The 121170-nt window shown below is 38.2% G+C and overlaps 4 protein-coding genes and 1 long non-coding RNA gene across 9 annotated transcripts; 3 read left to right on the top strand and 2 right to left on the bottom strand.

Annotated features, from left to right (window-relative positions):
- Positions 1–10846: 10846 nt before the first annotated feature.
- Mmut (methylmalonyl-CoA mutase) lies at positions 10847–39440 on the bottom strand. Of its 3 annotated transcripts, none has more exons than XM_055612153.1 (13): positions 39353–39440; positions 35727–36145; positions 34349–34716; positions 32665–32822; positions 30388–30559; positions 27111–27359; positions 23830–23941; positions 22736–22851; positions 19321–19436; positions 18035–18166; positions 15684–15831; positions 14977–15144; positions 10847–12959 (listed from the first exon to the last, which is right to left on the bottom strand). In XM_055612153.1, exons 2-13 carry the CDS (start codon positions 36103–36105, stop codon positions 12831–12833), a joined length of 2247 nt encoding a protein of 748 aa, XP_055468128.1. In that variant the 5' UTR covers positions 36106–36145; positions 39353–39440; the 3' UTR covers positions 10847–12830. The 3 variants fall into 3 exon arrangements, with proteins under 3 accessions (XP_055468128.1, XP_055468120.1, XP_055468137.1); XM_055612145.1 differs by having other exon boundaries at positions 39328–39421; XM_055612162.1 differs by lacking the exon at positions 39353–39440 and adding an exon at positions 38938–39049.
- Positions 39441–39477: 37 nt separating this feature from the next.
- Positions 39478–53350, top strand: Cenpq (centromere protein Q). Of its 3 annotated transcripts, none has more exons than XM_055612168.1 (9): positions 39478–39535; positions 43680–43810; positions 43998–44052; positions 45075–45198; positions 46591–46659; positions 50709–50838; positions 51127–51246; positions 51380–51457; positions 52798–53350. In XM_055612168.1, the coding sequence occupies exons 2-9, from the start codon at positions 43712–43714 to the stop codon at positions 52927–52929; spliced, it is 807 nt and encodes a 268-aa protein (XP_055468143.1). In that variant the 5' UTR covers positions 39478–39535; positions 43680–43711; the 3' UTR covers positions 52930–53350. The 3 variants fall into 3 exon arrangements, with proteins under 3 accessions (XP_055468143.1, XP_055468140.1, XP_055468142.1); XM_055612165.1 differs by lacking the exon at positions 39478–39535 and adding an exon at positions 39588–39747; XM_055612167.1 differs by lacking the exon at positions 39478–39535 and adding an exon at positions 39588–39760.
- Positions 53351–61864: 8514 nt separating this feature from the next.
- Glyatl3 (glycine-N-acyltransferase like 3) lies at positions 61865–73323 on the top strand. The gene is made up of 5 exons (XM_055615357.1): positions 61865–61942; positions 62806–62913; positions 64680–64806; positions 66726–66858; positions 72909–73323. The coding sequence occupies exons 1-5, from the start codon at positions 61865–61867 to the stop codon at positions 73321–73323; spliced, it is 861 nt and encodes a 286-aa protein (XP_055471332.1).
- Positions 73324–87263: 13940 nt separating this feature from the next.
- LOC129682782 (uncharacterized) lies at positions 87264–95851 on the bottom strand. Its single transcript, XR_008721042.1, has 4 exons — positions 95772–95851; positions 94854–94967; positions 88681–88929; positions 87264–87482 (listed from the first exon to the last, which is right to left on the bottom strand). It is a non-coding gene; the product is annotated as an uncharacterized LOC129682782 (long non-coding RNA).
- A 14288-nt stretch (positions 95852–110139) lies between these two features.
- On the top strand, positions 110140–114456 carry CUNH6orf141 (chromosome unknown C6orf141 homolog). The gene is made up of 2 exons (XM_055615049.1): positions 110140–111077; positions 113748–114456. Exon 1 carries the CDS (start codon positions 110190–110192, stop codon positions 110697–110699), a length of 510 nt encoding a protein of 169 aa, XP_055471024.1. The 5' UTR covers positions 110140–110189; the 3' UTR covers positions 110700–111077; positions 113748–114456.
- The last annotated feature ends 6714 nt before the right edge of the window (positions 114457–121170 follow it).

Here is a 121170-nt window from a genome sequence, read left to right as displayed (position 1 = left end):
AAACAAAGCGACTGCCTACAGATTGGGAAAGAATCATCACCAACCCTTTATCTGACAGAGGACTCATATCCAATATATATAAAGAACTAAACAAGCTGAAAAGCAACAAACCAAGTAATCCGCTTAAAAAATGGGGAACAGAGCTAAAGAGAGAATTCTCTGTAGAGGAATATTGAATGGCAGAGAAGCACTTAAAGAAATGCTCAACCTCATTAGCCATTAGGGAAATGCAAATCAAAACAACCCTGAGATTTCACCTTACACCCATCAGAATGGCCAAGATGAAAAACTCAAGGGACAACACATGCTGGAGAGGTTGTGGAGAAAGGGGAACCCTTCTCCACTGCTGGTGGGAATGTAAACTGGCACAACCACTCTGGAAATCAATCTGGCGCTTTCTCAGACAACTAGGAATAGCGCTTCCTCAAGATCCAGCCATACCACTCCTAGGCATATACCCAAAAGAGGCGCAAGTACACAAAAAGGACATTTGCTCAACCATGTTTGTAGCAGCTTTATTTGTAATAGCCAGAAGCTGGAAACAACCCAGATGCCCCTCAACTGAAGAATGGATGCAGAAATTGTGGTACATCTATACAATGGAGTATTACTCAGCAATGAAAAATAAGGAAATCATGAAATTTGCAGGTAAATGGTGGGACCTGGAAAGGATCATCCTGAGTGAGTTGTCCCAGAAGCAAAAAGACACGCATGGTATATACTCACTCATATAAACATACAACATAGAATAAACCCACTAAAATCTGTACATCTAAACAAACTAAGCAAAAGAGAGGACCCTAACTAAAATGTTCAATCCCCATCCTGAAAGGCAAAGAGGATGGACATCAGAAGAAAAAGAAAATAGGAAACAACCTCAGAACCTGCTACAGAGGGCCTCTGAAAGCCAGAAGAAAACAGGAAACAACCTTGAAACCTGCCACAGAGGGCCTCTGAAAGCTTCTGCAGTATAGACTGTCAAAGCAGATGCTGAGCCTGATGGCCAACTCATGGGCAGAGTGAATGGAATTCTATGTAAGAAGTGGGAAATAGTAAGAGCTGGAGGGGACGGGAACTCCACAAGGAGAGCAACAGAACAAGATAATTTGAACACAGGGAACTTCCCAGAGACTCATACTCCAACCAAGGACTATTCGTGGAGATGACCTGGAACCCCTGCATAGGTGTAGCCCATGGCAGTTCAGTGTCCAAGTGGGTTCCATAGTAATGGGAAGAGGGACTGCCTCTGACATAATCTGATTGGCCTGCTCGTTGATCACTTCCCCCTGAGGGGAGAGCAGCCTTATCAGGCCACAGTAGAGGACAATGCAGCCACTTTTGATGAGAACTGATAGACTAAGATCAGAAAGGAGAGGAGAACTTCCCCTATCAGTGGACTTGGGGAGTGGCATGCATGCAGAAAGGGGAGGGAGGGTGGGATCAGGAGGGGAGGAAGGAGGGGCTTATGGGGGGATACAAAATGAATAAAGTGTAATTAATAAAAAATTTTAAAAAAAAGGAAAAAAACAAAAAAAAATGGTAGGAAAAAAGGAGGCTCAAAAGAACAAGTAGGTTATTTGCCCCAACCCCAAATGGTGTTGAGTAGCTGAATGACAACTGCTTTCAGTACCTATCCAGTGTCCGTATCCCTGGTGGGCCTTACAGTGCTGCTTGCCTTTGAGCTCTAATTTGAGGACTTGGTAAACTGAGTCAGGAGGATTGCTAGATTAAAGTAAGTTTGGACAACATACTATAGTGACATACTATCTTTTAAAGGGACTTAAAGAGAAACTGAAACCTTGATGAAAGGAACAAAAAGAAGGAGAAATTTATTTTCACACTCCGATCAAAATCACAAACACGGCAGACAATTATACCCATAAAAAAAAAGAACAGAATCATGGTACTTCTGCCTCAGCTCCAAACACAATGTTCATCAACATACACACATCGTCACCTACACACATGCTCATCTGGCACATGCTCACAGGCAAATACATACACACAAACATGAGTGATAAAATGTCTCACATTATTTAAAATGAGAATAAAGAACTTGACAGAAGAAAAATGTATATAGAGATGTGTATGAAGCATTTCTCAGAACATTTCTTCCTTTCTACTAAGGTCCTCATGGTGTTCAGAAATCCTGTTCTCAATCTCTTCAGGAAGTGTCTTTCTTCATATACTAGGAATCCCAGATACTTGAAGCAAAATGGCCCCACTAAATCCATGTTTTTCCTTTGAGGTTAAATATTAGGGTAGGAGAAAGACCAGGAGCTAAAGCTCTACATAGTGACACACACGTGAGTAATGCCAACCTTCTGCAAGAACAAGCCCCGACCCCCTTTTCTCTACTCCTTTCCACATTCTACATAAATAATTCTTCACTTCCCTCGAACCTTTACAGCATCTCTGAAATCACAGCCCAGGTGTGTGAAATGATAGAACACAGATTATACACACCTGTTGGGAAGACAGTGTATTCTCAGCTTTAAGGAGAATAAAGATGTGGTCTACCTAAGGTGAATTTCCAGTGATACTTAGCATTCATGAGACTGTATTTTGGGCAGCAACTCTGACATCATATTGCTTGATATTTCCCTGCCACCATATAGTAACTCTTAGCTACTGATTGATTAAAAATTTGATATTAGAAACCATATCACAGAGGAAGACTATGAAAGACAGTCCTGATGAGACCTGATAGGCTAGGCTCAGATGGAAGGGGAGGAGGTCCTCCACTATCAGTGGACTAGGGAAGGGGCATAAGAAGAGATGAGGGAGGGAGAGAGGACAGGATTGGGGGGGAGTAATGGTGGGGCTACAGCTGGGATAAAAAGTGAATAAATTGCAATAACTAAAGAATTATATTAAAAAAGAAACCACATCATTTGATGCATAGCAAATGCAAATCTATAGTTATCTCATAGATGTAGAATTGTTTCCCTGATAAGATCGGACATTTTGGAAGAAAGAACACTTTTAAGTCTTGAGACAAAATTAAATAAAAAACTTTTGATACTTAGCCCCTTGTTTGTTAATTAGATAAATACAATACAAATATTTTGGATGCGAAATGTCCATATGAATGATGCTGCCTATCCAAACAAGTTTAAGCTGCGGGCCTGAAAACTATTTTGCTCAACCAAAAAGCAGTATGTTTAATTTATAGTTTATAACATTTCTTTGTGACCAGTAATATATTTGGTGTAATAATCTTGGGTTCCAATATGGATTGAAATTAAGAATTCTGCTATGACAAGACCAATATTTTCAGTAATCACAGTGGACTACAAAGTAGGCTGGTCATATTCCATAACCTGAGGAATACCTCCCTAAGTATAAAGGGATTGGCTACTCATGGGCAAGCCACAAATAAAATACTTTTCTGCCGGTTCACTGACTTCTTAGAACACTGTTGTCCCTCAATATCCTCAAATTTCTTAGGTATAAAAGGACAAAATACACAAAGTTTAAAATGTTAGAAATATTTTAGAAATAAAGGTTTTGATTCAACAATAATGTGCCTATTTGAAATCAGCAAGTTCCCAGGGAGATATTGAATTTAAATATTAAATATATATGTATGTGTGTATGCATGTATGTATGCATATATATATATATTTCACACGTGTTGGTGTTTTGCCTGCATGTATGTCTATATAAAGTTGTTGAACCCCCTAGAATTGAAAATACAGACAGATCTGCTATATGGGTGCTGGGAATTGAAGCTGGGTCCTCTGGACAAGCAGCCAGTGCTCTTAACTGATGAACCATCTCTTCAGCTCCCAAAACGAAGATATTCTCTTTTTTTCTCATTAATTAATTTATTTAGGTGACATCTCAATTGGGACTTCCCTCCCCCCCTCTCCTCCCAGTTCTTTCTTCTCACTTCCTCTCTCCCTAGGCCCCCACCTCCTTTTCTCCTCAGAGTGGCTAAGATCAAAATCTCAAGCAACAGCTCATGATGGTAATGATGTAGGGCAAGGGGAACCCTCCTCCATTGCTGGTGGAAGTACAAACTTGTACAACCACTTTGGAAATCAATTTGGCAGTTACTCTGAAAATTGGGAATAGTTCAACTCAAGAAGTTCATTTTTTTTAAAGCTGTTCAGAATAAGATATTAATGAATAATAAAAAAATTAGAAAATATTTTCACCCTCATCACCTTTTGTGGATGCCACGCTCCTCTAACTGTTCCCTTTTCCCTGAACATGCTGAGCTTCTGCATGTCTCTGCTCTACATCCTCACACTTCTGCTCACTGAATTCCTCCCATGGTTTAAGTTCCAGATGTGTCTTCATTGGAGTTTTCCCTTATTCCACAAGAGAAAGCTGGCCACTCCGTCTCACTTCCACAAGTCTAGGGGACCTCCTTCTTGGCAGGAAGTCACAGTTACAATGAGGTGTGTGTGCATATTTATTTTCATTTCTAAAGGTTAGACATGATGTGTATAATGCATAATAAATATGGAGTTATATAATAAAGATTTCTATAGCAATAGAACTCAGGATCTCAGAGAGTATAATCTTTCCATGCAGTAAATGTTTTATTTTGCTTTTACTGCACACTGCACAGTTTAAAGACCACACAAGCATTATTTCAGTCCTTCTACTAAGCAGTTTAGTGGGTCTCTATCATCCTTTCATTAAACAGAAAATGGCACCCAGATCTTACAGTGAATGATGACAATGTAAATGACTCTCTGTAGTTAATCTCAAAATGAGTAATGATTCCTTTAGTTGTTTTAGAAGTAAATTGACACAATCTCCTTCATACCTTCATACCCAGCTTTTTCCAGGTATATTCACAGTCACCGAGAACATGTTTAAAAGCATAATTGCCTTAAATCAAAAAGAATATGTTGGAGAATGCTTCTTGTCCTTCGGTACTTAATGACTAGATAATGATTTATTCTCTCTGGCAGAAAAGTGCACTAATATTGTTTGGATGACCATATATGGTCTGACACGACCAAAAACACTAGAGGGACAATAGGACAGAAATGCATGAAGTCAAGGAACGATGTCTCATGGAACCCGAGGATAACATCACATTGCGCTGGTCTCATACCTCTTTAAACTCCTGGGGGTGAAGCCTAACATTCATAGAAAGACTGAACACAAAATCTGTCTGTTGGCTGTACAGACACATGAAAATTATTGGATTTGCAGCTGCACCAAATTTAAGAGGGAGAGGAAGCCATGGTTAGTGTGCAAACCTGTCATCCCTCACAGGAGGTGCAAACTCAAGGCAACAGTGAGAACTCGTCTCGGAAAAGCAAAAACCACAATAGCAAAAACAAATAAAAACTTATTTCGTTTTATTTTTCAAAGTTGTTATATATTATAATTTAACAAATATTAATAAAAAAAATTCAGTGAAAACAATTTGCCTCTGATTTAAGAATAAAGAACCCAAATCACGCTGAAACAAATTACTGATTCCTGTACTTACCTTTGTAAATATTTCCAAATGATTATTTATTTTGTTTAATAGTCTCATGGTAAACAGTAAGACGCTAGAACAATAAAAACAAATCTGAAATAAGATGGCACAGGTCAAGAAAAATTAGTAACTTAAAATGAGTCAGTGTAAATCAAGTATGGGTTTATACAACAGAATTCAACAGTAATCTTACCTTCGTTGTGTTCCTAATAAACTGACCATCTTAGCAACCTTGTGCAGAACAGTCATACGCAGTTACCAAAATAACACATTCCAAATCATGACATAAGGAATGCCTAGATGGATTATTAAACAGATTTTTTTTTTTTTTTTCTGACAGTACTTATGGGCCAAGGATTTAAAAAATGAGAATCATGTCATACAGGGAAATAGAGTAATCCTGGGCTTACAGTGCCACCTACAGGTAACAAAGGAAAGACCAGGAGGATTTACAAACCAAAGAAAAACCACAACGTGCTATGCTTAATTAAGAAAGTAGGAGTAAATTCTTTTAAAATATTTATTAAAATCTGAAAGCATATTTCTCATTGATAAATGTAACAGCCAAGGGCCAGTGAGTTGGCTTGGAGGATAAAGGCACTTGGGAGTCTGACAATATGACTTTGCTCCCAGGACTCATGGGATTAAGATGAGAACTGATCCTTAAGGTTGTTGTCTGTGTTCATGTGTGCTGTAGCTCATATGCATGTCAACCCATGTACACACACACACATAGACACACACACCCAATTGTGCAAGTTTGCTTCCTGGTAATGTGTTATGCTGTGTTAAACACAAAGTTTGGAAGAGCAGAATTCATCCAGCTTATTATCACTGCTTTCCCACTCTAGGTGGAATATTTCATTTTAAATATATGCCACACTTTGTCAGTAAACAGATACTTGGATGTCTTCTGCCTATTAACGTTTATGAATAATGCCACTATGAAGATAAGTGTCAGTCTGTCAGATTGCTAAAATAATGTCCTATAGTCTCGATAGCCTAGAAAATATAGTAAAGTCAAAGACGAACAAGTACCCCTCTATTGAGGGGTGTGTTGAAAGCTCCGGCCTTCTTGTTGTAGTGGGACAAGGACCAGGATCTATGGTCTCTTCTTATTAAGACGTGCATTCCATCTATCTAACTTCCAAAATACCATCACACTGTCAGGATTCAAAACAAAGGCTGAGGACACACGAGTGAATGATGACTGCTGTGCAAATATGTGTTTGAGTCCTTGCACTCACCTTTTTAAAAGATTAAACGAAAAACCAAGCCTATGTAACTAGAAGGAACTGCTAGATGATGTGATAATCATGTCTAGTTTTCTGCAGGACTTACACTGTTTTCCACAGTAGATGAACCACAGTAAATCCCTACAGGAAACGTCAATTTCTCCTCATCCTAGCATTTGTTCATTTCCTGTCTTTTAAACTATTTAATAGACTTTCTTATAGGAGTAAAATGAAATACTGCTTGGTATCTATTTGCACTTACTTTAAATTTGGGAAGTAATGGTGGCGAATATCTTGTCGTGTGCTTTTGGACATCTATAGGATTTCTTAAGATAAATCTTTTAAAGTCCTTAGCCCACTTTAAAGTAATTATTAATTCTTTGAGAACTTCATACATGCATACAATGTACTTTGATGATATTCAACCCTATTCTTCCCACCCCCCCCCCCCAGGTCTACACCCCATCTCCACTCCTCTCAAATTTTGTCCACTTTTTATTGTCATTGTTTCATGTTTGTTTTTATTCTATGTGTGTGTTGCCTGTATGTATCTACATACATATACATGTGTATGCTTGGTGCCGGCAGAGGCCAGAAGAGTGCATCAGATCCACTAGAACTGTACTTACCATTGTGAGATCAGTCATTTATAAAAACACACTACCACAAACATTCTTCCTTTATGTAATTATACATTTCTTGTGTACCTAGTGTATTTTAAGGCATATTTTTTTATGTTTATGTCAAAGTTTTCCAGTTTTTCTTTAATGTTGCCTGTGCTTTTGATATCTTATCCAACTGATTACTGCCAAGTTCAGCCATCCCTTAGCTCTTTTATTTTTTTAAATATTTGGTCCAATTTTGAGTTTTACAAATGTTACAAGATAAGCATCCATCTTCATTTTTTTGTTTGTTTAGTTTTACCACCACCATTATCTTTTTTATGGGGCCTACTCTACTGCTCAGAGGAAGTTTTCTACTCACGCCACATAGGAAATTAAACACGAGCAAACTGTGTCAGTGGCATTGAGTGAATGGCATGAGAACAGAGTTCAGAAGATCAAGGCAACTAGGACTTGCAGGGCAGAGAGTACCAGAAAGGGAGTTACTTGTCGGAGAAAAATGCTAATAAGACCTCTCTGCCCATGCAAGTTGTGAAATTCCAATCAAGAAAAAACCAGCAAATAAAATATTTACACAGGACTGGGAATAGAGTGAGCTTCCTCCAGCCAGCATTAACAAATGCATTACAGTCAAATCCTCAGAATACCGCTCGAAAATGAAGCCATAAAATCCCTTTACCCCACTTTCTGCAGCCTCAACACTCTTCCTTTTAACTCTACAAAATTAACTTTTTTACATAATTTTTTTATTTTATACGTTTTTATTTTTTAATATTAATCACAGGTTATTTACTTTGTATCCCAGCTGTAGCCCCTCTCTTATTCCCTCCCAATCCCATCCTCCATCCCTCATTTCCTCCCTGCCCCTTTCCAAGTTTTTTAAAACTACCTCTAAAGGAGAACTTTTATGCCTTTGTCATAAAAGAATGATGGAAATTTAAGGTGATGAATATGCTAATTTCATTGTTAGACTCATGAAACAATTATGCATTTAACAAAACATCGTATCATACCCCATTAATATGTAAAAAAAACTATTCTTGCCTTTCTAACAAAATTAAAAAGTACAAAAGAGAAAAGAAAGAAAGAAGGAAAGAAAGAAGGAAGGAAGGAAGGAAGGAAGGAAGGAAGGAAGGAAGGAAGGAAGGAAAGAAAGAAAGAAAGAAAGAAAGAAAGAAAGAAAGAAAGAAAGAAAGAAAGAAAGAAAACAGAAAGAAAGAAAACAGAAAGAATTGAACTCAGCTTCTTTTACCTTCTTTAACTAGTCCTGAGGAGGAAAGGCAAAAGTAAAAGTTGTGAAAATTCTGTGTAATAAAGACTGTTATCACCATCCAAACTTGTTAGGTTTTAAATGGGGTAGAGTTCTCCAGAGAATACCTAGATGGGTCATTGAGCAATAAAGAATTTATCATCTGCTATGGACAGACAAGGTCAACATGGTGAGGGCTTTGAGGACAGTTCAGACTCAGTCACCATACACAGACAGTGCAGTGGGGAGAAGCAGAGGCCTATTACAGCTTTCTGAAGAGGGGAGGTTTCACAGCAGGAGCTTGCAGCCAGGCTTTCTGGTTCCCAGGCAGGAAGAGTATAGGGGCAGGACCCTTTCATGTGAACCAGTGGGAACCTAGTGAGAAATCGTGGTACAGGTTGCCTGTCAGCTAGGAACTCAGAGAATGTCTCAATAGGGAACCTCAATATATAAAGTATCTGCAGAAGGAGGACTGAGGCAGGGCTGAATTCTAACATCACATTCTTACAGATCCCAGTTGTAGAAGAGTTTCATTAAAGGAACTCTGGGAACAATATTTCTTAATGAGTGCTTTTGAGAAAACTTATTTACAAATACCTTGGAGGTAACCTGTTTGAATCAGTATCTTTGTTGTTCTTCATCAGTTTTTCTGTCACCAAATATACATTTATTGTTTCTATGTGTGAGGCTGTCATGTTGGACAGAAAACACGGATAGGAGTCTGTGGTTCATGTGCCTTTCTCCAAATAGGAGAAAGTATGCAAGCATACTCCAACTGCTAGTCATGTGGCCTCTGGGTTAGTCACATGAGATTACAGTAAAAGGTCAAACAGTTCTGTAGCATACACACACACTAAGTCAGTCTTTCCTGAATCTTTAGATACTGAGAAGGATTTTTATATTATAACTAGGCTCTTATTCAGTTGGCTTTAATCAAATGAAGGGCTATTCTGAATGGACCATTGGACCTACTCAGAGGGGCTAAAAACCTTTTCTCTGAAGACTCCAACAGTGGCTGTGCCTGCAGTTGCTCTCCCTGAGACCTGCCATCTTCCTGCCTGCCTGCCTACTTGCAGAGAGCAGCTGCCGCCTTGTGGTCCTTACTAGGTTTCTGTTCAGTTGTGTAAGCCAGTTCCTCATATTAACTCAAAGCACACACAATTCTCCCTGGTGAGTCTTCTCATTAAAGCCTGATAACAGAGGTTTTCTTTCTTCAGTTCCACACTGTGTGCAAAGGTCTGCTGTTTCTCACTGATCTGTTTATTCTAAATGTGCCCTATAATTACCACCAATCCTTCTCTTTTAGTTCCAGTTCCCATCCAGAAAGTTTAACAGTTGTGTCTTAATTAGGGTTTCTGTGCTGTGAAGAGATACCATGACCTCAGCAATTCTTATAAAATAAAACATTTAACTGGGGCTGGCTTACAGTTTCAGGGGTTTGGTCCATTACTGACATGGTAGGAAGCATGGCAGCATTCAGGCAGACCTGGGTGCTAGAGAAGGAGCTGGCAGTTCTACATCTGGATCTGAGGACAGCAGGAGTCTGTGTGCTACATATAGCATGAGCATATATGTCCTCAAAGCCTACTTCCAATGATAGAGTTCCTCCAACAAGGCCACACCTTTGGACTATTCTTTGGATTATTTTTATTTTTTTTAACTTTTATAAGAAAATCTATATAAATCAGCATTTTTCTAGATCTGAAAACTCACTTATTTTATGTACACAAGGTCACACCTCCTGATATTGCCATTCCCTATGGGCCAAGCATTCAAGCACATGAAGTATATATATTCAAACCACCATGTATGCTGTCCTAATCTTTTCCTGTTTTGTAATATGTGGTGACTGTGGAACATTTACTTTCTTTTCACACTCTGTCATTGTCCAATTCCAAAAGTTCTTTTGGCGAACACAAAGGCTTTGATCCAAAAGCAGAGAAATTAGACAGAATTGTATTTCCTTTGGAATTTTCTGAAACAAATGAATAGTAAAATGTTTAAATATCAGCATTTTCTACATATAATGATAAACACTTAATCTATACTAAGGCCAAATTTATCAACTGTGGATTAGGCTTCTGGGTATTTCAGGGAATTTGCAAATGGTGAAATTTTTTACTACTGGGTTTACTACTGGAGTTCAGGTAAAAAAAAAAAAAGATAAACATAAAATCTAGTATCTTTTGATGACTATTCTTCTCAAAGTGGTATTCAAAAATAAATGTCAGAAATTATAAATAGCAAAACATGTCATGCCATGCCATCCAGCATATAACAGAACACATCACAGGAACAACATATTTATTGAATATGTATTTTATTAAAAAGTACACAAAATGACACAAAGAATATATTGCTGACCTTGAAGTCTTTCAAATGAGAATAATCATGATGCTCTCCCGAAATTCATGTTATGAAAACTAAAATGTATTATAGTGTAGTTTATTTTTTTTAGATTTATTTATTATGTATGCAGTGTTCTGCCTGCATGTATGACTGTATAACGGAGAACAGCACTGACCTCATTATAGATGGTTGTGAGCCACCATGCGATTGTTGGGAATTGAACTTAGGACTTCTGGAAGAGCGGCCAGTGCTCTAAACCTCTGAGCCATCTCTCCAGCCCATAGTGTAGTTTATTAATTCTACAGCAGTACATGATTATGCCCTCCACACTATCTGTAATACAGAAGTTTACAAAAGAACCTTTGTTACACAGTTCACCTTTGTTGAATACCCCATGTTAACAAACAATGATTCTCTTCCTTCAATAAATGAATATATAAGGGTTCTTTGGACTATTTTTATTTTTGTAACTTATCTTTAATAAAAAAATCTATAGAAATCATCATGTTTCTAGATATGAAAACTCACTTATTTTATATAATAGATTTAGATCGCCATGCTAGAAGAATTCACATGACCATCAGCACTTCCTTTAAGGAAATGTTCACAAACATCTTTTCTGGAGTTTTGAGCCAGGCCTGACATTAATAATATTATTCTCATGCTAAGAAGGAACTGAAGCAATCGTGGAAGGCATAACTGCTTGTGTACCCTATTACATTGTGCAGGGGATGACGCAATACTTTTATTCAAGCAATGGTAGATCTGACTGAGGATCATAACCTCAATCTATTTCCATCCACAAATTTCCTCCACAATTTCTTCTAATATAAATTCCATTATTTTATTAATACATTAACACAGAAACTTGAGTTTCTAGTACTCAAATCAACACTAAATTGAAGTAATCAATTTTTTTAATTTTAATTTTGTTTTTTAATATTAATTACAGTTTATTCACTTTGTATCCCAGCTGTAGCCCCTTTCCTCATTCCCTCCCAATCCCAGTCTCTCTCCCTCATCTCCTCCCATGCCCCTCTCCAAGTCCACTGATATGGGAGGTCTTCCTTCCCTTCCATCTGACCTTAGCTTATCAGGTCTCAACAGGACTGGCTGCATTGTCTTCCTCTGTGGCCTGGTGATCAAAGAGTCAGCCACTGAGTTTATGTCAGATAGAAAAACCTAAAGGGGACAGGAGTTCCACAAGGAATATTTTTAATTTTCATTTTATTTTTATTAATTACATTTTAATCACTTTGTATCCCAGCTGTGATTTTTTTAAATTTATTTATTATTTATACAGTATTCTGCCTGCATGTGTGCTGGCAGGGCAGCAGAGGGCACCAGATATCGTCATAGATGGTTGTGAGCCACCATGTGGGTTGCTGGGAATTGAACTCAGGACCTTTGGAAGAATAGCCAGTGCTCTTAAACTCTGAGCCATCTCTCCAGCCCAAGCTGTGAATTATTTAAATGTAAAGTTTAATTATTTGCCAGACATGGTGGCTCATACCTTTAATACCAGCACTTGGGAGGCAGAGGCAGGTATATCTCTGTGAGTTTGAGACCAGCTTAGTCTACAGAGTGAGTTCCAAGACAGCCAGAGCTACAGAGTGAGACCCTGTCTCAAAACAAAGCAACACAAAACACAAGTTATTTAAAAATAATTGTATTATTATCTCTAAGCAGTACACCATTTTAATTTTCTGAAATAATGTACTTTGGAAATACTTGGTTAGATGATTTTCAGAGATTTTCATATTTTAACTCAGGCTCTCTAAATATGTGTATTAGCATGACTGCACATTTATAATCACTGCCTTTTAATGAAAGGCTTCCAAAGCAAACACATTAACAGGTGTTTGAATTACCAGAAGACATAGTTTTACTACTCTCTTCGAGTATAACTAAAGATCCAGGTGTTACGCAGATTGCTGCTTCTCTGCCAAACACTTCTCAATGTCATCAAGCACCTGAACGGCAGCCTTGGGAATCCGGGTTCCAGGACCAAATACATTAGAAACACCAACTTCATACAGAAAGTCATAATCCTGTTGAATAAATTTGCTTGATTAATAGAGACATGCATGTGTATGTGTGTGTGTGTGTATGTGTGTGTGTGTGTACACCTTTTCCTTTCTACTGTGTCAATGTAAAGCTTTTCCTTTCTTCTCCAACATCTGAAACTTTCTCAGCTGGACACTGTTTGCATGTGGAGCTTATACGAAAACCTTCCTTGACTGAAGCAGCTGATAACTAGCAGCACTGTGCTCACACCCCAAGTCTAAACCAGAATTCTGCCCAGTACTGTTTGTGATCCAAAGCTATGTAGTCCTAATGAAGGAACTGCACTTAAAAACCTAATTTTCTCTCTAAGTCTTTACTGCTTGTCATTCTGTGTTAAACTAAGTATCATGATATGTCTCTGATATGTAGATATGTATCAGTCACTGGTGAATAGTGGTACTTTGAATCTGACCTCATGATAAATCACTTTGGTCCAGGAAGACCAGTTGTTTTTCTGTTCTGCTGCCACAGTCCTTAGCTTGATTTAGTGACAGCTCGTGTTTTAGTGTAAGGATTCCCAGGGCTCGAGTCCTGCCACAGGCTTTAGGCTGAGTTAGCATCAGAACATGTTTGGCTCTAACACTGTGAGCCTTGACCCATACCGTATGGGAAGGTGGTCTGGTCTGTGTTTAACTGTTGCAACACTAGTCTTTTCTGCATTTTCAAATAATCAAAATTAGACAATAAATTACAAGTCACACTGATTATCCACTATGTGCCTCTTCCTACCTTGGCAGAATTCTAACAACACTAAGATTTTTGAAATAGCATTTAACATGTACTCCTGAACCTGTGTCCTTCTCCCCTGTATTTCTGAGAGAGGAGACCATGCCCCTACTTTGTATCCCCAACACCGAATCTATACACACTGAAAACACATCACTGAGAAAGCAGGTGCTACATGTTTTCAGAGCACTTGTAAGAAGAATTGGAACACTTGGTAACAATTATCTCCAAGTTGAGAACAGGCTGATTGGCAAGCTATCTTCTTTTCCAATAATGCATAATGTTCCATGGCATTATCCTGACATCTGACTTGGGATGGGGTATAGACATGGCAGAACTATGGGGTACTCTGAAATTCTGTAACCAAAAGAAGGTCTGACTAAGCTAAATCTTACATAGGATTTGTAAAATGCACCTTAGTGGGTGGATTAAAAGTTAGCAATACCTGATTATGGGCAAAGGGCACACAGATGATGTTTATGCTGTTTTTTATTTTTGCACCTTAGGTATTAATTTAAAACTATTTTTAAATAAAAAGGTATTTTACAATGTCCTCCACATACTAGGACCTAAAAATTCATGCTTCAAAATGTAACTATGAAAATGACATGAATAAATTTACTAAGAGAAATCACTGGGATATAATTGGCCTGTACATCTAAAACAAACTCATCCTTAGAAACATGTCTGTCTGTCTGACTGTGTGTGTGCATTGTTAGTCCCATATTCTTTCTTTCTATCTATCTATCTATCTATCTATCTATCTATCTATCTATCTATCTATCTATCTATCTATCTATCTATCTATGTGAGTTGTAGTCCCACATTATATCTAATCTCATATACTTAGGCATACACATGGGGGGGGCAGGTGGCAAGGTTTGTGTGCTTTTTACACAGCAGTTTCCTCTGAATTACTGAAATCGTCCTTCAAGAAAAAGGCAGGAATCTTCCTGAGTCTCAGGAAGAAAACAAATTTGCAAGTCTATGATAGGTGAAACTTTCAAGATTCACAAGGACCCCACCCCATGATTACAGAATAAGTGAGCAACTGCTGGAGCCTGACCAACAGAGCTATGAAGGGAGATTTTTCTGACCTAGTGAGCTGCCCACGTCCTGCAGAGAGCAGACTTCTCCAGTGTGGACGGGGCCTTTCGGTGAATCAGCTGATTCTGAGTCATCCCCGCTCCTCTACGTAACCCCAATACACCACATATGTGTGTGTGTGCACATGTACACGTACACATGTGCAGAAAAGTATGGAGAAGAAAATACCTGTGGTGGAATCACGCCCCCACACATGACGAGGATATCTGGGCGTCCCAGGGCAGTCAGTTCTTTGATAAGCTCAGGAACGAGGGTTTTGTGACCAGCGGCAAGTGTGCTGACACCCACAGCATGCACATCTGCGTCCACAGCCTGCTGTGCCACTTCACGGGGAGTCTAGGCACATGGAAAGCAGAGACAGATCACTGGTTCTTCCCAGGTAAGGTACAAGCAAGACCTGCTAGGAAGCACTGGCTACTTCCCTCAACAGGAGGGATTCTTCCTGACTGTCACTTCCTATTTCCTTACCTTCAGATTTTGAGTAGTACTGAAGTTACTGATAAAATGAACACCAATCCTGTATTTGTTTCTGGGACTGGAATTTACCAATCACGTCTAAGTCAGAACAAAAAAATTTCCTCAAGGATTCTTCGAGGTAATCTTCACGAACCACAAAATAGCAATCAACTCTCAAAGACTACATAATAAAATCTCTTAAAGTAATCTTCACTTTGCAAAGCCTCATAAAAATTTCATTCTGCACTTACATTTATTTTTACAAGAATCTGAGTTAACATGAATTTTGCTTTATTTTTATCATAAATTAAATGGATTATAAATATTGGAAAATGCTGAATTTGTCGGACTTTTTAAAAATAACCTTAAAAACATCATCTTGGCTATTATGATTTACTTTTTCTAAATGTGGCACATACCTGAAAAAGAGGCCCTATATCCACATCAAAACCAAGATCAGCAAATCCTGTAGCAATGACCTTGGCTCCTCTGTCATGGCCATCTTGCCCCATTTTTGCCACAAGAAGACGAGGTCGGCGACCTTCACGTTCCTTGAACTTATCAACTCTGCGAACATTTTAAAAGGCAATAATAGTTAAATATTAGCTGTCCAAATATAAGATATAAAAAAATTTATCCTCAGAAATCTTTCAAGAACATCCACTTATGTACATCTCAAAAACAAAATCTCCCAAAGAAAGAAAAAAAAAAAAAGCTTTTGATTTTTTTTTTCCAAGTTCTACCAAACCTTCAAAGAAATGCTAACCCAATGCTCCTCAAACTGCTCCATAAACAGAAAGGAAAGGAACACTACCACACTCATCCTGTGAGGCCAGTATTAGCGTTTAACGTGGCCCATTGTGATGACACACAATCAGAATGCGTGTATGTATAAAATGACAAATTATACTAACCATGACAAAACGGTATGTCAATTTTGTCTTTTTAAAAAGTTTCTTTTGCGGCTCAGTAATACAGTAATACAAGTGGGTTCCCTAGTAAGGGGAACAGGAGCTGTCTCTGACATAAATTCAGTGGAGGGCTCTTTGATCAGTCCCCCTGAGAGGGGAGCAGCCTTATCAGGCCACAGAGGAAGACAATGTGGCCAGTGCTGATGAGACCTGATAAGCTAGGGTCAGATGGAAGGGGAGGAGGACCTCCCCTATCAGTGGACTTGGACAGGGGCTTGGGAGGAGATGAGAGGAGGAGGGTGGGATTGGAAGGGGATGAGGGAGAGAGCTAGAGCTGGGATATAAAGTGAATAAACTATAATTAATATAAAAAAATAAAATTTAATTTAAAAAAAGTTTCTCTTGATGACTTTTACCTTGGCTATTTAACATTTACAGAGTACATAAGTGTTAACACGGTTTTTGGAAGAATGTGCCTTACACAAGTTGCAAACACCAATCACTCAGAAGGCAGTTTTCCACCTGAGAAACAAATCATTGCAGCTTCATGTCAGGCAGTGGCACTAGCCCTCAGTGTCAACTCAATCAAGACTGATTTTACTTTTTGTACAGGTAGCAAACAGCTGTTTATTTTCCAAATGGAAAAATTAAGTTTTAACTACGTAAGCAACTAAACCATGTGAAGAAAGTTATGAAAATCTATAGCAACATCACTGCAAGCTCTCCACCTGGAGGATACGAAGCAGTGTCAGTATTAGTTATACAAATTAATATTTGACATGAGAAACTCCTAATGGAGACTGTGGTGCAAGGAAAAAGTAATATTCATTTTGCCAAGTGAATATTAGTTTTAATATTTAATTTTGTTTTTTACTTAATAATTATTTATTATTTTAGTTAATATTTTATTTAATAATTATAAATACTCATTTAATATTTAATTTTCATTAGTCAGTATATGCTATATTTCATATAATTATATATAATTCATTAGGTCATGAATGATTGAAGACAAGGATATCTTTAGAGAAACACATCGTGAAGAGGCTGTGGCAACATACAAACACTATACAATATATATAAGCTTGGTGGTACTGCCTACTACACATCTGGGCTCTATAATATGTGTATGCATGCACGTGTATGCGTGTATGTGTGTGTGTGTGTATGTTATAAATTTTTGTTCCTACAAGTGTTGGAAAAAACACAAAACACATCAGATTCAGGAGAAAACGGTGCAGTTGAGAAGCAGTAAGCAAAAAGCATGTGAGGCTGCTTCCTGCCTGCATACCATTTTGCAGTATCCCTTTTTACCACATTCTAAAATAAAAAATTTAAAATACAGCAAGTGAGTAACAGCATTGTTTATTATCACTAATTACTACATAGTGTTCATGATGGTAAGTGGATACTTCTGCGTAACTGGCAGAGCACAGGTGTACAGCAGCAGCATCATAACCACATGACTGTGACCACGGCTTCAACATCACTAGGTGTAATACCACTGGGAAACAGGAATTAGCACCATTATCATCTTTTGAGATTGTACATGCACTCCATTGTTGGTCAAAATATCAAAGGTTCACATACTAGCATAGGACTGTGTATTTATAATTATAAGACTGTGTATTTATAATTACAGTTAAAATGATAAATTATGTAATATTTTAAATTACAGATTAATCACATATTAACTGTATAATATATTTAATATTTGTTAGTTTTATAAAAATAACAGACTAGTAGAAAAGTCAGTTCATTTATTTCCCAAGTAGCGAGGACATTAAGCCATCAGCAGGCTCAAGGGAGTGGTATTAACATGAAGATGAAACCTGAAATCATTCAAGCTTACACAGTACCTCTTGATGGCAGATGTTATCTCTTTACTTTCTCCAAACTCCTGCCGATATGCTCCACTCACCATGCGATCATTAGCTTTATGCTCACCAAATATCTTTTTCAAAGCATCTGTGATTTCTCCAACTGTGCATCTGTAATATTAAAAGGAGGTACCAGTAAGAGCATTAATTTGTTGAAAATACATTCATGTTTACCTCAATAATTAATAAAATTAGAATATTTTGTTAATAAATAAAATAGGCTGTAAAAATTCAAAGATTTTTAAAGATACTATGAAAATATTTTTCCTGAGAACACTTATATAAAAGTGATTCTTGGGGCTGTTCTGGATTGTAATCCCTTCATAATATCTGTCCACCAAAATAAAAAGTAATTGACAGCAGGGTGGGCTGGCACATGACAGTAATCCTAGCTCTCAGGGAGACAGGCACATGGATCTCTGTGAGTTCAAGTTCGGCCTGGTTCTACAAAGTGAGTCCAGGACAGACAAGGCTACACAAAGAAAAACATCTTGAAAAACAAAACAAAGGAACAAACAAAGAAAAGAGTAAATTACCTAAAAGTTAGGAGTAGGTAAGTATCTGAAGGCAGCTCAACAAAACCCCATTTATATCAATACAAACAAGCAGAGCAAAAGTATCACTGGTATTTTCTGATTAGAAATAAACTTTTCAGTATGTTTCACTCAAGGAGAATGATGAACTCAAGAAGAACAGGTAGGTTACAGAAGAAAAGGATGTGAAACAGAAAATAAGAAAATAAAATCCATTTTCACAAGTGCTCTCCATTCCTTCCCCCTGCCTTTTCACCCTTCCCTCTATTTTTATCTTACATTAGACTTATTTAGCAAGAGGAGAAAAGCTTAGGGTTGGTGGTTGTGTATATTTCTGGTTGCTTAACGATTAATGACTCAAAAGTCATGATGACATTAATTTTTTTCCAACAATTATCAGTTTAAGAGTTTCCCCTCTCCTTCAAAGACTATGTTTGCCAAGGTTGTACACATGACCTTGCCAACAAATGAAAGAAATTGATGCAATATAATAGTGACAACTGTTCTGAGCTAGAGTGAATTGCACAATTATTAAAACCCCTTTAAGTATACTAATATTTCAAATGTACTGAAACTTGAGAAAAACTAATATAAAGTTTCTATTATGTTCTTTCTATTATGTTCTTTTCTATACAGAGTACAGAAAAACAATGTTTTATTTGAGTACACTCTGAAAAGCTAAATTGCTCAAACTTTCATTATTTGAAAATCTCCAAATTCCCCCATGTTCACCTTGCACGAGCTGCATCCACTGCAAGACCCAAAATATTGCCGTCTCCACTGGCAGCACACTGGGTAAGTGCCTCGAGGGCCCGCTCAGCCAAAGCTTGATCCCGGCTGGATTTGATCTTAAAAAGAAGGGAAGGAACAGTTTATGTGGAAAGACAATAAAATAGGTACCAAGAGATTAAACCCTGATACATACTTTATAAACCATTTTCCATAATCTTGACCTCAAAGGGGAGGGGGGAATAGAAGACAATAATATTCAACCTAAGAATTATGTTCATTTGTTCAGCTTAGTATGTAAAATAATTCTGATTTAGTACAAAGCCAACAACTCAGAAACAAGCAGAGTAGAAACTTCCCCAATGGTTACCCAGACTTTTCTGAAGCAACAACATAATGAAAATAGGTGAGCCTTTTAAGGAGAGATGACTAGGAACACTCAGTTAGCAGCGGGAAGACCAGACCAGAGCTTAACTATGCAGACGTGTCCTTTAGATGACTGACAACATACTGGCTATAATACATATCACTATTCTTTTTATTTAAAAATAAGTCCAAGAGAATGAGCCAGAGGCTGAAAGAGACTGAGAAAGAGAATAGAAACCATGGCTCAAACCACATCCCCTCAGGTCCTAGCTTTACTCTACCCTATCAACAACTTGTACAATCAACGTTACTCAAGCCCACATCTCACAAGCTGCACCTCCTCCTGCAAAAAGTCCAAACTCTGACACTTCCCAGGATGCCACTGAGATTATAACATCTGTTATCACAGATAGAATAGAGAATGTATATTACCGCAAGGAAAAACTCAATGCAAAACTCTCTACAAAGAGAAAAGACCTATTTTTCTTTGTTTTATGCTACATGTTTTAACTCTGAATGTTCCATCTAAGGATAGTGTGTTAGTGTGGTGCCTCTCAATTATGACTTCTAACACACTGCACTGTGATGGTGTAGATTTAACAATTGTGTAGCTGGGTGCGGTGGTGCACAACTGTAATCCCAGTACTCTGGGAAGCACAGGCAGGTAGAGCTCCATGAGTTCGAGGCCAGCCTGGCCTACAAAGAGTGTCCAGGACAGCCAAGGTTACACAGAGAAACCCTGTCTGGAAAAATAAATAGATAGATAGATAGATAGATAGATAGATAGATAGATAGATAGATAGATAGATAATAGAATAATAAAATAAAAAATAAAATAAAATAAAATAAAACAACAACAAAAAATTGTGCAACCTCTTTTATAGAATTTAAATAAAACAGAAAACATCTAAAGGCATGGAATGTAGTTTATAAAAGTATTGTTTGCTGAAACTTATCTTTATAACAGGTACATTCACACATTACACATATCTAGAAATATGGGAAAATGTACCCTTTACTTGGTTTTGAAAAACGTTGGAAAAACACTAGTATTAAAAGGAAGAGAATAAGCACAGAATCTGCTCATACTCGGTTCAACTTCCAACTTCCCCCTGACATTCACTATGTGACAAGTCTCAAGAAAAATACAGACATCTCTCCAAACCAACTTCCTATTAGGTTAGATTGATAATAATAATAACAATAATAATAATAATAATAATAATAATAACAACAACAACAACAATAATAATAATGATAATATAAATCTTAATAGAATTAAAGTTGAAAAATGTGTGTCTAACGAAAATGCTGGCATAACAAATACTCAGTAAATCTTAGTATTAAAAAGAAGTTGTAATAACAAGAATGCAGAGTCATTGTTGTTGAAAACAAGAACTTCAGCAAGTATGATCTGTACTTATATCCAGAATGGCTTAACAATTCAATCCTTAATATATATTTTCAGCAATTATGATCTAAAAACAGCATTAGTCTTCAGTTCATGGAATCCCAAGCTATTTAACTCACGCAATAATTAGCATGGACAAAGTTTTACAATTAAAATGGGCAACTATTATCTAAGCAGCAATTGATGGCAGCTGTACTACAGTCACTGTGACTGATTATATCAACAAACAAAACAATGCTCATGCCTTCCTGGCATTTTATTTTACTCCTGGATTTTTAAGAAAAAAACACTAAGCAAATAAACAAGTAAGTATCTAATTTAACAGAAGAAAAAGAAGCAGATTAGATTAAAACACTGAGCAGTGCAGCTGGCAGGAATTACTACTAGCTTCTTAGATAAGGTAATATTTAAGACAAGACCTGAAAAGCACACCTTTCCAAATTCACTAAAACACTAGTATTTCTTTATTTTTTATTTTGGTTTTTCAAGACAGGGTTTTTCTGTGTAGCCTTGGCTTCCTTGAAGTCACTCTGTAGGCTCGCCTCAAATTCACAGAAGAACTCAAAGTACCATAGCAGAAATGTATTTTAAAAACTTCTTGATTTTAATTATGGTAAAAGTTATTTTTTTATGATGAAAGAATTTTGATTTGGTCATGGTCCTAAGAAGTCATTCTAGGTTTAAAGTTTTTAAAAAGCTACAGCAGAGCCTTCCATTTTTCTAGAAGCTGAGTTTCCTTGCCCCAAATATGGTTTAGAATAGCTTACGGTAAATAGAGTGTCCCAAGTTTTGACAGTATATAGTTGATATAGTATACAGGTAGTGTCAAGGGTTTCAGCTGTAATAAATCCTTGGCCTCCTGTGGCTGCAGAGGACATAAGGCTACTCGCTAAACAGAACATCTCAATGATAAAATGTGATACTTGATTTCAATCAAGGATGAACGTGGGAAAAAGATCATTCAATATCTGCAAAAAATTCCATGCTATCTAACTAGAAAAGTCTATTTGATTTTTATAGAATGTTTGAACTAAGGGAGAAAAAGCAGTTTCTTAATCAGGAAAAGTAAGTGAAGAAAAAAATTAAAGGGTTTTGTTTCTTGCCTGAGAAATAATTATTACAAAAGCTAGAGACTAGAAAACAGGTAATCTCAGACTGTAGAATATATATGACAACAGTAAATGTTTTGTCCATTTCTGTATAATTATAACATTTTTAAAAGATACTGAAATGAAACATAAACATAGTGCTCACCAAGATGAACATACAGAACACCTTCAGCAAATGCACAGAGCTTCCTAGACACTGAAGCTTATAAAGGTGCTTGCAAAGACAGATAATCTGAAGTATCAGAAAGGAAATGAACCATAGTCCAGTGAAGGATCATTACAGTGAAAGCCCTGACTCAAACACTGACCTGAAGCCCCACCATGTACTTTGTGACTTCAGCTCTAAAGTCTTAAGAGATATAGACTGAGTCATAACTGTCCAATTATTTATTCCAAGCAAGTTTCCCAATTACCCTTTAAAATTTTTCAAGAGAAATAATATTGACCTCATGTAGATGTTACAGACTTTATATAGAATGATAATAATAACTCAGAACCCAGAGCCCAGGACATCCTTAGGAAACAGTAATACCTTCTTAATTTTCTCAATCTGCTTCTTGCGCACTGAAGTGTTGTCAATGGCCAGGACTTCCACAGAGTCTTCTTTTTCCAACTGATACTTATTTACTCCAACAATTACTTCAGAACCTATAAATTTCCCAAAGGAAAACATGTGGACTTACTCATAAACAGTTTCCTATTTCTCAATAGGAAAAATTCTATTCTCATACTCTCATCACATTTTTTTCTAAGTTTAATATTGTTAAGTAGCATTCTTAACTCACAATGAATTCTGAAATAATTCTGAAACTGAAGAACAGTTACACAGTTACATGACAGATTCTCTGCAAGGAAGGGCTTTACTATTCTCCTGAGCTACATACTTTCTCAGTTCTTAACCCAAGAAACCAAGGACAATCAGTTACCAGGACAGATTTAAAAAGCAAAGCAGGCAGCAATGCCCAATGGCTTTCCAGTACTTTCTACAATTCTCCTACAGTCAGTGTTGTTAAATAAAAAGACAAATGCTTTTCAAATCTGTCAATAATAAATCAGTATTATGAACAAACTTTCTCTCATCAAAAGGTAACTCCCCACTCTTGCATCCCAGGCTACACTCCTTACTTCCTTCATAGCACTTACTACCATCAATAATTACTTTGTTTCTTTAATTGTTCAATTCCTCTTTGACTGCAATGACTCTCTATACTCCCAAGAGTTCATTTCTGTCCCAATAACAGCTGCAACCCCAGCTACACAGCAAGCACCTCAAACATAACTACCAAAAAATACCTCCAGAAAATGAGGGAATTCCTTCATGTAGAGCAGAAAGACTGCCAAGCATGTCTTCCTTAACACAGTCAATGGCAATAGCCACTCATATATGCACGTATGTGTTACAAACATGCTTGCCTGTGTGCTTGCAAAAATGCAAAGATCTAAGATACAGATATATGGATATATTTGGATATAAAGATATGAGAAATGTTCTACTGAAGCCCTATTTTTTCATTAGTTTCATTTTTAAATGTATTTGTACCAATTCTGCATGGTATCCATACACAGAAACTAACAGTCCTGCTTAATTATAGAATGTCATATATAAACTTTTCTATTCTCTCTTACCAGAATCTATTCTAGCTTGTCTTCGGGCAGCACATTCTTCAATGCGAAGTTTAGGTATTCCTTCAGCTACAGCTTTGGCCATTCCACCCATTTCTTCAACCTCATGTATCAGCTAACCAAAAAAGTAAACAAAAGGGGAAGGAGGGACAAAAAGAAAACATTAGCAAAACTAAGAGATAAAAGCATTCAAACTATCCATGTATGTTATATATTCCCTAATACTATTCAAATTACAAGCTAACTCTTATTATTTTATAAGAAAATCATTAAGTAAATACAAGAGAAATATTTGGAACTTATGTGCTTAAAGCTATCTAAAAAGAAAAAAAAAAAAAAAAAAAAAAAAAAACCTTTAAAGTATATTTAGAATAACCTGAAATTTCTCAGTCAATTCTTGTAGGAAAAAGGTAATAATAGCTCCAATTCTTTAGGCTCTATTTTTGGTTACATAAATAAAGTTTTAAGGGTCCTATATGACTCTCCCATATATATATATATATGTGTGTGTGTGTGTGTGTGTGTGTGTGTGTGTGTGTGTTTATGTCATCATCAAAAACCCCAAAAAATATAAGAAAATTGTACATACAAGATATGTGTCAACACAAAAATCAGAGATTTTGATGCTTTTGGAAAGAAAGATCTAGAATAAAATAGCATGAAATTTCTGATGACAAATATTGGAGGCAACAGTGAAAACTCAGAATGAAAAGCAGACTAATATTAATAAAGTTGCTCATAGAGTTATGAATAAAAATAATTTCAAACTAACTCTGCTACAGCTCATGTGCAAAGTTCTGTGAACTTGACTGGTGTAGGGGATGGGGAATAAGGACACAATATTAAGAACAACAGATAGATATAGAACATAAACAAAGCTGAAATAAGACAGACCTTACTAAGCTCCCTCATGGAAAGATGCACCAGATGTAAGCAATGGCCAAGAAACTTGAGTTTTTTTATTATGTACAGCACAGGAAGAGGGATAAGCTAGTCTCCTTGTAAGGTCTGTACTAAGCAGCAGCCTCACACTGCAGTCAATCCAGGAAGAGGAAACTGCAGTTGCTGTTTTTGCATACACTGTCAATATCTGCCCAGGGACCAGAGAAAGACTGTGTCAGTTCTTTGGTCTGAGGCATTGACTTGACATAGCTGAGGTAAGGATTTCATCCACTCCTTACACATTCACTCTAGGCTTCCTCTGATCCTCACACTAGTCAGGAATAAGAGCAAAATGGACAAACTTTCAAACATGTGAAGTTATAAATGACTCATCTCCTAGGAAGCTTCTGTGAGAAGTGCTTCAAGATTAACAACGGGTCAATGCTTGAATGCTTGAAGACTAAGAGACGTTTATATCACATCCCTTCCCCCAAGGTTCAAGTAATCATTGTGAATGGGAAGATGGAAAGACTCTTAAGTGGCAGAGAAGGTGACTTCTGGGAAAAAAAGTTTTGCCAGCCATGACAGCCCAATTGCACACATGGACTCACAGTAGCAGACTTGGACTGCAAGTCAAAAGAGCTGCTCAAGATTAAGCCAGTGAAAATTTTAGTATGGATAGGGAAGGAGTTCGAGTTCCATCCCCATCTCAGGAGCTCTTGGCAACTGACGTCTACTAGGAGAAGGAGAGAACATTTTTATAGGGAAGAGGGTTCTGACAGTAGACAGACTCACATCTGTGGAGACAGGCAGCACAAAATGGACTTAGTATGTATTTTTTTAAGAGAGTTTACATATAGTTAGAAGGGAAAAGTAGATAAGGGAAGTGTGTTGTTTTTATTTCTTATGAAAGCCATACCCACGCTTGAGGAATACATGGCTTGCTTGGGCTGAGCCCTGAGCATTTCTATCTAACTATCCCTTGGCCTTGGCCTGGAAGCTTCTAGCCTCCTTATCCTCAATCTAATGTTCTTCAAAATTAAAGGCTTCAGCTTCCAGCCTTCATCTGCTAACCTAGGCCTAGAATGTTTACAGCCTTCAAGATTTACTGCTGAATAAGCTAACACTTTCTAGTTCTTTCTAAACTCTGGCTTTTAAGTTCAACTCAGCTGTTCTGGCTCAAAACTCCTATCCAAGCTGACTGATTCAAACTGGCTTCTCTCCACTTCTCACTGAATTGTTCTACATGGAAAAACTGCCTCTGAACTCTACAAACTTAACTGTACTGAAATGTACAGAACCGTACTATATTCCCAAACTGTACTGTATTGTCTTCATGAACTCTTCTGTATTACTGTACTGTACTCTCCCATTGTACTATACTGTCTGTCCTCTAGAGTTGGGCATATACTATCTCTGACTCATTCTGTCAAATCTTTCACTTTGCCCTTCAATTAGATATCATTGTTTGGGATTAAAGGTGTGTACTAAATTCCAGCAAGAGGGATTAAAGGTTTATCATGTCTGTATTCCTGTTAGATGGATTAAAGGTGTGTTTTCCAGCCAAAGGGATTAAAGGTGTACAATAAGAAAGTGTCTATATTCACAGTGACCTAGAACTTTAAATGTTATCCCGTGCTAGAGTAGCCATGTTGCTGGATTATAATTCCTCTACAGAGAAGAATTCAAACAGAAAGAAAAGGGAGTGGATTTGACCAACAGATTCCATGCATGTCTGAATATTAAATAGTTTTTCAAAAAGAGCTTTCTATTCCCCAAATATCAGAAAACCTAGAGAGAAACTAGTTCAAATCAAATAAGAATAAAAGAATACTACAGAAATGGAGAAGCTGAGATATAATTATATTGGTAGGAAGGGGACTAGTAGGAAGGTGGAAAGGAAAGATGGGGTATTAATCAGCTGAAATACTAAACACTACTCAACCAGGAAAGCAGCACACAGTATGCCTAAAGCTTTGTGCCTAATACTTAAATTCAACAAAATCAGAAGAAACAGGATGTGTTTGACTTAAAACACACAGATAATTAAAAACAACAACAAAAACCTGTGTAGCTTACTCCAGTGAATAGAAAATAAGAACTGGAAGAGTGCTTCCTCTCCCTCTTTCTCTCTCTCTCTCTCTCTCTCTCTGTGTCTATCTGTCTGTGTCTATGCATCTATGTAAGTATATGTACTTTTTAATAGTAGCTATCTTTTAATCATGAAATACAATCATAGAAAAAGAAATATATTTTTAAATTATGTTTCAGTAGTGAAGACTATAGTCAACAATAAATTTCTCTTTTCTCATATACATTTTATAGTTTTAGTATAAATCTAAAAATGATTATTTATAAATTAAAAAATATAAAAATTGAAGTTGTAAAGAAGAGAAACTGACCTTCAGAGCAGCTTCATAAACATCATTTGTGAGAGATTCCATCATGTATGATCCTCCCCAAGGATCAGCCACTTTGGGAATCCCAGATTCTTCTTGAATGATGATTTGTGTATTTCGGGCAATTCGAGCACTTTTCACAGTTGGCAAACCCAGAGCTTCATCAAAAGAATTCGTATGCAAAGACTGTGTTCCTCCAAACACAGCTGCCATTGCTTCGACTGCAGTGCGGACAATGTTATTGTAAGGATCCTAAATCATTTGACCAAAAATTCCAAATCAAAACAAAGAAAAAGGCTCATCAACAGTGGAACTATAAGACACATTATTTTTAAGCAACAACTATATAAACTACCCCAATGTCAAAAGCAGTTTGGGAATGGATTTGACATCAGATGTCAGCATAGCAAATAAACTCAGGGAAATTAGTCAGTAAGCTAGAAAAGAATTTGGAGCCAAGGAGTCCAGGTTTAGGCATAAAAACATTGTCTCATACACTCCACAGATATATCAAACACATTTACACTGTTTAAATACTGTTCCATAAGTATATCATCAAGTATAGTTTTTCTTGGATTACAGGAATTTTTCTTTCCTAATTTACTATCTCCTAATTATTTTGCATACCTCAGAATGTCTCCTGGCAAGGATGTGTACTCAATAAATAATTAATTAAATGTAACCTCTTAGGCAGGAAATTGGACTCCACTTTATTATATTCTAACTGTGATGTTGGCCAGTTACTGGACTTTCATAGATTTCTTTTTTAAGTGTAAAAATCGGTATACTAAAATATAATTATAAAAGTTCCTTCCAGCCTGAGAATATATACATGTCCAGTCATAAAGAACCTGTTCATTGTTATTCAGTATTAAAAGTAGAAAAGATATACAACTTAAAATCACAGTAAAGTAAACATATAAAATGAATGTGTACAGAAACAAGACTACTGCTACACAATTTTAGTGGAATAAAATTAAACTATTCAAATGATAATAGTCTTTAAATACCTGTGTGCTTGCTTAAAACACAATATGTGTGTTTTTGTGTGTGTAAAATAAAACGTTAAAGAGGTAGTTTTATGCTAAGATCTCTATCTCTTAAAATCATTATAATATGGTTTTTATTTCTTCTTCATCAGTAAATAATTTTCTACTGGATTAGCACAGTAAATCCCAAGAATTGACAAATGAGATTTCACGAAATTAAAATGCTTCTGTATAACAAAGAAACAATCAGCAGAGTGAGAAGCCTGGCTACAGAATGGGTACATTAAAAAGTCTGCCAACTACACACCAAATGGGAGATTAACACCTAAGATATACAAAAAAAAACTGCAAAAATTGGGCTCCCAAATCCAAACCATTGAACCAACAAACGGGCTAATGAACAGGGTAGATCTCAAAAGAAGAAATAAAAATAGCAGATAAACAGCTTTAGCCATCAGGGAAGTACATATGAAAACTGCTTTAAAATTCCATTTCATATGGAGCCTGAACCAGCCAATAAAACCAAAATAAAGCCAAAAATTAGGAAGAGCTTGGTGAATCCTGCAGAAAGGGGGAGGAAGAATTATAGGAGCCAGAGGGGTCAAGGACACCACAAGAACATGGCTGACAGAATCAACTAACCTGGGCTCATAGGGGCTCACAGAGACTGACACATAGAGCCTGCATGGGTCTGACCGAGGATATGTTATAGTTGTGCTGCAGCTTGGTATTCTTGTGAGACTCCTCACCGAGGAATGGTAGCTGTCTCAAGACTCTTTTGACTGCTTTGGAGACCCTTTTCCTCCTACTGGGTGGCCTCATCCAGCCTTGATGTGAGGTTATGTGCCTAGTCAATGCCATGTTTGGTTGGTATCCCTAAGAGACCTGCTCTTTTCTGACAGTAAATGGAGGAGTGGATCTGGGGGGGAAGAGAAGGTGAGAACAATGGACTGGGAGGAGAGGAACAGGGAGAAACTGTGGTCAGGATGTAATATATGAGAGAAGAATAAATTATTAAGAAAAAACAAAACAGATTCCATTTCATCCAAGTCAGAATGGCTATCATCATGAACACAAACGATACAAGCTGTGGTAGTGCGTGCCTTTAATCCTAACACCCGGAAAGCAAGGAAAGGCAAGCAGTGGACAGCCTAGTCTACATAATGAGTTCCAGAACAGCCAGTGGTGTACAGTAGGACCTTGGATCAGAAGGAAATAAAGATAGATAGATAGATAGATAGATAGATAGATAGATAGATAGATAGATAGATAGATGATAGATAGATAGATAGATGATAGATAGATAGATAAAGATTGAAAGAAGAAAAGGAAGGAGAAAAGACAAGAAAACAAATGTTAGCAAAGAAGTGAAGAGGAGCCCTTAGTCACCATTGATGAAAGCGTGAAGTGTTGTGTAGCCACTATAGGTATCAATGTGCCATTTCTAAGAGTCCTGGAAGTAGCATTACCATATGTTCCAGCAATATGGTTCTTGAGTTTACACCCACAGGACTCTAAATCAGCATAGCAGAGACACTTACACATCCATATTTATTGATTCTCTAGTCACAATCGTTATAAAATGCAATCAGCTTAGATCTATATAAACATATGAAAACAGAATGTAAGAAATAAAAATAGAATCCTACCCAGCTGTAAAGAAAATGAAATCATGACTTGCAGGGAAACAGGTGTAGCAAAATAAGCAAAACAATCCAGATGCAGGACAAGTATCTTGTGTTTCCCTCTTATCCACAAAACCAAGATTTAAAACATATATGTGTGCATTTACAAGTGTATTTGCAGACCACAAAACTAAAAGAGGGCCATGCATGAAAAGAGAGGAAGGTCTCTATGGTTGGTGAGCAACAGAGAGGAGACATATAAAAACCAAATATGTGTGATATAAAAGTTGAACGGGGGACTGTCTAGGAAAAGAAAGGGAACCAGTGGGAAAGAGAGTGGTGAGGGGGAGGGGAACAAAGAAAACAAAGTATGAAGATGACACAATAAAACAGACCTGCTACTCTGTATGCTAACCCAAAACACTAAAATGCAGGATTGTGCACAAGGCAAGATAGTAATGATTTTAGCGTTAGCCACCAGAGGGAGCTAAGTCTATTCAATACGTGTGAACTCAAAACCTAAGCGTGCATTTATGCTTCACGATATTTATGACTTTTAGGTATTAGCAAACAGGCTGCTGACTATGGTTCCTGGCTGCACCTCTTGCCTAGAAGGAAATGATCATTTTCTTTACTTAAGTTCTCTAGTTTCAGCTAGATACATACCTGCTCAGTGAGTGACCACCCTGATGTCTGACAATGTGCTCGTAGAAGAAGAGATTTAGAGTTTTTAGGTTGGAACATTTTTTCTATTAAGTGAGCCCAGAGTCTCCTCCCAGCTCGCATCTTTGCTATTTCCATGTAGAAGTTCATCCCAATTCCCCAAAAGAAAGACAACCTAAAAAAGCAAAGCCCAGAGCACACTGAAATTTTAAAATACAAATCAGAAAGTAAACTAATTGCATCACATACTAGGGAAAAAGAAAGTATGTGCAGATTTGAGAATTACACAATATAAGTTTACTTAAAAGCAACACACGTTTCTAAGTAACTGTAGGCTTAACACAGAAATGGCTGTGCATATCTGCTTTTGCAAAGAATATTTTACCTCACAAGTAAGTTTCTTTTGAAAAGACTTTCCTCTGGTGTGCTGAGATAAGAACAGGTTCTCAGGCTGGGGATGTGGCTTTCTGGTACTTATGAGGCACGAACTAGAAGCTGAGCTCCATGCCAGTGGCACAGAAACAAACAACCTTTTATTTTCCCAGTGCTGAGATGAACCTAGGACCTTACACTTGCCAGGCATATGCTTCCACTATTCAGCTACATGTCCAGTTCAAGATCCATTTCTTTAACAAGGAAAAAAACAAAACAGGAATGCCAACTTTGCAATATGGGAGTTGTGACAGAAAGCACAGAATCACAGGCTTGCTTGGGTAGCACAGGGTTGCTTTTGTGTGTGTTTTAAGACGATTGAGCACTGAGTTTAGTCATTCTCCTCTAATTTGTCCCTAGCCTAACTATTCCCTTTTATCACACAAACTATAGTGGATTAAACTGATTTACATATTTAGATTACTGATTTGCCTCTTACAGCCAGAAGGTTGTAAAATCTCATAGAAAGCAAATGAGGTTTAAGATTCCACAGTTTAGAAAAACCAATGTATTCAAGCATGGAGGGCCTAGGATCTATGTTCATTCTTAAAATCTGTGCAGAATGTGAAGAATTTTTCCCTATTTCAATATATTTATCTAATTTTTTCCATTGATAACATCTTATAAAGAGTAACATTCCTCTATGAATAAAAACTTATCATAAAAGAAGTATTTTTTTATTTTAAAATATTTTTACTAGAAGGGTGTCTGTTTCATGTTCCTGTGTGTGCATATGTGTGTAGAGGCCAAAGGACAGCTCAAAGTGTGTTTCTGAGGAATCTTTTTCTTTTTTTTTTTTTTTTTTTTTTGCTTGTCTTTATTTTTGTGATGGGACCAATTACTGATACAGAACTCATAAATGAGCTGAGATAGCTGGTCAGTGAGCCCCAGGAACCTGCCTGTGCCTTCTCAGCACTGGGATTACAAGCACGCCTCTATCTTTGAAACATGGGTTGTAGGGACTGAACTCAGATCCTCTGCAAGTTTTACATTTTTTCAAATCTCTTTAATGTGCATCTTAAAACCTTATATATGTTCAGTCTACTTGAATATAACACACCATGTAACTTTAGAAAAACACACAAACTCCAGGGGAAATGAAAATTTAAATGGAAAGCAAAGTATTAAAATACTCGGGAAGAGTGTAGACCTTGAAGATCTACATAATTCCCAGGAGTAACTGGGCCACATTTTGGAAGCTGCTATGATAAGTGTACAATATCTCAGAATAAATAAACCATCACTAACCATATTTTGCATATTTGAATTGAGAGCACATAGGTGAGTCTAGCTTCAGGGACAAGCTCGCCAAGAATTGCTGATCTGAATGAAACCTGGATTGATTTTTGACCAATTTAAATATTTCATAAACTTCATTTAAATGTTTCTATATTCTTTCATCCAACTTTATTAACAATTCATTTTGAGACAATATAGTTTATAGTATTTTGCATCCTAAAACATTTATGCATTACAGAAAAAAAAGAGGTGATTTCTATGTGTTTAAATGAAAAAAAATTAAAGTAACTTAATTTTATGTTTATATCTTAATATAGCTCCCATGTATGTGATGATGTGTTCTGTAAATCCCCAGAAACATGGCATTACTACAATTAACAGAGAATTATGGTCAAATTAAATTGATTTTTTTTTTTTTTTTTTTTTTTGGCTCTAGACAATAGTATCTTATTTTCTTTGTATCACTTAGAAAACTATAAGACAATTTAAATCTATCATGGCATTTATCTCTACAAGTTTATTTTATCAGTATATTTTGCTGTACAAGTGGAAAATGGTTCTATGCATGTCTTTAATGGAGAAAAGATTCATTAAGTTTAATCAACTGACCTTGGTGCAAATTCATCAATTGTGAGACCAGCTTGGAGTCCGGTTCTGCAGTACTCCAAGCCATCCGCGATGGTATAGGCCAGTTCTAGAATCGCATCAGCTCCTGCTTCCTGCATATGGTACCCACTAATCGAAATGGAATTAAATTTTGGCATGTGCTACATAAAATAATAAAAACAGCAAAGAATAAAATATAAAAAGGTTTTGTTAAACTTATTTTATAAAAGTAATTATCTTTAAATGATGTTCAATTTCAGATAAACTTGGTAGTTTATAATCTTAACTGAAAGAAAGACTAATTTGTTATATTAAATTCACTCCAAATTTAAATGACTGACCTATAAAGCATCTTCAAGATGCTATGTCTGTTTTTTCCACTAGAAAATAGCTGCATCAGTTATCCTTTCAGCTAGCTAAGACTTTACAAAGACCTTATAATTTTGCCTGATATGTTGAAGATGCATAAATTTCATATTACTTACATTATTTTCTAATTTGAATGAAGGTATCTAATATGAATAAGTACACAATGAACAAAAGTGGTTTGATATTAGTGTTATATTTTGAAGCAAAACAGGAAAAAAAATTAATGATTTCAGTTTGATTTACTGTGATAGTTAATGCAAAGCATATTCCAGGTTCTTTCTTCTGTGACCACTAGGAACACCACATACCATTATTTTCTAACATTTTACGTTTGTCAAGAACCTGACTGAATATATTCTGGAGCATCAAAGAGCTATCATGCTATTTGGGTGAACTAAACATAAAAAATTTCGAAACATGGGCTCGATGTCAGAGGACTCAAATTTTAACCATGATATTTAACCTTAACTGGTAAGTCTCTCAACTTTGCTAATTCATTGATTTCCTACAACATAGAGGTAATAATTATATCGTGTATTATTTTAAGAGTAAAGTGATTCATCTATATCAGACACTAAGCACTTTAAAAAATTAGCTGGCATTATTTATATACGGTATAAAATAAATATACCAATTTTTATATATCGTGCATATGTATATTCATATAGCATATATATAGTTCTATATTTTACATTCTCAAGTATTTATAACTCAAACCTTGTGGAAAATGCTTTATAACAAAATCAGAAAGGGGATAGAATCACATAGAATTGAGAAAAATGACTGTATTTTGGAATTTACACACAAATCCAAGAAACAGGGGCCTTGCTGTACAGAGGAGTATACTTATAGACTTTTAAAATAATAGAAATAAAAGCATAATAGAATATTATTCAACCTTAAAAAGGAAAGAAATTTTGGTATGTTATAAAATGGACAAATGCGGGTGATATTATATTAAATGAAATGGGCCTACCCAAAAAAGAAATACTGAATGATCCTACTCATATGAGCAATCTGCAGTATTCAAATTTACAAATGTTTATAGCAATACAATGGCTTTATCCCAGAGCAGGAATGGAGGGGAGAATGGGATTTTCTGTTGAACAGACAGTTTCAGTTCTGCAAAATTAAGGATAAAGGCAGGTGTTGGTAACGGCTGAAGACAATTACTACAAAAGACAGAAACGTTAAAAGATAACAAGGTGGGCTGACAATGTAACTTACTCAGTCTCAGTTATGAAATTCAAGGTAACTTGTAGCACTTCGTGAAGATCCCTACAAATGATTACAGTAAATCTGTAGAGAGAAAACATACCTGTGCTGTGTATTCGAAAATGTCAGCAATAATTTTCATGGATGGTTCTGGGGGAAAGATATATGTATTTCTGACCATAAACTCCTTTAGGATATCATTCTGAATTGTACCAGTGAGCTTCTCTTTCGGACAACCTTGTTCTTCCCCAGTTACTATAAAATTCGCAAGGATTGGGATAACTGCTCCATTCATGGTCATGGAAACGGACATTTTTTCTAAAGGAATTCCATCAAATAGGATTTTGGTGTCTTCTACAGTGTCAATAGCAACTCCCGCCATTCCAACATCTCCACGAACTCGAGGGTTGTCTGAATCGTAACCACGATGTGTGGCCAGGTCAAAGGCAACAGACAACCCCTGCTGACCAGCTAAGAACATAAAGAAAAACGTGAGTATGTTAGATTCTCAGACTGTAGTAACTGGAAGCAGATGGATCTCATCACAGTATGCTTATCAGCATATATCCATGCTCATGTGAAACAAATTTTTAGAACATTTGACTTCCTAAGAATCAGCTGTTTCTAGAAGGCTAAGACACAAACTGAGCTGCTAGAGCTGTAAGAAATAAGAGAAGCAACAGAATATCAAATCTCATACTAGCCCAGGGATTATTTAAATTCATGCATCAAATAATTTTTGTGGTTGTTTTCATTAAGTTTTTTTATTGAGATATTTTCAAAATTCATGAAAATATCTAGCTGATCACATATTCTTAATACAACTTAGCATGCATATGTTTTTTTTTACCATTTTTAAAATTCTTTACCATCATAACATAATCAAATATTGTTGGAATAGAATTTTAGAAATTATTTTCATCACCAAAAGATTTTAATAGAACTAGGAATTAAATTCAAGGCCTTCTACACACTAAGAAATGCACTACCACTCAGCTAAGTGTGCAGCCCCATGCAAATTTTTCACATAACTAAAATAGCCTATACTAAATATGATTTCAATTCCTCCCTAAGCAACATAATCCTAGAATTTTTAAAGTTTAGCATTCAAACAGTAAGATTTTATTATACATTAGAAAGAAAATCATAGATATAATTTTCTAATGAAAATTTCTTATTTCTTACTAGTGCATTTGGCATCATTTAAGCTCTCCTACCAATTCTTATTTCACCAAAGCTAATTAAAAGCTTTCTGAAGACGATCTCCATCTCACTTTTCTTCATCTCATTTCTTTTCTACCATGTATATAGAAGTGTGATTTATCTCCAAGAATTTTACACTCTCTGAGGCATCTTTTTGATCACACAGAAGTTAAAAAGCACTCGTTTCACAGTAAATTTAAGCACACAACATCATGTTCGCAGAAAGGAATTAGTGCTTCATGTCATCGTAAGCATCATGACTCCCATTAAAATCTTACCCTTAATATTGTCCTTATAGAATTTATTGCTTTCTTCCACAGTACTAAAGCCTGCATACTGACGGATGGTCCATGGCCTATAGGTATACATGGTAGGATACGGTCCTCGTGTGAATGGCTTCACTCCTGGAAGTTCTTCAGGTAAGTCCATTGTGTCTGCCCTGGAATATAAGGGCTTTATAGAGATCCCTTCTGGGGTACGCCATATGAGGTCCTCTGGGTTTTTGCCTTTCAGCTGCTTTTTGGCCAGTACAGCCCATTCTGGGTGAAGGGGTTTCTGCTGATGCAGGAGCCGTTTCCACGTGGAGGATGATGGATCTTTTAGCTGCTTTAGATAGTGGGGTGATAACAAAAAAAGCTGATTCTTAGCTCTCAACATGGTGAAGCATGGATACTCCCAAAAGGAAATGAGAACTGACCTAGAAAAATTTAGAAAAACAATAGGCATACATTCAAAAGTGTGAAGAAAATCAGGAGCTTTCGATGGATGAGTAGGGGGGAAAGTTGCAATATTGGTCCTGTTTCAGCTTTCGTCCCTTTTCTGCTCTTGCACATGATAGTACGCCATTGATCTTTATAATTACTGTTGTTCTGGGTAAGTCTTCTTACTCCAAAGCCTCTGAGCTAGCAGTACCAAGCAGTCTTAGTCCCTCCAACCCATTCTACACTGATAAAATGCTAATATGACTGTATCGTACTCCCACAAAATTTGTCAACGGTTATATAATGTGGTAGATGTAACACAGTATTTCAATTAATTTTCATTCAAAACCTAATTATAGATCATTTAGTTTATGGTAGACATTACATTGGTGTGTGGAGAAAAAGTGCAGCAAACAGGACTTGCAGGCACCAAAGACATCCATGACCTATTCTCTCTGTAGCTGTCAAACTTATGTCTGTCTTTGTCATGTATACATTTTATATACTAGAAACACTTAAAATCTCATGGTTTACTGCTGCACTTGCCACATATTTACCCACAGAAAAGCAGTGATTTGCCTCTATTACTTGATACTTAAGTGTCACACAGCTTCAACATAATAGTTTTAAAAAGAAAATCAGACATAAATTTCTTTAATATAGTTGTCTCACCCCTTCTACAATGAAAGATAAAACAAGACATTCTCTGCTGTTTTATCTGTCGCCCTAGAAACATTACAAATATCTACAGTTAGAATAAGTGCATTACTACATACTAAAATATAGAATTTAATGGAATTATTATATTTCGTATCAGAATTTTACAGCTAACAGAGAAAAGGAGGAGGAAAAAAAAGGAGTAGGAGAAGAAGCAGCAGCAGCAGCTCCATGTTTAAGAACACTGTCTACTCTACCTAAGGTCCTGAATTCAATTCCCTGCAATCAAATGCTGGTTCACAACCATCTATAGGATCTGATGCCCAATTCTAGCATCCAGACAAACATGCAGATAGAACACCATTTACACTAAATAAATAAATAAATATCTTTAAAAAAAAAAAAAAAGGAAGCTTTTAGGGTACTGTGTGATCCAGACATAAATTATGTTGATGTTATATAACTTTATGATTATATTACGTTTGTGGAGATTATTACTCTGTGCAATTACCATTGTGTGTGCTTTCTCTAAGTATTTTTCATTAATTTAAAAGTTAGTTGAGTAGCCGGGCATGGCGATGCATGCCTTTAATCCAAGCACTCAGTGAGGCTGAGGCAGGCAATCTCTGTGAGTTATCAGGCCGGCCTGTTCTACAAAGTGAGTCCAGAACAGCCAATGGCCAAGGCTACACAGAGAAACCTTGTCTCAACGCCCCCTCCCAAAAAAAAAAAAAAAAAGGTTGAGCATAGTTTCTATTAATGGCACCAGGTTCAAATAAATACGAGTTGGAATACATCCCTGTAAATGTAATATACTCAACTAGGTTTTTTTTTTAAGTTACAGAACAGAATATAAACATAACTACAACAAAAACAATACCCATTTTTTAAAGCTTTTGTAATTTTTCACCTATTAAATTCAAGAGAGTTGCTATCCATTTTTATTTCAAGCCACTTAGATTTGGCAGGCCTAAAAAGGGAACAATATACAATAAGCTTACAACTTCACTCCTGCTGTGATGCATAACATTAAAAGGAATTTGAAAAATGAAACTAGATTAAATACAGGAAGCATACCCATTTCCAACAAAATTTTAATCAATCTTTTTTCACTCTGAACAAATGATAAAATCAATCTTTTTTCACTCTGAACAAATGATAAAACAGGGTTCCATCTAGGACAGATTTCCTGAAAAGTCAAAGCCAAATTAGTGAAAGCTGAAACAGCACTTGAAAATAACAATACTATCCAGGCATAGTGCCTTTGAAACAAGCACTTAGAAGGCAGAGAGGCAGTTGGATCTCCGTGAATTCAAGTCAAGCCATGAATTCAAGCCTGGTCTACATGGGGAGTTTCAGTACAGTCAGAGCTACATAGTAAAACTCTATCTCAAATACATACACACATGTATACACACATCACGTAACATTACTGTTAATGGTAACAGGACTTCTACAGTTTCTTTGAACAGCCATTAAAAAATAAAAGCTTCAAGCATTCAAAGAAGCAATATCTAAGTTTGTTAAAGATTAGATGTGTTAACGTAAAGTAATGAAGGCCATCCTCACATCTCCAGAAAAAAAGTAATTTAAGACTGAGAACCTTTAATCTCAGTGCTCTTGGGAGACAGAGGCAAATGAATTTCTAAGTTTTAGGCCAAGTTCTACAGCAAGTGTTCCAGGACAACCAGAATTACACGAGAAAATCTTTCCAAAAACCAAGTTAAAAAATATTTGGAAACAAAAATAAGTCTTAAGTCTGTTTACACATGGCTCCAAGGTAACATTCTGGAATGGCTAACCCCTCCCACTGTTCGATATGCAGAGGTTATGACTACAAAGAGCGTTACAGTTATTAAGACAAAGGAACTTTTAGCCTAAAGCCGTGGGCTGGGAATCTTTTCGCAAACCTCTACCGCCAAAAATATTCCCTTTACGATTCATAAAAAATAGCAAAATTAGTTATGAAGTGGCAAGGAAATAATTGTTATGGTTGGGGGCGGGGTCAACACAACATACAAGGTATTGAAGAGTTAGGAACATTAGGAAGTTTGAGAACTAAAGGCCAAGGAATCATTAAACACAAAACTATATTGGAAGAAAACCAGCAAGTGGCTTAAAAATCACACACCCACGTGTCACTTTCTGAACGGCAAAGCTGAGACGTTAGAAATTCCTATTTTGGGGTCAGATTACGCCCGCTTTTCCTTTTTCATCTCTTCCTCCTGTCGCGGTTTTTGTCCCACCACCTCTAGCAAAAGCACCCTAGAAACAACCTGAGCCTCCAGTAAGCGTGGGTCCAGCGCACCTCTACCTAACTACCGTGACCTCTGCCCTGCGCCTGCGTGGAAAGCCAGGGAAGATGCCACGAGGCTGCCGCGCTGTGGCACAGCGCTCTGCACCCGCAAGCCAACGGCCTCACGAAAACGTGAATTCGGCTGAAGTGAACACCCGAACTTCAGGAACCAGCAAGCGGCTAAGAGAGGAGGGCAGAGAGGTGGGAGCGCAAAGATGAACGAACCCAGGAAGGGAGAGACTTGCGAGACCTGCTCCACAGCACACAGGCCTACGCACAGGCCGCGCCCCGATCCCAGAGCGGAACCCGGATCCCCCGCGGGTCACTCAGGTGCTCCCACTCGCGGACCAGTCTAAGCAGGGGGCGTAGCCGACTCCGCCCTCGGACCGGCCAATCCAACCCCGCCGGGCGTCGCGGGCGCGCTTCTGATGACGTAGGACACGCCGGGAGCGGCCTCCTGCTAAGAGTGTCAGTTTTCCAAACAGCTACTTCCGGTTCCCGGGTCTTGGTAGTTGTTTTTCTTTTCTCTTCCGGCTGTTCGGGCGCGGAAAGACTAAGGCGCGGATTTTGAAGAGACAGGGAAGAGCCGAGGAAGCGTTTAGGCGGCTGACGGATCCAGAAGGGGATGAAACCACACGCGTTGTGGTAAACTCTGTTGGTACTTTTAGGGTTAGCTTTTGTGGGTTTGTTTCATTTATTTATTTTTTTTTTTTTGACGGGCAATGTGTAATGTCCGACTAGGTCTCTGCCACCTTGGGGAGCGGCTTGAGATACTGGATTCTCCAGGGAGGAGTGAAAACATCCATCCCCCAGTTCATATTCCTCCTGACCCTCCGGGTTTCTCGTTCTTGGAGCTCTGTATAACCCGTCCGGGAGCGACCGACTCTCGCCAAAGTTCGTTCTAGTTTGTGGTTCACAGATAAAGGCTTAAATTGAGATAAATCAGCTTAACTAGTGTCAACAGACCAGCAAAGAAAACCAACAACCAAAAAAAAAAAAAAAAAAAAAAAAAGGTGCCTCGCTCCTTTTTTACACTCCTCCCATAAATATCCATGTCTAAAAGGATTTGAAGCAAAGCAAACCACTGTTCTTTGAGCTATCATACAACTTATGCTGATTTCATTTAAGTACTTTCTTTTTCCTAGCTAATATTCCAAAGATATCCCCACACCTGCCCACAATTCAGTTTGATTGCATTTAGTTTATCTTACATAGTAATTGTTTTTATATCTGTGTCTATCAACCCACAATTTTTTAATTTTTATTTTACTTTTATTAATTACAGTTTATTCACTTTGTATCCCAGCTGTAGCCCCTTCACCATCCCCTCCCAATCCCACCCTCTCTCCCTCTTCTTCTCCTATACTACTCCCCCAGTCCAATGATAGGGGAGGTCCTCCTCCCCTTCCATCTGAAACTAATCTATCAGGCCTCATCAGAACTGGCTTCATTGTCTTCCTCTGTGGACCGTTAAGGCTGCTCCCCTCTCAGGCTGAGATGATGAAAGAGCCAGCCTATAATCATATCAGAGACGGTCCCTGGTCCTATTTATTCGATAACCCCCTTGGACATTTTGCTGCCATGGGCTACTTCTGTACAGGGGTTCTAAGTTATCTCCATGCACCGTCCTTGTTTTCAACCCACTATTAAGCTGTGATTTCCTAGGTATCTGGGAACAGTAAGGAATTCTCTCTTTCTTCCTTCCTTTTTTTTCCTTTTTAATTTATACTGAAATTGTCCCAGCGGGATAGAAACCATGACTCGTGTTTATATTCTTACAATGTCTGTCTCATGGACTGATCTAGGAGTTTTATGTATCCTGTAATTCCATTTCAGCATTGCAGATACCTGATATTGGTGCTATTTAATCAGTGGGAAATTGAGTAGGGTTAGAGCCTTAAGGACTGTACATGTCAAAGTAAAGAGTGTTATACATATTAAGTGAATATTTAATGTATTTTGTTCTGAAGTTTAGGATTGTAAATGACTTAGTAGGCCTGACTATATGGTTGAAGATACATTGGCTCAGGCACATGCACCCAACTGGCAAAGTGGTTCTGAGAGCTTAGAGTTAGAGCTTAGAGCCAAGAGTTCAGTTGCTCTTCATGTTGACCTTTCTCTTGGTGACTGGGTTCCAAGAGCAGCTGTTTCAGAGCACAAGAAAGTAGACACTGCAGATGTCTTTCTGTTTAAGCAATGTGCCAGAACAGAATCACTTCTCTCGCATTGTACTTTTCAAGCAGCTGCAGATTCTACTGTGATATAACAGATTGGCATTGACCCTATATTCCTGTAACAGTAGTGAGAAAGAATTCATACCATTTTAAACTAAAGATCTCAGCCTGCAATTTCCCTCTCACATAGATGCTCTTTTAGTGAACATGAACTGCTTTAATGTCAGTTCTGGGAGAGGTTCACAAGTAAACATGACTCAGTGTGAGTTGGTGTTTGAGTAGAAGTCATTGAGTTGTGCGATTTGGTATTTTTTTAACTGAAAGAAGTTAAAAAAGTAAGACTGGGCATTGAGTAATGTGCTACATTACTCGATCTTTTTAAAAGACTCGACACTTGCTGTTCTTCAGAGGACCCAGGCTTAACTCCCAACACACACATGCTAGCTTACAACCATCTCTAACTGGTTCCAGAGGATCTGTATTCTCTGGCCTCTAGGACCACCAGGCATGCTTATGGTTCACAGGCTGCATGCAGGTAAAGCACTTAGCCATAAAAATAAATAAAAGTTAAAAGCAATAAATCTGTAGAGTTTAGAAAGAAAATGGTGACAAATTTAGTAGATATATGTATGAATTAAAACAAATAATGTATATATATACTTTTTTAAACTATACTTAATTTATAACCTATCCACTCATAAAATTCAGAAATACGTAACTCATTCCTCTTTTTTCTTTTTTTTTTTATTATAAAGATCTACTAGAGAAAAGAAATTATTGTAAATGTTAAGACTGCTACCTCCATCATCATCCCCATATCTGTTTTGTAACTTCACAAGAGCACCAAGTAATCAGCATGCTTCTGTAACCTTATCACAATTCACATAGTCCCTATAGGCACAACCTAACTCCTCATGAGGAGCAGTCTTTCACATTACTATTCACAGTGTGGGATGATAATACAAGCCTAAAGCTTTTCTTTTTTCATCTTTGCCATAAATTGAGTTATGGTGAATCTATTACTTAAAATCCAATAATGTTCTAAACTGACATGGCCTGTGTCCATTTTATATGTTCTCCTTGTGAATTTAAACATTGAGATGATATTGCATATAGGAGTATAAAAATTCAAAAGCATCTTTAAAATGATTTTTCTGAAACCATGCAAGTGCTAGCCATTTTAAAGAGTGAAAATAAATTACGATTCTTTTACTAATGAGAGCCACAGGAGTTCTTTTTGCTATTGTTTTTATTTTTGTTTGTTTTCTTACATAGAAAGTTAAATATTTTATGTGCATTGGTGTTCTACCTGAATGTATGTGTGAGGGTGTCAGATACCCTGGAACTACAATTAAAGACAGTTGTGAGCTGCTATGTGGGTGCTAGGAATTGAACCCAGGTCATCTAGGAAGAGCAGTCAGTGCTCTTAACTGCTGAGCCATCTCTCCAGCTCCCAAGAGCCGAAGGTTTTTATTTGTTTGCTTGAGATAAGGTCTCATTTATCTTGTCAAAGGCCTGCCTCAAACTCACTCTGTAACTGAAGATGGTCTTAAACTTACAGTCTTCCTGATTCTACTCCTGAGTGCTGAAATTACAGACATGCCCACCAAGCTAGATGTACAATGTGCTGTAGGTTTTATGCATTTTAGATAAGCCTTCGACCAACTGAACTACATCTCCAGCCCCAAGGTTATTTTTTTAACATAATTAAATGTTTTTAAAACATAAGATGTTTTCCCAAATTCTGAAAGCCTAGTTTAGAATAATTAAAATGTAATATTTTTGGCTTGCTCTGGCAGCTGATATGACCAGATTCAGAAACTCACAGCCAAATATCAGGTGGAGCTTGGAGAACCCTCAGAAGAGTAGGGGAGGAAGGATAGTAGGAGCCAGAGGGGTCAAGAACACCAGATGAACATGTTCCACCGAATCAACTAAGCAGGGCTCATAGAGCCTCCCAGGGACTGAAGCAGCAATCACAGAGCCTTCATGAGTCTAGGTCTTCTGCATATATATTATGGTTGTTAAGCTTGGTGTTTTTGTGGAACTCCTAAAAGTGGGAGTAGAGCTATTTCTGGCTCTTTTGCTTGCTCTTGGGACCCTTTTTCTCCTACTAGGTTGCCTCAGTCGCCTTCATATGAGGGTTTGTGCCTACTCTTATTACATCCTGTGCTACCATGTTCAGTTCATATCACTGGGAGGCCTACTCAGTTGTGATGTGAAACAGGATGAGTGGATGGGGGAGAGGGGCCTGGAGATGGCAACTTGGAAGAATGGGAGAAGAAACCACAGTTGGCATGTATTGTATGAGAGAAGAATGAATAAAATATTTTTAAATGCAGTCTTTCAACAAAAAATTGTACAAGCCTTTATCGTTTTTCTCTATTTTTTTCACCATTGTAGACTATGTATCATTGTAATTGGTTTAGATCGAGATGTCTGGTAAAGCAAATTATTCTAAGAAAAAATCTCAACAATTAAAAAGAAATTCAAAACAAAGAGCTGATAAGGAAGTGGATTTGCCAGAGAATGAGGTAATGAAATATCAAATGTATTATTTAGCTCTCTTTGATTAGAAATATAATCTGCTTCCTTAAAAAGGCTAAAAGTCAGTTTTACCACAAATTGTAATTCATATTATATACATTAGTGCATTCTTTGCTTGGAGTATATATTATAAAATGTGTTGCAAAGGCATCTCTGTTTTTTGTATGGCTCTAGGTTGGAAACACAGCAAAAAGGAATAAAAGTCATTCAGCACGTCGATCCTCTAAAGGTATTATTCTTATATGTCTTGTTTAAAATGTCTTCTACTGATTTTCATGACAAAATTTTCAGGATCTTGGTTATAAGTTCTTCAATAGTAATAGGTGGTTATAAGCAGCCACAGCCTCAGTATTTAATTCTTCTAGCAAATATATAGAGATTTATCTGCCACGTTGAAAGGAACCAGAAGGCAATCATTGTCCCCAACTCTGAATTACTAATCTCTGCTATAAAGACAGAACTTTCTCTTGAAGATACCTGTGCTTTCAGTTCTGCCAGTGCTGTACAGAAAACTTAAAAGTCACCAGCTTAAGCTTTTCCAGGTTAATTAGTTTGACGTATTTGTGCTTTCTTAAACATCACTTACATGTAAGCAGACTCTACCTATCAGTGTAGATAGTGTTTTGGTTTCTATTTCTGAGGGTGCCATGTTTTTTTCTTTTGTATTTCTGTACTTCTGTAATTTGCATAATAACATCCCCCTTTTCCTTACATAATCTTTGTGAAACCAGTATTGTCTCTTGTTGCTTATCTTTTTTTTTAAGTAGAACTGTTTTTATTTAACTTCTAGCAAACACTGATGAGGTTTACCTGCAATATTGATGAGACTAGAAATGAATCATTGTTGTCCACCATGAATTATTTATCTCTGATATAAAGATATATCAGTCTTTATTTATTTACTGGTATTTATCTATACCAGTCAGTGTCTATTTCTAGCTTGTTCTATCTTTTCAGTGTTTGGTAGAAATTGTTTTTCCATATTTTACTGAAATTCTTAAGCATTCAGGTCATTTTTAATAAGCAAATTTTAATAACAAGTCAATTATTTAAAAGTATTCATATTGCAGTTTCAGTTGATAGTATATCAGGTATACCACAATGAAGAAATTCATCTTTCAGTAACTGATGTGTTTTAGATTCAATAAGATCTGAATTAAAGAGTAGACTATTTTAGTCTTATAATACCATTACTGTTCTTTAAGTAAAACTGCAAACATCTAGATTGATTAGACTCTCTTATATTACCAGGAACAGGACAAGCAAAATCTAATCTAAAACAAGTAAAAATAACATCCAATAAGAGAACAACCTGGCAACCTCTTCCGAAAAATACTGAAGAGTATTTGCGAAGTGTGATGGAATCAGTAATTCTGTGAGTTAAAGATTTTTTTTTTCAACTCTTGACGCCTACTTAGGTTTTTACTATTTACATTTTTTTTCTAAGTTTACTATATATCTTTTTCATAGAGGTGAAAGAATGGCTAATATACACATCTTAAATAGCAGAGAGATTATTTGAGAAGGTGTGATGCATAATTCTGAGCTCCAGTATTTCTGAGCGCTAGGGAGGCAGAACATCATGACAGTGGGAGCAGAGCACAAGACTGGAAGCAGGGGCCAGGTGTCACTTAAATCATACCCCATTGCCCTACATATCCACCAGCCAGTCACTGTCTCCTAAAATTCCCAACTGAAGACCATATGTTCAGCACATATGCCAGTGGCAGACATAGCAGATTGGACCCGTGACACTATTTTAAGGCAGTAAACTTTTTCTGTTTCAAAAAAAGTTGCTCAATGATTTGTGATTGTCATTAGCCTAACAAAAATAAGGTTTTCTTAATTGTAGAAACTTGCAATTCTATCAGTGAAGTAAAAGTCAAATCTGTGTGGATTGATTTGCAGTCTACAAAACTTTTAAATTGTCTGTCAGTGTTGATTCTTCAGAAATTATGTTCATGATAACACTTTCTATGAAACTATCATCTTATACACAATACAAAGAAACAAAGAGAAAAATGTTTCCTCATAGAATATAACTGTATCAAAAAAGTTTAACATGATTTATTAAGATACAATTTGTTTCAAAGAAAATGTCATTGTTCTGCTTAAAGTATTTTGTATGTAATGGAGAAATGCTATGAAATACTGTGTGTGTGTATGTATATAAATGTCAAAATGAAAGCCACTATTTTGTATTAATAGACACCAATAACAATAAAAACATAGATACACAATACTAAAAATCTTAGTATCATGAATTTCAATTAAAGGTAAGTTGTATTGTTTAAAAATGTATCTAATAAACCCACAGAATTAACTAATCTGGGTTTGTAGGGGCTCACAGAGACTGAATTGTCAATCATGGAGCCTTCAGGGGACTGACCTAGGCCCCATGCACATGTTACAGTTGTATAGATTGAGCTTCCTTGGGACTCCTAACAGTGGTAGCAGGGGCTGTCTCTGACTCTGTTATCTGCTTTTGAGACCATTTCCTCCGATTGGGTTGCCTTGGCCAGCCTTAATAAGAAAGGAGGTGCCTAGTCTTGCTGAAACTTGATATGCCATGGCTGGTTGATCATGAGAGGCCTGCCCTTTTCTGAAGAGAAACTGGAGTGAATGGGGTGGGGGAGGTGGTAGGAAGAGACTGTGAGGAAAGGAGGGGAGGAGAAAAAGTTAAAGAAATAAGAAAAATCTTTGAAATGTAGATTATATTATTTTTCAAAGTAATTTTAGGCAATCTCTTTTTTTTTTCCCCCAACAGAGAAGTTTTAAACAAAAACATTAAAAGAAAGACACAAGTTCAGTATCATCTTAACTACTTAAAGGAAAGGTAATATACAATTGGAAATGATTAAATTATAATTATTTTTAAAGTGTGATTTGTTCCTATGTTCTAAAATAGATTTTTGTGGAATATACTTTTCAGTACTTTTTAAAAAGAAACAAACTTTTTAAAAAGTTTGAAAATACATACTTATTAAGTTTCAGAAAATGTATTCCAAAAAACATGGTCGTCATGTAACTTTTATTGTTACATTTTACAACTCTGTTTTCTGTCAGTATTTTAAAACTACTTGACAACTTTAACTCCTTTACACTTTAATTTTAACAACTTAAAGAGTTCACAGCTCTGAATTTCTCTTACATTTTCCATTACTGTTGTTTATTGTTACAGACTATTGTTTTCCTTCATTTTAGTCTTAATTATGTTTTCTTTTGCTGTGGTAAAACATTAGGACCAAAGCAACCTGGAAAGGAAATAGTTTGCTTCACCTTACAGCTTATAGTTGATCACTGAGGGAAGCCAGGGCAGAAACCTGGAGGCAAAAACTACAGCAGAAGCCATGAAGGAACAGTGCATATTGGTTTACTCCTCGTGGCAGGCTCAATCTGTGCTTCTAGCACCCAAGACCACATGCCCAGGCTGGCCTTCCCCACAATTAGCTGGCCCCTCCTACATCAATTGTCAGTCAAGAAAATGCACCCACAAGCCAATCTGGTGGAGACTGGATACGTTTTTTTTCAGTTGAGGTTCTATCTTGTAAAAAGACTATTAGTTCGTGTCAATTGTTATAAAACTAGCCTACACAGCATCATATTGTATTACTCAGTTACTTACACCAGCAATAAGTACAATTTCTCCAGAAACTGCTCCTAATTTTGTGGTTCATCACTAATGGAGGCTCCTTTTTTGTTATTGCTTTTTTTTTGTGTGTGATAGGGTTTCTCTTGTGTAGCCTTGGCCATCCTGGACTTGCTTTGTAGACCAGGCTGGCCGCGAACTCACAGAGATTCCCCCTGTCTCTGCCTTCTTGAGTAATGAGATTACAAGTTTGCGACACCTCACTTAGCTAGAGGCTACATTTAAAATGCTCTTGAAAGCCACACCAACACTGGTGTTTGGAATGAACACTTTTCTCTTAGTATACAACTTCTTATACACCTTCCAATTTAAAAGAAATGTGTGTGGTTTGGTTCTTTTCACGTGGATGGGTCCCTTGAGCATAATTCTCAAGAATGATTCTCTGTAGAAAGAGTGGCATGGTTTGAGGTGGGGCAGATGTAGAAATTTGATGAGCAAAGTGGATAAGTTAAAGAACTGGAATTCAGCTCTTAGAGCAGTTACTAGTTATAGCCTAATAGTGAAGGACCATGATCATATCCAGAAGAGAAAAACATCACTAATGAACAAAGAGCTAGTCCTTTTTAATATAGGCCAAATAGTGTAGGAAAGATAATAAAGTACATATTGATCACCCTGTGTTATCAAAAAAATACGTTTAGCTAGTAGGTGTTCTCTTCATGTGGAACTAATTTACTGCTTTCCTATTTTATGTCTGTAACTTTTAATTTTTAGGTTCATATACCAAAGCAATGTCTCACGCACCTCTCTCTCTCTCTCTCTCTCTGTGTGTGTGTGTGTGTGTGTTTGTTTTGTAGTATTTTATTTTTCATTCTTGTTTCTCCCACCTCTGTCTTTATCACTTTTATTTCATTGCATCCTTTCCCCCAAGACCTCTTCTTTATCTCTTCATGTTCCATTTTCTAATTTCACTGTCTACACATTTATTTAGTTAGTTATTTACAAATAAAGTTTTATTAGAACGCAGTCACATCTATGTGTTTACTCAGGATCAATGGCTGTTTTTAGGCTATAAAGACAGGGTTAGGCAGCATGACATAGACAACATGATGTGGTAAAATCAAATAATTTACTCTCGGGTTTTATATAGAGCACACAGGCTGATCCCTAGCTGAGTGACAAATGACACTTGTCTTACTGTGTACACATGCATCATTTTCAGAGGGATCAAGTGGTGACAGTCAGAGAGAATGTGTGGATAGGAGCCCAGTGTGGGGTGTACACCTATAAGCTAGCATTTGGAAGGTGGATGCAGAAGGATTTGTGATTTTGTGGCTAGCTTGGGCTATATGAGGAGTGGTCTCAAAGGAAAAAAGAATATATGATGTGTGACTTAAGGCTTTTATGTCATTCAGGAACATTAAAAAAGGAAATTAAAAATGCAAATCACCAGGCAGTATCTCTGGGCAATATTTTTCAATGAATTGGACTCTGTTAAAAGAGACAACCAAGAGCCAGTGCAATGCACTTGATTATCACTTTATGATAAGTGAGCCTTCCTTGTGTTGGCAACAGAATATCTCCTGCTGACAGACTCTAAGTGGCTGACAGATTGCATCCAAAGGTCAGTATTTTGGCTGCTTTCTGTCACAATCCTTGTCAAAGCTCAGCTGCACAGCAGCTTCCATGGCCAGGATCTTGGGACACTGTCCCCATACAAGCACTTCATCTTGGCTTGGTGCCTCTCCCCAAGCTTCTCAGATGGGAGCTCTACTGACCATTGGTAGTTGTAGTACAGGCCATGATTGGCATTGACAGGCATTCACTTAGTCATCCAGGCAGTCAGTCCATGTCTAGCTGCCGCTGTTGCTGCCACTCTCTTCTCTGTTATTCTCTGTGGTCTCTGCAAAGTACTTGCTGAACTCTTGGTGATTTCCATATTGATCAGGTCACATTCTGCTTCAACATCTGAAGCCTACTCCAGCTCTTGCTCTTCACACAGTGCTTCATCTTGTCTTATGGATGGCTGGGTCCTACTGCTATCATGCAGAGGCTGCCCAGAGTTGTTGAGATATGAAACACAGTAGGGAGACTCCTGCCAGTCCATGTGCTGGCCTTGAAAGTTCCAAGAATGCCCAGCCTCATAAGCAAGAGAGTTCCAGGGAAGAAGTCCATGAGGGGAGAACCATGGAGAATTAAAATAGAAACTCCTGGACTTTCGGTAGGCATTCTGGTGGATTCACATCCAAACCATTGCATGTTTATAAGGTCACCAGTGTACAGTAAGACAAGTGTCATTTGTCACTCAGCTAGGTTTTATGCATTGTTTCTTTAAAACTGTTGTTATTTGTGTATGTGTATGTGCACATATACTTTGAGGAATTGGTTCTCTCCTACCTTGTGTTCCAGAGATTGAACTCAGGTCATCAGACATGCTTGCTAAGGGCCTTTTCTTGCTGAGCTCATTTTACAAATTCTTGACACTCATGAGTCAGTATTTTATGATGGTGAATTTTCCATTCATGGTATCAGTTTGGCACCAAAACTGGTTTAGATTTTAGAACATTTTAAGCACTTTGGGGAGGTGTTCAACATAAGTAGAATTTTTAGAAAAAAAAAAAATTACACTGTGGCAGAAGCAATTATGATTTTATTCTCAATTTCTTATAAAGCTAAAGAATCTAGTTTAAGAATCTTATTTTGCTGTCTGTTGGAAATGTGGAATCACACAGATTAGTTAAGACTTCAATTAGAATATAGACTACAGTCCATGTCTTAGTACTCTACAGCAAAACATGAAGAGATCATTATCTTATCTGCCTTAAGGTATAAAACTCAGTGATCTTTGAAAACATTTGGATTTACCTTTTATTAGTTGCATTCTTTAAAGTGAGAGGTTAAGGTTTGAGGTCATATTTAAAACTTGTAGAATTCTTTCTCTTATCCAACAATCCATACTAAACTGACATGCTTACATTCTGTAGTAGATTAAAAAGTATTTACACAATAGTAGGAAATTCTGATTTCAAAATATATTATAAAATGTGTAAACTAAAAACAATGTTTTAGTAAAGTAGCCTTAGCATTCCATGATTTGAGATTACTATTAATGTGTTGAAAAGTTGGGTGATGGTTTATTAGAAATGTTTTGGGGAGGAACACTGTTAGCCATTGTGGGGGTCATGTAAAGAATATTGTAGTCCATACAAGTATGGGAGAAGGGAAAAAATGAAACTGTTTAAAAAAAAAAAATAAAGATAATCTTCCCAAAAATCAACATGGTATTCTCTTTTAAGATTACTGCAACAGTGTGGAACACTGAAAGTCCCTTCCAGAAAGTTGAACTATTCAACTGATGTTTCTAATCTGCTGAAAATGGAAAGAGCACAGGAAAGAGCTAATGAAGAGGACCTGGCTTTACTGCAGGTATGACATTCAAAAGGTCTCCATGATCAGAGGAAAGAGAACAAGGGTAAACTTACCAGGATTTTAACTAAGGTGGTATACTAATCTTACATATTTCATAAGTCCTTCAGAGTTGTGCATTGAAGTATTCACAAGTGAGGTGGTATGATGTCTAGGACACACTTTAACGTAGTGCAGCTATGATGGCCCAGAAGTTTATTTCTGTTGTTCTTTGTCTGCACTCAGCATATTCCTGTTTGATTTATAATACATTTACTTTAAGCCAGTAACCTTTCTTTTTTGCCTTAGGAAGAAATAGACAAAATCGTAAAGACCACAGAGTCAGTGACTGAGAGTATTCAGAGCCTAAAGAACAAAGTTCAAATTTTGACAAATGAAGTAAAGGAAGAAGAACAGAAGGTGAAACAGGTAATTGTTTAAAACCGTATTGCTAGTATTTAATTATAATTTTTAATGTTAACTGTTACCAAAATAACTTGAGTATGTAAGGTGAACAAAGTCAGCTTTCTGAAATAATCCCTAGCTTTCTGTTTGTATTTAGGAATTTAACATCGTTAGTAATAAGGTATTGGCTCTTCCAGAACTCTCTGAGAAAAGTCTTAAAGCACCCATACTTCAAGTAAGTACACATTTACCATACTGACTATTGCCAGGCTATATCACAGATACACACGCACACACTCATAAAACCATATCCCAAACTCATACTGTTATAAAACTTTTGGCAAATTACTTTTCTTACTTGGCAATCTTTTTTTAACTTTTTATTAGTTCTTTGTGAACCTCACATCATGTATCCCAATTCCACTCATCTCCCCCTCTCCTTATACCTGCCCTCTACCCTTGCAACCTTCCCCAACAGAGAAGAAAAAAAAAAAATCTCCTTGTAGAAGGTGTAGTATGTCACAGTGTATCCCATAGCATACCCTTTTGCCCACACTTCTTTGCTTGCAAACATTTGTCGCAATGACTGGTTGGTTTGGTACCTTTGGCTTCTGCTACTCTATCAATACTGGAACCTCACTGAGATTCATCTTGGATATCCTGTTGTTGCCCTGTGTTGTGGAGATTCTGTAGTTTTGAATCTATAGAACCAGCTCCCATGTGCACTCCAGCAGTTCATTGAGGGGATAGATGTTGGGGTAGGCCAATTCAAAGCCCTGGATCTGAGCCTGAGAGATACTGATCTGCTCAGTGCACTGGCTCTCCCTCTCTTCCACTTTCCTTCCCTTACTCCCAACTCAAGAGTAACCCCCACACCCAGGGCCAGTTCTACCCAGGTAAGGCGCAGGGTCCACTCTCCCAAGTGTTACATGACTTAGCTAGTTCTCCCATTCTCATGACCCTGGGGCCAGTTCTCCTATATGCCATAGGTAGTGAAGGATGAGGGAGGGTAGGATGGTGTCTGCACCACTGCCCATCAGACAAGAGGCAGAGCCAGCTCTTCTGCACTCATACCCTCTGGTCTAGCTCACCTGCAACTCCTACATCCAGGGCCGTTTCTGCTGTGCTGCCCATGTGAGGTGCGGGGCACACTTCCAAGTTTTGCAGCAGTTGAGAGTTGACATATAATTTGAACATCTTTTCTATCCATTGATAAAGACTCATTCCTATCAGTTTGTATAAAACATTGCATTGCACAGATGTGCCATTGTTGTAAAGTACTGATAGAAATAAGTAATTTTACATCTTACTCCTTTATATGTTTTTACGTGCCTGTATAGTCAAAACTGTATCTCTAATTTTTTACTTTTAACAATGACATACAGCTCTTTAAAAACTAGCACTGCAGTATGTCATTAATCTATACTCTCATAATTTGTTTTCCAGAGAGTTCCTTGATACTGTGTAAATGTTGGATGGTGGCCACTTAAGATTTCAATAAATGTCTCCAAAATGACAGACATTGATACTTTTCATCATAAAATGCTAAAGTTAATTGTACTGTCTTACCCACAGAAAGAAATTTTGGCACTAATTCCAAACCAGAATGCTCTTCTGAAGGACTTGGATGTTCTTCATAGTTCAGCCCCAGTGAAGAACATGGCAGCATTCATTCAAGAAGCATATCAGAAACTTGATGGCTCCTAAAGAGCTGGTTTTTGTTTTTCTTTTAAGCATTGTTACATATTAACTTATTGTTCATGAATGGTAAAACTTTTTAAACAGTCTTACTACTGTTTGTAGCCTAGACTGGTTCAAAACTTACTATATCGCCCAGATTGGCCTGAACTTAGAGAAATTCTGCTTCTGCATTTTGAGTGCTGGAATTACAAGCATGAGCTGCACATCTGGCCCAAAGCTATACAACTTAACTGCAGTAATACTACAAAGCTGATGTGTCTGCAGAGCACTTATCCTCTGTTATCTACTTTAAAACTAGCTTTTGCAGGCCTACTATTAGTATCTAATGTCCTAAAACATTTTATAGAAGTTGCTAAATCTAGGAAATATATACATATGTAATTTTTTGCTAAAACTCTGCACTAAGAATGATTTTTTAAAATTAAATAAAAAGACCATGATGTGATAGTTTATTGTGTCTGTGTGGAACTTATTATTGAAAATGGTTTTGGGGAGTTGGTGTGTAGTGCCTACTTGGTAGAAATATGAGTATTTCTCTCTCTTCTCAAAGCCTGCATTTACTGTCTGGTCATGTGGAACTTGAAAAATCCCAAATGCTTTCTTAAATCCCTGATTTCTGTGGAATTACTGCTATTTTTCAGATGTTTTTGCATTGGAGGTAATATTTTGGTCCTTTAGTTAGTGATTGTTAGGTACTGTCATCAAAGCATACTTTAAGATTGTTTAAAGGGAACCTGGCTATGTAAATTCCCTTTCAGATAGAAACAAAACAAACAGCAACAACAAAACTGCCATAAAACTGGGAAAACCCAGCATTGAAGAACTGACCACCAAAAGTAGAAGGCGCTGAGAGATGAAAGGGGGAGCCCACAGCCTACAGTTACAAGTGGAAATGTGTCAGACTTGCAGAGGACACTGCTTAGTAGCCAAACAGGAGGATCCCAGCACCCTAGCAGAAAGAAGGGTTGCTATGCTGAATGACCCACAGCTAGCCAAAGCAGTTTCTGAGAAACTGTTACCATATAGTGTCAGTTATGAGACAGCCTGGGGTCAGTGCCCACCGCCTGTGTACATCTTAGATCTCAACAGCTATCCTAGAGTAACAATATGTCAGGACAGGTGACAGGCAAGGTGGCAGTTTTGACCAAGACACCATTAGTTATATCAAGCTGTATTCAACCGAAGCATTTTTGCATAGTCCTTGACTTGGATAAGTTTTTGCATGTGAGTAAATGATTCCATAAGCAGGTCTGAAATCATCTCTAAGCAACAGTTAAATATTGGCTTGGATTTTTTTAATCTACATAGAACTGCAATTGAATTTTCTATTATAATAGAATATTTTTGTTAGTTTATTTTGGAAATGCCATAATAGTGCTAATGTCCTTCAGAATTTCCCAAGAATTCACCCATGGTTAAATATGTTGGGAGTGATGCCTACTGTAGAGGGAATCCTGTCGGAGGGATCCTAGAACTGCTTGATTCCAAAGAATCAGAAGCAGGATCATCTAAGGAATAAAGGTCAGAAGGATTTCAAGAAAGTAGATTTCACAAAATGTCTTAAAACCCTGAACTCTGCAACTGAAAACTTGGTGCTTTTAGACTAGTAAAGCCCTAAGTCATTGATTTTTATCGTTAGCTAGAATATTTACACCAGCAACTACTTTCCTCAGGATATCTACTTGATAGATGATTTCAAATCAACTAGAATATTAGTTATCATTACTACTGAATGAGCGTCACCTTGTTTTGTCTGAATTGCTCATACTACCCTCCTGGCTATCTTTGGAAGTGTATCCTTTAGCTTAGGTCTGTGCTACACCAGGCATACCAGGCAAACAGAAACAGGCAGTTTTTCTTTAAATGCTTTATTTTGACATACTTTTGTAATTTATTTGAGGCAAATATGTGGCTAATATTTTTTATGATCAAATAGATGCTAAGTAATTAAATAAGGTCTGAATGAATAACAGGTGTCAATGTAGCAAAAGCCAATGTCCCAGCAAGCAAAAATAACACTGTAAAAAGCAAGTAACTCTGCTCTGGTGGTTTTGAAAAGGAGCCGAGCCAAATACTGACTATGCTGCAGACTGGAGAAAACAGCATTTATATATAAAGTCCTTATATATAAAGAACTGTAAAATAGGTATTATAGGTTAACTACCAAGAGAAAAATGGATTAATTCTTAAAGGAAAGCTTTAAAAGTTAAATGTTTGAATAGTATTCAACCTTATGATCACTTAGATACAAACTAAGTGCTTTCACCAATTAGATTGAACTAAGAATGAAAATTGTTGAATAAGCTAAAAAGAAACTAAGTGTTCGGTAAACTGCCACAGGGCAATAACTTAGTCTAATTGTCCTGGGAAACACACTGTACAGTTTTGCAGCCTTCATGTCATGTTAGTCCTTTAAATTTTTTATCTAAGCCTCTCTATCACCTCCCAACCTGTTTGCTTATCTTCCACACTTAGGCTCTGTGAAATGTGAAACACCTGTGGTAGAACCTATGATTAAAGGATTTACTTTATTTGGTTGGATATCATTTCTTTGCATTCTCTGTTTACCAAAAATATGCAGTTTGCACCTGTCAAAATTAGCCGTTGGATTGTTCCCATTGGTTTCTAAGCAGATCTAAATCCTCTCATGTTTCGTTTATTGTCAAGGAATATTGGACTTTGGGAAAGAGAAAGGAATGAAGGATGGCAATTGTAGGGAGGAATTCCAGTTTCCCAGTTGAAAGATAGCATGTCGTCTACAGGTATGAGCCCTGTTTAATGTTCAAAGGAACTTTTCTTCCAAAACTGCCCTTCCTATGTACATTTCTTTACTACACGGCCACTTTTTCTAGGATTGGGTGTTTGCCCGCTTGTTCTTTGAGAGAGGCCCTCATTTTGTAGCCAAGGCTGGCCTGAATCTTGTGTCAAAAAACCTGCTGGCTCTGGTTGGAAAATGTTAGGATTACAGACATGCGCCACCATGCCCAATTTGCTTCCCTCTTTGAAATAGTGACAGGGCTATGAATTACTACAGCAATAGTACAAAGATGGTCACAATTCAATTCAAATTCAAAAGGATGTCTTCCAAATTCACTGAAACTATTTTAGAATTCATTTAAATGAAATTGTTAATTTATGAGCCAATAGAAAAAAAAAGTATGTCTTAGCCAATTTTAACAATTTTCATTCTCAAGGAAGTTCTTAAAATTAATGCAAGTTTTCAAGTGAGACAAATATGACAGAGGAGCCTTTCTGATGGTAACAGTGGTAGAGGGCTTACGTGTGTGGTGTGTGTAGCCACATGCATGTATTTCTGTCCTATGACAATATTTAATCTCATAACAACCAGTGGATATTAAATGTCATAATACTATCCATTCAGCAGATAAGCTGAGGAACCAGTAAGTTAACTGTCTTAAGATCACAAATAGTGAGTGATAGCATTTGAACACATAAAATATAGTTGAAACCTTGACTTCTTAGAAATTTCCTGAACTACAGTTATAAGAAACAGTTATCAGTGAATATAGTGGGATGGATCCATGTTTTTCTCTGATAATAATAACAAATACAGATTTATCACTTGTGTTTACTGAGGCAAACCACTTTCTATTACTTTTATATTCACTCAAGCACTCTCTTCTTCAGTTTGGAATTGAGTGCTCACCTCACTCTAAAACGCATGCTGCAGGATAATCATCCTCACCCAATTCAGTTTTTCTGGGATGTGCACTTCCTCTTTGTTATGTTTACTTAGGCCAGAAGAAACCATTCTGAGTAGTTCTGATGTCATTCAGAACCGAGACCCCTGAGTCGGGGTAGAAGCCTGTTTTGGATGCCCTTACACAGGATATCATCCACATTGAGGGAGACGCTCCTGTTTCTCAAAGGTCATAAGTAACCTGGCGTCTCTCTTAAATAATTTTCTAGGATGCTTTACACACATTTTTAATTCCACAATAATAGTATCATTTATTTTTTAAGTCTATATTACTTAGTGCTTATTTAAAAACTACTTACAAAATTCTTTGGACCACAAAAAAAAAAAAAAAAGCTGTGTGGTGCTCTTACATGTCTTCAGTTTTGTTTATCAATATACCAGTATCTAACATCCTTAATTTTAGCACAGTGTAATTTATATAACAATTTCTTAAATCCCTGGTTTTCAGTTGCTGGCTACCCATTTTATTCCTTAGAACGGGGTCTTTCAGTAAATGTGTCTCCCTGACTTACCTAGTCTTAGCAGCTACGGGGATAAACGGCACCTCCCCTGTGACACGTCAAGCAAGCATGCTCCATACACTATGGACGCATTGCTGCAGTTTATTTCCCAAAGGTGAGTGTAGCAGCTGATGTGCCTGCTTGATGGTGGAACTTCAAAGGCTAACATTTCATTTAAAAGAGTATGGTGAAGGAAGTAAAAAAAAAGGAATGTGGTAAAGGAAGTAAAATTCTCAAAACACTCTCAGTTTCACAAATAATTCTTTTCTGAGACTTTTTTATCCTGGAATGTTTAGGACAACAAAACCATTTTTCTGAAAATAATTTAAAAACATCTGAGAATCGGGATGAATAACCCTTTCCTATTGTACCTTCCTTGCCTGGCTTCTGTTCCTATTTTATTTCCCTCCATAAGAGTTGTTAAGTAGGTAGGCTGCATGTCTAAAATGTATCTAGGTAGTTATCTCTTACTCAAGACTTATATTTGTTAAATTTCACATTACAAGACAAGATGGGGTTGAAAAGAAAAGAATTGCAAATAATGCTATACTTGAGGTGATTTTTACTAGGCCCTTCGTAAATCCCTCCCCGTCTCTAGGTGTGGCCACTCTCCCTCCCCCTCTCCACTAAGGCTTAATTAGCGAAGTAGCCCTGACATATAAGTTTACTATTTACACAGAAGGAGCTCTGTGTGGATACACAGAAAAAACCTGTTTCCGACTGAACTCTCTGAGCAGCAAGGTATGTTATAAAAATGACACACTTCGAACGATAAGTCTGAAAGAATGAGAGATACAGAAAAAATAAATTTCACTTTGTATACAAGACAGGATAAATTATTAGATTTAGAGGAAAAATCACTTTTGTGTGGTTTCATTTGTCTTTTTAAGTTTTTCGTAGGAAAATAAGCATTACAAAGTTTTAAACTCTGCACTGTGGTATGATTATTAAAAGGGAAAGAAAAAAAGTCGTATTTTAACCCTAATTTTTATTCATTTCCCCCAAAGTCTAAAGTACCACTAGAGAGAAAGAAAACATGAGAGTTGTAAATCTAACTGATGAGAGTTTTGTTTTAGTGGTTGTTTTTGTTGTGTTTTGTTACTGTTTTCCTGTTAACATCATATTTCTGTCAGAGTCAGAAATCAGAGCTGAATCCAAAGATCCACAGCTGAAGGAAAATGATTTTATAACGTGTAAATGTACTACCCCAGAAAACAACTAGAAGAGTACCTAAGATAGCAGACTTAAAAATGACATTGCATGGGAGACTGTGTGTTCTTTGCTATTCTGTTCAGCAAGGGACCTCCCGGGACAGTTCTTTCAGCTGGAGTCTGCTTTCAGTAACTTCCAGAGGCTTGGACAGAAAAGGATTCTTCATAGAGCAACAGTGTGCCTTCCAAAACCCTTTCCTCTGTGCGTAGCCTCGAGGGCTGTGAAGAGGAAACTTCTGTTATGTTAAATGACTCAGGTTGTAGTAACTGATGAGGGTAGTCTTGAAAATTAAGAAACTTTTTTAATTAATAATTGAGATTTAAAAAAAATAATAAAGTTTACTGACAGCAGAGATACCATAATACAGAAGGTATTTTTCCCAGGGCAAGATTTAGCCATAGCACCTAGCAAGAACTGACCTCTGCAATTTCTGAAAATTTGGAAAACTGGATTGAATAAGTTATGGGTTATGGTAATGAAAGACTGTTCATATGAGCTCTCCCCTGAAAATTTAAAAAAAAAAAAAATGCTGGTGTACCACCACGAAATCAAATCATGTTTTACTTTTTTTATAAAAATTATTTTCCAAGAGAGAATGAATCATGATTTCATTATATAATTAACCAATAAAAATTTAAAATTTTTCAAGTCTTTCCCTGTGCTGATAAATACTTAATGTCCCTGAAGAAACTCAAGTTCTTAAGACTTGAAAAACTTATTTTTCATGCAAGACTTTCTCTGTGTGTGCCTATCGATAGAGGTTCACTTAAAAGGGTTTTCAACTCTTACTCTCCAATTCCAGAAGACATACTGATTTTTAGACACCTGTAGTGGAGTAGAAAGGACATGAGAGTCTGGTACCTTTAGCACTTAGTAGTTGTCATTATGTTTTCATATATATATAATTTTTAAATGTGTAAAAATGTTTTCGTCATCTATGGGAATTTCCATATTCTGTTTTGTGGCATTAACCAGATCTTCACATTTCATTGAGACTGCCTATAAAATTCATCACTATTTCCTGTACAGGCATCTTGTGAGTTTAAACATCTAGTGAGTTAAAGTCAGTATTATGTGTTTAAGACCCTGAGAAGTATCTGCTTTTAATTTTTCATCTGTGTAATTTGTCAGTTCTACGAACTTAGCCTAGAGGGTTAACTGATACCTGATCTGGGGACGCTTTGACTGGAGGAAAGTGCATTGTGTTGCAGAGATGGCAAACATGCAAAAGCAAGAAAGTGACGGGAAAAGAGCATGGGGTAATTTTATAGACAATTGGAGCAGTACCTAATCATGTACTTTAGTGTCAAATGTGAGCTCTCAGCCTGTCATTTCTCATTGTGGGGGGTGTTAGTCTGTAAAGTCACATGGGTCATGAATTTAGTGGAAACTGAGCTAGGTTTCTACAAGACCGTTTTCATTCGCAAGTAATGCATAACCTCGCTTGGTTTGTTCTTGTTTAAAATAAACAAATTGTTTATTCATCGGCTCTCATTGAACTGGTCAGTAATACAGATTGAACAATGCTTACCTAACATGTCTTTTCTGGCCAGACACCCTTTACCCTTAGGAATATCTAAGCGGTGTTTATGCACTATGCCTAGGAGCCTTTTCAAAACATTTTAATTACTTGACAGTTTCCTATATTTACGTCATGAGCTGTATTTCTTTTCACTCCTACTGCCTGCTCTTCCTCCCCACCCCACCCCCTTCCCCTTCCTTTCCCACTGGAACCCTTCTTAACAAGTCCTGCTCCTACTTTCATGTAATTTTTGTGTGTGTGGCTACTACAATTAATTAGTTTCCAGCCCTTTATTATGGATGGGAGGTTATTTTCTATAGCAAGAGCCACTTACCAGTAACTGTACTACTGAACATCCTCTCTTAACAACTGTTAATTGCCAACAATCTATCAGATTTGAAGCCTCTCATGTCCCATCCATGATGAAATGTTGACAGACCCAATCTTGTACCAACAAGCAGAGCTGCAGTGAGCCTATGTATGCAACATCCATATCACGTCAAGAAGACATCTCTTGTTTCACATCTCCCATCCTCTGGGTCTTTCTTCCTGGCCCCTCTTCTAGATATTCCCTGAGCCTTGGAGAGAGTAATAGAGATGTCCCTTTTAGGACCAAGCACTCTTGGTTCTTATCTTCATATTTTCCAATTTATTTATTCCATTACTGTTCATATTTATGCATTACAATTTATTCACTTTGTATCCCCACTGCAGCCATCTCCCTCATCTCCTCCCTTTTCTCCCCTATGCCCTTTCCCTAGTCCCCTGATAGGGGAGGACCTCCTCCCCTTCTATCTGACCCTACCTAACTTATCAGGTCTCATCAAGGCTGGCTGCATCATCTTCCTCAAAACTGCCAACAAAAATCACCAAAGTATTTTTTTACCAAAGTATTTTTTAATTAAGTAAATAAGAGCACTAAATGCTGACACTTGTTAACAACCTAAGAGGTTAAATAGGATAATAAAGTTCTCTGTTGAGCATTAACTGGAAATGTGTGTCAGGAGATAGTTTTGCATTGCTCTTTGCACATCCACAGATAAATACCACAACATTCCCAGTATTGATTTGGTGATTACAAATAAAGCCTAATTAGAAAGCAGGTGGTCATCACAATCAGAATCTAAGAATAAGATAAGTTATATCTGCAGGATCATATTTTAAGTTTATAGACCACCCATTCTCTTGGCTCTGTTCCTTTTTTTTAATCTTATTTTCCATTTGCCTGAATTATTAATTTCAACTTAATTGTTGTATGTAGATTTTACCTGTTTTCAAAAAAATGTTTTACAACACTTAGGGAATGGTAAACTAGTGGGTAGTTTCATTTTATCCTTCAATTAAGAGACAGTGAAGAGTTCAGGACCAACCAATGGTAAAGTTTGTTGTCAAGCATTACAGTTCCTTCAGTAGAAGAGGGCCCTCCCAGAGCTAGGGAGGCCATTGTCTCTAGAGGAGTTTGGGTTTTTATTTGGGCTCACAATGTCAAACCTAGTTATTTTTCTTTCCTCCTGTCTTCATTGGTCCATGGGTGTCTATAGTTCTCTTCTGTAACAGGGAACTTATATGGTAGGTGATCTAAAGGAAATCTACAAACCAGATGGGCCCTTTTTTCTTGTGCCTGATAAGCTATTTGAGAGAGACTAACTGAAAAAAAAAAAAAAAAAAAAAAAAAAAAAAAAAAAAAAAAAAAAAAGCATGAATGTGAACTTATAATTCTTACAAGTTCCCTACTGGAAACGATAAAATCATAGTGGATGTGTAGGCCCCTCTATAAAGGATTGGGTCTATTAATCTCCATTTCCACATATTCATTGGTTTACCTTACTACCTTCCATTCCCTTCCTCTTCAAAGGAAGTGTCAATGTTATACCAAAAGAAAGCGTCATCACAAGCATATTCCCAAGTAGAAATGTGAATAGACAAAAATTAAATGTCTCTCTTCAAGTTTCTAGTTAGGTGCAGAAATACATAACTTTGGAGACAATGTTGGTGTTAAACTGCTCCACCAAATTACTCACTCTGGAGAAAATGTTGAAGAGTCACTTTCCTGAATCACTCAAGGTACTGTAATGCTAATTGTCATACTAAGTTTCTCTATTGTGTTAATCTGTAGGATAATGTCAGACTTGTGGCTATTCCTGCTCTTTTCTGATGAACATACATTAGTTTCCCATCTGCTCCTGTCATCCTCCTGTTACTCTCGAGGACTCTCTAGGGAAATTTGGGCAATGATACACTGTTATTTCTGAGGTAAAGTGTTTTAAATGATAGAAGATTATGGATTTGGTGGTGTTAAAAGTAGGAATATTCTTGAGGTTTGTTACCTCTTGGTCATTCAAGCCTCCAATCTAAAATCCAAGGGGACCTCGTGATTGCTCTGTGCCAGTGGGAAAAAATGTCATAAATCAAAGATTACAATAAATGTAAAAATTGGTCTTCTGTGAGCACTGAAGTTGCCTTTGAATTGATTGATGGACATTTAGGTTGTTTCCTGTTTGATGCAGTAGTAGTAGAAAATGATGATGCTATGAATATTAGCTCAACAATTCTAGCTATACTGCAACTTTCACCAGTTCTTGTGTGCATGTTGCATTTTAGAACAGACATTTTTCTTAATGAAGGAAAATATAGGAAAGTTACACAACAGCTTCTCTCTCATATTACCCTCGTAGCAATTGGTACTCAGTCACCACACATTCACTCAGCTTCTTCAGGATTCTAGGGTATTAGGATTTAACCAACTATTTATCAATTTCCGTAAGCATCTTTGTAGTAACAACACTAAAGAAATTTATCGTGTCTATGTGTGTGTGACTGTATTTATAGCTCCTCTCTCAGCGCTGTGATTTTAGGGGAGAGCAGGAAGAAGGGGATGCTAGTATGGCTAGTGGAATGACTGTCTTGCCTCTGGTTCCCTGGCTCAGGTTTATGGAGCAGTGATGAACATAAACCGTGGGAATCCCTTTCAAAAGGAAGTAGTAGTGGATTCATGGCCAGACTTCAAAGCTGTCATCACCCGGCGACAGAGAGAGGTACAGTTCTGAAAATGAAATAAGAAAAGTTAAAAGTAGGGCTGGAGAGATGGCTCAGCAGCTAAGAGCACTGGCTGTTCTTCCTAAATGATCCTGAGTTCAATTCCCAGCAACCACATGGTGGTGGCTCAGAACCATCTGTAGCGGTATCTGGTGCCCTCTTCTGGTGTACAGGCACACATGGAGGAAGAACACTGTATAAATAATAAATAAATAAATACGAAAAAGATGAGAACTTCAAAAAAAGAAAAAGAAAAGAAAAGTTAAAAGTAAAATTGGCAGCTGGAAAGAACAGGGTAGGTGAAAGAAACAGTATGACCATTATGTTAACATGCATTATCTTAACCAATACATTATATCAATAGTCTGTAATTGATTGCTTTGGAGCCTCAGGAGCATGGAAGACTGCTAGCCTGAAAGTTTCCCCTTAGGACCTTATAATCTCTAGAAGATGCAGCATCAATATGCATAAGTAGCTCCTTCACTGAATAGGGATTTCTTACCTTTCTATGAATTGGAGAATTTGAAATATATTGAGAAAATTTACGGAAGTCAGCAGAATGATCTCATTCTGCTTCTGAGGCCAAAGAGAACCTCAGGTAACCAGAGATGAGGTTCTCTCCACATTAGGAAGACTGTGAGAGCTGTCAGTCTTGCATTGTACTCAATAGGGTTTACCTTTTCTGTCTCTCTCTGTCTCTCCATTCCCCCACCCCTCTCTGTTGGGGGGCGGTGAGAATGGGGGTGTGGCTAGATGTTAAAACCAGATATCCTGATTAGCTTTAGCTGTTAACTTGATGCATTCTAGAGTGATCTGGGGTAGTCTCAATTGAGTCACTGCGCAGTTTCGACTGGCCTATTGCCATGTCTGAGATGACTGACATGGGAGGACGCAGCCTTTGGTGTGGGAGACTCTGGCTATATATGAAAGCTAGCTGACCAGGCTAGAACGTGTTTCTGGCCAGGCAGAAACATTCCTTCACATCTTCTTCAGTTGCTCCCTGACTTCCCTCAGTAATGGGTTGTGACCAGGAAGTGTAGGCAAAATACCGGACCCCATTGGTCAGAGTTTTTCATTACAGGAACAGAAAGCAAACTAGAAGAGCAGAGTCTGTGCCAAGCAGCTGCTTTGCTTCTGACTGCATTCCCACCACCTATTTTTTTTTTCTTTTATCTTTTTAAGATTTATTTATTTTTATGTGTATTGGTGTTTTGCCTACATGTTTTATGGGAGTGACAGATCCTCTGGAACCGGAGTTACAGACAATTGTCAATTTGGGTGCTGACAACTGGATCTTGGCCCTCTCAAAGAATTGTCAGTGCTCTTAACCACTGAACCATTTCTCTAGCCCCTTTCAAAACCTCTTATTCATCTTTTGTTGTTGTTGTTTTGCTTTGAGACAGAGTCTTTTGATAGTCCCCAGGCCAGCCTTTTAGAATCAAGCAATTCTTCTGCCTCAGCCTCCCAACAACCTCTCAGCTCATACTGCAGTTGCATACTACAGGTTTTATCTTTATAAATTAAATCCTGGGAACGCTGAAATAACTTTTTTTAGTTTGGGGAAAAAAGAATCAAGAAAAAAAAAGTCACAAAATTTTTATTTTCCTCACTGTAGTTTATTTGCCTCATCCTTGTTTCTGTGTTTCCAGCTAATTAAAGCAATAGAAAATTCACTAGATGTCAATGATAAATAATGATTCTAAGACATGGACTACCTAGAAGATATGCTTGGGTATTGTATTCATGACTGCTTCTTCAACCCTAGGCTGAGACGGACAACCTTGACCATTACACTAATGCATATGCTGTGTTCTACAAAGACGTCAGAGCTTACCAACAGCTACTGAAAGAAAATGATGTTATTAACTGGGACCAAGTTTTTCAAATACAAGGTAAGGTCAAGTTCGAGGCATACATTATTTTCCTTTTTACCATGTACACCAGAGAGGTATAGAAAGGCATTTCATGGAAACTGGAGAGGTGGTTCAGCTGTTAAGAGCTTTTGCTGCTCTTTCAGAGGATCAGAGTTCAGTTTCTAGCACCTATGTTAGTGTTAGGCAGCTCACAACTATTTCTATCTCCAGCTCCAAGGGATTTGACACCATTTTCTGGCTTCTGCAGTCACTGTGCTCATGTGTGCATGCGGACAAACACACTTTTTATAAATCTTTTTTGAAAGATATTTTACATACGTGTATAGTATATAGAGGTAGACACTTAGAGACAAGTCTATATAGGCCTACCATATGTAATTGAAATTTGTACTGTTACTATTCCTATATTAGAATATGCAAGGTTACCTTTGAATTATACTACTTATTTTTCTCTTGTAGACAACCTTTTGAGTGTTGGCTATGCGTGCACACACTGGTAATCTTTGGGCTTTGAGAAAGAGGCAGAAGGATCCCAATTTAAGGCCTGCCTAAGACACAGGAATTACATATATTTCAAAATATATATGTATTTCTACATATGAAAACTACACTGTTAGTAAAATACAAGCTTTTTAATTACTTAGATATAACTCAGTTTTGTAATAAGAGATGCTAGCTTTTCCACCTATAATTTTAGTAGCATTAAGTCATTTTGGTTTTTTTTGAGACAGAGTTTCTCTGGGTAGACCTAGATGTACTAGAACCCACTTTGTAGACCAGGCTAGCCTCAAACTCAGAGATCAGCCTGCTCTTGCCTCCCAAGTGCTGACATTAAAGGCATGCACAAGGAAGCCCGCTTAGTAACATTAACTTGAAAACTGCCTAGTCTTTACTGTGGCTTGGCTCCCAGACCGATGTTAAGGTTCAATTATCACACAACTGTAGTCTCAAGGCCATATTGAGAACTTACGTACCAACTGAGAGAAAAACATATAGCGATATGGCATTCTTCAGTAATGAGCCTGGAAGAGAGAAAACCAAGTTACAGAGGATTCTAAGAGTCAGACTGCAAAGGATAGAAAGTAGGGGGACTTGGAAAAAAAAAAAAAGTAACGGTGCAAGAACAGAGACCAAACCTTATTTGTAAACACTATAGGGAGGGCAGGGCAGAGGAGTCCCAGAACACCACTGAATAAATATTAAACAAAGGCAAGTAAATAATGCGTATATCTGTGAGAAATGAGTGGAATCTGGGTGGATTGACTAAGAACAATCTGGCCAACTCCAAGCTACACCTGGAATACCATAATGGACACTGTGGAAAAGGAAGGGAAACTTTAAAAGTTGCCTTGTGCCCTAGTCTCATTTCTGTGGATGATAAACAGCTCAGGCCCCACGCCTGCCTAACGGTGCCACCCACTGCAGGGTGGTTCTCCTCACATCAGTTAATTAAGACTATACCACACAGAAGTGCCCACAGACCAACCCCAATGTAGACGGTCCTCACTGAGACTCTCCTCTCAAGTGATTCTAGGCTGTCAAGTTGAAGCTAAGCATCACACCTTCCCATACTCAATAAATCTAAACACTTATAAAGTTGATCTTTAATTTTAAAGCTATTAATAAAAAAAAAGACAGTTCTCTTCAAGAAATTTAAAATAATCTTAGGCATTAAGAAAATGAACAAATAAAACGTCCAATGAGAAATTCCAAATTCCCTTGAGCTATTTCCAGTAGAAGTTTCCTTAGAAGAACATGACTGGTGCTGACAACGTGATTTGTTTTGTAGGTCAGCTAGAGCATGCCTGTAGTTTTACACACGAAGACATGACAGGGTAGTAAACGGGTGGTATTGATGATCCTTGGAATACAAATGTTAAAATAAATATATTTTGCTCAAATTCCATGACTGTGTTTTTGTGTCTATCATTATCCAGGGCTTCAAAGTGAAATATATGCTATTTCCAAAGCCGTTGCCAGTTCACAGCTGTTAGATTTGGATATAAAGCTAACTTCCTTCAAGGCTGTCCAACTTTCTCCTGTTTCATCTGTGCCAGACCACAGCTTCCTGTATGTAAGCCAAGTTTTACATTTGGGGCTGGAGTTACCGTTTTGCAAGTCCAGACAACAATGCTGAAATGCTAGCTATCACTAAAGAATGGTTAGGCTTTTCACATTGGGCCATTCGATCTGTGTGTGTGTGTGTGTGTGTCTGTGTCTGTCTGTGTGTCTTGTATATCTGTGTATGTATGTGTCTGTGTCTGTGTTTATGTACATGCTTCCTTTTTCCTCTGTTCCACTAATTGTAATTCCTCTGAAAATCAAATCAGTGTCTTTGTCTTTAGTCATTGAGCTCATGAAACCTGCCAATTCATAGTATACATGATATATATAGAAAAATTACTTCTTAGTTCTCCTTCATGAAATGATTCTGAATAATCCCTGTGGTCTGAGTCCAAAGATGTTGAAGTTTCTGTTGTTTAAAGCTGGAAATGTATTAGTGATTTATGTTGAGCTTTTAAGTATAAGGGACTAAATGTTTAACATATATCACTCTCCCTTTCTTTCCTTGTGCCTTTAAAGTAGAATCATATTCTAATCTGTTCTGTTCAATTCTATTCTATTGTATTCTATTCTCTTTATTTGGTTTTTTGAAACAGGGTTTCTCTGTGTAGCCTTGGCTGTCCTGGAACTGACTCTACAGACCAGGCTGACTTTAAACTCAGATAACACCTGCCTCTGCCGCCTCTGTGCTGGGACTAAAGGACTGTGCAACCATTTTTAGCAGAGTTGACATTAAACACACAGGTAAGTTCTGAGGCCGGGAACTGATCACAGAAGTCTGTCTTGAGAAGGCAGTCCTTGAAAAACACTTGACAGTGTGTGTCTACCTTGCTTCTCCCTTAATTGGAGGTTTTCTGCTGTCATTACTATCTTCCCTTTGGCTTCTCCTTCCTGGACCTCAGTTTCTTCTCAAAAATTAGGGTCTAGACACTGGAAACACAGCTCACTCAGGTGCCTTTGATGCTAGCACAAATACCTAAGCTTGGGTTGCGCTGTGATGACACACACCTTTGTAAAAAAATTTATTTTTTTTTAATTTTTTTATTAATTAATTATTACAATATATTTGCTTTGTATCCCAACTGTGTCCCCCTCTCTTATCTCCTCTCAATCCCTCCCTCCCTCCCTCTTCTCCTCCTATGCCCCTTGCCTAGTCCACTGATAGAGGAGATCCTCCTCCCCTTCCCTCTGACCCTGACCTATCAGATCTCATCTAGACTGGCTGCTTTGTCTTCCTCTGTCCTGGCAAGGCTGCACTCCCCAGGGGAAGGTGATCAGAGAACCTGCCACTGAGTTCATGTCAGAGACAGCCCCTGCTCCCCTTACTAAGTAACCCACTTCGAGAATGAGTCTATGGGCTACATCTGAGCACAGGTTTCAGGTCCTTTCAATTCATGGTCCTTGGTTGGGGTGTCAGTCCCTGCAGGGCCTCTAGGGCCCAGGTTTCTTTTTGGCTCTGTTGGTCTCCTTCTGCAGCTCCTGTCCTTTCCAGGTCTTTTTATCTTTCCCTTCTTTTCTAAAATTCCATGCACTCTGCCCAAAGTTTGGCTATACACCTTTAATCCCAACACTCAGGGAGGCAGAGACAGGCAGATTTCTGTGAGTTTGAGGACAGCTTGGTGTGCAGAGAGAGTTCAAGCTCTGGGACATCCAGCAAGCTACACAGCAAAACCCTATCTTTAAAAAAATAAAAAAATAAAAAAAATATATAAATGTATATATTATAAATATTATATATAAGCAAATACATTTATATAAATTTGTTTGTTTACTTATTATATATAATAAATAAAATGTATTTACTATCTATACCTAAAACTTAGGCATACATAAAATATATATATATATATATATATATATATATATATATATATATATATATATCCTACGTCTTAGGTATAGATAATAAACATATATACCTAAGTTTGAAGTCCTAACACCTACTTAAAAGTTGGTTGTAAGAACCAAAAATTCTGGGCACAGGGGTCTTTTCTGAGACTGATACTCCAACCAAGGACCATTCATGGAGATAACCTAGAACGCCTGCACAGATGTAGCCTATGGCAGTTCAGTCTCCAAGTGGGTTCCATAGTAATAGGAACAGGGACTGTCTCTGACATGAAGTCAGTGGCCGGCACTTTGATCACCTCCCCCTGAGTGGGGAGCAGCCTTACCAGGCCACAGAGGAAGACAATGCAGCTACTCCTGATGAGATCTGATAGACTTGGATCAGAAGGAAGGAAAGGAGGTCCTCCCCTATCAGTTTACTTGGGGAGGGACATGGATGGAGAATGGAAAGGGAGGGTAGGATTGGGAGGGGAGGAAGGAGAGAGCTACAGGAGGGGATACAAAGTGAATAAACTGTAATTAATAAAAATAAAAAATGAAAAAAAAATTGGTTGTAGCAGCACAAAGCTGTAGCTCTGGGTACAATGGGAGCCTCTCTGATGATTGCTGGCTATCCAGTCTAGCTGAATTAGTGAGCTTAGTTTCAGTAAGAGACCCTGTCTCAAAAAAATAGAGTGGAAAGCAATTAAAGAGTACACCTCATGTTGCCATGCACACACACACTCACACACACACACAATTATGTAAAAACAAAATAAGGAAATTAAAAGAATTAGGTTGTATCTTTTTCAAGTGATTTTGTTTGTTTTTGTAAAAGAATTAAAGAAGATTAATTGAAAATTGAGTGTCCGTCTCCATGCATGTCAGTTTCTCTGTTTCTAATGGTAGGTGTTGGAGCAGGTAGGCACAGAATAACTCTACTCACAGAAAGTCACAGGAAATTACCAGGAGTTTCCTGATGTTTTCACAGTATGGAAAATTTCTTTTCTTTTCTTTTTTTTTTTTTTTTTTTGGATGCGGTCTCTCTCTAGAACCTGGAGCTACATGAATAGGGTAGGCTATATAGAGGGCCAACTATGTAGACACGTGTCTACACAAGTATGTGGTTTTTAGTTTGTTTTGGTTTTTATATTTTTGTGTTGGCTGATGTTCAACAGTTCTACCTGCTTTTTCTCCAGAAAATCTATTATTAATTGTTCTTAATAACATATTATAAGCATTTTTTTAAAAAAAAATTCAGTTTATTGTCAGTTGGCACTGTCCTTAAAATAATGTGTTGGCTTTTATTATTAAAAAAAATAAATGAAAATCCATATAATAATGTTGAAAAAAAAAAAAGAAAGAAAATTTCAGTGCACACAAACATTGAAAGGAAAAAACTCTGCCCCAGCACAGGAGTAATCTTTCACATACACCCTGAGGACTACCCTACAAAGGCTACAACCTGTTCAATATATTGAAACAGAATATCATACAGATTACCCTTAATCCTACTTTAACATGTATGTCCAAAGAGCAAAGGTTGTTTATTTGTTCCGTGGTGATGTTTGGTGTTGATGTCTTATTGTGAAGCATGCTGCTGTGGTCAACGGGAATGGCAGATGTCTCTACTTAAGCATAGAACTGTTTGGTCATATTCTCATTTTAATTTTTTGAGGAGTTTCCACACTGTTTTTCTCAGTATCTACATTAATATACCTCCCCACCGTGTACACTAATATGCTCTCCACAGTGGTGTATAAAGGTTTTCTTTTCCCATCTTCACGATCCCTTGTTGCTTTTTGATTTTTGGATAAGAACCATTCTAACTTCACTGAGATGATGTTTCATTGTGTGTTTGATTTGCAATTTTTTCTTATAACTCTTGGCCATTTGTATACCTCCTTTTTAAAAAATGTCTCTGTGGGCCTATTGATCATTTCTAAATTGTGTTATTTACTTTTTATCACCATTGATTTTTTTTTTCATTCTTTCTATTCTGGATATTAGACACTGACCACAAGTATAATTGCTTTCACCCATTCTTTCGGGTTTTCCTTCTTTTTTTGTTTCTTTTGCTGTACATAGCTTTTACTGTGGCATGTTAGTGGTATAATAGCAAGCATAGCGACCTACTGGAAGTTTTTAGTTTTATGTAATCCTATTTTTGCAATTTCCCTTTATACTTTTGTATCTTATTCAAAATATCCTTGTCTATTACAATGTCATGGGACTTACCCTAGTGATCTTGTATAGTAGTGATATTTTGTTCTTTAACCCCAGCCATACTCAAGTTGTGGATTCTACTCATAACATTTTACCTTCCAGTAAAAATATGTAGCATGCTCTGCCTGAAGTGCTTGCCATGGAAATGTTTCTGTTTGTGGTAATATTTGTGCTTGAGGTTCTCTGCCCGTTCTTTGAAGTATACATTCAAAGTTAAAAATTCTAAACCAGCTTTCTGCTGTCCCTCCTGGATAGAAGATTGGCCAGTGCTGCCGCTGACAACCACTTAGAAAAGTAAAAGACAGAACTAGATACGTTTACCAAACCACAGCAGGGCTACAATAGGAGTCTTTGTTAGCTATGCACCATTACTTACTAAGTGTTAGCTAGTATTGACAAATTCAGGAAGAAAACTTCAAGGCACACTCAGCCTCCTAGGCTGTAATTCGTTTCAGTTCTCCTTTTTTAAGATTTATTTATGAATGTATATGAACACTGTCTGCATCTATGCTCACATGTCAGAAGAGGGCATTAGATACCATTATAGTTGGTTATAAGCCAGCAGGTGGTTGCTAAAAAATGAACTTAGGACCTCTGGAAGAGCAGGCAGCACACTTAACCACTTACCTGTTTCTCCAGGCCAGCCCCTTGTTTCAGTTTTTAAAATGTTCCTAAAACTTTATCTGGACATCAGGGCTTTTACATATAAAATTACAAGATACTTCTATAAAAGTAAGAATAATAAAGGCTAGTGGCCTGCAAAAACGTGGCCAGTGAAAAATTGAAACAACTAGATAGGAGCAGCTGAGAGGAAACCCTGTCAAAGCTAATTGTTCCAGAGAATATGCATATGCAGGGCAACTTGCATTCATTGTCTACACATGATTTTGCAAAGGCAGAAGGATCCTGAGTGCTAGAATAGCATTTAGTACCAAAATATTACAGCTCAAAAGTCTGGACTGCCTAAGACTTCACAAAATTCTTTTAAGAGCAATTTTGAGTGAAGTTAATAATAATAAATAAGCATGAATGCTAACTGTAGCCTAGCTTATTTGTACAAAGAATGATTCAAGAATCTGGCAGCAGTCCACAGGAAGGAAATCATTTGATTGGCGGCAGCTAGGTATCTGCCTCCTAAGGAAGCTATTCAGGTGAGTGGCCTGCTTGTACCTTAAGGGTCTCTTATCCTTGTTAGTATATAAGCAATGCAAACCTAAATTAAGTTGTATTTCTTCTCCCAGAGAATGAAGATGCAGAAGTAGTCTCGGCCATACCTCAGTCTTCAGAACTGAAACAAACAAGCAGACATAAAAATAAATTTGGAATCAATGTTTTATCTGTGAACTGGGAAATGCTTAGGTTCTAAATTCTTGAAAATGCCAGACATAGTCTCACAGATCATTTCTCATTTTAAGTCGGTAGGAAAAAGCTAGCTGTTGGTAGTTACATGACTCTGAGATCACGTCTCCACACACACACACATACGCATGAGAGACCAAAAGATTAAAAATTAGCAGCTATTATTTAAGGCCTGAACTAGGTGGGTGGAGAAGTCCAGGGATGCCCTGAGGGGAAGAACTGCCCTAATGCATTCTTTCCCCACCCACTAGGGATAAAGTTACTAGGAAACTGGCCCATTCCCCTAGGGAGGGACACCAGATCATTAATGGTCTGGGGACCTTCCTCTAGCCAATCAATTCAAAATGCAGCATTTTGACCAATAGATGCTTGCCAGGCAGGAATCGCCCCTGCCTTGGGCATGCTGGGAGGGACTAGAATCTTTAAATCACCCAACTAAACTGAGCACAGGGCTCCCAGCGCGCTTCAGAGGTGGGAGGTGTGGGCCCAAGCTGCAGCTTGTAATTTACAATAAAAAGAACCTCAGGTATTTACAGCGGAGTCTAGTTATTCCTGGTCTTTTGGGGTTCGTGAACTGGGCAGAACACTCACACACACACACTTTATTTTTTTCTCCTCCCATTTTTTTTTTTTTTTTTTTCTAGAACTGGGCCTTCCCCGAGACTGACCTACCTGAGTGTCACAGATGCTGATCTACTCAACCGGACTTGGTCACGTGGAGGCAACCAGCAGTGCCTGCACTACATAGCCAAACTCATCGCCTGCTTTCCCAGCGTGTGTGTGCGTGATGAGAAGGGAAACCCAGTGTCCTGGAGTCTCACAGACCAATTTGCCACTATGTGTCATGGCTACACCCTGCCTGACCACCGCAGGAAAGGTTACAGCCGACTGGTGGCCCTCACGCTGGCCAGGAAGTTGCAAAGCCGGGGATTCCCCTCCCAGGGAAACGTCCTGGATGACAACACGGCCTCAATAAACCTCCTGAAGAGTGTCCACGCTGAGTTCTTGCCCTGTCGTTTCCACAGGCTTATTCTCACCCCTGCCGCTTTCTCTAGATAAACTCACCTTTAGCTAAGAAAACCTCCAAGAATGTTCTCACTTTGCCAGAATATTCACCCTCTTTTAGCTACCAGTGAGGTCCAAATTAAACCAAGAGAAGCCTGTGTCGTTGAAAAAGATCTGAAATAGGCAAGCAAGATCACCCTGAGAACCGATTTCCACCATCAAGAACTTTGGGGGCTGGCGTTCCTGTACCCGTGTCTCAGAAAGGACGATGTGTGTCCTCTTAAGGATCTTCTGCAGGGAAAGTTTTTCAAGCACCCCTGTTGTTGGCTTAGTGTTAGAAAGACTTGAGAATAAGTGACATAAACTGGGGTCATTGCCGTTCCGCTCCAGGGCCTGCAATTACACCAGCCCCTCCAGCTGTAAAATCCGCCCGCTCACAGCTGGAAGTCTGATCCATCTAAGCTCTCAGTAGGGGACCAGCTGGTTTCCCTTTCAATGGCTGCTGGTGCTGAAAGACTGCGGGATTAAGCTGTAGTTCTTCCCTGGGAGTGTTCTCACACGTTCCTGCTTATCAGAGTCACCGGAGGGAGAGGCTGCAGCACGAGTGCCAACCCCTTCTCCAGAACCCCTGTCTCAGTGAGCACCTCGGAGGGCCCAAGAAATTGCATTTCCCAGTTTTTCCTTCTCATTTGCCTTGACTGAATGGACAGCTCTCATCAGAAGACCAGACCTGACCTATGAACTTTTCCAGCCACCTGGACTATAATCCACTTTTTATGAACATCTCAAATTTACATGTGGGTGTATACAGATTGTAAAACATATTTTCTGTAGGCAAATGTTTATAATTCTAGAATTTTTATGTTACATTCAATTTTAATCCTACTATACTGAAGAAATTTGAGATCTAGGGACAATAATTTTCAGTATGATCACTACTGGAATTCCAGAGCTCTGTAATTTTTAATATAGTTCATAAATAATTAAAGTAATGCTTTGTTGTTACTTTGTTGTTGTGATTCTTCTTTTTAGTGTTATTTGGTGTCTGTGTCTCTCTGTGTGTAAGTCGGAGGACATATTGGTTTTCTGTTTCCACTATGTGGGTCTCAGAGATCCAACTCAGGCTGTCAGACTCTGTGCCCAGCACCTTTACCTGATAAGCCATCTCACCGTCCCAGCTATCGCTAGTTTAAATTTAATTTCCATTGCTCTGGGCATATGTGCTTTCAAAGGTCCATATAGAAAAAGATAAACACCATGATAAGAACAGACAAAAATGCAATGGCTGAATTTATGTAAACTTAAGAAAGTTGACTTTTCCATATAGAAGTTACTGCCTCCCTATCATCCCATAGAAGTTAGAAAATCTTAACAACAAAAATAAGGCACTGTCCAAAGTTTTAATGTTTATTCTTATAAAGAAAGACAAAGCAGTTAATGGGTGGCAAATTTGAATGATAAGTAAGACTTCTTGAGGTTGGATTTATTCTTAGGTCATCCTTAGCCAATGGTTACCTAGAAACTCATCCTTGGTACCAGAGGAAAGCAAAAGGAGCCCCTAAAGCTCTTGGGAGAATAGAGTCTAATTTCTGCTCTTGGGATGCTCATTATCTTTAGCCCTGACTCAACACAAGTAGCACCTGCCTCACTCCTGAAGCTGTTATTATTGCTGTTTCTTCCTAATAATAATTGATCCACCAATAATTGAGTGTTTAATTGATAAGTGCACCAAATGTTGTGGGTATGTAGCATTTGGAATCTTCTAGTGGTGATTCTATTATCTCCTTGTTTTCATTTTTTTTTAACCTCTAACATTTTTTGTCCATTTTTTCAGCTTTATTATTTGTGTGTATAATAATTTTATATACTTTAATTGAAAGTCAGACAAGTGTACAAAATCATTCATTCACTGAAAAATGTTAAAATGTCTACCAGAATGTTATTGGTCATGCTAAAAACAAACTGGGGATACACCTCTCTGGTAAAATACATGCCTAGCATATATCTGCTGCTAGGTATGAGGCTATTACCATGAGAAGGCAGAAGAGTAATGGAGATATATCACTTAATGTGGTAAATCCCAATATTAAAAAAAAACAAAAAACTTTAAAACATCTTGACCCTCTGCTTCATCAAGAAAACTTTTGCAGTGTGTATTAAGTAGTATCTAAAACAAGTCTGTTTTTTTATGTATTAGACAACATGCATCAAATTTTAGTATGTCAGGTGAGAGGATGACATAAACTCTCTATTATAGGTCCAGGCCTGACTTTAAAAGAAATGTCATCAGTCCCAGGAATTAGGCCATAGGTCACCAGTTCCAGGAATAAGACCATAAAATCCCCTACCAGAGCAACAGCCTGAAGATAGCCACAAGAATGGGAAAATATGTTTTATCAGGATGGGGCAGCTGTGCTGGGCAGCCCCATCTCATTCTGCAGTTAAACATTCACAGCACAAGAAAGCAGCTCACGGACCCACCGACTACCTGGACGAAAGCCAATGAGGAACTGACCCTTGTAACTTCCCCAGCACCCACCAATGAGGCTTTAATTACCTAACCCTTGCTAGAATTCCCCTAGTTTACTATAAAAAGGCCTGTGTGCCATTGTCTGGAGTCAGCCACAATTTTTTTTAAAAGTGGTCCTGGTCCGACCTTGCGTGCAGGTTTCTTGCTTTCACGAAATAAACACTCTTACCAATTGCCTATGTTGTGTGTGGGTCTCTGTGAGGCGCTTTTGGACTTAACCCCACTGGGCTTCTTTGGTAAATTACTTTATTCACTTTATATTATGTGACATTTCTTCCTCCTAAGTAACCCACTACCATGCAGCATTAAAATCAGCTCTCTCAGTGAGAGCTCTTTGTGCCTTTTCCCTCACTCATCAGAGATGGGTACTGGAAACCATACAAACTCCACCATCACAACTTAGTGGTCAAACTTCCAAGATACACACTCATCTCACATCTTTGCTTTGTCTACTACTTCTGGTTTTGTTGTTTGTATAGAAGCAATAGAGTAGAAGAATAAAGTACCAGAAGAAGGAGATAAAAAGAGAAAAGGGAAAATGCTAAACTTGATCCATCTTTCCAACACCTATGTCACAATTGCCTGGATTAAACCTCTGGCATGACTGTCATATGACAGTTCTTGCTTGTATCACTCAATTGTGTAGCATTTTTATATTTTCATTGATATTAAAAATGCAATGACAGTCGAAGGCTGTGCCTTAACCGAGTTTATGTGCTAGTGGTACAGTATACACAGTAATAGTCCGTTTATATGGCACTTTCTATTGGGTGCAAAATTCATATATTCACTTTATTTCCCAACAATCTTGTAAAGTGTGCATTACCCTGACGTTGGCAATGAATATATAGATGTTCAAAGACAGTAACTGGCTTATTCAGGCTTACACAGTTGTTATGTGGGATCCAAACACTACTTCAATTGGGGCTACAAAGGTGCTCCTTATTCTGGGCGTTAGTGCCCAAAGAAGGCACTTAATAAATATTGTGTAGCTTAATATCTGAAAAAAAAAAAAAAACTACTTCACAGAAATATTTCTAAACATATTAGGCCCACACAAAAACTGGTCAAGAAATAAGATTGCCAAATGAAAAATTTTAAATCCCAACTCTATTGTTAACCTAAAACTAGGATAATTTCTGAAAGGGCTTCTTATTATCTAACAGATGGTCTTATTTGTTTTCCTCCAATATGGGGTGGGTAATTAACTACCGTGATTGCAGGTGATTCAATATTTGAAAGTCATAGAATTTGTAAATTGAACGGTTGTTACATGAATACTTTTTTTTTCAATATATAGTTCTGTAGGATGGATATGTTACCATAATTTAAATGCAAATTATCAATGCTGTATACCTGGTCCTGGGTTGCTCTTAGTACATATAATCTTTATAGAATTGTACATTTTGAGAGTTAGGTATGTGAGTCAAAAATGACTCAAATTTCAGTCGACCTTTGAATTATTGCACTATAATGTAAACCAAGCAGAAGCATTTGATTTGCTCCATTTTTTTTTCTCAAAATTCTCTGACTTATTTCTCTTACAAATTCAGTGGTTAGAATTTCTGCTAAGGTTTATATCCCATAGTTAGACACATAAAATGACAAAGTAATAATATTGTCCTTGTTAAGAATTTAGCCTTGCTCTCTTTCAATTAGTTAGTTGAGAATTTCACAAAACATATTTTTCACACAATTTATTTAACCCCTCCCCAAACTTCTCTCAGATCCACCTTCCCTCCCTGTCCATCCAACTTCCTTTTTTTTTTTTTTAACCTGTTAAATATACTTTGTGCAGCCCTTGGATTCTTAGATATGTGGCCTTTTGTTAGACCATGGTCAGCCTACCATGGCCAAACCCTAAAAAATCAAACTCTTCCACATCCTCTTTCTTTCTCTCAGCAGATAACAATTTCCAAAAGCTCTTTAGCTGTGGGTGGATCTTCACGCCCATCTCCATTCTCCATGCTGGGTCTTTGCCTGGGTTGAGCTTGTGCAGGTCTTGTGTGTGCTAACTCAAGAGTTCATTTGTACACCTTATCTTCCACTGAATTACTAGGTTTAGTTTTCTGTATTTTGTTTTTCAATCCCAACATGTTTAATATTAATTATAATGATTAACTATATAAAATAGTATTGTTTTCATCCAATATATTTTGGTCATAGTCGGTCCCCTCCTCCAACCCCTCCCAGGTCCACTTCTTCTTTCTCCACACAACTTCATGTTATTTCTATCTCTTAAAACAAAACAAAAAGAAAACCAAAACAAAAACAAAACAAACAAACAAAAAAAAAACATAAAGGACACACACATACACCAAACAAACAAATAAAAAAAAAAACAAACAAAAACCCAAATCAAACTAAGCCAAACAAAAACAATGAAAAATCATACAAACGAAAGCAAAACCATAACCAAACCATAATGGTTTCTCAGCAGCTAAAAATTACAAACAGTATCTGGGTTAGGGGTGGAACTTTGTGTTCACTTCCCCTTCTCAGTGCTGGGATTTTGTCTGTCTTGAACCTATGTAGGCCTTATGTGTGATGCCACCATCTCTGTGAGCTCATATATGTATCCTTTTGTATCTTAAGGAAGCTATTTCCTTGAAGTCAATGTAACACCTTAAGCTCTTACAATCTTCCTGCCTCTTCTACATATATCCTCAAAGCTTGAGTGGAAGAGTATAATGCAAACATCACATTTAGAGCTGAAAGTTCCAAAGTCTCTAGCTTTTTGCACCGAACATTAGTTTTCAAAAATACAGAGAAAATAGATGAGCGAAGCAGTTATCTGTGCCTTTACTAGGTCATTGCCCAGCTTATTTCTGTGCCACTGGGACATAGAACTGACAAAAAGTGAGCATTTCAAATGCCTGTAGCATACTCTTCACCAACACAGTAGTTAACATTTGCCTTTAAACACTGTGTGAATATAAACTCAAAGCTAAAATAAACAAATGAGAAAAAGAGAGCTGAAACTTTTATTTTTCCCTTCTGGCATATTGAGTTAGTTTGAGATCAGTCATCATTATTCTTAGAGCCCATTAAAAATACATTCACTTTTGAGTATTCAAACTTTTGTTTTTACAGATGACATTGGGTCTCAATGCAGTACTGGTTTCTGCAAAAAGGCAAAGGACATTTTCACTTTTGCTCTGACAGAATTTGTCAGACAGCATTAATCTCCTGAGGAAGGAAAGCCTGCAAAAAAAATTGGCAATGGATTAAAAAATAAATTAGATAGGGTGAAGAAATCATTGAAAATTGAATGGTTTTCATGGCAGGATAAAAGATTAATGTTTTCTATTTCATTTCTGGGAACACTGAGGTCTAAGTGTCTGTGGCTTTTCTCATACATTGTCACATTAAAATCTCACATTGAGCCTTCATGGAATTGCTATTAGTCATGCATGACAAAGAGGAAATTATAACACAAAGGAGTTAAATAATACATACCATACTGCAAAACCAGGAGGTGTTTGACATGGATCAGATACAGAAGTGTCTTCCAAAAAAGTGCTGAACAGTGTACTGTATCAATGTAGTAAAACAAAGAATGCTCAAAGTAACCAAGACACCCAATATGTCTTTAGCCATGGTAGAGTGTCAGCAAATGAGTGCACATCACTTTTCCTTATCTTCTGTGTAGGTCTTAAGAATGTTTTGAGTTTTTAGTAAACTGCAAAGGGTAAGGTTCAGAGCATTTTCAATGAGATGCTGGCACAAAAGGCACATTGGTAGAGTGATGCTAAATGTCTCTGGAGTTTCAGCATTTTCCTTTAGAAACATACCTGAATAGTTTTCTCGAGTCATGAAGAATTAAAGCAGGTATAGGTTTCTTGGATTCAGAGTACAGAGGAAAACTAAGGCTGGTCATTCCTAATGTCAGTCTTGGTACGAATATTCATGATAGTCTATTTTACTCATGCATTTACTCTTTTACTACTCATCAGATTCTGAAAGTTGAGACCACACTCCTGAGATGTGGATACACTCTTTCATTCTTTAAGTTAGTTGGTTATACACAAGGAGAGAAATAGAATTTTATGATTTGTAGGGTTTTTTCACCCACTCACTTTGAGATAAAGAGCTTTTGTATCTGTTATGTGTCCTAAGTCCAAGTTTGTATCTATGTACAATGTGAAAGAAATACAAATGGGAAGGAATATGAGAAATAGGCATGAATGAATGAAAAGGAAGAGAAAACAAACACAACTCCTAGCAGAATTTTAAGCAGGACATTATAACTTTTAGTTATGGAGACACTGTGTTAAGTGTCTCTGCAGCCCCAGCTGAACATACCCACTAACAAACAAAGAGACAAACAAGCAAATACACACACACACACACACACACACACACACACACACACACACACACACGGAATGCGAGAGTGAGAGAAAGAGGGAGATGGAGAGGGCAATGGAAGGTATGGAGACAGTGGAAAGACGGGGGTAATTAGCTGAAGAATCAATAATATATAGAAATATCAATAAGACTATAGTGGAGAAACTATAGTGGAGTCCATAATGAGAAAATGGACCCCTTAGTCTCTTGAATCAATATTTTTTGCAGTCTTCATAACAGACTCATGCCATGATAGCAATATAAAAAAGATTTATGGACTAGTAATGGCCTGGAAAGGAGGTAAAGGCTGTTAGTCAATCTAATTTTTACTCTAAGGTTATGACTATCTTTAGTCATAAATGGTTTAAATGTAGCTGGCAATTTTTTCCCATGCAGTTGAGCTTACCAAATGTCTACTGCAAAAATGAGGTAAGGAGGCAAAAATAATCTAAAGCAACTTGCAGTACTCTGCATGTATGGTGACAGTAGTTACTTAACAAGGGAAGGCTCGGGTTGGTAAAGAAAGCTGAGCTCACAGTTGGCCATGTTAAGGTATCAGACATTCGGGAAAATAGTCAAGTAAAAAGCCTTATAAATATTATTATGGGTAGATTAAGATATGTTTCAGAAGTAATAATTTGGTGGGTTTGGCACATAAATAGTATTTAAAATAAGAGACAGGCTGGAGAAATGACTAAGCATTTAAGAATTTTTCTCACTCTTTTAGAGGAGCTAAGTTCTGTTTCCAGAACTCATTTGGCAGCCCACAGTAGCCTGTGACTCCAACCTGGTGGGATCCTAGATGCCAAATGTGGCCATGAGGGTGCCTACACACAACTACCATACATTGATACAGACATTGCTGCATGCGACTATCCTCTGGGTCAAACAGTTGCCTTCTGGGGGAATTCAGCTTTGTCTGCTTGCAAAGGATCATCATAACTGTTTACATTCCCTCAGATAGGGGTGAGGAGGGTCACAGGCCTCTCACTTGATTCTCCAGCTGCTCCCTACCACCTATTATATGCAATTCTGCCTTAACTGAATGCCTTTACAAGAACCTTTTGGATAGTCTCAGGAAAGACTAGGCAAGAAGGGGCTCCATTTATTGGACTATAAGAAGGTCATTGTCCTGGCTGTGTGAAGACTTTGGGGGGATAACAACTATGCTCCAGTAAGTTACCGCTATGCTCTGTAAGGTAGCCCAATAAACACACTGTTTCCCAGAGTGATCTTTGGTGGAATCATAAACTGGTTTGTCTTTGATCTTAGAAAGAAGGGTAGACAGTATGTACCGTCTTATCCCAAGAAGGGTCTTTAGAAATATATGCACATACATACATAACTACAAACAAAGAAATATAAAATAACAGAAGTAGATTGGCTTCCTTGAAGAAATTGTTTATACAGAGTAGGAAAAGAGGGTCAGGGTATTATGGCACTCTCTTCAATATTAAAATATATTATCACATAAAGATATAAAGAATGCCTACTTATCACAGAAGGAGAAGACATCAACAGGACAAATCTATCAAGGTTTTCATACAAATCCAGCTTTTTGAGTCAATGAGGTTGAGGTTCCCTACAGAATGCGGGTACCAGTAAACAGCTGCAGTGCTGAGAAGCCCCTTGCGAGCTCTTTGAACCTCTTGAACCTCTAGGAGTAAGACTGATCTTGGGGATCCCATGGTGATCACAGAGGCTTAGATCCAGGACAGCAACGATACTTGCCCAACTGCTCAGCTAAGGAGAAGGTGATGAGAGAAGTGAAATAGGTGTGAACATGAGCAGAGATAGTGTTAAGTCTGAAATAAGAAGAATGTGTCCTGGTCTTATTTACTCATTAGCTGTTGTGAACATTTGACATGCTTCATAAATGTGACATGGATGGAAGATAATTTTGTCTTTCCTCAAGGTGTGAATTATGAGGACCTTTGCTATTACTAAAAACAATTGACCAGAGATTAAAAACAGTGTTGAAGTACGTAAGGGAGACAAATGAGAGATTTGTCTCAAAAAATGTCACTAACACTAAGTGCATTAAAAAACAAAACAAGACAAAAAACAACTGCTCATCAGGCATTTATATTTCTGTTCCTCTTAATTAATTGTTTTCTCTCTAGAAGTAACTAAGAAAGACTTGAAGAGATCTGATGGAGCTCTTCAAAGTTTTGATTCCATTTCCCACTGTATGTGAATGCTCATGTTTTTTTTAACAGGCAACTTGTTTGCAGGACACTTCAGGGGATGGTGTTTTGGGGGTGGGGGACTCTTCTTGGAGACTCCGTATTTCTATTATGGACACACAACTGACTTAGTGCTTTGTCAGTGCAAATTGTCTTTAAGAAAGATGTTGGGGGGGATTTGAAGGGTTGGAGGAGAAAAACAAAGTTTACATGTGATCCTCTTTCACTGTATACATGTATGAAAATTTTCAAGATTAAAGGAAAATAATTTTAAATAGAATGTAAAAATAGCAAAGTCATGACAATTTATATTTCACATTTTACCAAGTGCAGCTGGTAAAACTGGAGTATGACTGTTTCATCCAGTGAGAAGATACCTAATTTTACTTTTGTTATTTCTTTTTCCTCTTTCTGATATTTTTCTCTTTTTGAGACAGCATTTCTCCGTGTTGATCAAGAGGGCCTGGTATAGACTCAAGCAGTCCTCTGGTCTCAGCTTCCAGAACAGCAGCAATGACAGATGAATACCCTCACACCTAATCCTGCTTTTGAGTTATTAGGGTTGTTTGCCCTTCTAGCTTCTTATGAAAACCCAGGGTTTCTTTATTGGAGTAAAGAAATAACAATAAAAACTGGAACTACACCTGGTCTCTATCGTGCAAACTCCACTGATGTTTCCCTCCTATTCCAGAGTTTCTAGCTTGAACCTCTGATTATAGGGAACATAGAGTCCTCTAAATTATATTTTCTAGTAAAATAGATATCTGAATTGGATTACTCATGGGCCACAACTCTATTCCGGATGTCTCTGTTTTACCCTGGTCTTCTCCACACATTCTTCTATATTCTGCTTTAATTAGACTGGTAGTATCATGTCTTGATGAAAATTTTTAAAGGAATAGCAAAAGACACAAATTACAATCAGTAAAGAAGGAAGACAGTCACGCTAGCTCTTTTTTCTGAGTGATTCCACATCCATCTGTGGCTTAAATGACTCCTCATATGCTGCTTATTACTGGACCTGTGCTGGGCTTTCAGCTTTCCATACTCTTGAAAACACATTCCCTGTCTGAGGGAATTTCCCAGATCGATTGTCGATACTTTTTCCAAGGAAAGGCCACAAACACTTTTTCCTTTCTTAACAGCTGCCACACAGTCCTGTGTGGCTCAGGCCACATCCACAGACACAAAGCCTATTAGTGTGAACAAGCAGATGCCCTGGCATCAATCCCGGTTGAACTGACCCCAGAAACATTTAGCTTTCCAAGGTAGTTACACTGATATGGTAAGATTCCAGTTCCCAGTACAAGTGCTACCAGCTAGAGAAACTGTTGAAATTGTAGCTGCTGCTTCTCCACTGAGAGCATCCCTGTGATTCAGGGAAGCTCCCTAGCTATGTAGCCTCGATGCCTGATATTTTGATGTCACAGACCATTCACCTTACCTCAACTGGTGGATTCTCTCATTCCTTGGGGCTGTGTATTATATATAAGCCTATGATTAAATACCCATAGTAACTCTAAACTAACTACTGATTCCAAGACACTTAGTGGGGGTCATACCTGTTAACCTCCAGATGTTATTTATATAAGGGTCATGCTTCTGTGGGGAAAACATTTTATGAGGTTTACAAGCTACAGCTTTTGACACTCAATGAAGAACAGTAAAATATGTCCCTCATAGCTCTTAGCAATGACCTTGCAATATAGAGCATTATTAGCCTTATTATGGCTCCAAATTTAATCATTCTTTATTTACTTACATAAACCAATTTTCCTCAAAGCGGGACAACTATACTTATAGGGTAATTTCAATGTCATATCTGAAGTGGTTTTTTTTTTTTTTTCAAAAATTTAAAGCACTTCCTAAGTATACTACTAAGAACATTGCGGGTGCTATAATAAGTGAGAATAATTTCAGTGTTTCAAAAACCTGAAACATTTTTAGTAGTATTAGGGCAAACAATGCTGTCAGAGAACAGGCAGCATATACATTTGCAAAATTAAGAAGAAATGATGTCACACAGAAAATTGAGAAGTCATTCCAAGGACAGTTTATATAATTGAGCTGAACATCAGAAGAGATGTTTCTAAAACCAGGATAAGGGAACATGGTATAGGACTCTAGTTCCTTCAATAGTAAAATTTAAATGATGCATCAAAGTTTATGAATCACCCTGTCACAATGGGAGTGCCCATGAATTATCAGATTAGATATTGCTTCTGAGCAATTGTCCCTCTTCTTATTTTCAACCAAAGCTAAACTGGAAGAAAAATGGACCAACACATGTTTCCAGTCAAATACCAACTTTGGTGCAAAACATGTTACAAGAAATAAAATGTGAAACACTTGGAGTGCCCATCACAAGGCTACAGACCCAACTGACGTAATTTTCTTCTGCATTAACAAGCATGACTTGAAGGGTTGGTCATTCCATATGCTGAAACAGCTTAAACCAGTGGGTTATGAAATACCTGTGAATCCAGAACAATCTGGGACTTTTAAGATGGGAAAATGAAGCTAACACTATTTGGCAAAGATTAAAAACATACTTATGTTATGACTTGACTTGGAAATGAGATTTCTATAGATTTAAAAGTACTGTCATTTCAGCTTCAAAGGACAGAACACCTGAGTTAGAAGGAACAACAACTCTGAGTGTAATATAACTATGTGAGGCTACTGAGCACAAACAGAATGCAGATAGACACTATGTCAGACTTTGCTCTTCCAGAGGGAATCGGCATAATGAAGTCTGTGAATTCTAAATATATATATATATATATATACATATATATATATATATATATATATATATATGTATATATATATATATATATATTGTGAAATCAATCTTTGGTCTATGAACAATTAGATATTTGGGTAAATGGCAGCTTATCAGTTTTAAGTTTCAAAGAAGAGAGCTAAGGACTGGAGGAAGAGGAAGAAATGCAAAAGTCTAAATGTAACAATGGTCTACATCAAAGCAGCAGCAAGAAGCTAGAAGAAATCTCAAAGGGAAATAAGTTGCTAGCACTATATGCCAATGGAATTTGGAATTTAAGTCCATACAGGTTAATTATAGTAAAACAAAAATGATTTTTTTCTGAGACTGATGATATTCTTTGTGTTTTTTTTTCAACCAAAAGTTGTAGACATATGATCAAAGAGAAAACAGTGATCAACACCTTATAATAAAACAGTGACTATACATCAACATGGAATAGACTAAAATATTGCAGTTATTTAAGTCAACTGCAAAATGTGTTTAAGGCTTGCTAATATAGTTTAGGCAACTTCAGCAAGTTATTAAAATTATTATTATAACCCCATAGGTAATTGTGGAAATATAAGACAACAAGTACTGGACAAAAGTTCACCAATAAACTCACATGCAGATCAACTCAACAGGAGTTAGCCAAAGAAAAAGTCAGTGGATTTGGAAACTGGTCAAAAAGAAGTTATGGAGAGTGAGATGGGACATAAGAGTTAAAAAGTACAGGCACCATGAGAGAGTAACAGTAATTGAAGTGAAGTTTCAGAATTAGGCCATAGAAAGCAAGGCAATATTTGAAGAAATAAAATCATTCAGAAATTTTCTGAAATCAATCAAATTAGAGACTCAAGAAGATTAAGAAAACCTAAGTATAAAATTACACATAGGTAATAGTAAACACCAACCTAAAAAGAAAGTTTAGATCCCAAGAAAATGACGTTATTTAAAGGAGAACAAAGTTGCATATGTCCATAAATTTCTTACCAGAAAAGATCAACTTTACATGCTAAACGACCCCAGTGTCTCCTAAGTTCATATTACATTGAGCACTTATTCTGAAATAAATATAAAATATGCATAATTTCAGATAAAGATTTTCATAGAAAGAAATTATGATAAAGTTTTTAAAGCTGATGTGGACGAATTTCACATACTTACTAGAAGTCATGGGAAAAGAGTGGACTAGCGGATTTCTTTAAAAATAAGGAGAAACCTGGGTAAGATGCTCAACCCTCATTCAGAAAGGCAAATGGGATAGACAAATTGGAAGATGGAGAAAACAGGCAATAGGACAGGAGCCACCACAGAGGGCCTCTGAAAGACTGCCTAGCAGGGTATGAAAGCAGATACCTGAGACTCATAGCCAAACTTTGGGCAGAGTGCAGGGAATCTTATGAAAGAAGGGGGAGATAGAAAGACCTGGCGAGGACAGGAGCTCCACAAGGTGAGCAACAGAACCAAAAATCTGGGTCAGGCGTCTTTCCTGAGACTGCTACTCCAACCAAGGACCATGCATGGAGATAACCTAGAACCCACCCCTGTACAGACGTAGCCCATGGCAGCTCAGTGTCCAAATGGGCTCTCTAGTAAGGGGGAACAGGGGCTGTCTCTGACATGAACTCAGGTGCTAGCTCTTTGATCACCTCCCCCTGAAGGGAGCCAGCCTTACCAGGCCACAGAAGAAGCCAATGCAGGCAGTCCTGATGAGAGCTGATAGAATAGGGTCTAGGAAAGGACAGAAGGGCCTATCAGTGGACTTGGGAAGGGGCATGGAAGGAGAAGAGGGAAGGAGGGTGGAATTGGGAGGAGAAGAGAAAGAGGTCTATAGCTGGTATACAAAGTGAATAACTTGTAATAAATAAAAAATTTCAAAGCCCAGCATTAATGATTGCATGAAGGAGCCTCGTGTCATCAGAAATTCACATACAACCGTATATTCACTTGAAATCTGTCTGAATGTCAGCTATGGAGTGCTCAGGGAGAAAGGAAATTCTGGTGGGAATAAAACATTCTAGCAGAAAAATAAGTCAGAATGTGAAGAGTCTATGTGATGCAGAGAGCAGTGAGGGTTTGCAATAGCCCTCGGCCGAGAGTGAGTCAACAGGAGACAGAAAGTTAAACAAACATTTTTCATTTCCAACCGTTTATTTCATTTAGCTATAACATGTGTTCAACGAAAATCAATTCTGTAACATCAGCAGTTCCATCAATACGCAAATACAATATACTCTCAGATGTATGTTCAGCATTAGACAAGAAGCAAGAGGAAACGTGGCATTCACCCACACAGGGGCTCCAGGTTGCTGTCATCTGGATCTTCCCATGTAAGTTTGCAACAGTGAAAATAACATGCTTCTGGTTGTCATGGCTTCTGTGACCAAGTAGATAAGGTCATATGTAAGTCTCAGTGTGTCACCATGCAAACAAAAGATCCCCTCCCACCCCGGGAGTGCCTATGGTTTCTGTGTGTCAAGGAAGTTGGAATAGGTTTACCTCAGGAACAAACCTGAGAACAACTTTTATCTACCTTCTGAATAACTGGTATCAGAAGGTGCTCTGAATGTGACTATTTTGACCAGTTGCATTTTTATTCATGCAGTTATAGAAGCAGAATAAATGCTTTTGTAAATCTAATGCAAGTTAGGCTGCAGTCTTTACTTCTCAAATGTATGATTCACAAATTGTACTCCTGAGTGTATTTGACTTTCTAATTTTAAGATGTGCAATTTCATCTTCAAAACAGACTATAACTTATTATTTTAAATCATAAGAAGCACTAAAATATGTGTAAATAAAAATGTAGTATATAGTAATTCGGTGAAGTCAATACAATTGTATTCTTAGGAACCAGTTAAGCTAATGAATCCAGTATTCTTGTTGAATTAAAAATGTATAATGGGAGTTGCCTTCCTTTCAACTTTGTCTAGTAAAATTAATTTATAGTAATTGGAGTTTGAAATAGAATGTAATTTATTATTGTCCTGTAATATATCAATTACTAAATGAAGGTTGAATATGGTGCCAAACATAGTCACAGAATTTGAAAAAAAAAAAAAAGGCTTCTGTTTCCCAAGGACTTGGCTTAAGATGTGAAGCAGAGGATATATCCTATTAAATTAATCGTAGTGAAACAATCCATTAAGAGTTTACAGTATCCCCTGTTAAGTCTTTCTAATATAAAGATAGCTAGAATCAAGAAAGTTTGAAAAATACTATTCAACTGTTTTATGGACTTATAGATTAAATGAACCAACTGAAAAACAAATATCTATTTCACATCCCAACATTTTAAAATTTATTTTTAATCTATATATTTACTTTATATCTGAATCATAGCCCTCTTCTTCCTCTCCTCCTGGTCCCTGTCTCTTATCCTCTTCATCCTGTCCTCCCTCGCCTTGTCTTCAGAAAAGGGAAGTTGCCCCTTTCTGCCCATCTCAGCACATCAAGTCACATCAAGACTAAGCTCCTCCTCAGCCACTAAGGCCAGGCAAGGCAGCCTGGCTAGGACAAAGTGATTGAAAGCAGGTAAGAGAGTCCATGTCATAGACAGCACACACTCAACTTACATGAAGATCAAAATGCCCATCAGTTACATGTAGGTAGGGGATAGAGGTCAAGTCCATGCATGATCTTTGGTTGGTGTTTCCATCTGTGTAAGCTGTCTTGGGTCTAGATTATTTGACACTGTTGGTCTTCTTGTAGCATTCTTGTCCCTTCAAGGTACTTCTAACCTTCACTCACACTCTTCCTCAGGACTCCCAGTCTCTGCCTGATGCTTGGCTGTGAGTTTCAGAATTTGATTTGATCTAGGAAATCTAAACAGAGTTAAAAACCTTATATTCTAATCCTTCGACTATATGTTGAAACAGAGTTGTCTTCTTTGAAAAATTTATTCACAGTTGCAGATTCACCACACAACCAAAACACAGTACTTCTTAAAGTTATTGTTGTTTGAATATCTTTGATTATGGGTCACCCCCTAGACTGCTATCAAAGAACAAGTGGTTACACCCTTATGACCACATTTGTTTTTTCTCCAGCAGCTGCCAGTTGCCCATACATCTTCAACTCCTATTGGGATTTTGTGACCACGTCACCTCATCATGTTGGAATTTTTTTTTTTTTACACAGGGTTTCTCAGTGTAGCCTTGGTTGTCCTGGACTAACTTTGTAGACCAGCCTGTCCTTGAAGGCTCTGCTACTCTGGGTTCTGGGATTCCACACATGTGCCAGCACCATGCCTGGCTTATGCTGGGACTTATTTTTTTTTTTATATTTTTTTATATTTTATATTTTTTATATTTCTTATTTTATTGTATTGTATTTTTGCTTGAACTTGTAACGACTTGCGCACGCTCTCACACTGATAGGTTTTCAGGTGTACAAAAGCATCCTGTGTCCAGAGAATCTCTTTCCTATATATTCATCCTGAGATTCTGGCTCTTATATTATTTCTAGTCATCTTCCTTGGAAATCACAAAGCCTTAGGAGTAATGGCATATAATATATGCCACACTAACGATAAGAAAGGTTGTTGATTACTTTTTTCTCCTTTAATCTGTATGGCACCTTCCATCTCTATAAAAGATAGACAGTAGGGATAAACTCCCCTGTAATGACCGGGTTTTATTGTCAAGTTCTAGAGGTAACTAAGAAGAATTTCAATAACCTGAAATATTTGGGGGTCTATGTTACCACTCTGAACAAAGGCTGAAAAACAGTAGTCCACTTCTGGTAATGAGGTTTTTGCTTGGCAGCCTGACATGTATATTAAAGGGATTGCCTTCTTGTTATAGATTACTTTATTTGAACTATTTGATCAATTGTTTTTTATTTTATTTTATTTTATTTTATTTTATTTTATTTTTCAAGACAGGGTTTCTCTGTGTAGCCTCAGCTGGCCTGGACTCACTCTGTAGACCAGGCTAGCCTCAAAATCACAGAGACCCACCTGCCTCTGCCTCCCCAGTAGTGGGATCATAGACATGCACCACTGCACCAGCACTATTTAAACTATTTCTATATAGGTATGTACATGTATTTTAGGAAGTTTCTCTGTAGTAGGTTTGCATGCAAATTTTTGAAAAGGCCTTTTATGATGTTTGTATTTCTGACTAATCAGTCTACTATATCATCTTCACAACACCTAATATTAGAAGATCCAATATTAACGATTGCCCCTTTAATTCTATCTTCTCTCCAATGATCACCACCACACATTTACTCATTTACTTCATTCTATAGGTTATTCAAATCAAACATTCAAAACCAATGATTGAAGGTATCATTGATATATTTAAGGAAATATATGACAAGTCTCCCTTACTTCTGTTTCCTCACTTAGCATGACTGTATTGCACTTTATCCATCTATCTTTCAGTTTTATTATTCCTGTAAAGGAGATCAAGGGGATACAAATTGGAAAGGAAGAAGTCAAATTATCACTATTTGCAGATATGATAGTATATATGAATGTCCAAAAAAATTCCACCAGAGACCTCCTTCAGCTGATAAACATCTTCAGCAAAATGGCATGATAAAAAATTAACTAAAAAAAAATCCTGTTTACAAAGACAAAAGAGATGAGAAAGAAATTAGAGAAACAACATCTTTCACAATAACCACAAATAAAATAAAGAACCTTGGTGTGATTCTAACCAAGCAAGTAAAAGAGCTGTTTGAAAAAAATCTTCAAGTCTCTGAAGAAAGAATTAGAAGAAGATAACAGAAGATGGAAATATCTCCCATACTCATGGCTTGGCAGGATTAACATAGTAAAAATGGCCATCCTACCAAAAGCAATCTACAGATTTAATGGAATTCCCATCAAAATACCAACACAATTATTTACACACCTTGAAAGAAAAATTCTCAACTTCATGTAAACAAAAAAAAAACCCAAAAACAAACAAACAAAAAAAAAACAGAATTGCTAAAATAATCCTGCACAATAAAACATATTCTGGAGGTATCTCCATCTATGATCTCAAGCTGTACTACAGAGCAACAATAATTTTAAAAAAGACACGATACTGGTATAGAAACAGACTGGTGGATCAATGGAATCAAATAGAAAATCTAGAAATAAACCCACACACCTACAGATACTTGATTTTTGACAAAGAAGCCAAAACCATTCAATGGAATAAAGACACCATCTTCAACAAATGGTACTGGCCTAACTGGATGTCTACATGTAGAAAAATGCAAATAGATCCATATGTATCATGCTGCACAAAACGAAAGTCCAAGTAGATCAAAGGCCGTAACATAAAACCAGACACACTAACCTGTTAGAAGAAAAAATGGGGAAGAGCCTGGAATTCATTGGCACAAGAGACAACTTTCTGAGCAGAACACCAATATTACAGTCTCTAAGATCAACAATCAATAAAGGGGACATCATGAAACTGAAAAGCTTCTGTAAAGAAAAGGTCACTGTCCTTAGAACAAAACAACGGCCTACAGACTGGGTCTTCACCAACCCTACTTCTGACAGAGGTCTAATATCTAAAATATATAAAGAACTCAAGAAGTTAAACAGCAGGAAATCAAGTAATTCAATTAAAAAATGGAGTACAGAGCTAAACAGAGAATTCTCTGTAGAAGAATATAGAATAGCAGAGAAACACTTAAAGAAATGTTCAACGTCCTTAGTCATCAGGGAGATGCAAATCAAAATGACCCTGGGATTTTACCTTGCACCCATCAGAATGGCTAAGATCAAAAACTCAAGTGACAACACATGCCGGAGAGGATGTGGAGAAAGAGGAACCCTCCTCCATTGCTGGTGGGAATGTAAACTTATACAACCTCTTTGGAAAGTTACCTGGTGCTTTTCAAAAAATTAGAAATAGTGCTACCTCAAGATCCAGTATACCAGTCCTAGGCATATTTTCAAAATATGCTCAATTATACAAGACCTTTGCTCAACTATGTTCATAGCAGCTTTATTCTTAATAGCCAGAATCTGAAAACAGCCATGATGTCCCTCAACTGAAAAATGCATACAGAAATTGTGGTACATTTACACAATGGAATACTACTCAGCAATTAAAAATAAGAGACATGAAATTTGCAGGCAAATGGATGGAACTAGAAAGATCAACCTGAGTCAGGTAATCCAGAAGCAGAGAGACACACAAATTATACCCTCACGTATAAGTGGATATTAGACATTTAATATAGGATAAACATAATAAAATTTATAGTTCTTAAGAAGCAAAACAACAAGGAGGACCCTAGAGAAGATGCTCAATGCTCATTCAGAAAGGCAAACTGGATAGACATCAGAAGAGGGAGAAAAGAGCGAACAGGACAGAAACCTACCACAGAGGGCCTCTGAAAGGCTCTACCCAACAGGGTATCAAAGCAGATGCTGAGACTCATAGCCAAACTTTAGACAGAATGTAGAGATCTTATGGAATAATGAAGTGGGAGGGATAGAAGGACAAGGAAGGGACAGGAGCTCCACAAGGAGACCAATGGAGCCAAAAAATCTGGGCCCAGGGGGGCCTGCAGAGGTTGATACTCCAACCAAGGACCATGCATGGAAAGAACCTAGCCCACTGCTCAGAAGTACCCCATAGACTCAGTCTCCAAGTGGGTTTCTAGTAATGGGAAAAGGGTCTGTCTCTGACATGGACTCAGTGGCAGGTGAGGCTGTATCAGGACACAGAGGAAGACAATGCAGCCAGTCCTGATTAGGCTCGATAGGCTATGGTCAGATAGAACGGGAGTAGCATAACGGGAGAAGAAGCAGGGAGGGTAGGATTGGGAGGAGATGAGAGAGGGGCTACAGCTGGGATACAAAGTGAATAAATTGTAATAAATGATAAATTAATTTAAAAAAATACAAAAAAGAAGTGGATAATATTCCTTGCTGAAATGCACATTTTTGTTATCTATTCTTTTTATGATGAATATTATGTTTTATGCATTTTGAGGCAATTGTAATATGAGCATCAACTGATGAGCAAGTATCTGTATAAAAAAATATAAAGTCCATTGTGTATGTGCTCAAATGTGATATAGATGAATAATGTGGTAACTAGAACTTTTGAGTAAATATTTTCATCAGTCCATCATGTTCCATGCTTAGAACATCATGTAGTATCGAAAAACTGCTTGTGACAGAGAAAAATTAATCCAGCTTTAATGAAGTATGAGCAGTACAGCACAAAACAGAAAGGGCAATGGAAAGAGTTAGACTTGAAAAATAAAAGCAATTTCTCTTTGTTCAATGTTGTTTTTATCAAATGTTAAGTTGAGGTCTTGTGTTCTGGATTTTTTCAGAAACTAGATTTAAGAACTTTATGTGCTAACAAAATAATTCTAAATGGGAAATAATGTGACAAGGTGACATCATAGCCTTGCACTATGTACAATGTTATGTCATTTGGGTGTTATTGTATCAGTTTCTCCATGGTCAATGCAAAGAGCCAAATTAGTGTTGATTGCACAAAAATAATGTAAAACTCACGGTTGTGTTCTTCTTAAACACAAATCATAAACGTTGGTTATTTATGTGTGTTTGTGTGGATGTCTTTTAGACATCTGCAATAGTGCAATGTGTCACACAACCTGGCATAGCAATCTCAATTTATCTTTCAGTTCTTTTCTACTCTAGTTTCTTACAACTCCACACTCAATGTGGTAAAGCTAGGAGGCAGAGAATTCTAGAACACTATTAGACTGATCTTTCACCTTCTCTTAATCTACCAAATAAGTAAGGAAAACACCTATATTACTATTTTCCCATAATAGTAATAGTAATGTTTCTATATCCTTCACCTAATAGTATGCCCTTACTAGTAGATGAAGGTTGTTTTTAAACCAAAAACCACAGGTGTGGTGATCATCAAATGCTCAGCTGAAAAAACAAACAAACAAACAAACAAACAAACAAACAAACAAAAAACCCCACACCGTAACACAAGTCCTGAGGAATGGTATACTATTTTGTGTGATAAGTTGCTTAGCACTTATAAAGGTTTGACTGAGTAGCAGGATGCATGTAAGACAAAGTTGAAGAAAATTTGTTTTAGCTAGCCAGTAAGTTGCTCACTGTACTTTTTTGTCATTTTAATTTCACCAACTCTTTAGATTATTCAAGATAATATATCTAAACCAACTTTATTGTCATTGGAATTATGTTAAAAAAAACAATGGTATTAAGCAAAAGTTAATTGGATGAAATTTTTCACAGAAACAGAGAGAAGGTTTACTAAAGAAATAATGATGTGAGTACAAACAGAAAAATAGTAGTAGATGAAGTCCCAGAGAAAGATTCACAAACTGAGAAGGAATGGGAATTCTACCCTCTTTGTGTTAGTAATCTTTCTTTTTTTTTTTTCTTTAGGTTGGATTTTATTTGGATTTTTTTTTCATGTAGACTTATGAGTGACATTTACTATAGCTTTTCTTTTCTTTTTTCTTTTTTCTTTTTTCCCCTGTTCTATGAGACCTATCAGCCTTGTCCTTATCCAGAGATCACAGAAAACTGGGTGCTCTACCACTCTTTGCAGATCAGGGCTCATCTGTCTCCTCCAATGGGGTCTGGAACATCTTCCAGGCTCCGTGTGGCCCACGGTTTTCCAGTGCATCTGCTCTAACCATTCCTGAACACATAGATTACAGATTTTGCCTCGAGGCCCGAAACTGAAACTAGAGGAACAGGGAACACATGCACAGACAAACAGACACAGACAAACAGAAACAGAACCGTGTGCTCACTTACTGGCCAGTGTTCAGCTCCACATGCCGAGGGCCTTAGGGGATCTTGGGGATCTGGAATGAGTCCCCAAAATTATGTCCAGATCTTAGGGTCCCCAAAGACTGCCAGGAGCTGGACCTCGAATGCAAGAGCAAGATGCTTTATTCGGGCTTAAGCTCAATTTGGGTTAGTTTAGACAGTGCAGTTACCACAGTAAACACTAGATGTCAGATTTTAGTTTTAGATTATTTTCAACAAACGGCGTACTTGAATTATTTCTAGTAGTTTCCTTGGAATTTTGCAGCATTTTGAAGTATTTTTAGAACATTCCTAGAAGCTTGATTACCACATTGACACATACGAACATTTAAAAATCATGGTTTATAAAACAAAACTCTTCATTCAAATTACTTTGACAAATTGTTCCACTTGATTTATCTAGGAGCTGAAAAGTATTTTTTTTTAATTATAAACACCTTAAAAACTAATTTAAATGTTTTCTGACTGCTAACCTATTGAGACAATAAATCTGAGACTTTTTTTTTCAAATATTTCAAAATTTTCCAAGTAATAGAATGTCAGAATATTAGATGTTGCCTTAAGGGTTTTTTGTTGTTGTTGTCTTATTGTTTGTTTGTTTTTAAGATTTATTTATTTATTACGTATACAATGTTCTGTCTGCATGTATGCCTGCACTCCAGAAAAGGACACCAGATCTCATTTTAGGTAGTTATGAGCCACCATGTGGTTGCTGGGAATTGAATTCAGGACCTCTGGAAGAGCAGCCAGTGCTCTTAACCTCTGAGCCATCGCTGCAGTCCTACTTGTTGTTTTTGTTGTTGTTGTATGTTATCTTAAATTTCCTGTATCCTGAGAAGCCAGGCATGGTGTGGTGGCACACACGTTCTGCCCCAGCATGTGAGAGGCAGAGTCAAGAAATACCTGCGAGTTGATGCCAACTTGGTCTACATAGGATAGGAAGCTCTAGGCCAGTGAGGGCTACATAATAAAACCCTGTTTAAAAAAAAAAAAAATTAAAGAAAGAATGATCTCTGACAAAATAGCTTAAGGAAGATTTTCTTCTGACTAGTGCTTTGAAGTTCCGTCCATCATGTTGGAGAAATCAAGGCAAGAGAAGACTGAAGCAACTCATCACATTGTGTCTGTTGTCAGGAAGGAAAAAAAATGCAATGAATTTTGTGCCCAGTTTACTTTCTCCTTTCTATGTAGTCATATATAAATAATGATAGTGATCTATTTTATACATACATATACATTATTTCTTTCAATTAACTATATTTTTTGTCTTTTAACCAGAAACTTCAAAATATCTTAATAATTGCTACCTCTTCTATGGCAGGAAAGTCTCATATAATATTTCTGCAGTGAAAGCTTCGGGAACACAGAACACATGTTAGGTGAGGCTAACTTTCTATAATCTTTTCCCAGGAACATGCATAGCGGGTAACTCAAAGTGTTAAACAAAATTCGTGTTGTAAATGTTATCTCATCTGGTAAAGGCACCGGAAGTAGAAGTTTCTGGTTTCTTTGAAGACTCAGTTGTGTCATGTGATGTTTCGGTGGAAGCTGTCCTGTGAGAGGGCACTGTGATATATTGCTTCGAGCTGTCTTGGGCTAGGGTCATGACTTTGCCTGGCTGAAAACATCTCTGGCTAGACTTTGGGAAGAGATACATAGAAGCCTTACAGCCAGTGAGACAATGCTTTTTGGATATACCGACATCACTGCGCTGGTCTTCCTTCTTCAGCACTTCAAGTCGGCAGAGAGAAACGTTCCAGGGAACTTCTTTGACAATCCAACTGAATCTTGCAGCTTTCACCGACTTGTCCTGGTCTACTGAATGCTGATTCATGTTGATGTTTGGTGTTATCTGCTGGTATCCGGACAAAGAAGAATGAACTCACCCCAAGGAGGTACTTCTAAAAAGGTCTACTACCCCTTTTTCCTAAAAACCTTCTTTCTTCCCTACCTCTTAGAGGGAAGTAGAAGCATTTAATAACCCTAAATAAAGTAGGTTTGTTCAAAAATCTAAGTCTACAGTCACCTGCCACCAAGACTGTCCAAGGGGGTATAGCTCTATCCATGGGATCCATATGATGGAAGGAAAGAGGTGGCTCCACAGGTTGTCCTCTGCTTTTCACTAGTGTGCTGTGCAAAGCAAATGAAATGCACATATATGAGTACACACACAAAAATACACACACAAATACAGGCATGCACCCCTTTGACTTCCATTCTTCTGGATATAAGAAACTTATAAAAACCATTCAGGAGATTCTTAGTTTAAGATAACACCGAGGCTGTAAAACTCAAGTGTTTTTTAAAATATATTTTTTAATGTTTGATGATTTAGAAAAACTTACAAGAGTGTCATTTGAATTCTGTAACATCCCTGCAAAGCATTCAGAGAGGGTACTACTTACACTTTGCACAGGTTGAAGTCACAGGAACTTGAAGAAAGTTGTGTTTTTCTTTTCACAGTCAGGATGTATTAGTCACAAGAATGTCAGCTATAAGAAGAAATGTGATTAAGCTCTCCATTAAAATATTTTTGTTATCCAAGATTATTCATAATGAGATTAGCTTTTATTTTTATTGAGTCATTTCACACTTTCTCAAACCTACACTTTGTGCTTATTGATATCATTCATTAAGCTTCTGTTTGGGTGATTCAATCCACCATTTGTAGTAATTTGGTTGGATAAAGTTAGATTTTGTTGTTGTTGTTGTTTTGCCTCACAGTCTGTAGTTGTGAGGATTAAAGAGAAAGGGAACAGAAAAGGAAAAACAAAAACAAAAACCCAAGGAAATGAGATTTCCAGTATTTCATTAAATGGTAGGTTTGTGGGGGGGGGATAAGAGGTCATTGAGGGAGAGGAAATACAATAGAATTGCAGTTCTGCTAACCATTAAGAATCCTGTATTATATATGGGATAATCATACTAAACCAAAGGAGGAAGACCCTGGGTAAGATGATTAATCTTCATTCAGAAAGGCAAATGAGATGGACATCAGAAGAGGGAGAAAACAGGGAACAGGACAGGAGCCTATCACAGAGGGCCTCTGAAAGACCCTACTCAGCAGGGTATCAAAATGTATGCTGAGATTAATAGCCAAACTTTGGGCAGAGTCCAGGGAATCTTATGAAAGAAGGGGGAGATAGAAAGACATGGAGGGAACAAGAGCTCCACAAGGAGAGCAACAGAACCAAAAAACTGGACACAGATGTCTTTTATGAGACTGATACTCCAAACAAGCACTATGCATGGAGATAAATTAGTACCCCTGCACAGAAGTATCCATGGCAACTCAGTGCCCAAGAGGGTTCCCCAATAATAGGAACAGGGACTATCTCTGATATAAACTCATGGGCTGGCTCTTTGATCACCTCCACCTGAGGGGGAAGCAGCCTTACCAGTCCTCAGAGGAAGACAAAGAAGCCAGTCCTGATGAGACCTGATAGACTAGGGTCAGATGGAAGGGGAGGAGGAACTCTCCTATCAGTGGACTGGGGGAGGGGCATAGGAAAAGAAGAGAGTGGGAGGGTAGGGTTGGGAGGGGGTAGGAGGGGCTATAGCTGGGATACAAACTGAATAAACTATAATTTTTAAAAAAATAAAAAGAAACACAGGAACGAGAAATCAGAGTTAAGAAAATGAAGGAACTGGGTACGGTAGCACCTACTTTTAATTCTAGCAAAGGATCTCTGTAAGTTTGAGGCTAGCCTGCTCAACATAGCAAGCTTCAGGATAGTGAATACTGCATACAGAGACCCTGTGTAAAAAACAAGAGGAAGGGAGGGAAAGAGGAAGGAAGGAAGGAAGGAAGGAAGGAAGGAAGGAAGGAAGGAAGGAAGGAAGGAAGGAAGAAAAAGAGAAAGAAAGAAAGAAAGAAAGAAAGAAAGAAAGAAAGAAAGAAAGAAAGAAAGAAAGAAAGAAAGAAAGAAAGAAAAATAGAGGGAGAGAGGGAGAATGAGAGAGAGAATAATAAACAGTAGTAATCTTGGACACTTGGGTTTTGATATGATTGGGGAATATGCTGAATAGATATCCAGGAGAAAATTCATCAGGAGTTTTTTTAGGTCAAATTGTAGTAAGAAACAAACTCCAACTCTTCACTGAATTAGAAAAACAATGGTGATTTCTTTCTCTGGATATGTACCAGCTGTTCCAGCTCTGCGGGGTTCTACTCTGCTCTACTCAATATGTTATGTTCATTCTGTCAAGTCTCTTCGGGTGTCATATATTCAGAAAGCATGTGGTCAAACCCAACAACAGTGCAGTAAAGTACATCCTCATGCATAAAGCCTTGCCAGTCACATGGTAAACAAATGACAAAACAGAGGTATGATTCCATTCCGAATGAGCCAGGGAGTGGTTTGAGACAGCAGCAGTGCTGTCTGCTGTAAGAATGGAAGTGAGTGGCAGCAGTGAGAATAAATGTAATCTTGAGAAGTATCAGAACAAATGGAGGATATAGTGAAGCCATGAGTATGGACAACATCATGGACATTATTTTTAACTTGTGAGAAATGTAAAAATAACCAGGTGGGTATGGTAGTATGTGAGTTTAATCTTAACACTCTGGAGGTGGAGGCAGGTAGATCTCTGTGAATTCAAGGCCCTGATATACGCAGTGAGTTTCCAGTCAGCAATGGCTGCAGAATAAGACCCTGTCTAGACAAATATACAGAAAAAAATTGATCTCCTCCAATGTGTCTGTTTATCATCTTATTTTGGCTAATAATGCTGTCTTATGTAAAATACTCTGCCATCCCCATATCTCTGTTGTGTGTTGGTTCAATTTTCTTCACTGTTACAGAACACTTGATGTAATTTAAAAGTAGGAAAATTTCATGTTGGTTCATAGTTTCCAAGGTTGGAGATAAGATTTTCTTGGCTTTGTTACTGTGGGCCTGTGATGAGGACAAGTGAGCATGGCAGAAGGGCCTGGAAAATGAGAACCCTTATCTCATAGCAGTTAGGAAGCAGAAAGAATAGGACGTGACTGCAATGATGTGACCTCAGTGACATGCTTTGTCTATTTAGACTCTTCTCCAAAAGTTTCCTGGTCCTTCCCAAATATACCCATCAGCTGGTGACATGCCTTCAACCTTTGCGGCTTTGGGAGACATTTGATTTTAATACAGATTTTGCAACTTTATTACTCAGTTAACGTTTTTTTGCGTTTATAAAAGTTAGTGCATGGGTGAGAGGCTCAGTGGTTAAGAGCATTTACCACTCTAGCAGAGGAACAAGTTTGATTCCCAGCATTCCCTTAGGAGGGTGCAGCTCACACCACTTGTCAGTCTATCTACAGGGCATCCAATGACCTATTCTGGTTTCTACAGGCATTTTTATTCATGTGGATATATCCACACACAGACATGCACATACACATAATTGTAAAAATTATATTTAAAAATATCATAAGGACCAATACTAGTCCTCAGAAGATTTTTCAAGAGTATCTTTTGTTTCACTATTAATAATAATAATAATAATAAATATAATAAATAGATAATATTAGATAATAAGAATAAGGTTGTGTACACTGTTCCAGTTTGGTTCTGAGTAGAGATCTGATTACTGAATAAATGCATCAAGAATAAGTGACAAGAGTTCTTCATTCACCTGAGACATGTAGCTTGCTAAGACTGCAGAACCAGCTGGCTATTCCTTTCTAACATTTTTCTCCTATTTATTTTAAGGTCTGGTGTCCTTAAAATTCTTTTTTTTTATTCTTTTTTTAAAATTTTTTATTTAACTTTTATTAATTACATTTTATTCATTTTGTATCCCCCCATAAGCCCCTCCCTCCTCCCCTCCCGGTCCCACCCTCCCCCCCTTTCTGCATGCATGCCCCTCCCCAAGTCCACTGATAGGGGAGGTCCTCCTCTGCTTCTTTCTGATCTTAGTCTATCAGTTCTCATCAGAAGTGGCTGCATTGTCAGGGTTCTAGGTTATCTCCATGGATAGTCCTTGGTTGGAGTATGAATCTCTGGGAAGTTCCCTGCGTTCAAATTTTCTTGTTCTGTTGCTCTCCTTGTGGAGTTCCTGTCCTCTCCAGCTCTTACTATTTCCCACTTCTTACATAAGCCTGTTCTCCTTAAGCAGGTTAGTGCACTTGGTCAGATTGTCATTACAAAGCATCATAAAATGGGTGGGCTAAATAAGGAAAAAAATGTCAGTTGAGAGGGTGGGGGTTGGGGTGGTTCTAAGGGCGGGGGCAAGGGATGAAGCTTCTCTTTCTGGATTGCAAATAGTTACCTCCTACCAATGTCCTCCAGTGGCAAAGGGTTGAATCCATTGCTCTCTTCATTCCTGTCTGAAACAGTCCCTTCAGATTAAGGGTATGACCCTCATGACTGCATGTTTTACTTACTGAAGATCTGATTCAGTAATTTTGAATTCTGCTTTCTTTCTTTATTTTTTTCATTTTCCATTTTGGTTTTTCAAGACAGGGTTCTCTATATAGCTCTGACTGCCCGCACTCTCTTTGTAGTCTAGGCTGGCCTCGAACTCACAGTGATCCACCTGCCTCTGCCTCCCTCTGGGAGGCAGCTATGTGCCACTGTGCCACACAGGAATTCCATTCTCAGTCCTTGTGTTTAGAGGTATGCACTCAGCTGACAGCTGTTAGTTTCTACAGCTCCCAGTCACAGTCAAAGTGCCCAAACCAAAATGGGTAGAATTCCACTTTGCCCAAAAGTCTTTCTCAGCTACCCTAGCTTTCATCTGCTTTTCCCCCTTGATGACATTTATTTACTGTAAGTTCTACATATTAATCTGCAGTCCTTAATATACATTCCATACTTTTAAGATAAAATGTATATGCTTTTTAAAAAAATTACTCATCCAAGCATTGACAGCCATCAAAATAACACTGAAAAAGATGAATAATCATAATAACATTCAGTCACCTTTTGCTTGTCCATTTTCAGTGTGTACAATTTGTTAAGGTTTTGGCATCATCATAAGCAAGATAATGGACAAGTTAAACTCTCTTTCCTGCTGTTGTCCCACTGGACCTTTAGGAAGCAGCAGATGTGTGTTCTGTCACCTCAGACTACTGAGCACTTTCCATAATCTCAAATAAGCGAAACCACAGCATATGTCCTTTTCTTCATAAGACTGCATCGTGAACCCACGATTCCTTTCTTGTTATTGCTGGCAGCATTCTACTGTGTGGGCCAATCAGTATTTGTTGTTCTCTATACTTATTCATATGTTCATTCATGTGTGCGTGTGACTTCTTAGGCCTTAAGGAGGCCTAAAGACAATCTAAGAGGCTCCTCAGATTTGGTCCCACTTAAAAAACATATTTAATGGACACAGTAGTTGTGTGTATTATCAGGTTCAGTGGAATATTTCAATATATTTTATTATTTTTTTCTTCATTTAGAGTTTCCTTAAAGATGATTCTAACTCAGTGATTCTGAAATGCAGTGGCTGTTTGAAGCATCTGCAAAGATGTCAGCGTGTGCTCTAGCCACACTCAGCATAGTTATGGTGAAAATCTTTCAGAGTAGGCCAGATAACATCTATTTAAAATACTTTCCTAGAGTATTCCAGTGCCCAGTGAAGTCTGAGGTGCAATGAGTTATTTTAATCTCACGTGTAACTTAGGTATTGGTTACAAGGCAGCTGGAGATATGTAGTGTTTTTGTTCTGTGAATGTTTGATTGACCTCATTCCATTAAGCTCATCACTTCCTTAATCACTTCACATTCCATTAAGCTGATACTTTCCCAGGAGCTGAGAACTGGTTGTCTGACTAGTTTTTCAGCTCTTGGATGTTAGATCTGATAAGGGAAGAAAGCTGTAAAAGATTAATGTGGGTGTAAATTAAGCCAGGAGGCTGCACACAGGTGGTGTGTCTAGAGGAAGTGGAATTAGAATAACTGACAGGAACACTGAATTAAGAGTATGTGAAACTTACTGAAACTCCAGAAGGCCAGGGAGGTAGCTAAGTGATGGAATGCCTATTTAGAATATTCAACATTGAAGGCCCTAGGTGCCTTTTCTAGTTTAAACACACACACACACACACGTGGAGAGACAGAGGAGAGAGATAATAACCATCCTCTGAGTCTAACCCATAAAATGAAGACACCAACAAAAGTACACACTTATAATACAAAAACAAAACAATAATTATAGTTTTTTTATTTTTTTATCTTTTTGATTTATAATCTAACATTTTTCTTTTCTCTTTCGTCCCTCCAAACCTTCCCAGATACTCTTCCTTGGTCTTTTTCAAATTTATGGCCTCTTTTTTATTCATTGTTATTTCATGCATATATATGTGTGTATACTCAAAGATAGATAGATGATAGATAGATTAATAGATAGATAGATAGATAGATAGATAGATAGATAGATAGATAGATAGATAGATAGAAAGATAGACAGATTTCTAAATATAACTTGCTCAGTCTGTATGATGTTTATTTGTATGTATGTTTTTTGGCCTGACCATTCCGTGTGTGATAAGCAACTGGTGTGTCCTCCCTTGAGGAAGACTATTTCTCCCACTCCCAGCTTTCTTCGGTATTGTTGCCTGCAGTTCTTGTACATGGTTGAGGTCTCATGGGTTTTTGCCTCATTTACTTTGGCATGTCCTTTGGTGTTTGTTTGTGTCATGTTGGTGGGACTTTATTGGTGTAACTTCTCACAGCAAATTAATGAAAATCTTCTGACTTTTGAAAATACAGTGCAAGCTAGAGTTTCACCATTACTGTTCAGTACAACTCAGTATAGATGGACTCACCAACCTCATTAGCCAGCATGCTTGCAGCTCTCATAACTGAGAGAGAAAGCCAGAGTTTTAGGACTCTTTGTACATATTTATTTTATTTGTTTATTTGTTTGTTTATTTTTGGGTTTTCTTTTTTGCATTTTTATTAATTATTATTTAGTACAATTTATTCAATTTGTATCCTGGCTGTGGTCCCCTCCCTTGTTTTCTCCCAATCCCACCATCTCTCCCTCTTCTCCCCCTATGCCCCTCCCCTAATCCACTAATAGGGGAGGATCTCCTCCCTTTCTGTCTGACCCTAGCCTATCAGTTCTCATCAGGACTGGCTGCATTGTCTTCCTCTGTGGCCTGGCAAGGCTGCACCTACCAGAAGGAGGTTATCAGAGAGCCTGCCACTGAGTTCATGCCAGAGAAAACCCCTGTTTTCCTTACTAGGACACTCTCTTGGAGAATGAGTCTATGCACTATATCTGAGCTGGGGTGTTTGGTCCTCTCCATGCATGGTCCTTGGTTGGGGTATCAGTCCCTGTAGGGCTCCCAGTTTTTGTTTTGTTTTGTTTTCTCTATTGGTCTCCTTGTGGAGGTCCTGTCCTCTCCGTGTCCTTTTATCCCTCCCCCCACTTCTTTCATAAGATTCTCTGCAACCTGCGCAAAGGTCTGCTATGAGTCTCAGCATCTGCTTTGATATCCTGCTGGGGAAGTCTTTCAGAAGCCCTCTGTGGTAGGCTCTTGTCCTGTTCCCTTCTTCTCCTGCTTCTGATGTCTATTGCATTTGCCCTCTGAATGAAGATGGAACATCTTCTCTAGGGTCTTCCTGTTGTTTAGCTTCTTTAGAGTATAGATTTTAGCATGTTTATTCTATATTATATGTCTAATAACCACTTATGAGTGGGTATATACCATGGGTGTCTTCCTGCTTCTGGGATACCTCACTCAAGATGATCTTTTCTGGTTCCCACCATTTGCCTGCAAATCTCATGATTTCCTTTTTTTTTTTTTTTTAATTGCTGAGTAGTATTCCATTGTATAAATGTACCACAATTTCTGTATCCATTACTCCTTGAGGGACATCTAGGTTGTTTCCAGATTCTGGCTATTACGAATAGAGCTGCCGTGAACATGGTTGAACAATGTCCTTGTTGTATACTTGAGCATATTTCAGACAATATTTTTCTGTGTAGCCTTGGCTATCCTACAACTCACTCTGTACCCCAGGTTGGCCTCAAACTCACAGAGATCCACCTGCCTCTGCCTCCCCAATGCTGAGATAAAAGGTGTACCCTGACTGTTCAGTCTTATGGGTCTCTGCTGGATAAGGTTGAAACTGGTTGTCTCTGGATAGGCATTTATTTGTCCTTGGACTATGAGGATAGACTCCCTTTTCTCAGTGTGGTTCTAAAAGTCTCCCTTGATCTGGGTGACCCCGGTCTTTAAGGAGCATCACATAAGCCTCAGTGATGATTACAGACCTTTTCCTGATAAGGAAACTGGTTCAGCTATTCATCTATTCCTTATAATGCCCCACCTTCAATTTAGTCTTAAGCAGTGACCTTCAACTGTACTTTTGTACTTAGGATAATTAAGTACTGTATTTTCCATCTTGTGATAGGATCATTAAGTATCCCCCTGGCCCCAGAGAATCAAACACATTCACCCTCAAAATCCCTCCCTCTGCCCAGGGTTTATGTTGCCCTTAATTTCACACTTACTTCAAGACCTTCTGAGATTCATAATTTATCCTCCACTGGAAATAGAAATCAAAAGGACTCTGAGATTCCATCTTACACCCATCAGAATGGCTAAGATCAAAATCTCAAGGACAGCACATACTGGTGAAGATGTGGAGAAAAGGGAACACTCCTCCATTGTTGGTGGGAGTGCAAACTTTCTGGAAATCAATCTGGTACTTTCTCAGAAAATTGGGAATAGTTCTACCTCAAGACCCAGCTATACCACTCCTGGACATATACCCAAAAGATGCTCTACCATACAACAAGGACACTTGGTCATCTATGTTCATATCAGCTTTATTCATAATAGCCAGAAACTAGAAACAACATAGATGTCCCTCAACTGAAGAATGGATAAAGAAAATGTGGTACATTTACACAGAGGAATTCTACTCAGCAATTAAAATCAAGGATGACTTGAAATTTGCAGGAAAATGGATGGAACTAGGAAATATCATCCTGAGTAAGGTAATCCAGACCCATAAAGACATAAGTGTATGTACTCACTTATAAGTGGATGTTAGCCATAAAGTACAGGATAAGCATGCTACAATCCACAGACCCATAGAAGTTAAGTTATACATTTTTAAAATCACTCTGATTCGTTAAAACACAGTGTTGTGAGACTTATGGGAGACTGAACAACGGTACTCTCAGCCCAGAAGGGGCACCAACGACAAACCAAAGACGTGATGTCACTTAAGTCAAGCTTAGTGAATCTGTGAGTTTATTGGGTTTAATTATAAGCACACAGGTAACTCAAAGGCACGGCATCACTGGAGAGCCCACGCAGCATGCGTGATGACTCACTAAACTGCATTCTACGAGGTCCCTGCACAACTGTCAAGACAGCTAGCTCTCCCCACAGCAACTGCTACTGTGTATTTAAGTTGGAAGGGAGGAGGCTTAAGAATTTCATACTTTTCAGTAGCTTCCTGAACCTTGTACATGTTGTTAATCATGGGCCTCCTACATCTCCCCCATGAGAAAATATTTTCATTTGGAGACTCTGCAGCTACCCAACACAACAGCAAATTCAGTCTGAAAGGAAAGCTACCTTCTTTTTGTACTTCACGAATTTTTTTCCACAGTTTCCATTCATGGTCTTATGTGCACTGATACACAATTTCTTCTCATTTAACAATGAAGGTGCTGTATGAGAGGTGTGTCTGCCTCATTCCCTACCAAGTACTCTCCTCCAGTTTCCAGTCCTCATTTTAATTCTTCATCTTGTCTCAAAGCAAGAAGAGCACTTGGAAGGGATTATCCTGTGGCTTATGTTATATTTATTTCAGATACAGACACCCAGATAGAATTCTCCCAATTTTCCTGAAAAGAGGGTTCTGCTTGCTGCTTTGTGGGAGCAAGATGAGCCTGGAAATTTTGGCAATGTCATACATGCATACGATGTATTCTCATTACTGTATTCCCCACACCTTCTCTAAAATCTCTTGCATTTCTACCTCCTTCTCATCCCTACCAACCTTTCTCAGGTTTATGACTTCTGTCCTTTCATCTCTTCAAAACCTTTCATAGACCCTTCCATTCTTGCTTTACAAAATCATGTCCTCTTTTTTCATTAACTGTTGTTGCATGCATATATGTATGTAAATATATGTTCTTAAATACAACCTACTCAGTCTATATAATATTTCCTGTATGTCTGTTTTCAGGGCTGACCATTTGAGATGTTGTAAGTGTTAGTTTTTAAAAACTCTTTTATCAAGGTTATATATATATATATATATATATATATATATATATATATATTTATCTTTTTCACCTTGCTCTACCCCAATCTCTTCCAACACTCCAATACCAGGTAGGAGAGAGAAAAGGTTAGTGGGAAAGGGGGTGCAGTTCTCTTAGCTGCTTCCTGAAGGTTAGGGTCATTGGGTTCCTTGGAGACAATCTAATCCTCATTTCAGATCTTCGTCTTCTTGTCTCACAACAGCAACCAGGAGCAGCAAGAGGGAAGTTGGAGCACCCTTATTCTTTCTCTACCCTCCACTCTCTGGGCTCTGGCACTTATTCTCTCTCCTGAGTCCTCAGATTCAAACTGTCTGCACCTGGCAAAGAGCTCCTCTCAGAGCCCACATGTGGCAAATAGTCTGCTGCTGTGGACTGTCTGAATCAGTCCCACATCTCACACCTGGGACCAAAACAAAAACGTGTTTATATCCACAACATGATCCATTTAGTTTAATCAAGGCCGTCTGTGCGACCATTAGATGGCATTATTCACTGGAGCCTAGCAGGGTCACCATTAGTTACACAACAACAATGATTTCCCTCCTTCTTGAATCATTCAGTAGCAATAGTTTAGTAGTGAAGATTAGGGCCCCCAGAGCCCCTCCTCCATTCATTTCTATTAAAGGATCCACTGCTGAATTGCTCGTTCATGTACTGATATGGTGTAAGCTGCTGTGAATTTGTGATATGTTCCTCATAATGTCATGGACCACTAGCATCATTATTGAGGGCTTTGCTACAAATTAATGTTCAAAGCCTAAAGCCATAGAAACTAAATCTGTGAGAGGAGGGCAGCATGTTTATCTGCAGATGCTTCTCCTCTCCACGAGAGCTGAGTATTAGCAATGACTCCTGGGTGCCCTAAGTCACTGTACCTCCAGGGAAGAGCCCTTCTCTGGAGATAAGCAGTTTCCTTTGTATCTCTGACTGTCCCATCACCCAGTTACTGGCCTTTAGCACATGCTGAGTACTTCCTGATCAAGTACAGCAACAGAACAGAGCCTTATAGTCTTACAAGGCGATGATTTAGAGGCTGGTCAGGAACAGACAGGTAAACATAATGGAAACCAGGCTTTACTGTTTATCCGTGTTTGACCAGGGTAAGGGTGCTTTAAAATTCTCAAAGATACCAAAGAAACAGTACTGCCTTATTTCATTGTGCAGGAGAACTGAGTTTAAAGTCCTTGAGGTTATTTTCACCTGAGGAACTCAAGAATGTTATATGTGGAACAGCCGTGGCCTGCCAGCCCACAGCAAGACTTCTAATCAGCCAGACTCCATCCTGTTGCTGTTCAGTCTTTCATGTAAGAGCAGAAATTCTCACAATGTTTGCCATTTTGCTTAAACCAGCCAGGAAAAGAGTATTTTAGAGTAAAACAAACAGCTATTACCAAGGATGGACTCGAACTTACACCTAGGAGCTTTTTCTCCTGTTGGCTAGTGCTCTTCATGACACTCAGGCATAGACAATTGCAGCACAGGCCCTGAGCATGAGTATCCACAAGCGTAGTCATATATGCCCATATGGGAACAAATGTATGCTTTTATTATATGTGAAGTTAAAAGAAGAGAGGATGGTTGAGTGGAGGGGAATCTACAAAGGCACACATCACATAAATATGTGATTTGTTCTTGTTTGTTTTGGTTCTTTCCTAGAAGTTTGTGTCAAGTCAGAGGCACTAGGCATCTTTCTGAGATAAGTGATAACAACCAAAACTCAGAGAGAAGTGACGGATGTCCCACAGAGCCTGGAGTTCCCAAGGAAAAGTACAAATTAACAGTGCTGTTCTCTAATCTGATCCAGCCTCTGCATTCTGTAGACCTGGAGGTACAACAGAGTAGGGGAGGATTTTAGGTGGACACAAAATCCTGAAAAGCACACAGGAAGCTTCGGACATGGGGAGTGGTGGGAGAAGGGGGCTATCACCAAGGAATTCAAGAACAGTCAGGTTACCTAGTAAGTTCCAGGCCAGCCAGGGCTATAGCTTAAAGCCGTTTCTCAAACAAACAGTTTTTTTTTTCAAAAGAATTTTATTAAATCAGATGACAAAAACCAAACTTTAATGCAAGGTGGTTGCAACACACACCTTTGATTCCAGTACTTGGGAGGAAGAGGCAGGCAGAGGTCAAGGCCAGCCTGGTCTACAGAGGGCAGGCTAGCTAGGGCTACCCAATGAAACCCTGTCTCAGAAAATAAAAAGTAAAAATGAAAAAAACAAAACAAAACAAAACAAAAAAACAAGCTTACTTGTTCCTTCATGCTTGAACATCCACAGAAAGGAAATAAGGAATAGAGTTTTGGGAATTTGAGAAGGTCAGAGCACAAGGGTATTTTCATTTCAGTTTTAGAGAAAAGGATGAGTTATGAGGGCGACCTCACTAGCCAGTCTTGGGGCTGGAGCCAAATACACCATAAAAGAATCAAGGCTATGGCCAAGGGTAGGAAGAAGAGGAACTAAGACTGTTTGAATGGCTGAAAGGAAAACAGTAGTGTCCAAGTGGGTTATCTAGTAATGGGAAGAGGGACTGCCTCTGACATAATCTGATTGGCCTGTTCTTTGATCACCTCCCCCTGAGGGGAAAGCAGCCTTACCAGGCCCAGAAGATGACAAAGCAGCCATTCCTGATGTGATCTGATAGACTAAGATCAGAAGGAAGGAGAGGAGGACCTCCCTATCAGTGGACTTGGGGAGGGGCATGCGCGAAGAAGGGGAAGGGAGGGTGGGACCGGGAAGGGAGGAGGGAGGGGCTTATGGGTGGATACAAAGTGAATAAACTGTAATTAATAAAAAATAAAAATAATTAATAAAAAACCCAAAAACAAACAAACAAACAAAAAACAAAAAAAAGAAAGAAAGAAAGAAAGAAAGAAAGAAAGAAAGAAAGAAAGAAAGAAAGAAAGAAAGAAAGAAAACAGGAGAGGAGGCCAGAGTTTGCAATGGTTATGGCCGCAGGCTGTTCCTCAAGTCTGTGACTAGCTAAAGGCCACACCCAGTTCCTGCACCGCCCGCAGTTTTCTGAGCATAGCTGGAGTTTTCCTGCCGGAACTGGAGAAACAGGCCCCTACAGGCCCCTATAGATGACCTCTTCGCCCGCATGGAGCCCAGGAGACCCCGGGGGTGCGCCGGGCGCTCTCCGCGCGGGGTGGGGTGTGGGCCACCCTTGGATCCCGGCGCCCCGAATCCCGCGCTGGCGGGGACTGACAGGGACCTGTCACCACCAAGTGGGGACTTGAGGTCGCAGACAGGAGGAAATTTGGATTGCCAATCGTGGGTCAGAGAGAAAGTGCTCTTTCTTCTGCATCCCGAGAGGTGGCTGGGAACACAAGAGGACCCTGCTTACGCAGAGCTAGTGGACCTTCCCCCGACGGCCGGAGACCACCGCGACTCCGAGCCCGAAAGCAAGCTTTTCCGCAAGCGCATTGCCACTGCCCCCGGAGCTCAGTCCCGGGACCCTGAAGCCACACCCAGGTCTTTGTTGGTGCGCGTCGTGGATTACCAGGTGACGCAGGAGGTGCTGCGGACCGCGTGGACCAAGGGGAGTATGACCACCAGGACGGAGGAGCGCTCCGTGACCGCAGTCACCTTTCGCACCCCGAGGGAGTGACACAGCTTGTGGGGCACCGGGACCCCAGCCAAACCTGGACGTACCCCACGTCGCCGAGGGAGGATAGTTTATCGTCCCAGCGATCTGATTCTCGGAAGAGATTAAACACAGAGATCTCTGGAGGCCAAGAAACGTTCCAGGGCATGCGAGAAAATGCTTGAAGAACCAATTCTAAGCAGCCTTAGACTTACCCTATGGCTTAAGCGTCTCACAATCATTAAAAAGAAGAAACGGTATTTTTATATCGACGGCTTGTGGGAATTTGAAAGCGCAAAACCTTAGTCAGTTCACCTGTTGGCGTCCTTTGCAATTAATTCGCATTGGTTGTCTACATTTCTTTTTCCTGTTGAACAGCTAAAAGCAGAGGAAAAATTTGAGGTATGTTTACCAGGACGTGTGTGGTGTGTGGAGTGGATGCAGAAAGAGGCTTGCTTTAAAAGCCTTAAAGAACTTTCCTTTCTTTAACAGAAAAATTAAAATGAATGGGAAGCGAAGCAAAATATGTCTAGGTACTCTCTATACTGGTGTGACTTTCCATTTCCATTCTTCATATTTCCATGTTAAGAAGAAAGGGAGTGAAGGAAAAAAGTCTGGAGGGTGGGGGAACTTGGCGGAAGGGGCTGGCCTGTGCTTTGCCACTAAAATGACATTTAACAGGGCTGTATCCCAGCGGGCATCTTAGTTTACTATTTGATAAGAAAGTTAGAGGGGCTGTATGCACTATATCATAAATAGTTGTATGCCCTATTCTTATCCATAGTTTTGAGCAAGTAAGATTTATAGGTAAGACTAGATTGACAATAACTCTGCTGTTTTAGGTTTAGTTTTCTTTTTATTATCATTAGTTAGATGTATGTTTAGGTGAATGTCCATGTAAATGCGGGTGCAGGCAGGTGACTGGAGGTGCATGGGATCCCTTGGAACTGGAGCTATAGGAATTTGAGAATTGAGCTGAGTATTGGGAACCAAACTTTGGTCTTCTGCAAGAGCAATCTGCATTCTTGACCACTGAGCCCTATTTCCAATCCCTTTCCTGGTGTTTAAAATTATCTAAGTCTCACTTGATATATATATATATCAATGTATACATATATATTCCCTTTGTCATTAGACACCATCATTTAAACTTTACTCCTTTATTCATCTGAGCGTTTTGCCTATACGAACATCAGTGTACCACTAGTTTTCCTGGTACTCTCGGAAGTCAGCAAGGATCCCCTGGAATTGGAGCCTTCTCTAGCTTGGTGCTGGGTATTGAACTTGGGTCCTCAGCAAGAGCAACAAGTGATCCTAACCACTGAGCCATCTCTCCAGCATCACATCATTATTAAGTTTTTTAGTACTGGGATGTAATTTGGAATTCTGAGAAACAAATAAAGCTCTTAGGGAGAGGGGAGGGACTTGATTTGCCCCTGTGGGAGGGGCATTTGGTAACTTACCTGTAACCAAGAAGTGGGGCTCTGCTTGGAGTGGGAGGGAGGGTGAAGAGTGAACAGCTGCTCTAGTTCTTTCATCTGTCTTCAGTTAGAGCTTGAATGGCCTTCAGGCCATCATCTGATCCACCTCTAATCTTTCGCCTGGTCAGAGGGCATTCTTCTCTTACAGATGAGCTAACTTTGGCCTAGAGGTCACATAGCTTGTGTAGATCACAGTCAAGGGATTGCATGTGCTTATTAAGTAGGCAAGGGGTGTGATCACCTCCCTCTTAAAGATTTGTGGATGGCTTTTCTTGGTCTTAATTCTAGACATCCAAATATGCCCAACCAGGAGAATTTGAGTTCTAGGCCAGTCTGTGCTTCACAGAGAGACCTTGTCACAACAACAGAGATATCAGAGGGCACCATAGTTTTCTCTAATGCAGGTTTAAGAAAAGTATGAGACTCATCTTTATCCCCTGCATCCTGCTGGGATGGAGATTCACCATATTTCATAAATTCACCGTATTATGGAGATGCTGGCCTGCTGGCTGGAGTTCACCACTTGCAGTTCTTAGGCCCAGGAGAGCTTCCCTTGAGGAAGGAATTCAGCCCTTGAGATCATCTATAGATTTGTTGAGTAGTTGGAAAAGGAGATGTTACCCCTCCAATAAATTCTTCCTTTGCCGAAATTCTGCCTGGCTCCTTTGTACATTAATTGTGACTGTTAAGTTCTCATCTGTGCTTTTTTGATTTGTCCCAGGTTACTGAGCTCTGAGTGAAGACAAGAAAAACAAATGTTTTTTTGTAATCACCAAAACTAGTAGCATCCTTCCGCTCTCAGCTCTCAAAGCCACTTTCAGGGGTTAGGTAGGTCTTACTAACCCTTTGCTAACTAGGAACCTCAGGGAAGGTGCCTAATTTCTATGTCTTTACTTGTTAAGTAGGGATAACAAATGTTGAGCTTTTCTGGTAGGATTTAGTTAAAATACTTAGAATGCTGCCTGGCATGCTCAGTATTAACTCTTAAGATTACTTGTGTAGTTATTACATTTAGACCACTTTTCTCCTGACTAGGATTTAGCTTTTTATTTAATAATGTAGTATAGAAATCATAAAAAACAACCAAACAACAACGGAACAACTAATGAAAATTGAACTATTAGTTGTTTTTTTTTTTCACTAAGACTTCTTCTATATCCCCCAAAGGACTTATATTTAGCTTTTCCTATCATTAATGGATCAGTATGACCATTTTCCAAATTCCTTAGAAATGACCTCTGTACCATATGGAAGGCCCTGGCTAAGGCTAGAGGACCACAGTCAAGATGTAAGTGGATGGAGTGATTGAAAAGGCTTCGCTGCCTCCTTGGCAAGCCAAACCTTTGAGACAGAGTCTTGCTGTGTAGCCTTGGTTGGCCTGCGATTCTATGTAGATCAGGCTGGCCTCAAATCTGCCTGCTTCCCCAGTGCTGGGATTAAAGACATGCTCCATCAGGGCCCACATTGAAAAATCATTTTTCAAGCTGCTCTTACTCTCCTGTTAGCTGTCTGAGACATGTTTACAGTTTTAAAATAGACATCGCATTGAAATCATAAAGTAGTTGCTGAACTGTCTTGATTTGCTTTCCAGGTGAAGAACGTTTTGGCCTTGCACAAGCTTTGAGGGAAGAGCATCTGGACGTGTCCTCAGTACCAAGACTCTCTCAGGATGACCAAGTCTTAGTTCTTTGACTTAACCTTTATCTCACAGAAAAACAAGTTCATCTAACATTGTGTTCGTTAGATAGATTTTGTCAAAGGTTCCCAGAGGCCCATCTGGCCACAAATGACTGGAACAAATGTCAAGGTCACATAACCACCATGGATCAGCCAACTCTTTACCTCTTTTTTTTTTTTTTTTAAATATGTGCTTCTTAATTGTTTTGAGGCAATGTCTCATTGTGTATCCCAGGCTTACTACGGACTTGGTGTCTAGCCTGTGATAATTGAACTGGAGATCTTTCCAGTGTGTGCCAGAATGCCTGACCACCACTTCCCTTTAATCCTTTATCCACAACTGCTATTTTCTGTGAGATCTGTTACACTTGACTTGCTGTTGTATGGAGGTGCCACACTCTCTCTTGCTATTAAAACTCACTGTGACTTTTTTTTCTAAGATTCTTTTAATTTTAAATTCTTTTGTGAATGAGTGTCTGCCTGTATGTGTGTACGTGCACAATGTGGTCACAGGCTGCCTGCAGAGAACAAAACAAGATATTAAAGTCCGTAAAGTTGGAGTATTGCTGGTTTTGAGTGTCCATGTGGGTGCTAAAAACTGAACCCAGGCCCTGAGTAGGTGCAGCCAGTGTTCTGAACCACTGACCTATTTGTCCAACAATGAAAGTGACTCTTAAAAGAAGAAAAAATAAGCTTGATTTTCAAAGTTAAGTTTTGGAGCCTGGCGTGGTAGCATATGCCTATAATTGGAGCAATAAAGAGGCCTAGAGGTAGGAGGAGCTCCGTGAGTTTAAGACCAGCAGGGATACATAGTGAAAAGAAAAAAGAAAAGAAAGTGAAGATCCTTTCTCAATCTGTAGGCTGTTGTTTTGTACTGACTACAGTGTCCTTTGCTTTCCAGAAGCTTTTCAGTTTCATGAGGTCCCATTTATCAATTGTTGATCTTAGAGCTTGTGCTGTTCGTGTCCTGTTCAGGAAGTTGTCTCCTGTGCCAATGAGTTCAAGTCTCTTCCCCACTTTTTTCCATTGTATGATTTTGGCTTCGTTGTCAAAAATCAAGTATCCGTAGGTATGTGGGTTTATTTCTGAGTCTTCTGTTGAATTCCATTGATCCACCATTCTGTTTCTATGCCAGCTGAACCAAGGACAATACCTAAAACCCCAGCTCAGAGGTAGTCCATAGACTCAGTCTCCAGTGGGTTCCCTAGTAAGGGAGCAGGGACTTTTTCTGGCATGAACGAAGTGGCAGGCTTTCTGATCACCTCTCTGGTGGGGTGTGTGTGTGCAACCTTGCCAGTCTATAGAGGAAGACAATGCAACAACTCCTGATGAGACCTGATAGGCTAGGGCCAAAGAGAAGGGGAGGAGAACCTTCCCTATCAGTGAACTAGGGGAGGGGCATAGGGAGAGAAGAGAGTGGGAGGGTGCCACAGTTGGGAAACAAAGTGAATAAAGTGTAATAAATGATAATAATAAAAAGAAAAATACAGAAGCTAAGATAAAAACATTTAAAAAAATGGAAGGAGGGAGGATAAAAGGAAAGAAATGAGAAAATGATCATCCAGAAAAATAATCAAACAAATATTATAAAGTTAATAAAGAGAGATTAAAAGACAAGAAAAATTCTTCCATGACCCCAAATCTCTTAATATTTACTGTCTCTTCAATATCATTTTATTTTATTCTCATTTGATGGGTATGCTTACATGATGCAATGCATACATTTCTCACCTCAAAGGGAATAAAAGAGTTCATTCTAAAACAAAACATGGGTGATCATGACCTAGGTACCCAATGATTCAAGTTATGCCAAGACCTGTGTGCCAATGTGGTTTCATGGCATGTTTATAGTATAAGTAACAAAATAGTTCATAAATCCACAAGCATTTTAAATCCACTGGTAGAAACATCAGGTAGGTAGTTTACAGCAAAATGGGTGATTACTATGCTAGGCTTCAGATGCAATCTGGTGACATTTTTAGCCTTTAGGTAGAAGCCAAGAGCCTGTTCACTCCAAGGATGTTAGACTGCCCATACAGATGGCCTTACATAACCTAAGATGCATTGGGGTCTTGACCTGTAACATTCAAACTCCCTGTAATCATTGAAGTTATAATCAGTTAATTAGTTAATCAATTAGTCAGGCTTGTAGAGTGTTTAATTCAAAGCATGTTATTTGTGTACTAGTTTCAGTTAATTCGTACTTATGTATAAGTGTAGTGGTCACTGTGAGAAGAAGTGAAACTTTTCTTTCACTTCCTTGCTTTTGGTCATAGAGTTTTATCATAGTAGCAGAAAGGAACCAGAATGATAAGCTAACATTCAGGCCTGTGTCACTGGTTATCTAGCAGCAAGGGGCCCTAAGAGAGACACCACTTTATGCACTGCTTAGTCAGACCGCACATTTTTGCAAAGATCCCTGGGTGATTCACATTGAAGTTTTACAAGACCCACACCTCAAGTTTATTTAACATATCAGTCACATAATACAATTAAAAATGTTTATAAATAATCTCATTAATTGTTAACAATGTCAGGGCAATAACATTGTAGAATTATGGAAATATTTAGAGTTTTTAAAAGGGGATACAGTATAGTTCATAAGGATTAGAAAACTGAAAAAAGTCTTTTTAAACAGCTGTATTCTATAATTGTCTCTAATGAACTATTGGCTGATTATTGGATCGCTTAACTGAGAACGATTCTTTCATTATCAAAGAATGTGAAATGTGAAATTGTCAAAAGCCCCTTAGGGGAGGAAGGGCAGGAAGTCATTAAATACAGCACAGTTGCAGACCTCTGAGTCTGAGTCACAGCTTGTCAGTCACTCATGATGAATTATGAGGGAGTGGGGCAAAGGTGAGGCTTGAATTTCAATCAACTGATTCAGGTAAGAAAACAGGGCGAGGACTCTGGAACACCCTGACATCTCCATACCCACAGCCAGTACTTTGCTCATTAAGTGGGAAGAATGACTCTTTATGAACATAATCTCTAAACAATCTCATAAAAGACGATTAAAAAAAAACAACAGTTGATTACTTGGGACAGCCAGAGGAGGTATGTTCAGGTTATTGGCACTGTTCTGGCTGATAGTTTTCAGCAAAATAAAAGACAGTTGTGCTCAGGACAAGAGAGTAAATTTGAACTCAGAATCTGACTTCTGATTTCAAAAGCAATCCTGCAGAGAGGATTGCTCAGCAGATAAGGGTGCTCACTGCTAGACCTGAGTAGGTTTCCAGTGTACATTTTGGACATCTCACAGTCACCTGTAACTTCAGCTCCAAGGGCTCCAGTTCCTTCTCCCCCCTTAGGCACTAACACACATGAGACATATGCTTACACACATAAACATTAATTAAAAATTAAAATCTTAACAACAAAACGGAGATTATAGTAATGGTAAGTGAATTGAGTAGTATCTCTCAGGCTGGATGGAGGCAACTGAACTCAGGCAGTGAGAAAGTTTTACATTTTGTTGTAGCTTTATTAAGGGCCCAGGATCGATTTCTTTGAAATGGAGTCATCAAGGAAGAGAGGATTCCAACTTCCTTTTTTCTGTGTGAGAGGCTAGAAGCTGAAGTTCACTAATTGTCAGCTGACAAACACAGATGGCATAATCATATTGACCAGCCTATCCCCAAAGTCCTTCAGGACATTCTCACTAGTTTAAAAGCTCTCCTGCCGCTGGTCTCAGAAACTGAGTTTATTCTCCCACTCCTAACATAAAAATCTCCAATAAAGTTTTCCTCTGATTAAATCTGGGCATTTTCTTTTTAAACAGTGAAATACAGAAAGGGAGGGAAGAGGGCAGAGGGGAAGGCCTGAGGTGTACTACTGTCAAATCCTTGGCATCAAGAATTTGGGGAGGGAGAAGCTGTCTAGAGAGACAACTTCTCTTAGGGTATAGGTTTAAATCAGGCAGGGGCTGTGTGGCAAAGTGGACACATCAGGAAGCTAGCAGTTATTGAGTAATCCTGCCACTTGGGACAGATGGTAAAAGAGGCTGAGTGGCATTCTGTCAGCCTTGTAGTAATTCTCTAAGATTAAGTTTAAAGAAAGCTACTTAGTGCCTGCCGTATAGCAAATACTCAAATTAGCTATTATTATAGTAACAATCAGTCATGGTGGTGATGTTTATACTTCTCATTTCATTCTAATCAACCATATTATTCATTCATTCATTCACTTATTTTGTGTGTGTATCTTTGTGGGACTATGTGTACTTAAGTGCAGGTGCCCTTGAAGGACAGTGGAACCCCTTAAATTGGAACGATAGACAGTTGTAAACATCCAACAAAGAATCTGGGAACCAAGTTCAGGTCCTCAGCAAGAGTAGCGCCTGTTCTTAACCACTGAATAATCTTGCCAGTACCCAAAGCTGTACTTTAAAATGAAAAAGAGCAATATTCCATTGTGTAGATGTACCACAATTTCTGCATCCATTCTTCAGTTGAGGGGCATCTGGGCTGTTTCCAGCCTCTGCTATTACAAATAAGGCTGCTACAAACATGGTTGAGCAAATGTCCTTATTGTGTACTTGAGCCTCTTTTGGATATATGCCTAGGAGTGGTATAGCTGGATCTTGAGAAAGCGCTATTCCTAATAGTCTGAGAAAGCACCAGATTGATTTCCAGAGTGGTTGTACAAGTTTACATTCCCACCAGCAGTGAAGGAGGGTTCCCCTTTCTCCACAACCTCTCCAGCATTTGTTGTCACTTGAGTTTTTGATCTTGGCCATTCTGATAGGTGTAAGATGAAAACTCAGGGTTGTTTTGATTTGCATTTCCCTAATAGCTGCTCTTTGATTACCTCCCCCAGAGGGGGGGAACAGCCTTACCAGACCACAGAAGATGACAATGCAGCCACTCCTGATGAGATCTGATAGACTAAGATCAGAAGGAAGGAGAGGGAGACCTCCCCTATCAGTGGACTTGGGGAGGGGCATTCGTGAAGAAGGAAGAGGGAAGGGGGATTGGGAGGGGAGGAGGAAGGGCTTAAGGGGGATACAAAGTGAATAAAGTGTAATTAATAAAAGTTAAAAAAAGAAAAAAGAAAAAGAGCAGGTTACTTGGAACAGTTTTTGCAGAGATCCTTCCCTGTTTTTATATATTCCATATTTGAAATCTGGCCACCGTCACATGGTTTCAACCTCGGCTGGGGGATGTGGCTCTGGTAGAATGCTTGCCCTGCGTGTCTGAGGCCCTGAATTTGATTCTCAGTACGTCCACCAACTCCAGGAAATAAACTGACTACATACTGAAGACTTTTACTGATTTTGGGTTTTGCAGGTGTTGGAGATTGAACCTAAGGCCTTGCAAATATAAAAGCATGCTCCCTACTATGGAGTTATATATCCAGCCCTCCTCAATTATGAAGAAGCTTGAGGATTCTGGGATTTAGAAAGATTTTGTCACACAATAATAATGACAAGGATTCAGAATAATTAAGGCTGGACTTCCTTAATGCTGACCCTGATCCTAGAAGTTATAAGAATTCACACGTTGAAGCCTTTCTATTCCAACTGTGTAGGAAAGTTGCAATGGTATAAGTTAAATAATCTCATAGTAAATTTCTCTTTGGGGTTATATTGGTGTAGAAGAAAGGATTCTGCAACCCATATTCAGTGTTGAGCCAAGGTTTAAGAAATGGAGATGGCAGATTGTCCTAAGGAATAAACCAAGAAGCTCACGAAAATGATAAATCAGACTAAAAGCTGGTCTGCCTTTTATTATCACCATGAGTTTAGTGATAAAATATTTCTGTTTATTAGAAAAGTTATTGATCTATCTGGGAGCAGTAGCACACACCTGTAATCCTAGAACTCAGGGAGGCTGAGGCAGGCAGACCTCTGAGGGTTTGAGGCCAGCCTGATCTACAAAGCAAGTCCAGGACAACCAGCGCTACACAGAGAAACTCTGTCTCAAAACAAACAAACAAACAAACAAGTTACTGGTCTGATTTTTATTTTATTTTAAAACTTAAAATTTTTTTTCATTAAAAAGCTTGCTAAAATTAATCTAGATGGAGGACTCTGGCTAAAGTGCTTAATCCCCATCCCGAAAGGCAAAGAGGATAGACATCAGAGGAAGAAGAAAACAGGAAACAAGTTAAAAGGAGCCTCCCACAGAGGGCCTCTGAAAGGCTCTGCCCTGCAAAATATCAAAGCAGATGTTGAGACTTATGGCCAAACTTTGGGCAGAATGCAGGGAATCTTATGAAAGAAGTGGGAAATAGTAAGAATTGGAGAGGACAGGAGGTCCACAAAGTGAGCAACAGAACAAAAAAATTGAACACAGGGGTCTTTCCTGAGACTCATACTCATGGAGATAACTTAGAACCCCTGCACAGATGTAGCCCATGGCAGTTCAGTGACCAAGTGGGTTCCATAGTCCACAGAGACTGCTTCTGACATGAACTAATTGGCCTGCTCTTTGATCACCTCCCCCTGAGGGGGGAGTAGCCTTACCAGGCCACAGAGGAAGACAACGCAGCCACTCCTGATGAGACCTAACAGACTAGGATCAGCAGGAAGAAAAAGAAACCCTCCCCTACCAGTGGACATGGGGAGGAGCATGCGTGGAGAAATGGGAGGAAGAGAGGGATTGGGAAGGAAGGAGGGTGGGAACTAAAGGGGGGATACAAAGTAAATAAAAGTGTAATTTAAAAAAAAAACTTGCTAAAAAAAATAAGTAAATAAAAAGGCACATCAAAATTAACCAGACCCAGAGTCTACAGGACTCAATGTGTATAATTAACTGATAGTGTAAAACTGAATGTGAAGCTCCCCAGCTTTCATTCTGAATGCATGGTGATAGTCTAGCTTTGGTTGCTGTTTAAATTTTAGTCATGCAGATGTAAACTTAAAAAAAATTATTATTATCATTTATTACAATTTATCCAATTTGTATCCCCTCCCTTGTCTCCTCTCAATCCCACCCTCCTTCCCTCTTCTTTCCCTATGCTCCTCCCCTAGTCCACTGGTAGGTGAGGTCTTCCTTCCTATCTATTTGACCTTAGCCTATCTGGTCTCATCAGGATTGGTTGCATTGTGTTCCTCTGTGCCCTGGCAAGGCTGCACCCCTTCAGGGCGAAGTGATCAGAAAACCTGTCCCTGTCACTGAGTTCATGCCAGAAAGAGGCCCTGCTCTCCTTATTAGGGAACCCATTGGGAGACTGAGTCTATGGGCTACATCTAACCTGGGGTTTTAAGTCCTCTCCATGCATGGTCCTTGTTTGGCATATCAGTCGCTGCAGGTCCCCCACGGCCCTTCTTTCTTTCTTTCTTTCTTTCTTTCTTTCTTTCTTTCTTTCTTTCTTTCTTTCTTTCTTTCTTT

Source organism: Psammomys obesus, unplaced genomic scaffold, assembly GCF_907164565.1.
Source record: "Psammomys obesus unplaced genomic scaffold, mPsaObe1.curated_primary_1811, whole genome shotgun sequence".
In the NCBI taxonomy this organism is placed as follows: Eukaryota; Metazoa; Chordata; class Mammalia; order Rodentia; family Muridae; genus Psammomys; species Psammomys obesus.
The sequence above is the reverse complement of the archived record's forward strand: the minus strand, read 5'-3'. Positions and strand labels throughout refer to the sequence as shown.

Bases quoted from the DNA above. Each gene is read 5' to 3' on its own strand.
- Mmut (XM_055612153.1), bottom strand. From the start codon at position 36,105: ATGTTGAGAGCTAAGAATCAGCTTTTTTTGTTATCACCCCACTATCTA. The intron at 22,852-23,829 runs GTAAGAGAGAAT...GGAAATTTATAG, and splicing joins ACAAGCTAGAATAGATTCTG to GTTCTGAAGTAATTGTTGGA. The intron at 18,167-19,320 runs GTGAACATGGGG...TTAATATTACAG, and splicing joins GTGGATGCAGCTCGTGCAAG to ATGCACAGTTGGAGAAATCA.
- Cenpq (XM_055612168.1), top strand. From the start codon at position 43,712: ATGTCTGGTAAAGCAAATTATTCTAAGAAAAAATCTCAACAATTAAAA. The intron at 44,053-45,074 runs GTATTATTCTTA...TTATATTACCAG, and splicing joins AGCACGTCGATCCTCTAAAG to GAACAGGACAAGCAAAATCT. The intron at 51,458-52,797 runs GTAAGTACACAT...TCTTACCCACAG, and splicing joins TTAAAGCACCCATACTTCAA to AAAGAAATTTTGGCACTAAT.
- Glyatl3 (XM_055615357.1), top strand. From the start codon at position 61,865: ATGTTGGTGTTAAACTGCTCCACCAAATTACTCACTCTGGAGAAAATG. The intron at 61,943-62,805 runs GTACTGTAATGC...TCCCTGGCTCAG, and splicing joins ACTTTCCTGAATCACTCAAG to GTTTATGGAGCAGTGATGAA. The intron at 66,859-72,908 runs GTATGTAAGCCA...TTTTTTTTCTAG, and splicing joins GTGCCAGACCACAGCTTCCT to AACTGGGCCTTCCCCGAGAC.
- CUNH6orf141 (XM_055615049.1), top strand. From the start codon at position 110,190: ATGGAGCCCAGGAGACCCCGGGGGTGCGCCGGGCGCTCTCCGCGCGGG.